This window comes from Macaca fascicularis, chromosome 8 (genome assembly GCF_037993035.2).
Source record: "Macaca fascicularis isolate 582-1 chromosome 8, T2T-MFA8v1.1".
NCBI lineage: Eukaryota > Metazoa > Chordata > Mammalia > Primates > Cercopithecidae > Macaca > Macaca fascicularis.
In genome coordinates, this window is record NC_088382.1 from 2,493,439 (window position 1) to 2,637,617 (window position 144,179).

Below are 144,179 nucleotides of genomic sequence, written 5' to 3' on the forward strand. Positions count from 1 at the left end.
GATTACAGGCAACCACCACCACGCCTGGCTAAATTTTGTATTTTTACTAGAGACGGGGTTTCACCATGTTGGCCAGGCTGGCCTTGACCTCCTGACCTCAAGTGATCTGCCCAGTTCGACCTCCCAAAGTGCTGGGGTTACCAGCGTAAGCCACTGCACCTGGCCAGTATTGATTTCCTATTTGCAGTTGAGTGACCATCCAGTGCATGGTTTCCCAGGCAGAATGGAAATATCAGTGATACCGGCCTGGCAAATCGAGAAAGTCATCATCAGTCTCACTTCCTAGGTAAGCAGTGACATTTCTTGCTCTTCTGTGTGATCTTGGAATGTCCAAGATGCTGAGTGCCAATGTCACACAGATGTGTGCCAGTTCCCACCAATGACACACAGATGTATGCCAATTCCCACCAATGTAACACAGATGTATGCCAATTCCCACCAAACCAACAAAACAAACAATTTTGAGGGAAGATGTGACAACCATTCACGACTACTAACTTAGCAGAAACATTGAAATGTCATCTTACTGAAGGAATTTGATTAAATGTCTCTTTAGGAATCTACCTTCAAAAAATGGTTTTAAAAAATTCTAGTGAAAATGAGCTATGAAGTGAGGTCTTTGAAGGGATGTGATTTGGATTGGGGCCTTGAAGAGCACTCAAAATTCCCTATTGGTTCTGAAACACGAGGCTTCACATCCCTCAGACACAGCTGCTGGGGCTCACGGTTCTGTCTACACAGCATTTTGCATTTTGCTAATCCAGATGGGGTTTCATATTTGTTTAATGGACTTTATGTTCAGCACGTGTGTTAAATAATTAGTTTCTCAATAGTGAAAAAAAATGGGTCTCCCTTTGTCCCCTTCAGTCAGTAATTTTTTTTCCTTCCTCCTTTATAATAAGTCCCAGGTTTATTATTAGCTTTTTTTGTGACACTCTGTGGCCTCTATTCTGCAATAACTTACTTGAGCATGGAGTTGCTGCCAGGCCTCTGGCCACATGGTGATAGCCCATTGCTTTTGTCATCATCTGGTGTTTAATCTTGATGGTAACGTGGCACATCCTGCCAAATCAATCAATCCATGCTCTGGTCTCATTTCAAAAGATTTTCAGGTTGGAGCAACAAAAGCTGTACTTTTGGCATAAAACTAGTTTAAACGTAAACCAGTCCCTCAGTGTATTGGTTACCAGTCACCAATGTCAGGAACTCAACCTAAAGATTGGCCGTATTAGGACAGTACGATTCGATTTTCTTAAAAGCAATTCAATTTATCACAGATAATGTCAGATATGCTTAAAAAATACTTACACTCAATGTCATTTTTTAAAAAGTAATTTTTCTAAATTTCTGTCATATGGTGAGTGGTTTCTCCCAAGCTACAGATATTTAAAAGGCCTCGTTTGACATGGAATGATTCTGGTTTTCTCACATGACGGAAAATATTTTCATGGTGAGTAACTTTCATTGAGAAATAAACAGAACAAAAATAGGTGATACCACCAGAGCGATTTCAGAATTAGTTTAGGCCATCTGGTTTGGGAAAGGCCGTCTACCTGTGATGTAAAGAGCTCAAGCAATGTGATGGAAATACTGGAAACCCCGTAACGTGTCAATGCCATCCCGGAGCATGCCAGAGGTGCAAAGGTAGATGCAAATTCTCTATTCACAGGAAACCTTTCAATTGAGATCTAGAATTGTCTCTTTTTTTCCTATAAACTTTTGTTTTAAGTTCTGGGGTACATGTGCAGAATGTGCAGGTTTGCTATATATGTAAATGTGTGCCATGGTCACACACACAATGTCACCCTCTGTGCACACCCCATTCCCGCGTCACACACAGTGTTGCCCTTTGTGCACCTCGTTCCCAGGTCACACACAGTGTCCCCCTCTGCACACCCCATTCCCAGGACCCACACAGCATTGCCCTCCGTGCACACAGTGTTCCCAGGCCCCACAAACTGTCACCCTCTCTGTACACCCCATTCCCAGGTCTCACACAGTGTCATCCTCTGTGCACATCCCATTCCCAGGTCCCACAGAGTGTCCCCCTCTGCACACCCCATTCCCAGGTCCCATACAATGTTACCCTCCATGCACACCCCATTCCCAGGTCCCACACAGAATTATCCTCCATGCACACCCTATTCCCAGGTCACACACAGTGTCCCCCTCTGCACACCCCATTCCCAGATCCCACACAGCATTATCCTCCATGCACACCCTATTCCCAGGTCCCACACAGTGTCATCCTCTGTGCACACCCCATTCCCAGGTCCCACACAGCATTATCCTCCATGCACACCCCATTCCCAGGTCACACACAGTGTCCCCCTCTGCACACCCCATTCCCAGGTCCCACACAGCATTATCCTCCATGCACACCCCATTCCCAGGTCACACACAGTGTCCCCCTCTGCACACCCCATTCCCAGATCCCACACAGCATTATCCTCCATGCACACCCTATTCCCAGGTCACACACAGTGTCCCCCTCTGCACACCCCATTCCCAGGTCCCACACAGCATTATCCTCCATGCACACCCTATTCCCAGGTCCCATACAGTGTCATCCTCTGCACACCCTGTTGCCAGGTCCTTGTCTATCTTCCCTGGCAGCACAGCTCCCAACTCATGGCTCATTCCCCACACGCTGCAGCCATAGCTGCTGGTCCTTGCCCTTGCTGTATTGCTACAGTGTTTCAATAGAGCATGTGTATTTCTTTTTTTTTTTTTTTTTTTTTTTTTGAGACGGAGTCTCGCTCTGTCACCCAGGCTGGAGTGCAGTGGCCGGATCTCAGCTCACTGCAAGCTCCGCCTCCCGGGTTCACGCCATTCTCCTGCCTCAGCCTCCCGAGTAGTTGGGACTACAGGCGCCCGCCACCTCGCCCAGCTAGTTTTTTGTGTTTTTTTAGTAGAGACGGGGTTTCACCGTGTTAGCCAGGCTGGTCTCGATCTCCTGACCTCGTGATCCGCCCGTCTCGGCCTCCCAAAGTGCTGGGATTACAGGCTTGAGCCACCGTGCCCGACCCAGAGCATGTGTATTTCTAACATGTAAAATAAGTGTTATTTTTGCTAAAGAAATATTAACTCATCCCTGAGGTAAAAGCAATTTGGAGAGCCCCATCGGATACATTTTCAAGCATTATATTCTCAGCTATGATGTTCCTCAGTAGCTTGACTCTCTAAGGATAGCTCTGAATATTCCTTTCCATCATTGAGGTTCCTGTCCAAATTTGTAATTCGAAGGAATGTCTGTGATCCGGAAAGTTAAGAAAAGCATTTCCCAAGCTGATTATGATTTGCAATTTAATATCGTTTGGTTTATCCTAGCAGAAATTATTGTTTCTCTTTGTTGTAGTTAGCCATAGAAATAATAGCATTGTTCATAATCATATCTCATAATCTTTTGTACATAACTTTTAAGAGCAGTTTATAGTCTATTTTCTAAACATACTAATTATTTCCATATGTGTGGTCTCAGTTGTCCTCTGTGGCATTCGGCACTTACTCTTGAGGTGGGAGAACTAGAAAGGGACACATGAAGACATCTCCTTCATGACAGGTGCTGTCCTGAAGGTCGCTGCAGAAGGAGCAGCTCAGAGCAGAGGCAGAAATGCCAGCCAGGGGGAGGCTGCGGGCCAAGGAGGCCCATGAGGTCGGGAGCTGGCAGCCGAGGCACAGAAAGAGTGACAGAGCTGGCTGCCTGCAAGATTCACAATAAACGCAGACACGGAAACACTGTGCCCCGAAAGCCAAGTCCTAAAGCAAGGCACATATGGGCTGCGTTTTTTAGTTTTTTAAATATTTTTTAATTTTAATTTTTATTTATTATTAATTTTGAGATGGAGTCTTGCTCTGTCGCCCAGGCCGGAGTGCAGTGATGTGATCTCGGCTCACTGCAACCTCTGCCTCCCAGGTTCAAGTGATTCTCCTGCCTCAGCCTCCCGAGCAGCTGGGATTACAGGCATCTGCCACCACGCCCAGCTAATTTTTGTATTTTTGGTGGAGACGAAGTTTCGCTATGTTGGCCAAACTGGTCTCCAACTCCTGACCTCAGGTGATCCTCCCCTCTCAACCTCCCAAACTGCTGGGATTGCAGGAGTGAGCCTCTGCGCCTGGCTGGGGTTTTTCAGATGTAGAGTCCAGAAGCAGGTGTCAAGAAATGGGTGGACAACTGCAAGACACACGTAATCTCATGAACTTCAAATTCGCAGCAGGAGGAGCCCATCCTGCCTCTCCTGTCCCAGGTGGGCCTTAAGAGGAAATTGGGCGGCAAAGCTGGCAGGGGTTTTGTTACTCGACAACTCACAGTTCACTGTTCAGAAGTGGGTCCAGGACCTGCCAGGATAACATCTGGAGGCTTTTTTCCTGTGTCTCCATTTAGAAGAAGTCAAGGCCATGAAGGGCCCTTGAACCCTGGAACGCACCTGACAAGTCACGTGGCCTCCTCGCAGCCCTGCGGTAGATCTTGGCAAGGAAAACCTTGAACGTGGAGGCAGGGCTGTCTGGTGCTCTTCCTTGCCATTGCAGCCGTGGCTGGTGGCTGCACGAACGTGCTATATAAAGGCTCCGCGGTGGCTGGGCAGCTGCGCGCACGTGCTATATAAAGGCTCCGCTGTGGTTTGAGCACTAGAGTAGCAAGTTAAGATGGTTTTTCCAACAGTAATTTTTACATCACAAAATAACTAAGTAACTATTGTCCTCAGTACAAGCTTCCTTATTAAAGAACCCTTGGCCATTGTGGAGATTATAAATGATGGTGGCCCTTAGAGCGACGAAAATACATATAGTCACAGCTTTATACAGAATGATTTTAAATTCTATAGAAAGTATAATACTCATAATTTTGAATATTATGCAATTTGTGTAATTATATAATAGATCCAGTCAAATATACTGTAGTATGTGATTTAATTAGGGGGTTATGTTCAGCAATTGAATTATTCAAGGATTTTTCTGTGTAAAATATGTCAGTACATTTATGAAGATTCCGATTTGCTGGGCTTTCCCATTGGTCGTGATCATCTTCAACTTCTACAGATGTCTTGGAAATTTCTCAAGTTTTCTGATGCCTCAAGGATGCCTCAGGGATGCCTCAGGAGCCCACCAAGAAGATCTGGTCTGCAGCAGAGTATGTTTTCCAGCACATTGACACGTGTCAGTCATATAGGTTCAGGATCACTAGAGACTAGCATGAGGCATTACGTGGGGGGATCAAAAGAGGGCACCATGATACAGATATCAATAGAACATCATGAACTTCTCATTTGGCAGCAGCAGAAGTGCTGGGTGGACAGCTGATTGCCCATGTAGTTGGGTTGTAACAGAGAGATACTCGTCCAATGGCAGATTCAGATATATGCCTCCAAGATCCCAGATAAAGCACCTCATTGGTGAATTGGAAAGAGGGATCCTGGTTACTTCACATATCTGCATCAGCAAAGCTATAGGCGCCCCCTTCCCTGGGCCAGGTGCACCTCACAGCAGTCCTGTGAGAGGAGACACAATTCGCCTGGAAAATAAGCAACGCAGTGGCGTGCACTCAGGCATGGAATGGAATTCATTCATGACTGCGGCCTCCCTGTGGTAACTCATTCTTCCAGTAAGTGTTTTCCTGAATCAAGAACTGCAGAGTAAGAACCATGGTTACTTACCAATCCATTTCGTTTTCGTTTTTGTCTTTATTTCCTTTTGTTGCAGTTTGCCAATTATGTACTCTTAAATTTTCAAATCTTAAATCTTCTCGAGATGAGAATCCTTTTTTCTGCCAACATGAATCTTACAGTGCTCACTAAATGGAGAAACATAAGTTAACACATAAAAGTACGAGTAGACAACTTACTTGGAATTTTGTTGAGAAAGGGGTGAAAATAAACACGGTGTTCATTCGATGAGTTGAATGAACCAAGCATTGTGTGGGGACTGGAGCTATCCAGAGAAAAGGTTCTGTCTGAGCACTCAGGCTAGCAGGGCTGGAAAACCCAGGGACGTCAGGACACGTGGTGTGATGGTGAAGTGAAGGAGGCCCGGATGGTGCTTGGAATAGAGGTGCCCAGTGACACAGGCATTCAATAAATATCCAGTGAAGTGATAAGTGAATCAGTACATCTATAAATAAGTGAAAAGAGGGGCTCAGAGAAGACTCAGTCCGTGCGAATGGGAGGGATGCTTGAAGACTTTCTGAAGAAAGTGTGCTGAGAAAATACATTCCAGGTAATTGACAGACATTTTGCAAAGGGATTATCAGCCTAAATTCACCTGTCAGATTTTTCAGTGATTCTGGAACTCCTAAATAAAATGATGTAACTATTTCAATCCTATTGGTTTTCCTCCTTTTACCATTATTTCAACAGTATTTGACTAAGAATTGCTCAGTACCTTGGAACCTCATTTGTGGGAATTGATTCAGGCTTCTGAAGAAGCTGAGGGCTCCAGGTATGTTTGCAGAGGTAAAGGTTTGCTTCTCTCAGGTGCCTGGAGCTTAACTGTAAGTTTTCGACTCAAAGTCAGGTTTGCAAAATGGCTTTGAACTTTCCCATGCTTCATATTCTCCTGACCAGGCCCCCTCAACACTGGCGTTGGAGACGCTGCATTTCCTGGCAACACTGCTACTAACGGTGAATGCGTTCATTTCTGATTTACCCCAGACTGGGGGTGCAGCCTTTTGTGGCTCAACTTTGCAGTCAGGGAGAAAATCTCCAACTGGATTTCCCTTACTGAGTGGGTTCTGGTTTCAGACCCTGGAGACTGTGAGAACCAACACTCACATTTTCCCTTGGGGGGGAAAGACAACTTCAGTGGTCTACTTGCAGCTTTCTCTGACCCTGAGGGTGAGAATTCCTTACTTAATTGCCAGCTCATGGATGCATTTAAGAAATTATTGAATTTTATCTGGATTTGAGGTTGATTCAATGCGGAGGTATGGCCCAGGGATCCAGCTTGCTGTGGTATCAAAAATGCATGTCATGATCATTTTTAAAGCAAAAGGAGACTTTTTATCCCCAGTTTGCGCATAATATATTTCTAAGGAGTTAGTAAGAAAATGCAAAGTCTGATTCCCAAACCAGGAATTTCTTCATAAGCAGAATTTAAACCTGACTTCCACCTTGAATTTACATTTTTTGAATCCTGTAAGACTTAGATATGAATCTCGCGGAAGCTTCAATATTCCCCTCCAAGTCCAGAGTTTCAACCACCATCCCACACATGTGGACATTAGCATAATGGGCAATGAAATAAAGGGAGACAATGAGATATTTTGTGTGAAATTGCCTTCCATTGTAGATTTAATATCAATGCAGATTTCTCTTATTTATATTTGATTTCCAAGTCTGATGATATAACACCATGCTTTTCAAATTCTCAATCATAAATCAATCTTCTGTAACATATTTAAAATATCTACAATCATATAGGAGAATGTGTCTTTTTCACCTGTTTTATTATAGATGCGTGTGTTACATGATGTGTCATTAATGCTTCAACTCCACTCATTCTTCCTAAGGGTCATTTCCTACACAGTTCATAAATGTAGACTTGTAGATGAGTTAAAGTTTAGGTGTTTAAGATTTACTAAACCATAATGGTTTCACAAAGAAGGAATAAGTGTGCCTCAAAGAAAGTAGATCTTTGTATCTACTTGCAAAGAAATTCGGTCACAGAAGTTTAAAATATTTATGTAGTGGTTTCAAGTTTATAAAATATACCGAGTGTCTTATTTGAGAAAAAAATCTTTTGAAGAGATAAAAGAGTTTCACATATTTTAAAAAATTAATAGACTTTCTTTTTTGAGCAGTTTTAGGTTTACAGAAAAATTAAACAGGAAGTACAGAGTCCCTTGTATCCTCTGACACCACCCCTGGGTCTCCCGTGTGTTAAAATCCTGCACTAGTGAGGTGCATGTGTTACAACTGATGAGCCAGCATGACACATTTTAGTAACTAAAGTCCTCACTTTGCTTTAGGGTTCACTGTTGGTGGTGTAGGGTTCTAGGAGTTTTAACAAATGTATAATGACATATACCCACCACTATGGTATCATACAGGGTAGTTTCACGGCCCTGAAAATCCTCTGTGTTCTGCCTGTTCATCCCTCTCTTCCCCCAAACTCCAGTAACTCCCAATCTTTTTACGGTCTTCATGGTTTTCCTTTCCAAGAAATGTCATAGAGTTGGAATCGCACAGTGTGTAGCCTTTTCAGATGGTTTCTTTCACTTACTAGTATGCATTTGTATTAGTTCACTCTCATGCTGCTAATAAAGACATACAGGAGACTGGGTAGTTTATAAAGGAAAGTGGTTTAATGGACTCACAGTTTTGCAGGCTGGGGAGGCTTCAGGAAACTTACGATCATTGCGGAAGAGGAAGCAAACATGTCCTTCCTCACATGGTGACAGAAAGGAGAAGTTCTGAGCAACATGGGGAAAAGCCCCTTATAAAACCATCAGATCTCGTGAGAGCTCACTCACTATCACAAGAACAGAAACATGGGTCCCTCATGATTAAATTACCTCCCACTGGGTCCCTCACATGACATGCAGGGATTATGAGAACTACAATTCAGGATGGAGATTTGGGTGAGGACACAGCCAAACTATATCAGCATTCAAGGTTCCTACATACCTTTTTGTGGCCATGATTGCTCATTTGTTTGTCTTTCTTTCTCTTTTTTCCTGTTTTAGAGACAAAGTCTTATCCTGGCACCCAGGTTGGAATGCAGTGGCATGGTTATAGCTCACCGTAACCTTGAACTTTACTCCAACAATCCTCCTGCCTCAGCCTCCTGAGTAGCTAGTACTACAGGTGTGCATTACCACGTCTGGCTAAATTTTTTGGTTTCGAAATGGGATTTCACTATGTTGCCCAGGGTGGTCTTGAACCCCTGGCCTCAAATAATCCTCCAGCCTTGGTTTTCTAAAGTGTTAGGATTACAGATGTGAGCCATGGCACCTCGCCTCACTTCTTTATATCACTGAATAACATTCCATTGCACGAATGCACTACAGTTTGTTCATTCATTCACCTACTAAAGGAATCTTTGTTGCCAATTACGAAGAAAGCTACTATAAACATTCATGTGAAGGTTTTTGTGCAGACATAAGCTTTTAGCTTATTTAAGTAGATGTCTAGGACTATGACTACTGGATCATATAATATGCTTAGTTTTGTAAGAAACTGTCGAACTGCTCCAAAGTCACTAAGCTATTTTGCATTCCCACCAGCCATGAATGAGAGTTCCTGTTGCTCCACATCCTCACCAGGGTTTGGTATTGTCAGTGCTTTGGATTTTAGCGATTCTAGTAGGTGTGTTCAGTATCTCATTATTTTAACTTGAACTTTTCTAAAGTCTCTTTCATTTACGTAGTTCCCATCAGCATGTCCTTTTTGGTGATATGTACAGATTGTCCATTTTCAAATTGGGTTATTTTCTTATTGCTGAGTTTTAAGGATTCTTTGTATATCTTTTGGGTATCAGTCTTTTATCAGATATGCCCTTTAAAAATGCTTGCTCCTAGTCTCTGGCTTGTCTTCTTCTTATATGAACAGTGTCTTTTGCAGGGCAGAGGTGTTTAATTTTAATGAAGTCCTTTTTCTTTTTCTTTCATCAACCATGCTTTTTTGTGTCATACTTAAAAGTCGTTAGCAAACACTGGGTCTCATAGATTTTCTCCTATGTTACTTTCTAAGAGTTTTATAGTTTTGCATTTAAAATGTATGATCATTTTGAGTTGACATTTGTAAAGGGTGAAAGGTCTTTGCCTAGATTCCATTTTTTTGTTTGCAAGCAGGAGTCCGTTTGTTATGGCACCATTTTTTAGAATGACTATTTTTTCTCCACTTTAATGCCTTTGCTTCTGTGTCAAAAGTTAATTGACTATATATATACACATACATATATACATATATATTGCTATAAATTTTCCTCAAAGTACTACTTTTCCTGCATCTCAAATTTTTAAAGTTGTATTTTATTTTCCTGCTCCCAATATTGACTGTTACTCTACATGTACATGGAACATCTCCCCATTTACTTAGATCTTCTTTGACTTCTTTCATCAGAGTTTTGCAGTTTTCTTACCACAGATCTGGTGCATCTTTTGATAGACTGTTGATAGACGTAAGTATTTTGTTATTTTGGTGATAACATAAGTGCCATTGGCTTTTAATTTCAAATTCCAATTTTCCACTGTTGGTATTTTTAAAAACTGGTTTTTTATATTAATCTTGTATCTTAGGCGGAGCAAGATGGCCGAATAGGAACAGCTCCAGTCTCCAACTCCCAGCGCGAGCGACACAGAAGACCGGTGATTTCTGCATTTTCAACTGAGGTACTGGGTTCATCTCACTGGGGAGTGCCGGACGATCGGTGCTGGTCAGCTGCTGCAGCCCGACCAGCGAGAGCTGAAGCAGGGCGAGGCATTGCCTCACCTGGGAAGCGCAAGGGGGAAGGGAATCCCTTTTCCTAGCCAGGGGAACTGAGACACACAACACCTGGAAAATCGGGTAACTCCCACCCCAATACTGCGCTTTAAGCAAACAGGCACACCAGGAGATCATATCCCACGCCTGGCCGGGAGTGTCCCACACCCACGGAGCCTCCCTCATTGCTAGCACAGCAGACTGTGATCTACCGGCAAGGCAGCAGCGAGGCTGGGGGAGGGGCGCCCGCCATTGCCGAGGCTTAAGTAGGTAAACATAGCCGCTGGGAAGCTCCAACTGGGTGGAGCTCACAGCAGCTCAAGGAAACCTGCCTGTCTCTGTAGACTCCACCTCTGGGGACAGGGCACAACTATACAACAACAAAAGCAGCAGAAAACTCTGCAGACACAAACGACTCTGTCTGACAGCTTTGAAGAGAGCAGTGGATCTCCCAACACGGAGGTTGAGATCTGAGAAGGGACAGACTCCCTGCTCAAGTGGGTCCCTGACCCCTGAGCAGCCTAACTGGGAGACATCCCCCACTAGGGGCAGTCTGATACCCCACACCTCACAGGGTGGAGTACACCCCTGAGAGGAAGCTTCCAAAGCAAGAATCAGACAGGTACACTCGCTGTTCAGAAATATTCTATCTTCTGCAGCCTCTGCTGCTGATATCCAGGCAAACAGGGTCTGGAGTGGACCTCAAGCAATCTCCAACAGACCTACAGCTGAGGGTCCTGACTGTTAGAAGGAAAACTATCAAACAGGAAGGACACCTACACCAAAACCCCATCAGTACATCACCATCATCAAAGACCAGAGGCAGATAAAACCACAAAGATGGGGAAAAAGCAGGGCAGAAAAGCTGGAAATTCCAAAAATAAGAGCGCATCTCCCCCGGCAAAGGAGCGCAGCTCATCGCCAGCAACGGATCGAAGCTGGACGGAGAATGACTTTGACGAGATGAGAGAAGAAGGCTTCAGTCCATCAAATTTCTCAGAGCTAAAGGAGGAATTACGTACCCAGCGCAAAGAAACTAAAAATCTTGAAAAAAAAGTGGAAGAATTGATGGCTAGAGTAATTAATGCAGAGAAGGTCCTAAACGAAATGAAAGAGATGAAAACCATGACACGAGAAATACGTGACAAATGCACAAGCTTCAGTAACCGACTCGATCAACTGGAAGAAAGAGTATCAGCGATTGAGGATCAAATGAATGAAATGAAGCGAGAAGAGAAACCAAAAGAAAAAAGAAGAAAAAGAAATGAACAAAGCCTGCAAGAGGTATGGGATTATGTAAAAAGACCAAATCTACGTCTGATTGGGGTGCCTGAAAGTGAGGGGGAAAATGGAACCAAGTTGGAAAACACTCTTCAGGATATCATCCAGGAGAACTTCCCCAACCTAGTAGGGCAGGCCAACATTCAAATCCAGGAAATACAGAGAACGCCACAAAGATACTCCTCGAGAAGAGCAACTCCAAGACACATAATTGCCAGATTCACCAAAGTTGAAATGAAGGAAAAAATCTTAAGGGCAGCCAGAGAGAAAGGTCGGGTTACCCACAAAGGGAAGCCCATCAGACTAACAGCAGATCTCTCGGCAGAAACTCTCCAAGCCAGAAGAGAGTGGGGGCCAATATTCAACATTCTTAAAGAAAAGAATTTTAAACCCAGAATTTCATATCCAGCCAAACTAAGTTTCATAAGTGAAGGAGAAATAAAATCCTTTACAGATAAGCAAATGCTTAGAGATTTTGTCACCACTAGGCCTGCCTTACAAGAGACCCTGAAGGAAGCACTAAACATGGAAAGGAACAACCGGTACCAGCCATTGCAAAAACATGCCAAAATGTAAAGACCATCGAGGCTAGGAAGAAACTGCATCAACTAACGAGCAAAATAACCAGTTAATATCATAATGGCAGGATCAAGTTCACACATAACAATCTTAACCTTAAATGTAAATGGACTAAATGCTCCAATTAAAAGACACAGACTGGCAAACTGGATAAAGAGTCAAGACCCATCAGTCTGCTGTATTCAGGAGACCCATCTCACACGCAGAGACATACATAGGCTCAAAATAAAGGGATGGAGGAAGATTTACCAAGCAAATGGAGAACAAAAAAAAGCGGGGGTTGCAATACTAGTCTCTGATAAAACAGACTTTAAACCATCAAAGATCAAAAGAGACAAAGAAGGCCATTACATAATGGTAAAGGGATCAATTCAACAGGAAGAGCTAACTATCCTAAATATATATGCACCCAATACAGGAGCACCCAGATTCATAAAGCAAGTACTTAGAGACTTACAAAGAGACTTAGACTCCCATACAATAATAATGGGAGACTTCAACACTCCACTGTCAACATTAGACAGATCAACGAGACAGAAAGTTAACAAGGATATCCAGGAATTGAACTCATCTCTGCAGCAAGCAGACCTAATAGACATCTACAGAACTCTCCACCCCAAATCAACAGAATATACATTCTTCTCAGCACCACATCGTACTTACTCCAAAATCGACCACGTAATTGGAAGTAAAGCACTCCTCAGCAAATGTACAAGAACAGAAATTATAACAAACTGTCTCTCAGACCACAGTGCAATCAAACTAGAACTCAGGACTAAGAAACTCAATCAAAACCGCTCAACTACATGGAAACTGAACAACCTGCTCCTGAATGACTACTGGGTACATAACGATATGAAGGCAGAAATAAAGATGTTCTTTGAAACCAATGAGAACAAAGATACAACATACCAGAATCTCTGGGACACATTTAAAGCAGTGTGTAGAGGGAAATTTATAGCACTAAATGCCCACAAGAGAAAGCAGGAAAGATCTAAAATTGACACTCTAACATCACAATTAAAAGAGTTAGAGAAGCAAGAGCAAACACATTCGAAAGCTAGCAGAAGGCAAGAAATAACTAAGATCAGAGCAGAACTGAAGGAGATAGAGACACAAAAAACTCTCCAAAAAATCAATGAATCTAGGAGTTGGTTTTTTGAAAAGATCAACAAAATTGACAGACCACTAGCCAGACTAATAAAGAAGAAAAGAGAGAAGAATCAAATCTACGCAATTAAAAATGATAAAGGGGATATCACCACCGACCCCACAGAAATACAAACTACCATCAGAGAATACTATAAACACCTCTACGCAAATAAACTGGAAAATCTAGAAGAAATGGATAATTTCCTGGACACTTACACTCTTCCAAGACTAAACCAGGAAGAAGTTGAATCCCTGAATAAACCAATAGTAGGCTCTGAAATTGAGGCAATAATTAATAGCCTACCAACCAAAAAAAGTCCAGGACCAGATGGATTCACAGCTGAATTCTACCAGAGGTACAAGGAGGAGTTGGTACCATTCCTTCTGAAACTATTCCAATCAATAGAAAAAGAGGGAATCCTCCCTAACTCATTTTATGAGGCCAACATCATTCTGATACCAAAGCCTGGCAGAGACACAACAAAAAAAGAGAATTTTAGACCAATATCCCTGATGAACATCGATGCAAAAATCCTCAATAAAATACTGGCAAACCGGGTTCAGCAACACATCAAAAAGCTTATCCACCATGATCAAGTGGGCTTCATCCCTGGGATGCAAGGCTGGTTCAACATTCGCAAATCAATAAACATAATCCAGCATATAAACAGAACCAAAGACAAGAACCACATGATTATCTCAATAGATGCAGAAAAGGCTTTTGACAAAATTCAACAGCCCTTCATGCTAAAAACGCTCAATAAATTCGGTATTGATGGAACGTACCTCAAAATAATAAGAGCTATCTATGACAAACCCACAGCCAATATCATACTGAATGGGCAAAAACTGGAAAAATTCCCTTTGAAAACTGGCACAAGACAGGAATGCCCTCTCTCACCACTCCTATTCAACATAGTGTTGGAAGTTCTGGCTAGGGCAATTAGGCAAGAGAAAGAAATCAAGGGTATTCAGTTAGGAAAAGAAGAAGTCAAATTGTCCCTGTTTGCAGATGACATGATTGTATATTTAGAAAACCCCATTGTCTCAGCCCAAAATCTCCTTAAGCTGATAAGCAATTTCAGCAAAGTCTCAGGATACAAAATTAATGTGCAAAAATCACAAGCATTCTTATACACCAGTAACAGACAAACAGAGAGCCAAATCAGGAATGAACTTCCATTCACAATTGCTTCAAAGAGAATAAAATACCTAGGAATCCAACTTACAAGGGATGTAAAGGACCTCTTCAAGGAGAACTACAAACCACTGCTCAGTGAAATCAAAGAGGACACAAACAAATGGAAGAACATACCATGCTCATGGATAGGAAGAATCAATATCGTGAAAATGGCCATACTGCCCAAGGTTATTTATAGATTCAATGCCATCCCCATCAAGCTACCAACGAGTTTCTTCACAGAATTGGAAAAAACTGCTTTAAAGTTCATATGGAACCAAAAAAGAGCCCGCATCTCCAAGACAATCCTAAGTCAAAAGAACAAAGCTGGAGGCATCACGCTACCTGACTTCAAACTATACTACAAAGCTACAGTAACCAAAACAGCATGGTACTGGTACCAAAACAGAGATATAGACCAATGGAACAGAACAGAGTCCTCAGAAATAATACCACACATCTACAGCCATCTGATCTTTGACAAACCTGAGAGAAACAAGAAATGGGGAAAGGATTCCCTATTTAATAAATGGTGCTGGGAAAATTGGCTAGCCGTAAGTAGAAAGCTGAAACTGGATCCTTTCCTTACTCCTTATACGAAAATTAATTCAAGATGGATTAGAGACTTAAATGTTAGACCTAATACCATAAAAATCCTAGAGGAAAACCTAGGTAGTACCATTCAGGACATAGGCATGGGCAAAGACTTCATGTCTAAAACACCAAAAGCAACGGGAGCAAAAGCCAAAATTGACAAATGGGATCTCATTAAACTAAAGAGCTTCTGCACAGCAAAAGAAACTACCATCAGAGTGAACAGGCAACCTACAGAATGGGAGAAAATTTTTGCAATGTACTCATCTGACAAAGGGCTAATATCCAGAACCTACAAAGAACTCAAACAAATTTACAAGAAAAAAACAAACAACCCCATCAAAAAGTGGGCAAAGGATATGAACAGACATTTCTCAAAAGAAGACATTCATACAGCCAACAGACACATGAAAAAATGCTCATCATCACTGGCCATCAGAGAAATGCAAATCAAAACCACAATGAGATACCATCTCACACCAGTTAGAATGGCGATCATTAAAAAGTCAGGAAACAACAGGTGCTGGAGAGGATGTGGAGAAATAGGAACACTTTTACACTGTTGGTGGGATTGTAAACTAGTTCAACCATTATGGAAAACAGTATGGCGATTCCTCAAGGATCTAGAACTAGATGTACCATATGACCCAGCCATCCCATTACTGGGTATATACCCAAAGGATTATAAATTATGCTGCTATAAAGACACATGCACACGTATGTTTATTGCGGCACTATTCACAATAGCAAAGACTTGGAATCAACCCAAATGTCCATCAGTGACAGATTGGATTAAGAAAATGTGGCACATATACACCATGGAATACTATGCAGCCATCAAAAAGGATGAGTTTGTGTCCTTTGTAGGGACATGGATGCGGCTGGAAACCATCATTCTTAGCAAACTATCGCAAGAACAGAAAACCAAGCACCGCATGTTCTCACTCATAGGTGGGAACTGAACAATGAGATCACTCGGACTCAGGAGGGGGAACATCACACACCGGGGCCTATCATGGGGAGGGGGGAGGGGAGAGGGGGGAGGGATTGCATTGGGAGTTATACCTGATGTAAATGACGAGTTGATGGGTGCAGCACACCAACAAGGCACAAGTATACATATGTAACAAACCTGCACGTGATGCACATGTACCCTACAACTTAAAGTATAATAATAATAATTAAAAAAAAAAAAAAAAAAAAGAAAAGCCAACTATTGGGTACTATGCTCACCACGTGAGTGATGGAATCATTCATCTTCCAAATCTCAGCATCACACAATACACCCATGCAACAAACCTGCACATGTATGCCCTGAATCTAAATAGAAGTTGAAATTATATTAAAAAAAAAAAAAAAAAAAAAAATCTTGTATCTTAAAGCTTTACTTTGCTTACTTAATGGTTCCAGGAGTCCAGGAGCTAGTTTTTTGTTTGTTGTTTGTTTTGTAGATTCTTTGGGATTTTAAGTGATATTTTTGTCATCTTCAAACAAAGAGAGTTTTAATTCCTTTTATTCTCAGTGTATATACCTCCCTGCCCCCCTCCCCACCACAATTTTCTTGTCTTATTGAATTAGCAAGGACTTCCATGGTGATGTTGAGATGGTAAGTGGTGAGAGGGGTCTTAGTGGTCTTAATGGGAAAGGAAGGCTGGAGAATTGTTTGAGGCCAGGAGTTAAAGACCAGCCTGGGCAATATAGTGAAATCCCATTTCAAAAAAAATTAGCCAGGTATGGCAGGGTGCACCTGTAGTACTAGCTACTCAGGAAGCTGAGGCAGGAGGATTGTTTGAGTAGAGTTCAAGATTCCAGTGAGCTGTGACCATGCCACTGTATTCCAGCCTGGGTGCCAGAACAAGACTTTGTCACTAAAAGAAGAAAAAAGAGAAAGAAAGAAAAAGAAATGAGCTATCAAGCCCACAAAAAGGCATGTAGCAACCTTGAATGTTGATGTGGTTTGGCTGTGTTCCCACCCAAATTGCATCTTGAATTGTAGTTTCCATAATCCCCACATGTTATGTGAGGGACCCGATGGGAGGTAATTTAATCATGGGGGTGGTTACCCCCACGCTGCTGGTAAACATCACGGTCCTTCTCCCCTAGGATGGAATCACGTGCCCAATGCACAGAGTGGTCAGCCAGGAGGTCAGCATTGACGGCCCATCCACCCGGCTTCCAGGACAGTGTTTGCGTCCTCAGGGCTCTCCCTGGGCAGGTAACTTCCCCCTGGGGAGGGTGAGCCACTGCCCCTGACTCAGCAAAGCCCGTGCTGTAACCCTGCCTGCTCCTGCCGGCCCTGGGGTCCCGGGAAAGTCACCTCACCTGTCCAAACCTCATTTTACCACCTACAATACAAAGAAAACTGGAGCCTCTAAGTGGTGGTTCCAAGAATGAAATAAAAACACATACACAGCACAAAGCAGTGAAAGAGCTGGAAAACACCAGGTATTACTGATTATTGCATGCATTTGTTTTAACAACCACCTCTACCAAAGGCTTGTGAAAATTGGATTTTGGCAGTAAAACTACATTGGGAAACAGAGCAGCCTAGATCCTGATTTTTGGGCTTTTACTGTGTGAGTATATTGCAGAGTTTGAACTACCTATAATAAAAACAGAGCAAACCGTTTAAAAACACCCAACTATTTAACTTTGCTAATGAGATATGTCCCTTACTTGGCCAGAAAAATATTTTTATAGTTTTCCTTTAATACTTCCATCTTTCCCCAGGAGATACTTTCAGAATTCCAGGTGGGTATTAAGTGTGTCAGTAGGCTAATCTGTCTCCCTACTGTCAAGAGAACTTTCTGCCATGCATTCTGAATGTTAGTATTGAGCTAATCAAGAGACTCTCCTTGTTTTATTTTCCTGTGACAGCAATGCTTTTAAATGTCACATACACCACTGGACAATGGTGAATGCTTTCCTAGCTATACAATTCTTGCCCCTTTCACATTGCTGACCTGTCCCGCAGGTCCATTTCCTTCTCCTGTGGAGCACCTGATGTCTCAGCCCCCATGTAGCCGTCCTACCTCCATGATCACAGGACAGTTCTAGGAGTGTCCCATGAACCCGGGTACAAAACAGAGTGTGCAATTCACTGCTGTGTGAAGGCACCACCCTGCAGGGTCCCTGGGTGCTGGTTGGTGGGCTCTCACTCTTGGTCTTCCTGTGGCGTGATTGTCCTTTTCATTGACAACAATTTGTTTTTTAACTGCCAATCTGTAGACTTTTTATGCACAGAGTGACACCATCATGTGACATGAATGAGCATATCTGCACATGGTAAGCTTGCCTGGAGAAGTACAAAAGATGAAGTGCTGAAATTAGGAAGTGCGTTTTTCCTCAAAACGGAAGCTCCGTTTGAAAAAATAAACAGAGCCTATCTATTGACAAGATACGTGCTTTCAAGGAATTAATTTTATAAGATATTTGAGCATTTGGCCATTTCTTTTGCAAGTCCTTACTAAGGTCAGTGGTGTTGTATTCAAAATTTTTCTGGGTAAATTACACTCCAAGCAAGCTGAGCTCAAATCATTGACCAGAGGCATTTTAAATAGAATCTTCCTCTATGTATTTGAAGCCAACACTAAGGCAGTGTGCAGAAAACCCTCTTTCTGTAGAGACACGTGATGATACTCATTTCTGTGCAAAGGACAGCCTCACTCTCTGACGGTCTGATGGTGTGACTATCTGCTATGCCTGGGCCACACAGCAAGCCAGACAGCCCTTCAGCACCTCCGTGTGCCTGACTGCAGACTCTGCATCCCTCCAGCAGGGTGGATGTGTACTCTACCGGCCCGAGTCCTACAGAGGGGCCTGGGGTGGTAAGTCAGAGCTGGTGGAGTGATTCGGTCACCTGAGTGAGCAGGCTGCGGCTAGAACCAGAGCATCCTTCCGCAGGCCCTGAGCCTGGGGCAGGGTCTTAGAGCAGTGGCTCTCTGAATCTGGGATTTCAGGGCACATGAGAATCACATACAGGGCTCCTGATAACCCAAATGCAGGACTCCCCCATCCCCCAGTGGCTGATCCTGGAGACCTTGAATGGGGCTACCCCTGAGTTCTTAAAGAACCATCAACTCTCACCAATTCCGATACCCCTTTCTGGAAACAGCATCAGAAGCATGGCTGGCTTTCTATTTCCTTTCTTTCCCGTATAACAGCCTGGCCCCCCCAGGCCCTATTCTGGGTATGAACGTACGCTCATAAGATTATCTTTCCTTTTAAAATGAAACCAGTATCTGATGAGTGAGCCAGGCCATGGAATAGTCCAGAAAAATTCAAATACGGCTTAATTTGGTGGGACCAACTCTTCACTGATTTCACTCGATCAACACAGAGGCTCATGTGCTTTTAGGAACCCTCTTGGTTTATCATCCTCACACATCTATACACCTTAGGAATCACATATAAGATCCAGGGAAATAAAGGGGAGATTAATGTTATTAACTTAAGCCTGACTTTACCGTAAAGCTTGAATAATGCAATTATGTCAGTGACAAGAAATCTTTCATCTGTATTTCCAATGCCAGAGTCATGTCAGAAGCTCTGAGTGAGCTGTCCGTCTTCTTGGTGCTGGTGTGGTCTGGCTTCTAAACTCTGCCCCTTAATTTATAGAAACTAGACTGAATTCTAAGTTTCTTGCTGAATTATGTAATGTTTCGCATTTTGTTTTACAGTAGATATTAGAATCAAATGAAAATGCATCCCTGTTTTTCTCATAAGAGGCTGTCACATGGCTTTTGTGGTCTTGTGTATGTGCACAAGTACACATACAGGTAAGCACATGCACAGTTATTTATTCTCTTTTCCATTTCTTTTTTCTCCTCATCTGCATTACCTTTCCCCTTCCATTTTTGCATTTTTCAAAATCTGCTCCTCTGCTCTCGTCTTTGCTTTGAATTAGCATTAGTGTCTTTAGTCACTAGGTCTTTGCATCTGAGGCTGGTACACTTGGCTGCATTAAATCAAAATGCATTCAGATAGGAAGTTTAGAACTGCAGAACATTCTGTGGAGCCCAAGACTTTCGAAATCTATTTATACAAAACCCTAGAGTGAAAGTTGTCACAACTATATTTACTGCTTGGTTCAGGACTTTTGTGCTGAGTTAAGTGTGGTACAGGGGAATTTTTAATACCTGCAGGGGTTGAGCTTGTGTTGAGGTGATGTCCCATTAACAAAGGACATTAATTGGTTTTTGGAGAAAAAGTACATGTAAGAAACATAATAAATAGCGGGGATATTGTGGGAAAGCACTTTCTACACATTGAGAAGGTCTCCATGCACTTATGGGTCTGCCGGGGGGACACAGACTCACAAGGAGCAAAGGGTGTGGAAATACAGTGGGGGAACATTGCAGGTGTTTATTTAGATTGCTGCACTCATTTGTGTTAATTTCAAAATGTAGGAGGGATGCAACTGTGGGTTTCCTTTGTTAAGCGAAAGAGGGTGAGTTTTTTGAGGCTGTCAAGAGCCTTTTGTCTCAATAAGTGACAGATATGACTAATCTTTTCACTCCAATGTCAAATTTATTGTTTCAGAAAATGCTGTGCTAGTTGACCACCTTTAGTGAGTAAGCAAGGACTTCATCCTTCAAGAATCAAACTATGATATCATAATAAATTCATAATAAAAATGTAATGCATAAATAAAAAAGAAATTACCAATTTCCCATGTGAACTTAGGAAAAATGAGTACCTTTGTATCAGCAGGCTTCTAACCACTTATTTTGATTACAGTTAGAAAATGTGATGGAAAGCCTTTATTTTCTTCCATAAGTATGTGTCTGTATGTGTAAGAAGCCCAGATGTAAGGAATAAAGGCAATTTATGTAACTTCTTAATGAATTCTTATAGACCTTTAATGATGCACATAAATCATACTGAAGCAGTTGAATCTAATTGCTTCTTGAATCTGTTGCACTGCTGAGCTACATTGTTATTGATCTGAAAAAATAAAAAGTATCCATGACTTTCATACTTTTTAATCAGCGCTCTTTATTTCCTCTTTTCAAATCTGCTGGCTGTGAAAATGGACAATGCACACATCCCGTGAGATAATATTCCACATAAAGCCAAATCTGAGCTGAGCTGTGTGTGCGAGGAAAGCATCCAATGATGACAGACAGGAAACCCCCACCTGCACCTGCACCTGCCATTACAGGTGAGAGCCTGGGGGATGACAGAAACAGTCAGCCCTTGACCTCAGGAAGCCAACAATCTACTTGGAAAAGGAAGACATATGTTGATGGCTAAACAGTGGATGTAAAGTCTAAGTTTCCAGAGAATGCAGAGGAGAAAGAAACATTTGGACCAGAAGAATCAGGACTGACTTTCTGGAATGCGTGAGAATTGAAAAGCATCACAAGACAGACTGAAGTTTCATAGAATTAAGGAAGGGAATGGGCTTTCCATGAGGATTTCCAGATTGGGCAAAGAACACGAGCAGGAGTCATCTTGGTCCCCTCAACATCGATGAATCTAGTGAAGTGTCTTACCAATGCGAGCATGCATACTCCCCACACATACATACACACCTCTCACAGACACCCAGAAACCCTACACATACACACATGCACACCCTACACACATGTACATGCTATATACACACATACCCCTCTTACATACACACACACACACCTCTCACAGGCACACACACACCTCTACATATACCCACATGCACACCCTACAGACATGCACACACTACACACACACCCCCACATACACACAACCCTCTCACAGACACACACATCTACATATATACTCATGCACACCACACACACTAAACATACAGACACACTTAAATATACACAGATGATACACCCAAACTCCACACCGACACACACACATCACACACACAGACACATTCACACACGGAGATACATCAATTCAAAAGAATACATTATTTTTACTTAAATTGGTGGTTTTTATAGATGACTCACCTGCCCTCTAAGCTTGGGAACTTTATGGGCAAATTTTGTTCTTTACAGTGTCAGGAACAGCAATGCTGGGATGCTCCATACCCCTGGATGAGTGGGTTTCCACTGCAGGACCACACCCCACACCCGCAAAACTTCTGAATCCTTCTGCAGAGGAGAAAACCTTCTTGCAACTACCTGAGTCCAGAATATGACTCCACTTCCTTTTCATATGAGATAAACAATTTTTACATGGGTTTAGCACACAAAAATAAGTTGAGAAAATGCTGTGCAATCTTTCATTATGAACTTGAGCACAAGTTCCTTTTTCTTGAAAAGAAATCTCCAGTTTCAACAACATGAGGCCTTTGTATTTGTTATTGAAACAATTCCTATTTGTGTTTCTATAGGAAATGTTCAGAACAGTTCCTCGTAAAGCTGCAAGCACCCGACAATTTCATTGTTTTCAGTGTAGAATACAGTGGTTCTATGTGTTCATAGTGTGGTTTCAGTGTAGAACACAGAGGGCAATGCATGCCTGGTCTGCTGTAAACTGTCCTGGTTTTAAAAATTTTTATGCATATTTATACATTTTATTTATTTTACTTTTTTATGATAGGCCTAGGTCAGCTATATTATCTATTAATTTCAATAGGGGACAAAGAGGAGGGCTGATAAAACATTTCATATAAAAAGGATGAATTGGGTAGGATAAATCTGAAAATTGTTGATATTAATATTTCTTTATATATTGGAATTCATGTATCCAAAATTAAAATTACATATGTATATATGAAATACAACACAAAAACCCACATATGTGCATATGGCTTAATGAAGACCTCTGTCTCTCATGTTTTAAAAACAGAGAAAAATAAAACCAAAATCACATCTCATCATAATCCATTCAGGCTGCTAACAGAATACTATAGGCTGGTGGCTCATAAACAGCTGAGATTTACTCCTGACAGTTCCAGAGGGCGAAGTCTAAGATCGAAGCATGGCAAACTTGGTGTCTGCTGAGGACGGTGTCCTGGTTCATGGCCGGCACCCTCTGGCTGTGTGGGAAGGGGTGATGGCTCTCTCTGGTATCGGGAGAAGCCGCCCCCGATATTTAACCATGAGTTCTTTTCTATTTCCTAAGCATCTCGGCTGGTTTGAGAAATAAAGGGAAAGAGTACAAGAGAGAAAAATTTTAAAGCTGGGTGTCTGGGGGAGACATCACAGGTCAGCAGGTTCCGTGATGCTCCCTGAGCCGTAAAACCAGCAAGTTTTTATTAGCAATTTTCAAAAGGGGAGGGAGTGCACAAATAGGGTGTGGTTCACAGAGATCACATGCTTCACAAGGTAATAAAATATCACAAAGCAAACGGAGGCAGGGCGAGATCACAGGACCACAGGATGGGGCAAAATTAAAATTGCTAATGAAGTTTCAGGCACACATTGTCATTGATAACATCTTATCAGGAGACAGGGTTTGAGAGCAGACAACCTGTCTGACCAAAATTTATTAGGCGGGAATTCCCTCCTCCTAATAAGTCTGGGAGCACTACAGGAGACGAGGGCTTATTTCATCGCTTCAGCGTTGACCATAAAAGGCAGCCGCCTTAAGGGGGCATTCATAGACCTACCCTCAGGGCGCATTCTCTTTCTCAGGGATGTTCCTTGCTGAGAAAAAGAATTCAGTGATATTTCTGCTATTTGCATTTGAAAAGAGAAATACGGCTCTGTTCCATCTGGCTCACTGGTGCAGTCAGGCTCCAAGTCTTATCTCCCTTGTTCCCTGAAGATTGCTGTTATCCTGTTCTTTTTTCAAGATGCCCAGATTTCATATTGTTCAAACACACATGCTCTACAACAATTTGTGCAGTTAATGCAATCATCACAGAGTACTGAGGCAACATATATCCTCCTCAGTTTACAAAGAAGATGGTGGGATTAAGAGATTAAAGTAAAGACAGGCATAGGAAATCACAAGGTTATTGATTGGGGAAGTGATAAGTGTCCATGAAATCTTCACAATTTATGTTCAGAGATTACAGTAAAGACAGGCGTAAGAAATTATAAAAGTATTAATTTGGGGAACTAATAAATGTCCTTGAAATCTTCACAATTTATGTTCTTCTGCCGCGGCTTCAGCCGGTCTCTCCGTTCGAGGTCCCTGACTTCCTGCAACACTCAGGGGCCTCTTTTAAAAGGGCACAAACCCCATCCTGAGGGCTGCACCCCATGACCTGATAACCTCCTTCTTCCCATCTCTGCAGGCACCAGAACACCTGCTGTTGGAACCGAACTGTCGATTCCTTCCTGGGCAGGGGTCGCCGCGAAGGATCACCGACACGAGATTCACAGCAGAGAGTTATTTATTACTAGCGCGCTAGGGTCCCAAGTCCTAAGTTGGCCCTGGGACCCCGACTGCTTGTTACAGGCTGTTTATATAGGCAAATACAAGTTCAAACACAGCTTAGGGCGCGAAATTCAAACAAAGCTTTAGGCGCGTGGTAATTGGGTCTGTCTATGGCCTGAGCAAGGTGTCTTATGCTAATTGGTTAGAGCAGGACCTTATGAGGTTTTTTCTTGGAGTTGCTGATTCCGGGAACTTCGAGGCAGGGTGGGACCCCCGGAATTGGCAGGGTGGGACCCCATGAGGTTGTTTCCCGGAATTGGCAGGGTGGGACCCTATCAGGGTGGGACCTTATTGAGGCAGGGTGGGACCCTATCCAGAGCCACCTGGTGTTAATTTTTTCTATATGAGGCCTAGTTTTTAAATTTTATGAGGCCTAGTTTCACTGCCACACCCCATCCTTTACTTCTTTCAGGTTTTCAACCTCTAATTAAAATGCTCCTGTAACCCTCATCAGTCTGTATCTGCTTACCCTGTTTGGTTTGATTTTGTTTATAATCACGTTTCATCCTACAGTACGGTTTATATTGTACCCATGTGTGGCATATCAGAGACACGCAATACACTCTTGGTGGATGAAATAAATAGGTAGGAACCCAAACATACACATCTGGATCCAAAATTGCATACCAATTGGTTTACAGCCTGAATATTCCCAAAATTTTAATGTATGTGTATATCATTAACATCATGCAAAGGCTGAGTAATTTAATATATTCATGGTATTTTGAGCTGAGTTCTAAACAAATTTATCTAAAGTAAATTATAAAAATTTGAGCAAAATCTTAGTGAAAATAGTAAGTCATTATACACTTATTAAGTTATTTCAAGAAAGCACAAAATTGAGTGAAATAATAACTTTTTCGTCCTAAAATGTACCTTTCCAAAGCCTGATGTTGCACTTTTCTATTGAAAAATAATTTGGAAACTGTTTATTTCATCTACTTTTTTTCTGATTTACTGAATTTTGATTAGATATTATTTCTTATCCTTTTTCCTAGCTGCTGTATTTGTAACTTAAGGTCTTTGTGCTATTTTGTTCAGCAATTTCTACTCATAAACATTAGCAAACCAACCAACCCTTACTCTTCATCTTTTATTAATAAAGGTGCTTTGTCTTTTGTTCTTTCGTGTTTTTTGTATTTTCTTCAAGTCTCTTAATGTAATATTTTTGGTATGCCTGCAAGATAAATTTATTAAATAGTATTCTCTTCCACTCCTAATAATCGTGTTGATAAGCTCATTATTTTTCTGGCTTTGGAAAAAAAATGGCAGCAAAATGAATCTGTATATTTTAAAAATAGTCTAACAATTATCATGTCTTTTTTTTGCTGAGTCATAATTATTGCTTGGAGACCTTAATTTTATGGGTAGAAATATCTGTTTTTCTGTGTTCTATGTTCAATTCAAAATAAATTCAAGTATGTTTAAATTCAACACCAACAATTAACAATTCTAATTTTTATTCATATCCGCTGAGGGACTCTTATTTTCACACATTGTTTACTATATTCAGTTTTTTCAGATTTTGGAAAACAGTAAAATTATAATTATTATTATTCAGTTATAATGTGCATTAGAGATTTTGAAAGAGGGAAAGGCATTTATTCATCTCACCTATTTCTCTTCTAATTTAATATTCTAATATCCTTTAAGTTGTTTGCTGATTTAAATAAGGATGGGATATGAGTGAGTTTACTAAGGACTGGTTTTGAATAGGAAGTATTCCTGACCAAATTCTATACCATAAATTTACTTTTTCCACACAAAGGTTTTACTTTATGTTTCTCGCTCTTGTATTCTTTATGTTATCTGTACCAAACTGGGTGGTCAACCGTGGTGCAAGAAGTTTTGGAGCCAGAATTAGCAGAATGATGTTCAAAATTCCATCCTTGACAAGTAAATAGTATGCCCAATTAATTTGGGGCATATCCTTTTGCACTGAGGAAAAATAAGTCTAAGAAACTTCGTATCTGTTATATATTTTTTGCAGAGCTATTTTGAGGTAAAATAAGAAAATACATGTGCCTTTTTAAATTTGTAAAACTAGACAATAAAATCTTATTATATTTTTATATTTGGTGTGATTACAGTTTTCACAAAGGAGCCCTTCTGGCTTAAGTAAATTAACACATCAAATCTCAGCAGTTGCTGCTCGTTTGATTGCATGTATATCCCACATATTGAATCAGCATTTTCCTGAATTGATAAATGCTCCTAATTCACAGGTATTTCCCTTTCGGTTTTCCCTAAAACGGAGATTTTCTATGGTATATATTTATCACAATTCTTATTCTTTACAAGTTTTATCCTTATATAAGACTCATGTTGAGTCTTTATATATAGCAGCCAGCCAGGGGAGAGGTTCTATACTGTTAATTGCTATTAATTTAAACAAAAAGAAGGGTTTGTCAATGAGATGTAAAGACCATTTTGTAATTTGAAACATCCTGTTTTCTCTATCAAATTAAAAACCAAGATGGGGATGATTAATTATTATAGTCTTTGAAAACATCTTTTGGGGCAGTTTTTTTTTTTTAATGTATACAAACTTTTCTAGAATATTTGTTACTCCACAAATACAGAAGGTGCTATGGAATCTCACAGTGAAGATTTACACACACACACACACACACCACACTCACACACACACCACACACACACACACACCACACACACCACACACACACCACACACACACACACACCCCACACACACCACACACACCACACACACCACACACACACCCCACACACACCCCACACACACACACACAACACACACACACACCACGAACACACCATGCACACACCTCGCACACACACACACCACACACACCACGCACACACCACACACACCACACACACACCACACACACACCCCCCACACACACCCCCCCACACACAACACACACACACACCACACACACACACCACACACACCACACACACACCACACACACACACCACACACACACACACCACACACACACCACACACACACACCACACACACCACACACACACCATACACACACACCACACACACACACACACTGCACACACACACACACCACACACACACACCACACACACACACACACACCACACACACACCACACACACACCACACACACACACACCACACACACACCCACCACACACACACACACACACACCACACACACACACCACACACACACACACTGCACACACACACACACCACACACACACCACACACACACACACACCACACACACACACACCACACACACACACCACACACACACACACACCACACACACCACACACACACACCACACACACCATACACACACACACCACACACACACCATACACACACCACACACACACACCACACACACACACCACACACAAACACACACACACCACACACACACCATACACACACCACACACACACACACCACACACACCCACCACACACACACACACCACACACACACACCACACACACACCCACCACACACACACACACACCACACACACACACACACACCACACACACCCACCACACACACACACCCCACACACAAGTTTGAGGAATTCAGTTAAAGATAGAAAGAGGAAAGGAGATTTGGTGAGTGTAACAGCTCTGTCTCATCTGCCATCACCCGTCCGCGCTGAGCCTGGACGTGTAACCCGTTCCCAGCAGGCTTTTGCAAAAGCTGCAGAGCTGACTCCTTCACTCTGTTTTCCCAGTTTTCAAGTCCCTGTGCTTCATCGTGGTCTGGTATGGATTCTGCTTTCTAATGCTGAATCTGCTACTAAGTTCAGATTTTTAAAATTATATATCATTTACATTAAATCCGACTTCCAGAATATCAACCGCTGTGTGTTTTGTTTTGTAAACTAGCTTATCTCTAGGGCCTTACATAGTGCCAAGAACACAGTGGCTGCTCAATAAATAATTGTTGTATGAAGGTTACCCCATGACACCATCCTCTTAAAAGTGGGTTGAAATTGTCTTTAAACACAGAGTGCGGCTACTGCTGCAGGCTCCCATGTTCTCCGTGGGGCGTCCCTGACTCCTCACTCAGCCTTCCCAACACTGGGCCCATTTCTACCCACACGCCACCAAGCAAAGCAACATAGAGCACCATTAAATTGTGCATTATGGAAAATTAGCTTTACTTCTGTCTAAAGAAGATGGAAAGAGGCAACAGTCAGTAAACTATAGCAAACTATTATAGAGACAAAAATGCTATAGGCATACTTCGTTTTATTGCACTTCACAGATGTTGCATTTTTTTAAATGGAAGGTTGTGGCAACCCTGTGTTGAGCAAGTCTCTCAGCACAATTTATCCAACAGCACATGCTCCCTTCATGTCTCAGTATCACATTTTGGTAATTCTCATATTATTTCAAGCTTTTTCCTGATCTTATTACTATGATAGGTGATCTTTGATGTTACTTTTGTAATTGTTTTGTGGTGCCAAGAATTGTGCCCATATAAGACCACAACATTCCTCCATCTCTATCTGTCTCCTCAGGCCTCCCTATTCCCTGAGACACCACAATATTGAAATGAGCCCAACTAATAACCCTAAAATGGCCTCTCAGTGTTTGAGTGAAGGAAAGAGTCACGCGTCTCTCACTTTAAAATCAAAAGCTAGGAAAGACTAAGCTTAGTGCAGAAGGAGAGTCAAAAGCCAAGAGAGGCCGAAAGCCAAGCCTTTTGCACTGAAGAGTTAGCCAAGTTGTGAATGCAAAGGAAAAGTTCTTCAAGGGAATTAAGTGCTACTCTAGTGAACACAAATGATCAGAAAGTGAAATGACATTATTGCTCATATGAACGTTTTAGTGGACTGTATAGAAGATCAGAGCATTTGCAACATTTCCTTAAGCCAAAGCCTAATCCAAAGCAAGGCTCTGAATCAATTTAGTTCTACAAAGGCTGAGAGAGGTAAGAAAGCTGCTCCAGAAGTTTGAAATTAGTAAAAGATGGTTTATAAAATGTAAGGGAAGAAGCTAGCACCGTAACATAAAAGTGCAAAGTGAAGCAGCAAGTGCTGAGAAGCTGCATCAAGTTATCCAGAAGATCTAGCGGAGATCAGTGATGAAGGCATCTACACAAAACGACAGATTTTCATGTGGACAAAACAGCCTTCTATTGGAAGATGCCATCTAGGGCTTTCATAGCTAGAGAGCAGAAGTCAATGCCTGGTTTCAAAGCTTCAAAGGACAGGATGACTCTCTTGTCTGGGGCTAATGTAGCTGGTGACTTTAAGTTGAAGGCAATACTCATTGGCTCTTCCAAAAAATCCTAGGGCCTTTAAGAATGATGCTAAATCTACTTAATCTGTGCTCTATGAAAGGAGCAAAGCCTGGATGACAGCACATCTGTCTGAAGCAAGAATGATGCTAAATCTACTTAATCTGTGCTCTATGAAAGGAGCAAAGCCTGGATGACAGCACATCTGTCTGAAGCATGGTTTACTGAATATTTCAATCCAACTGTTGAGACCTACTGCACAGAAAAAAAGATCCCTTTGAAAATATTACTGCTCATTGACAATTCACCTGGTCACTCAAGAGCTCTTATGGAGATGTACAAGGAGGTGAACGTTGTCTTCATGCGTGCTGATGCAATGTCCAATCCACAGCCATGGATCAAGCAGTAATTTTGACTTTCCAGTCATATTATTAAAGAAATACATCTTGTAAAGCTACATTTGCCACAGGTAGTCGTTCCTCTGATGGACTGGGGGAAAGTAAACTGAGAACATGGAAAGGATTCTCATGCTAGATGCCATTAAGAGCATTTGTGATTCATGGGAGGAGGCCAAAATATCAACATGAACAGGAGTTTGGAAGAAGTTGATTCCAGCCCTTGTGGATGACTTTGAGGGGTGCAAGACATCATTAAAGGAAGTAACTGCAGATGAGATGGAAATAGCAAGAGAATTAGGATTAGAAGTGGAGCCTGAATATGTGACTGAGTTTCTGCAATCCCATGATCAAACTTGAATGGATGAGGAGTTGCTTCTTATAAATGAGCAAAGAAAGTGGTTTCTTGAGACAGTATCTATCGATCTATCTATCTATCTATCTATCTATCTATCTATCTATCTATCTATCTATCATCTATCCATTTACCTATCTACATACCCATCCATCCATCCATCCATCTATGATGAAATAGTATTCAGCCTTAAAAAAGAAGGAAATCTTGGCATTTGTGACAACATGGATCCACTTGGAAGACATGATGTTAAGTGAAATAAACCAAACACAGAAATACAAATACCACATGATCCCACTTGTAATGCTTATAGCTAACAATATTATGCTGCATACTGGAATTTTCTGAGAATAGACCTTAATTGTTCTTACCACACCCACACACACAAGGTCACCATGTGAGGTGATGGATATGTCCATTAGCTTGATGGTGGTAATGATTTCACAGTGTATATGCATATTAACATGTCATCTTATACATTTTACATATATACACTTTTAATAGTCAATTTTGCATCAAGAAAGCTGGAATAAAAAACCAAGGAGGTACTACTTCGAAGTATTTTTCTCTATGGAACACGATTATGTTAATCATAATATGTTTAATGGAATAATTATAGCTATTTTAAACATAGGTTTGAACTTTTCTTTGAATATCAATTTCTTCTTTTGCTGGAATATGATAGATATTCCCCAGTCAGGAATGACCAAAACAGTTTCTTGAGTCCTTCTGCCCTGATCTGCAATTTTCCTCTCTTCTGTCTTTTCCTTAAGAGTTTTCCAGGAGACTTTATAGACTCCCTCGTATCTATGTATTATACTGTTTATTTTATGGTTATAAATCCGAGGAAGTTTGGTTTCTCTGTAGGATGTCACTAGTAGTCTGCCAGCCTCTTCCCCAACCCTTGTGCCAATCTGTGGTCACCCATGGTAAGGGGACAGCAGGGCAATGACAGAGAAGGTCCTTCGGCTTGTTTTCTTGCAGGGCCCCTGGCAGCGCTTTGTTTGCCAATATGTGTTAAAATCGTCAGTCCTACTGCAGGTCTCTTATTTTCTCAGGCTTTATCTGGACAAGGAATTTTTCATAGCAGCTTTAGGAGACCCGTGTCCCTGAGGACACACATTGGTTCTCTCATCCCCCTGACTCTTGCTCCATGAATTGCCACCCTGGTTCAGTTCTCACACCGCAGCCCCCAGCCCTGCATGCCCTGTAAACATACTGAGCTCTCCCTGGCAGGGTGGCCGGCCTCACAGGGTCCTCTGAAATGGTGCTTTGGATCTCTGAGGATGTGAGTCACCTGCTTCCTCGCTTGGTGAGGGCTTTGATTTCACTGGCAGGTGGCCCTCACCGTCCCTGGTACCCACCTGAGGCTGGAGGATGAGTGGGAGGGCCTCCCCATGAGTGTCACAGGGGGATGCTATTTCCAAAGACACAGCACACATTCTGACTCATGATCCTTTTCAGGGTGTCTGTAAGCAGGCTCCTGATAAAGCTGTGGGGTGGCACCCGTGGCCTCTTCTGCGGTGGCACCCATGGCCTCTTCTGCGGTGGCACCCATGGCACTGTGTGGGTCTCTGGCCAGAGGGGCTTCACTTCCCCTTTCACTGTTTCCTAGATGTAGATTATCCTTTCACATCCATGAGGGCATGTTGTCCTGACCACTCCTTCCTGGGGTTTGGTGTTACTGATATCTATGTATTGATGTCGACATCTGTATCCACATCCACCTCTGTCTGTGTGTCTCTATGTCTCTCTATCATCTAGATATCTATGAAGATGGATAGAAAGCGGTAGGCACATAGATAATTGACAGATGTAGATAGATTTATTTATAGCAAATCTAAATCTATGAAAATCTGTTAGAGCTACTTATTTATCTATCATCTATCACTTATCTATCATTTATTACCATTTGTCTATTTTATCTACCTATTGATCTATCATGTATGTATGTATCTATCATCATCATCACTTGCCTATCTACCTGTTGATCTATCATTTATTATCTACCATCTATCATCATTTGTCTACCTACCTATTGATCTATGATCTATTATTTATCCATCTATGTACCATCAATCATCGTTTGTCTATCTATCTGGTGAGCTATCATTTAGCTGCATATTTAAAAGTTTAAGTTTTTAATATCCTCCTCTTCCCATCCACCTTTTTCAAATTAAAGTTGCCCTTTTAAGTAGAATGACTTTTTTCAAAAATAATATTTCTCATTTTAATTTTTTTTGATTTTTACATTTTAGTGAGAGTTATGCACATACCTGTGACATACAATTGGGTTCTTTTTTTGCTTTTTAAAAATGTCTATAATTCAAAGAGGTGAGCAAATCAAGGAAAGTGGTGATGTAAGCGGTGAGAGCAGGCACGTGTTTCTGCAGCATCTTCATCATCAGAGTGGTGGTCGTGCTGCAGCATTTTATTTCTAGAAATATGACCCATGACTTCCTTCTGTGCTGCTGATGAATAATTAAAAAGCTATCTGCGTGCAGTGCTGAAGATGATCCTCCTTTTCTTCCCCATGTAGTTGTAAAATGCACACTGGATTTAGAGGATTCAGTACAAAATAAAATGCAAAATATGTCAATATTTTTCACATTGAATACACAATGAAATAATTATATTATGGACATATCGGCTTACATAAAATATATTATTGAAGCTACTTTTGCCTGCTTCTGTTTACTTTTTTACTTGTCTGCTAGAACACTAAATTATGTATGTTTTTTGCTGTCTGTTTCTATTGGATAGTGCTGTTTTTGAACTTTGTAGACCAGTTGGAAAATTATTTTATTCTTTGTAATTCTGAATATGATGGGGTATCATCAAAGAATCTGAGTAGAGGAGTGATGTGGCGAGTTTTGCCTTTGGAAAACATCACCCGCCCTGCTGTGGGGAATGCCCCTAGAGGAGGAGTCAAAGGCACCGTGGAGACGTGGGACAGAGTCCTTTGCGGTATCGTGAACACACAGGAGGCCCAATCTCTGCCCCAGGGCCCTGGCACCTGCTTGTGTCCCTGTCTGCACAGTGTTCTCAACCCTGCCCTTCCCAGCCAGCCGCAGTCCACACATCACTAACACATCTACTCAAGTATAGCTTCTTTCCAAAGTACTCTCCACAACACCTCTCCCTGTAGAGTAGACAGCTTTTGAAATAGGTTCTTTCATAATGGCTCCTTGTCTTTACAGCGCTTACTCCCTCTGTGTTTATGACGATCTGAACAATGCCTGCATCCTTCACCTGTGAATCAGCCCCGGGAGGCCAGAGGCCCCACTGAGGTTCACTTTGGGTCCCCAGCCCTCTCACGGCGCCTGTTACACACTTGGTGGTCAAAAAGTAATTGCCGAATGAACAAACAAATTAACAGATGAGGCACTCGCTTCAACTTCAGGCACTCCAGCGCCGAATAAACCTGACTGAAAAGCGTTTCTTTTTTTGTTTTTTGGTTTTTTTTGGTATTGAACACAGAGCAAACGGGAATGCCGACTGACTCAAGTGCAACAAATTCCAAACGGTAATTCCAGACACACTGAACACATTATGCCCTTTAGTAGACATCTTCTCCAGCTCAAGCAGACTCATTTAATTCCTTCTTTCCATGAATTTTACCCCCTACATTTTTAACAGAGGAGCAGGGTTGGTGCTTAACATTCTCTCCGGTGATGCATCTTGCATCTCAGAGCAGGGAAATGTATCATTTTGAGAAAACGCATAACAACAAAATATTCTGAACATCTCTAGGCCTACTCAGTGGGCACTGGGGAAATCTTCGGGTTGAATCTGTAGGGTACATCCCTTGGGATCTGGGGCCCTTGCAGATGAAGGGTTGGAGCCGGCAGTCATCGGCACCATGCAGGAAAGAACAATTACCTACTGACTTTTTCTAGATGTGTTTTGCTTTTGCATGTGATCTTAACCTTCCTAGAAACCACGGGTCCTTGCATTGTATTCCTGCATTATCTGTCAGTGGGTTATCCCTGTATTGTTTTATCTTCTTTTCTTTTTTGGATCCTCTTCCACTGTTAAATGCCAAAGAGCAACTGAAGGTATTAGTGACCTTCACTATCAGTGTTTCAGTGTTAGGCAACCGAAATGGATTGTTTTTATAAAGCCTGGGGGAGGCGCCACTCATCCTGTTGTCTTCTAGCATAAATAGGTGAAGGCAGCAGAGGGAACATACAGGTCTTAGCAGCTGATAAGGTTGGCTGTGTTCCCCAGCAAAATCTGATCGTGAATTCTAGTTCTCGTAATCCACATGTGTTGTGGGAGGGACCCTGTGGGAGGTAACGGAATCATGGGGGCAGGTACCTCCATGCTGTTCTTGTGATAGTGAGTCAGTTGTCACAAGATCTGATGGTTTTATAAGGAGCTTTTCCCTCTTTTGCTGGGCACTTTTCCTTGCTGCCCATGTGAAGAAGGACCTGTTTGCTTCCCTTCTGCCATGACTGTAAGTTTCCTGAGGCCTCTCTAGCCACACTGAACTGTGAGTCAATTAAACCTCTTTCCCTTATAAATTAAACCTCTTTCCTTTATAAATTACCCAGTCTTGGGTATGTCTTTATTAGCAGCATGAGAATGTACTAATACAGCAGCAGATAAAAATTCCATTGCTATTGTGAGCTGCAAATAATTTTCAAAGATTTAAATGGAAAATAAGTGGAAATTGTACTCACTGTATTTAATTACCTCTATAGCAAATCTAATATCTCTCTCATATCATAAGTTTGATTAATAGGTGCTGACAATTAAATTACTCTCAGTAAAATTTGGGTTGGTAGCAGTTTGGAACATTTTTGATTGGAAATCACCAAACCTAAATAGTTCTCTAATCAGGAGAAATCAGGCACGCAACTGAGATTCAAAAAACTCCTCGTGGGGGATGTTGAAGCACCCAGTCTCTGCATACCTCCACTCTGCCCTGTCTACACATTGGCTCTGTCCTGGACTTTGTCTGCAGACCACAGATGTTGACTTTTCAGCCCACGTGGCAGGTAAGGTCACCACCTCACAGTGCCCAGCCTCAGCCTTCAGGGTGATGAAAGAATGAGTCTGCCTCTGGGTTTTCTCTGTCTCTCACACTCCCTCCAAGTATATTAAAAACAAAAACAACTACATAAAAAATCAGAGTTTGATGGTTGTGTGTTACTGACTTATTCCAGGTTTGACAGATAATTCATCCCTACCTCTGCCTTCATTCAACAGCCTTGTATTATGTGGCTAGATGAAGGGTAGATAGATAGATAGATGGATAGATAGATAAATAGATGGATAGATAGATGGGTGGATAGACAGGTAGATATATGAATGACTGGGTGGATAGATAGATGGATAGAAGATGATAGATAAATGGATAAATGGATGGATAGAAGGATAGATGAATGGATGAATGGATATATGGATAGAGAGGTGAATGGATAGATGGACGGATGGATGGATGGGTTTATAGATGAGATGGATGGATGGATAGATAGATATAGATGAAAGAAATAGAGAAAGGAAAGAAGGATGGAAAAAAACAAAGACAGAAGAAAGAAGAAAAAAAAATGAAAGAAAGAAAAAGAAAAAGAGGCCAGGTGCGGTGGCTCATGCCTGTAATCACAGCACTTTGGGAGGCCGAGGCAGGCAGATCACGAGGTCAGGAGACCGAGACCATTCTGGCTAACACGGTGAAACCCCGTCTCTACTAAAAAATACAAAAACTTGGCCGGGTGTGGTGGCAGGTGCCTGTAGTCCCAGCTACTTTGGGGGCTGAGGCAGGAGAATGGCATGAACCCAGGAGACAGAGCTTGCAGTGAACCAAGATTTCACCACTGTACTCCAGCCTGGGCGACATAGCAAGACTCCGTCTCAAAATCAAACAAACCAAAACAAAACAAAACAAAAAACAGAAAGAAAGAACGAGAAAGAAAATGGTGGCTAATACATAGATGTTAGATGTTATAATATCCCCAGGAGTTTTCTGAAGTCAAGGATAATGCCATCTGGTTCCTAACACTATTCACAATGCCTAATACATACCAACTACTTAGTATTTCTTGAGCAGATGCCAAACCAAGTTTCTATATATTTTGTTTTGTTTTTAATATTCTATCTCAGACACAGTGGATGCCAGAGAGTTCATTCTCATTGATATTAGATCTCTTCAATTCAGCCCATTGTCCTCCTGCCACTTGCAGTCACACTTTAGCATCATGGTCAGTGCATACAGTTTCATTTGAAAAGCCATAGATTGACATTGGATTATTATGTATGTTGTTGATTACTTTTCTGGGCTATCATTCATCTAGACAGACATTGACCATATTATTGGAAACATGCAGGAAGGCACAATTTTCATGTGCAAATTCAAGGATGCAGTAAATACTACATGTACTTACTGACTGCCCTTAAGTCTACTTAAATCCAGGTCTAAACTTTCACCTCCCTCTACTCCATCTGAGGACTGGACAAACCCGGGCAGGAAGCAGGGCAGAGACCAGGGATTCTCCTGATTCTACATCTTGTTAGGCTCAGAAGACAACACCCCAAAGTGAAGACATCAGAAGAACCCTCTGGAGCAAAAGGTTTTCTCTTACTTCCTGCCCTCCCGTCTCACAGTCCCTTTGTCCCCCGAGGCTGGCCACAGAAACTAGAATCCCTTTAACCAAAGGTGGGTCATAGAAACCAGAACCCCTTTTCCCCAAAGCCAGCTATAAAACCCAAAAATATGATTCTAACTTTCCCCCTGCCTTTCTGTGTAAAAACTGGCCAAATAAAGAAATCATCTGACCTACTTTGACTGCAGGTTCTAAGATCCCAGTTCCAGAGAGAATCCTGGCCCCAGTCCAGAAGGAAGAAACCCTGTTCAGAGAGGCCAAGAAAAATATTGACACGCAGGCCTTACTGGGTTTCTCCAGTTAGTCTATCAGCACAAGAGCATTGGCCTTTATGTCCAATTACATTTCTCTCTCTCTCTCTTTTTTTTTTTTTTTGAGATGGAGTCTTGCTCTGTCACCCAAGTTGGAGTGCAGACGCACCATCTCAGTTCACTGCAACCTCTGCCTCCCGGGTTCAAGCAATTCTCCTGCCTCAGCCTCTGGAGTAGCTGGGATTACAGGCACCTGCCACCTGCAATCCTGGCTAATTTTTTCTATTTTTAGTAGAGACAGGGTTTTGCCATATTGGCCAGGCTGGTCTTGAACTCCTGACCTCAGGTGATCTACCCACCTTGGCCTCCCAAAGTGCTGGGATTATAGGCATCAGCCACCATGTCCGGCTGTCCAATCACATTTCTATATGACTGTCCATACCTCATTGAACCTAAGCATAAAGATTGACAATTTCCCTTATATCTTTGGGTCTTCATTCTGGAGGCTCCTGTGTCTACACACTAATTTGTGTGCCTTTTCTCTGATTATCCTGCCTTTTGTAAGTTGATTTTTCAGCTAACCTTCAGAGGGTGAAGGGGAAGTTCTCCCTTGGCCCCTACAATCACTTGTCCTCAGTGACTTCTGCTGCTGTTTGTGTGGAAGCTAAGATACAGTTTCTCAGCAGCAGCCCTGGAAGGTGACAATATCAGCCGATCCCAGGCACGAGGCATAGACCCTCTCCCATGGCCCTCCTCTCTCCTCATGTTGCTCAAAGGCTCTGCCCCTAAAACCTAAGTGGGACAATGAGGTAAGCTGATACTTGGTGGTAAGACTCTGACTGCCAGAAACATGAAATAACAACCATAGAAATCCCAGAGGCAAGGAATTAAGATGTCCTGAGTAAAGTCAGGGAATAAAAATAATAAAATATAAATTATCTCAAAAATATCCACCCATAAGTGGAAAATCCAGTATCCTAATGCATAAACTTATTGTTATTGACTGTGATTGAAATCACGTTGGATATTGTATTAGTCTATTCTCACACTGCTGTAAGAAATACCTGAAATGGGGTAATTTATACAGGAAAGAGGTTTAATGGACTCACAGTTCCACATGGCTGAGGGGGCCTCACAATCATGGCAGGAGGCGAAGGAGTAAAGTCACGTCTTACACGGTGGCAGCAAAAGAGCGTGTGCAGGGGAACTGCCCTTTATAAACCATCAGATCTTGTGGGACTTATTCATTGTCATGAGAATAGCATGGAAAATAACCCACCCTGATGATTCAATTACCTCCCACCAGGTCCCTCCTATGACACACGGGGATTATAGGAGCTAAAATTTACATGAGATTTGGGAGGGGACACAGCCAAACCATGTCAGATATCTTCAGTTCATATCAATAAATAAGAGTCAATTATAGAAATGGAAAGACATCAGTGAATTTCCCAATTTGTTTCTCTTATAATCAACATTAACACTTTTTAACTCCCTCCCTTTCTTTCTTCCTGCCTTTGTTTTTCTTTCTTGGCTTTCTCTTAGTTTTGGTAAATCTATAATTTTTGCTTCAACTTTTGGCTTTAAATCCTACCTGATCCAACTTATTTAGCATGTGACGAATGGCCAGTTAACCATCAACTTTTAGAAAGCTGAGGCTATGACTGCCTGGTTCATAGCAATTTTCTTATGACTTCCTGCTTTTGCTCTGTCTTCAAGGTATCTCTGTTTTGTTCTTGTTTCTGGCTTTCAACTTACTTTTCAGATTTGTCGATGAAAAGAGTCAAACTCTCCAAGATGTTTGAAGAGATTTATTCTGAGTCAAATATGAATGACCACTGGCCCGGGGCACAGCCCCAGGAGATCCTGAGAACATGTGCCCAAGGTGGTCAGGCTACAGCCTTGTTTTATACATTTTAGGGAGACATGGGACATCAATCAATATGTGTAAGGTGCACATTGGTTTGGTCTGGAAAGGGGAGATGACTGCAAATGGGGATGGGGGAGATGGGGGGCTCCAGGTCATAGGCAGTTGCAAAGATTTTCTGATTGGCAATTGGTCAAAAGAGGTATTATCTACAGACCTGGAATCAATATAAAAGAATGTCTGGGTTAAGATAAGCGGTTGTAGAGACCCCTTTATCATGCAGATGACTCCTCCAGGTGGCAGGATTCAGAGCTCTTATCGGATCTAAAAACATGCCAGACTCAGTTAATTCCCTATTGGGCCAGGGAAAAAGAATAGAGAAAAAGAATTCTCTATTGGATCTGGAAAAAGAAGAGTGTTCTCTACGGAACATAGATTGTCCCCAGAAGAGACAGCCTTGCAGGGCCCTTTCAGAATATGTCAAACATATGTTTTGGGTTAAAACACTTTGATTTCCTTCCTGGCCTACTACCTGCCATGTGATGCTATACCAGAGTTGGGCTGAAGTTGTTTGTACTCCTCCAATAATCCATCTGAAGGTCTGAAATCATGACTTCTGTTTCTTCGACTCCCCCACAGTGATGGTCCGAGACTCCCACCATTGGCTCATAGAAGTGGTTTCATTAATAAATGTGATTAGACTAAAATTAATAATTTCTGTATTTTGTTAGACTGATTTCTTAAGTAATGGAAATACAGCTTTTATATTCATGCCCATGGTTATTCCAATTGAAATTACCAAAATACTCAAGAATACAAAACACAATTTGTGCTTTGAAGGGTTCAAATTTCCAAATCACCTTAAAGTATATTAAAGATAATACTATTAACAATTTTAAAGTATGTACTGGTTGGCTATTTTAGAAATATATATATATGACAGGGTCTCACTTCTCAATCTGTTGTAGAGGCACAATCATGGCTCACTGCAGCCTCAACCTCCTGGGCTCAAGGGATTCTCCCACCTCAGCCTCCCAAATAGCTTGGACCACAGGTGGGTGTCACCATGCCCAGCTAATTTTTGCATTTTTTGTAGACACAAGGTTTTACCATGCTGCTAAGGCTGTTCTCAAACTCCTAGGTGCAAGTGATTATCTTGCCTTGACATCCCAAAGCACTGGGATTAAGGGTGTGAGCCACCGTGCCTGGTGTGGATTTTATATTTTTAAATATGTGTAATGTCTTTTTCTCCAAACTTTTAATCTGTACATGGGCAATTCTAATTTTTTTAAGTATGTAAGAATGCTAGTTCTCATTTTTACTGCTCCAATTATCAACTTAGAGGCCTACCCAGGCATGCCACTGTCTGGAATTCAAGGAGTACAGAAAGAGGAAAAACTTATTTTTCCATCTGCCCTCCGAGATTCTGTGTCTGGGTCTCTGTGTAAACTGACGAAACACAAATTAATAAGAGAAAAACCATGTTTAATGACACGTCAACACTTGGGATTTCAAAATAAGTGTGGCTTAAGCAGGTGGTTAACTTTGGGGCTTCCAGATGATATTAAGGACGATGAAGTGTGGAGAAGAAGGGAGATGAAAGAAGGGAAGTTTGGTGCTTCTGGGGGATGAGTTATGGGAAGGCAAGTAGGATAAGAAGGTAAGGGACATTTATGAAGGTTTGTTATGCAGATAAGAGTCATCTCAGGCAATAAAATTTGCTCTCTTTCAGGTAAGAGAGAAGAGGACACTTTTGCAAATAGAAATTTCTTTTGTAAAAGTGAATTTCCTTTACCAAAGGGCTTTAGAGCTTTTCTTGCCTTTGGTGTTCCTCAATTGCCATCAGCTCAAAATAATCCTCAAGCTAGAGTGGCACATTTTGGGGTAGCATCTTCTGGTTCCCTTCAATGTCTCTGAGCAAAGGTTCCTCTTGGAAACTGTTTTTCTCTATCTCACTCTGATAAGTCACAGTAGCACTTGCTCTGCAGCGGTTACGATAGTGGTCTGCTGAGGTTAGAGTTAGACAGTGGACCCTCTGTTCCATGAATCACTGTGAATAGCAGCCTGGGAGACCCCAGCTCTGGGCCAGCTCTGTCAGAGGTTGTAATGATCATCATTTGAGACTTGCCAGCTGAGCAGACAGTGGGTGTCTCCTAAAGCCCCTGTGATCCCACAACTTTGGCGGCTCCGTTTGTGCTGGAACTGTGCACTGCTCAGGGAGAAGCAGGGCTGTGCCTCCCCGGTGTCCTCCTGCCGACCCACACCTTGGTGGCTCGGCTCACGACGTCCCCAGAGCATCTTGTGTAGCTCTTTGGTCTTCCTAGACCCTGCCCAGGGTCAAAGCCTGGCCTTCAATCCCCGCTCAGTTTTCACCTGCAGACAAAGGCCTCTAACATGGCTTTGACGGACTTGTGTCTCTTTTTCATTTCCTCATAAGACAGCTCTCATTTGCAGCTTTTAGGACCTCAAGGCAGAGACCTGTGTTTGTTTATTTTCTTCTCCTTGCAGTTTTGAAAAACATAGAAAGCAAAATAACAATAAAATAAATATCTTTTTGCTGAGTGTTTGCTACCATCTATGTCTGCAGGATGGTCTTGGAGAAGGCCAAATATATTCTGTTTGGTCCCCTATGAAAACCCAAAGTAAAAATTAATAAAGCAATTTTAAGATGGGAACTTTTTATTATTATTATTCTGGAATTGAATTAAGGTTTGTCTTCCAGAGAAGCAAAGAAATCAATGCAAATTCATTTTAAATATTCCTGCAAGCTAAAGGAATGCTTAATATTAAATTATATGAAAACAAATTATAAATTAAAACAAAACAGCGTCTGACAGACAGGTACAAAAGGACCTTGTAATTACCTTTATCTAGGAAAATAGACATTGAAACAGAGTGAATTTCTAAATTAGTTTGCTTATTAGAATGTATCTTATACGGAAGGGGGCATTATCTCTCTAATTAGAAAGAACCTGATGTTTTGAAAACATTCAAGCCAACTCATTGTGAAATGTTAAATGAAAATGCTGAATTTCTCTACAAAAAAAATAGATTGGAAAATTGATATCTCATTGGCTTAACTCAATCTGTTTAAGAAACATGCCCATAATCCCAGCAATTTGGGAGGCTTAGGTGGGGCGATCACTTGAGGTCAGGAGTTTGAGACCAGCCTGGCCAACATGGTGAAACCCTGTCTCTACTAAAAATTCAAGAATTAGCTGGGCGTGGTGGTGGGCACCTGTAATCCCAGCTACTTAGGAGGCTGAGGGAGGCTTGAACTCGGAAGGTGCAGATTCCGGTGAGCTGAGATTGTGCCACTGCACTCCAGTCTGTGTGACAGAGCGAGACTCTGTCTCAAAATAAAAAAATGGAATACTTGTAGACGATCTATCATACACTTCCTGATACCATGTACAAAGAACAGCAAGAGCAATGCCCCCACCCCCAACGGAAAACACATCCGGATGGTGGCATTACCAGCACTGAGTCAGGGCTGGCCCCACAGTCCTCGAATCCTTGTATTCTTGGGAGAAAAAATTTGGCCAAGAGACAGAAGTAGATTTAAGGCAGAAATGAGAATGTATTGGAGCAAGGAGAGGTACACTCGGAAGGAATGAAGCAGGCAACTCCAAAGATTGAGTGCCCCACCTGATGGTCGGCTCAGGGCTACTATGGAGTTACTATCCTCTGTTGTTTATCCTGGTCTCTTCCCCTCGTCCTTCCCTCTGGGCAGGCTGTTGGCTACTCGCCCCATGCGGTGTCCTGCTGGCATCTGGAGGGGCCACATGCACCATTTGTTGGCTGAAGTTATGCCTATGCTGTCTGAGGGCAATTTTCCCTTAGCAGTCTAAGACCCCCACAGGAAGGTCATATACAGGTCAAACTCCACCATTTTGACCCTTACTGCGCATGCCTGGACACGTCCACAGGGGAAGGTCAAATGCTTCCATTTTAAGTTCTTATTAGGAAGTCGTTGGCCACAAGCTCAGGTTGTCTCCTGTTTTCAGGAAATTTTCTTTTCCCTGTTACCAGCCCCCTGACAGTCTCCTGACATTCCTTGGAACCTAGTCCCTCTCTGCTCATGTCACTGCCCAATGGGTTCAATTTGCCTGCTGCCTAGACAGAGCTGATTCATCAAGACAGAAGAAGTGCAACAGAGAAATAGTAATTCACACGGAGAAGGCTGTGCAGAAGACTGGAGTTTTATTATTACTCAAATCAATCTCTCCAAGGATTCGGGAGCAGAGTTTCTACGGACACCTTGGTGGGTGGGGGGCAGCCCTTGAGCCAGAAGTGCTGATTGGTCAGGGATGAAATCATAGGGAGTTGAAGCTGTTCTCTTGCACTGAGTCAATTCCTGCGTGGGGGCCACAAGATCAGAGGAGCCAGTTTATCTGTCTGGGTAGTGCCAGCCTATCCAGCAAGTGCAGGGTCTGCAAAATATCTCAAGTACTGATATTAGGAGCAGTTTGGGGAGGGTCAGACTCTTGTAGCCTCCAGCTGCATGGCTCCAAACCATAATTTCTAATCTTGTGGCTAATATTAGTCCTACAAAGGCAATCTAATCCCCAGACGGGAGGGAGGTCTACTTTGGGAAAGGACTGTTAGCATCTTTGTTTTAAACTATAAACTATAAGTTCCTCCCAAAGTTAGTTCAGCCTATGCCCGGGAATGAGCAAGGACAGCTTGGAGGTTAGAAGCAAGATGGAATCAGTTAAGTGAGATCCCTTTCACTGTCTCAGTCATAATCTTGCAAAGGCAGTTTCACACACATCTTCCTGTCCACCTGCTCTCACAGTGATGGAGTCAGGGGGACGAGGGCGGGAATGGAGCTTTTGTTCTGGGGTCAACTCACTCATTCTGTAGCAGCAACAAGTTCAAAGTCTCAGGGACTCACAGGCAGATGGTTTTTGCCACAGCTGCATTTCTGTCCTGAGTCACCTGCGCTTGGGTGTCTCAGCTGGAAGAGCCATCTTTACCTGGTGCTTTGGGGAGAAACATGATGGTTTGGTGCTGGCAGGCTCCACACAGGTGAGAAATTGTGCACACAACACTCCAATTCTGGGACAGGAATGGCAGAGGAAGAGAAGTGGGATCATCTTTCAGGCAGGACAGAAAATACTTGGGAACAAGAACAACACAGCCAGTTACAATGTGGGGTAGATAAATCATCACGTTAAAGGGTATTAAACTGAGTTGGCTCTTGGTGTTATGCCATCAGTCCATTAATGGAGGAGCCTAAATAACTCGTTTTCGGGTGTGAGGTCATGCAAAGGAAGACAGAATGACAATCTGGCATCTTGACAGGTTGTGCAGTTAGATTGATTAATTTGAACCCATTTAATATCATAAATAATATTAGATTGACATGATCAAGTTTTGATGGATAGGAGCTTTAAAATCCCCACAAACATTACGTATCTCTTTTTGAAATCTGGCTTTATGGGACAACAGCACGTTTTTGGTTTTAGGGGTCAAGAGAGCATCATCAATAATGCAGATGGGGTAAAGTCACATTGCAGCGTTTGTGTTGCGCTGATCTGCTAAGTAAATTCTCTGACGTTGCTGGGTGGTAATTTGACTTGCCACTAGTGTAGTGTGGCTGAAGTCGGGAGAATTTTGACCCAATGAAGGAGAATGCAAAAGGTTGACATTTTGCCAAAAAACTTATATTTCTTGATATCACACTAGGAACGCATTTTCTAAATATCCATCCAAAGGCAGCGATGGATAGAGTAAGCAGCTGTGACAATATGGACATCAGGAAGGCAGGCCAGTGTGCTGGGAGGCAGGAGCACTCTCTTTAAGCCACAGCTTTGTGAGCTTCAGCGATTATGCATCCAGACAGAGACAGCAGCAGGACTTTGTGCCTCCGTTGTAGCCGTGCCTGGGGGCATGCTGGCCAAGTTAAAGCACCAGTCCACGCAAAAATGCTGGGCACACACTGGCCTTTGCTGCCTGACACAGAGTCAGACCAGCACCCAGAGCCAGGCCATCTTCAGGACAGAGCCAGCCATGGGGTCATTTTGTGTGGCTTCCCAGACGACCAGGTGGGAGGGTATTTGCTGCCTGCCAAGTCTCTCGAGCTACAGAATTGTGGTTTGGTGGAGCATGCAAATGCGCTACCCTCTCTTTCCAGAAATCCCGAGTGTGCGGTTGTCACTGGGGTCCATAGCAGGGAAGACGTGCAGCTAAATGCACTCTCAGGACATCTCTTCCTCTGTGCAAGGCCTCCTACAGTTCCCGGCTGCACTGACATGACCCACCACCCACAGTCGCCGTGGCGTCAGTGCTGCGTTGGAGTGCTTGGCATAAGGGGTCTCCTCCCGAAACTTGCAGGAAAACTTTTGGCAGAAGCGCAAGCTCCGTATTCAGATGTTCAGAGTGAAATGTTCTTGTTCTTGTTGCCCTGTGTTTTGGAGTCATTAAATCACAACTGGGCTCCCCTCTGCTGTTCAGGACAATCATTCCAGTCCTTACCTTTCACCAGGGGAAACCCTAGGTGTGGATTAAGATCTTGCATCTGTGAGAGAAATGTCTAGCACCTTCTTAGAGTTATAGGGGAGAATTGGACCTCGTGCATTATAAATTGTGTTCAAATATTAGCATTATTTAATGTGACTCTAGTCTTTGAACTAATGACTATTGAGTTTTAAAATATAGGTAGACAAATGAGAATTTGATATTTTTGCAATGTTGATAACATGATGGCTTTATGTATCCTGGTAAGTGAAATATAGACTAACTTGTAGAAGTTATTGGAAGGCATATTTTTTTTTCTAAGAAAAACTTTGGAAGATCTATGAGCTGGCCAAAGAAGGAATGTACTATCTCAGGAGGCAGTATGTCCTGTCCCTGGACACGTTCAAGCATAGGGAATCCTACTGTTTGGCTGAATTTTTGTAGAATGGATTAAAGTATCAAATTGTAGTTTATTGTTCAGTAGAGTTTTTTATTTGTTTTTGTTATAGTTATACAATTAGTGATCGACTCAAAATCTTTACTAACCTTTTAACTGTGCATATAGCATACACCAGTTCCTGTGTGGGCTAGTTACACTAAGAGGTGTTAATTTTAGTATTTCCATGCTCAGCTTTCTAACTAGAGAATATTCTACGTCGAAAGGAATAAGGTCCAAATGAGGCCGAATATATTTAAACCTATCCTAATTAAAAGGAAAAGTGTAAAAAGTAAACTTCCACATCTAGATAGCCCTAGAGACTACCAGCTATATTCATTTTTCATTCTGGCGAAGATATATTTTCGATGATCCAATTTGCATTTCTCTCATGCCGAATGGTTTTGAGCACTTGGCTATGAGTGCACCATTTGGCATCTTCTGGGAAGAGCTTGTGCAAGTCCTGTGCTTATTCTTAATGGAGTTGTCTGTCGTTTCATGATAATTTGTAGCAGGTGTTCATGCATCCAGGGTAGGAGTCATTTGTTGGATAAATAGATTTCATGTCTTTTCTTCTGTGTTGGCTTTTTCTTTCATTCTCTTTATGGTACTTTTTTTTTTTTTTTGATAAGCTGAGATTCTTAATTATAATGTAGTGCAGTTATCCTTGTTTTTATGACTAGTATTTTCTATTGGTTAAAAAATACTATTCTGGTATATTCTAATACTGTTCTACTTTCTATGTTTAGTTATATTAACCATCTTTAATCAAAACTGTCATATTCCTGGAAGGCCTGTGACTGATTCATGCCTTTGAAAAACTGGCAGAGTCCACTAAACTAACTTGTAAGTATTTCCTAACACACAGCATTTCCACTGCTAGATAAATATTCAACAGAAATAGATTTGTATTCACCCAAAGGCACTATAGCTTAAAGTTTATAGCAGCCTTACCCACGTTAGTCCAATGCTGGAAGAAACTCAAATAGCCATCAAATAAGAATGGGCAAATAGATGGTGGCATGTTCTTGTAATTAAACACTGCACTGCAAAGAAAAGAAGAACATTACTTGCAACAACACGAATGGATCCTAAAAACATTATGTTGAGCAAAGGATGCCAAGAACAAGTATGTACATACTGTTGGGTACCATTTCTTGGCATTCAAAAACTGGCAAAACTAATGTATGTCAATGAAGATGAGAATAATGGTTACCCTTAATGCTGACACAAGTATCGACTTAAGGGGTGTGGGTGCCTATTTTGGGGGTGCTGGACATGTTCTTTATCCTGATCTTGGTGTGGCTCCACAAGACTAAACGTATGTAAAAACTGACCAAGGTTTACACTTGAGGTTTGTAAACCTGAACAAAGTCAGTCACACTTAAATTAAGAATCAAAGGAAAAGATCTCAATTTGTTTAACAAGGCAATAGCACCCACGTTAACAATAACAACCTCAGAAAATGCTCAAGTTATAGCTGAAGGACTTAGTTCTGAGATTCATATGCTTAAAACGTGTATGCAAAGTTGCCAAGTATGTCTCGGGTCACATTGCAACATCCTGGGAGATTTTAAGTCTGTGGAAATATAGGGACCAGAAGGTGGCCCTCGAAAATCAAATCATCTGCAATGTCACTTCCATACATTTTCTGATCATGCCCCTTTCTATGAAAAAATTAATTTCCCAAGTGAAACAATTCTTCCTCTGAATTGACTTTGGCTTAAAACAACAGCTTTAAAGGTAACCGCATAGACCAAATGGCACAAGGAAACATGCAATCCACCCAGTAAGGAGGAACAATGACTTAGTTACATGTTTTAATGGCTGTGGCTAGGATTTGGCTGTTGAAAAAGGCTGGGATCTCTGGAACTGATGGTGACAGGAAGCAGCCAAATGTCTAGGCAGATGGGGCAGGTACCGGGTACCCACTGACCCCCACCTCCAAGCCAAAGACTGTTTAAAGCCTAAAAGCCAAGCTACAGGTTTAAATCCTCAGACTGGATTGAGAAACTGTCTTCCTATTCCCTCACTGGATTGTGAACCTGTCTTCCTGTTCTTGGACTGGATTGTGAACCTGTCTTTCTGTTCTCGGACTGGATTGATAACCTGTCTTCCTGTTCTTGGACTGGATTGGGAACCTGTCTTCCTGTTCTCAGACTGGATTAAGAACCTGTCTTTCTGTTCATGGACTGGATTGGGAACCTGTCTTCCTGTTCTTGGACTGGATTGGGAACCTGTCTTCCTGTTGTCTGACTGGATTGAGAACCTGTCTTTCTGTTCTTGGACTGGATTGGGAACCTGTCTTCTTGTTCTTGGACTGGATTGGGAACTGTCTTCCTGTTCTTGGACTAGATTGATAAACTGTCTTCCTGTTCTTGGACTGGATTGGGAACTGTCTTCCTGTTCTTGGACTGGATTGGAAACTGTCTTCCTGTTCTTGGACTAGATTGATAAACTGTCTTCTTGTTCTCGGACTGGATTGATAACCTGTCTTCCTGTTCTCGGACTGGATTGATAGACTGTCTTCCTGTTCTCGGACTGGATTGATAACCTGTCTTCCTGTTCTTGGACTGGATTGATAACCTGTCTTCCTGTTCTCAGACTGGATTGGGAACCTGTCTTCCTGTTCTCGGACTGGATTGGGAACCTGTCTTCCTGTTCTCGGACTGGATTGGGAACCTGTCTTCCTGTTCTTGGACTGGATTGATAGACTGTCTTCCTGTTCTTGGACTGGATTGGGAACCTGTCTTCCTGTTCTTTGACTGGATTTAGAACCTGTCTTTCTGTTCTTGGACTGGATTGGGAACCTGTCTTCCTGTTCTTGGACTGGATTGGGAACCTGTCTTCCTGTTCTTGGACTGGATTGGGAATCTGTCTTCCTGTTCTTGGACTGGATTGGGAACTGTCTTCCTGTTCTTGGACTAGATTGATAAACTGTCTTCCTGTTCTTGGACTGGATTGGGAACCTGTCTTCTTGTTCTTGGACTGGATTGATAGACTGTCTTCCTGTTCTTGGACTGGATTGGGAGCCTGTCTTCCTGTCCTTGGGCTTAATTGAGAACTTGTCTTCCTGTTTGGTGTGCTTTCCTTGGATTGATCCTTCACCTATTTTACATATGCCTACCCTTTCCTAATTGGTTTTATATACTGTTGTGCTAGCCCTTGAGTGGTGTCTTTGCTTTAACCTTTTTTGCATACTCACAAACCAATCAGCGTGCACCCTCCATCCTGTGCCTACAAAGAGCCTAGACTCAGTTGGTAGAGTAGGAGACAGCCTGACTTTGGGAAAGATGACCTGCCCTTTCTATCCCCTCTCCAGCTCCCCTCTCTGCTAATAGCCATTTTCATTCTTCAATAAAATTCTTCACCTTCATCATCCTTCAATTGTCTGTGTGACCTCATTTTTCGTGGATGTAAGACAACAGCTTGGTACCCACTGAGTATGGGCACCCAGAAAGGCTGTCACACCAGTCCTTTGCCCTCACCAGTTGGGGCAGCAGCTCCAGATGCTAGAGGCAAGGGGCCACCTGAGCTGCTAAAACACCGCTGTCTGTGGACAGCAGAACTAAGAGAGCACTGCAACACCCGCTCTGCAACACCCACTCTGGGGCCTTGGGATTGCAGGCACCTCCACCTGGGCACCACTGCAGGCTCTGCATGGAGCTTGCTCCTGTGTCAGCACTGGAGCTGTTGGCCTGGACACCATACTTGCTCACTTACATGATCCCTCCTGCAAGGGGCTGAGCACAGCGGGCTGAATGGAGGGGCTCCCCTCTCATGAGTCTGGTGAAGGGGCCAAGAAAAATCCTTCATCAGAAGGTCAGAAAAACCTGATCAAGGTATTTATATTTTGGCCTTTTTGACGAAGCTGAGCTGAGCTTAATCAAATGCAGTCACAACCCCATTCTCTTAATGTATGAATAAATTATTATGCTCATACTTTGAATGCAATTAGGAAAAGGATCTTTCCCAATGAAATTTTTCTCTAATATTGTGTAACAGAGAACTTCAGCAATTCTTCTAACTCAGTGCTGTTTTTGAAAGCTTGCATTTGGGACCAAACAAAGGAAGAGCTTTCTAATGAAACCTAAATATTAAGTCTGTTGTGCATTTTCAAAGTTACAAGTGAAAGAAATCTGGGAATTAGAACAAAGCTTTGCCTGGGTTTTCTTTTTATTTTTAAGAATGAGATAGGGAATTGCTTTGACTTTTACTAGAAAAGTTTTGAAACCTACCCAGGTGGTTAACTCCCTATCTTCAGAAAACAACTGTCTTACTTCTGCTTTATATATAATTTTCTATGAAGTGCTCAAAGTTCTTGTTGCTCTAATCTGTTGCTGAGTTTCAAATATCCTCTGAGGTTCAGGGAAATGCTATGGAGTATTTGTTGAAGCAAATGTAAAGCTCAATGAAAACCAGCATTTGAATTTTAAATAGGCATTATTCGCAAAATAAATAGAACAATAGCCATGAGATTCTGATATTCTTTAATCTTAAGTGGGGTTTCTAACTTTTCAAAACAGTTTTGTTATGGACAGTTGTAGCTCTTTTAAAATTACATAAATCATTATCAAATTGATAAAATGATAAAAATCATTATCAAAAGGATAGCTCCCGAATATTCTACTGAGCGTTGGTTGTAGGAGAGCAAGGCTTCGGTGGGGGGATATTAGCTGGCACAATGCTAATTTTTAGATAGTTAGATATCCACACAAAATGTGAAGGAAGCAATTGGGTATAAGATTCTGGAATTAAAATATGAAACAGGACAAGAAGTTTAAAGAGTTCATTCGAAATTCTAGGTAAATTGTAGGGAGATTGAGTTGTAGATTTAGTTTTGGGGGCCACTGGTTTATGGATTGTATTAAAGCCATATCCTGGGTGAGATCACCAAAGACCAGTGTAGATAAAAAGAGAAGAATTATAGGCCAGGCATGGTGGCTTATGCCTGTAATGCCAGCACTTTGGGAAGCTGAGGTTGGCAGATCTCTTGAGGTCAGGAATTCAAGACCAGCCTGGCCAACATGGCAAAACCCTGACTCTACTAAAAATACAAAAATTACCCAGGCATGGTGGTGGGCACCTGTAATCCCAGCTACTTGGGAGGCTGAGGCAGAAGAATCACTTGAACATGGGAGGTGGAGGTTGCAGTGAGCCGAGATCATACCATTGCACTCCAGCCTGGGCAACAAGAGTGAGATTCTGGCTCAACAAAAAAAAAAAAAAAAAAAAAAAAAAGAAGAATTCTAAAAGAATATAAATTGAGACATTTTCTATATTCAAACAATACTTTTTGTGGCAACCAGAATTCACAATTAAAAAGTAAAAGCCCCAGATTGGATAAAACATTTACAAAGTTTGTAGCTAAATATATGTTTTTCCTTGCAAATTATAAAGCATTGCATTTATAATCGTAGCAAGGAGTGCATGTGTTAATTTGTGAGTTTCTTTATGAGAGCTGCAGCAGCTCCTTAGTCTCCTCATGATCCCTGGGAATTAAAATCCAATCGCACACAATTCCGAGGTCTGTGTCCTTCAGGCCTCTCTCCACCATGCACTTCTGCCGCTTACTTTCTTTAAGGTGGGAATCTTCAGGATTCTGTATTCTCCAGGCCAAGCTGCAGCATTATCTGCTCCATCACTCCTGACCGTGGCCTCTAAACAGCCAGCAGTTTCAGATGAACATTGTCTAACCTAGAGTTTATATTCTGGTTTCCAAAGGATCATATTTTTAACTTCATGTAAGTTGTTAGAATCAAAACAGAGTATGTGACTTTGTTAAAACAATCCAAGGCACCATAAAATGTTCAAGAGTTTATTTTAGTAAAAAGCAGTTCCTGAATTGGAGCCGCTGCAAACCAGAAGGGGTTCAGGAGTTCCTCCTTGTCAGGCTGTTAAGGCATCAATAACTTTTCTATTTTAAAGCAAGATTGTGTTGCTGGAAGAGAATTCTAAGTGTCAGCCTATGAAAACAAAAGAAAAACAAAGGTTCATATATGGAGCAAATTACGGTCTTATTCTTTGGATCCAGAGGGCAGAGAGTGGAGATTTCTAGACTGGAGCATGAAGCACCTTTCGGTGGTGGAATGCAGGTGGCAGGTGCATGTCTGGATGTGGTATCAGGTGATGTCCTGGGGAACTCTCCCAGTGACCCACAAAGCAGCACCCGTGAAGGTTGTCCATGGGTGATCTGTTGTAGTGAGTTTTCTGATGAAGGTTGTCCATGGGTGATCTGTTGTAGTGAGTTTTCTGAAGTTTAAAGTTATCCGCTTTCAGCTTTCAGGGCTTGGGAAAAGGGCAGTTTTAATTTCCATAAAACTAGAAAATTCCAGGATTCTATTCAGTTTGCTTTTTAAATCTAGGTTAACCACTTAGCTTGGGCGATTGGTGTTTCACATGCCAACAGTAACAAACGAGAATCCTTGGTATTTGATTTATTTTTGCCAAAAGGAAAGAAAATTGGTAAACGAATGGTTTTGTCTCTTCCTTATTTGAATTCATTTTTCAGATTTTTAGATTTGTTTTGCTTTTCTTTTATCATCACAACTGCTATGTTTACGTGTGCGTTGTTGCTCTGAGAAATGGCATTACATCTGAAGCACAGAGTGAGAAGTCTTTTATTGCTTAACATGTTTTCTTTTCAGGTAAAGAAACACTTTCAAACTAACTCTTCAAACCTCTTGTCCTCCCGCATATTTTAAAGGATTGTCTGAAACTTTCACAAGTAGAAAAGAAGTCCTTTCTGTTAATGTGCCTGTGACCTAAACTTACGTTTTAACAGCTTCACCCATAAGTTAGCCTACTCTTTAGGCTGACTAGTCAGTGCGATGGTTTGGATGTGGGTTGTTCGTTCCCACCAAAACTCTTGTTGAAATTTGATCCTCAATGTGGGGGTCAGTGTTGGGACATGGGGCCTAAGGAGAGGTGTTTGGGCCATGGGAGCAGATCCTTCACGAATGGCTTGGAGCTGCTCTCTGGGTAGTGAGTGAGTTCTCGCTGGAACTGGATTGAGACTGGATTGGTTCTCACAGAAACGGAGACGTTCCTGCGGGACCGCGTTGTTATAAAGCCGGGACACCTCTCAGGATTTCCCAGCTTCCCAGTGCCTGCTTCCCCTCAGACCTTCTCCGCCCTGTGTGAGATAGCATGAAGCCCTCGCCCGAGGCCAGAGTCACACCTGCGAACCTCTCAGCCCGCAGAACCATCACTAAATAAACGTCTTTTCTTTATCAATCACCCAGCCTCAGGTATTCTTTTACAGCAACACAAAATGAACAAAACCCCTCAGAATGTGGCAAGTTGTCACTACGGTTTCATAACAACAGCTGATTTTCATCAAGCACAATGTGAATTTAATTACTTTTAATATGACTAAAGGTGTGTTGGAAAGTTTTTGTAGCAATTTTTTAATTAAGTCTATTACTCCCTCTGTGCCATGGAATTCTGATCACTTTTCATAATCTTCTCTTACAGTCTCATAACCCATGAGCGGTAGAATGAAACTATTTAATAGTAGCTTTTTAACTGTTAAGCCTCTAGCGTTTGAGAAAGTCAAAATTTATCAATGCTTTTTTTTTTTTTTTCCTAGTCTGGCTATTATAATGGGCAATTTTAACTCCAGATGACTCACTTAAGAGAATGTTTGTTAGTTGGTGGCAGAAAAATAATTACAAAGAAAGGTCTTTTATTTATTGTGGAAAGACCTCTATGCAATAGGCAGACAAGAAAATGCTTTATCCTGCTCCCCAAAGACGAACACGGCCAATCAGTGTCTTCTACCATAGGGCGGGCATTTGAAAAAAGGATTGTGCCATGTGGACTTAGTTCTGGGCATTTTAAAGTCATTTTCCTGCTGTGGGAAGATACCATTAATTGCTCACATAACAATAATTCTCCCTTTATACCTTATCCATGGGAACTTCATTTTGTTCTAGTTTAAAATGTTTCCGGTTAAAACATCATGTTTCCTAGCCTCTATGAAGAGGAGACCGCTGGACATAGTTCTGACTCATAAGATATAATTAGAGACCACTGTGTGTTTGTTGGGAAATATTTTTAAAAGCACCAAGTGCAGAGGACCTGCTTGTTCTTGCCCTTAGTCCTGTATGTCCCCTGCCTGGTGCAAAGATGTGATGTGCAGAAGAGCGGCAGCCATTGTGGGCCACTCGAATTCAACCCTCATGTTGAAGAAGTCAGCACAGACGGGGCAAGGGGGGTCTAAGGAACAGATGGCATGACGCAGCCGCCACAACAGTCCTGAAGGTTCTCCCTCCATAGTTTCTGAAATATGAGAAAAATAAACACTTCCATAAACACATATGCTTCTCCTATTTGAGTTTTCCCTCATAGGCAGCCATATGCAATATCAAGTATACAAATATCTGTCAATTTTAGTATTTCCATGTGCTTGTAAAATGGTCAAAAATAGCAAGTAGGCTACGACCACTTATAGAATTAAACTGGCTCTTGAGATGACCCAATCAACTCCTGATTGAATTTTTTAATAGCGGTTCTGGGAATCTGTACCTTCCCACAGCCTCAGGTAATGGTAATCAACACGGCTGCATTACTATGTTTTTGAAACTACTACAAATAGAATTTGTGAAACTAGTACAGTTTTGTGAAACTACTACAAATAGAATTTTCACTTGAATAATGTCTTAATGACTGAACTTTAAAATACACAGACGGTAGTGAATCAACAGCTTAGGCTCATCGTGTCCATGCAGTGTATTGTTGCTCATGGACTGAGGCTGAGAGAGGGTATAGAATGAGGACAAACATTCTATTGTTCATCACTGCAGATAACATTTGAGCATCTAGTATGGATTAGGAATTGAAGATGGAAAGGTACTCCTCAATGAGTTTGAGATTATTTCTCAAAAAAATTTAAAGTAAAAGCTATATCTTTTGCATATACTGTTGGTATTATTGATTTCATTCAATTACCCTTGCATCTAGACCTTGTTCAGACACATGAAATGTAAGAAAGAAGCAAGATCTTTTCTTTCTTTCTTTTTTTTTTTTCTTTTTTTCTTGAGTTGGGGTCTTGCTCTATTGCCAGACTGGAATGCAGTGGTGTGATCTCAGCTCACTGCAACCACCAACTCCATGGTTCAAGTGATTCCCCTGCTTCAGCCTCCTAAGTAGCTGGGATTACAGGCACGTGCCCCCATGCCCAGCTAATTTTTGTGTTTTTAGTAGAGATGGGGTTTTACCATGTTGGCCAGGCTGGTCTTGATATCCTGACCTCATGATCCTCCTACCTCAGCCTCCCAAAGTGCTGGGATTATAGGCATGAACCACCACACCTGGCCGAAGCAAGATCATTTTATGTGTATTTACATGTTGCATTAACAAAAATACTTTAATATCCTGTACACTGGATTCATAATTGTCTGTCTCCATAAATTCTTTCTTTCCCTGAAGGAATAGTATATATGCAAGTTAAAAAGCACTTTCTCCTCCAGTCTATAAAACCTCAGCAAGAGGCAAACTAATGTCCAGATGTGTTAAGGAAAATCTGAAAAATTTCAGGTATATCCTGGAGAAAATCATGTGGGTAGTGGGCTGGAGGGACAGCATTACAGGTATTTCACTCATTGTACAATTATTTCTTCAGGATTGACTCAATACCAGGTACTCTTGCAGGCATCAGGGATAGAGTAGAAATGAGACAGGTTGTATATTTGATCTTACATTGTGTCCCTTCTAATGAGGGAGACAGACAATATATACAAGACAAAACTAAACGTATTAGTAAGGGAATTTCAGATTCTGATTCATGGTTTTTTTGCTTTTGTTTTTGTTTTTCTTTTTTTGAGACAGAGTCTCACTCTGTCACCCAGGCTGGAGTGAGTGGCCGGATCTCAGCTCACTGCAAGCTCCGCCTCCCGGGTTCCCACCATTCTCCTGCCTCAGACTCCCGAGTAGCTGGGACTACAGGCGCCGCCACCATGCCCGGCTAGTTTTTTGTATTTTTAGTAGAGACAGGGTTTCACCGTGTTAACCAGGATGGTCTCGATCTCGTGACCTCGTGATCCGCCCGCCTCGGCCTCCCAAAGTGCTGGGATTACAGGCGTGAGCCACCGCACCCGGCCTCTGACTCATGTTTAAAAGACAACGGAGCAGAGCAATTTCAGAGTGAGTAGAGAAGAGTCAATGAGATGAGGTGGGCTGGAGGGCTGAGGATGGGAAATTTGAGCTGAGGCCTGAAGGACAGAAACCTCCAGCCGTGCAAAGTTCCCTGCGAGGAAATCCCAGGCATGACACCTGTCTGTGATGTGTGTTCTGTTTCACTGTCCTCGGACATCCCGTCTGTGATGTGTGTTCTGTTCTACAGTCCTCGGACATCCCGTCTGTGATGTGTGTTCTGTTCTATAGTCCTCGGACATCCTGTCTGTGATGTGTGGGACATTGGAGAACAAGGTTCCAGGAGGATCTGGATGCGCCAACCCCCCTGCCTTTCTCTGAAGATGTGTCAGCCTGAGCGCAGTGACTCACACTCTTCATTATTGGTGTTTAGGGTCTAGCACCATTCCTAGCACTGCAGCGACAACTGTGAGAAACAGATTTCAAAAACATTAGCCAAGCAACTTGAAGGTTTCTTTCATTGGGGAGGAGGTAAGTCTGACAGAAGAGAAATGACATTGGAAGACCTCAGGGCTGATGCAGGAGATGGGAGGAGAGACTTCCAGACATACTTGTCTGAAAGTTGAGGAGACGATAAGAAAATGCCAGTACACTCAAGATAATAAGAACAAATAAAATTTTGGTGATTAGTGGACAGTGGAACCCATCTTCAGCAGGTGAGACTCGAATATATTTATGTGACCCTTGGAGCCACCAGAGTTCTCTTATAGTGTTTCAAACTTGCTTATCAGAAAGTTGTAATTTCTTTATCTAGGACAACTGGAAATTTATAAATGGGCCAAATGAACTAAAAGTATAAACCCCCGGAAAGACTAATATAAAAGCATTCTCCAAATATTTATCTTCAATGTAATCATGACCCAATGCATTCGAATAATCTTTTATATTTTCAGGATTAGAATTCATACAAAGTTTATTTTTCCAGGTTTAAAGATGTCCTAGTGAGTGGGGCTTTGGAGTATTGGAAGGAAAGTTAAACGTCTGTTCACCTCACGCTTACAATCTGTGAGACGGTTTTCTATTTAAATTATCTCATGTAATACACATGAGTCCCGGGAGGCATGTGTGTCACTAACCCTACTTTGAGGAAACTTATTTTGAGAGTCTGAGAGTTGCTCTAGAAGTACGTGTAAAATACTTTGTGGTGACAAATCAGAACTGAAGAATACAAGTTTAGTTTCTGAAGTCAGTATTTCCCCAGCTACGGCCCAGAGAAAGATCCTCAGAAGTCCAGTTGTTGTTTTCTTTGGGTGGGGATTGTATCTTACTCAGGACTGGGAAAGGTTTGTATGCACAGCACCTGCAGTTGGGTGATAAGAAGTAACTCCGGGCTCTGTGTGGAGGAGTCAAGTTGACTAGGCAGAGGAGGGTATGTAAAAGTTTCCTCTGAAATGCAGGAAGAAAAATGTTTTAGAAAAATGGTGGTCCCTCTAGAATATTTGGGCTTGCTTTCTGGTTCCACGCCAAACTTCAGAGCACGTGAATATGCTGCTCTCAAATGTAGCATTGTATGAAAAAATGATGGAGATGATCTGATGGTCCTTCTCCTTTAATCCCATAGGAAAAAAAAGATTCTCTCAGTCAATGGGGGGAGGGCACGGATCGGAACAGATTTTTTAATATTACTGGGAAATACACGTTCTTCATTCTTAAAAATCACTATTTGCAAAAGGCGTTGCACTAACCTTTACATCTTTGTTCCTTTCAAATATGAAAATTTAATGGCTATGATGTTGGTTATGATACATTTCATTTGTTAAAATTAAGCAATTTTACTTGCATCTTAAACTTTGATGGAATGGTAATTTTCCTGGCTTTTAGTAGCTCTAAATCAAAATTGGTCAAGTCAATTTAACCATAATTTAGTAAAATAAAACATTTCCCTGTGGTCTGACAACTTCCATGAATAATGCATCCTTAATAGCTGTCAATTAAGGTAGTTTTTAGAGATTTATGATGGAGGCATAAATATCTCCAAAGGTGATTTATGGCACAGACTCAGACAATGCTTTGGATAAAGCTACTCTGATGGCATATAAATTACTATATGGTGTAAAAACGATAGAAAACACGTTGTACATCTGTATTTGCTGTTTCCTGCTTCTTTTTCTTCCATTCTTTCACTTGTCATTCCAATATACAAATCACAAAATTTTAGCGTTAAAAGGCATCTGAGACATTATTTGGACTAACCTCCTTATTATACAGATTACACACTGTAATAGATATTCTGTATATATTATATGAAATGTGATGTAATTAGAGAGTGCTGTGACTCCTTCGAATGAATTCAGAAGCCTATAAACATATGCACCTGAATCCCATAAAGAATCACTGTAGATTATGACCAGTTTGCACTTTGGGAGGCCGAGGTGGGAGGATTGTTTGAGTTCAGGAGTTTAAGATCCCATCTCTCTGTCTCATTCTCTCTGTCATTCTCTCTCTCTCTCTTTCTCATATTTATATATATATATGAGATATATATATATATATGAGATATATATATATATATGAGATATATATATATATATGAGATATATATATAGGAATACATTTAAAAGTTTAGTGTTCAACAACAGAAGACTGAAAAGTCAAAAAAGATAGGAAAATGACTAATAAGATAAATACTCTGTGGTAAAAGCTGCCATGGCAAACTTCATGCACCAGCAGGCGGATCGTTTGCTATGTGGCTGGACAGAACCCCCCTGTCCCTCTGCCCTGTGTGTATGCACCAGCCTCTTGCTAAGCTGGGGGCTCTGTGCACACTGAGACTGCTGCCTTTGTTTCTTCTTCTCTGGTTCACTCTTTTAAATGCATGTTCTGAGTTTCGTGCAGTCCTCTGAGTTCTTCCCTCAGGTCCTGAGGAATCAACTCTCAGATCCAAGAGAGAGAATATAAAGGGTTTTCATCAACACCATTGATTTCTGGAGTATGATAAGTAGCTCCCATTCCTGGTCCACAGGTAGACTTAGAAGCTTGAGGAATGCTCATGGGATCAATCGGAAAATTGATAAGATAAAGTCAATCAGGAATTTCTTCTGGGAGGACCCTACGATGGTATGTCTGTCAGGGAAGTCTCACCAAGGGCTAATTAAATGTCAAACTTACTCTGGTCCATTTAAATAAACTCAGCATCCGTGCAGAAGTCGATACAGAAATGGTTTACAAAGCCAAGTCAAGCATCTGTATGCCATCTCTTGAAAGTCTCCAGCTTCCTCTCCCGTGTTTGTTACGTGAAATCTGTCTTCCATCTTTTCAGCTACTCTCCCCTTCCCCACTTGATCTTCCATCCATGGAAATCCACTCAACCTGCCTAGACCTTCAAACCAATGCTCCTTTGTTTGACTTGCTAAGGTGACTTTGACTTGCACCATACTTCTAGCATTTGACTTCTTTCTCCATTAACCCACTTACAGCAAAATCCTATGTGAAGAGTACTTTACTGTAACACTGGCGTGACCCACCAAAACACAGAACAGAGGACATAGATTGCCCATTAACATTGTATTAAATACATCCATAAGCCAAACTGCGAGGGTTTGCAGTTGAATATGCGACTGGAAGTAATGTACTCTCCCCAGTGCATCCTCAGCCACCTCTTAGGTGGCTTCTTTTTCATTTGCTATTTGCCATCTACTGACACCATAGTAGTATAATTCCACCAGCCCCACTAGAGTTTAGAGCTGCCATACATTCTATACCTGATCTATTCGTCTACAGCTTCCCAAATGAGAAATCAGTGATCAGAAACAGATGACAATGATAAAAACCGACTTTACATCTTAGGAAACAAGTGCATGATTCATATGTTCTGCAAAACTACTACTTTTATGTTAAAAAATTAAACTGGCCGGGCGCAGTGGCTCAGGCCTGTAATCCCAGCATTTTGGGAGGCTGGGGCGGGCGGATCGCAAGGTCAGGAGATTGAGACCATCCTGGCTAACACAGTGAAACCCCATCTCTACTAAAAATACAAAAAATTAGCCAGGCACGGTGTTGGACGCCTGTAGTCCCAGCTGCTGGGGAGGCTGAGGCAGGAGAAAGGCGTGAACCCGGGAGGCAGAGCTTGCAGTGAGCAGAGATCCCACCACTGCACTCCAGCCTGGGTAACAGAGTGAGACTCCATCTCAAAAAAAAAAAAAAAAAAAAAAATTAAACCAAGAAGGACTAAGTGGTTTAGGAGATAAAATGTTAAAAACCAGCTCTAGGAGATACAAATGTGGTTGTTGCACAGTGGTGATGCAGGACCCCCCCTCAGGAGACCTTTCCTCTTTTACCCCCTCAGACACACGAGGACTTTGCCTGTGCTTGCATGCTGGTCCCTCAGCTGAGGTGTGTTGGCTGTGGGGGAATCTTCTCCATCACTGGAGGCTGGGTTGCAAGTTGTTATCATTTGGATTTCTGAGAAGTCTAAAGGCGGCCACTCAAATGGTTGAAGTTTTGGAAAGCTGAATAGGGGTTGGAAAAGAAAGTAGCTATTGAAATTCTGAGCAGTGCTAAAGATCAGGGGAGAGCCAAGTAAAAACTTGGTTGGGGACAGTCAAAGAACTGGAACAAGCTCAGGAGAGAGAAGGAAAGGATGGCCCCAGAGCCATCACTGAGCATAAATCAAGGTTGTCAATAGGGTGATGTCTGCAGGAACAGTGTATCAGTTAGCTCTTCCTGCATAGCAAACCAACCCAAAATGTGGTGGCTTAAAACCACGACCATTTCTTGAGTTCACACTACTGTGGGTTAATAAATTGAAGGGGACTCAGCTGGGGAGATTTGCGGGGTTGGCAGGGTTTATGCAGGCATCTGTGGTCAGATTCCAGGTTGGCTGTGGCTGGGTGGTCTGGCACGGCCCTGTGTGGGATGGTTCCTGTCTTCTCCACTAGGTCTCTCTTCCTTCAGCTGACTAGCTCCGGCTTGTTCATAAGCCCCTGGGCAGGGCTATGAGAAACAGCAGATACGCCCGAGGTTTCTTGAGGACAGGGGTCAAAATAGCTCTCGTGAGCCTCATTATGTCAGCCAGAATAAGTCATAAGGCCAGCCCTAATTTAAGAGATGAGGAAGTAGACAGTCCCTCTGGATGGGAGAGTTGCAAAGTCATTTTGCAAAAAGCATGAATTTAGGGAGGCGAAATGGTTGCAGACATTTTTATAACCACATATCCCAACGAGTGACAAATGGATGAGCAGTTGGGGCAGCCTGGATCCAGAACACATCTTTAGATCATACACTTTGCAGATGGCGCTCTTGCCCCGAGGCTCTTCTTCAAACCAGTTTTTGAGTGAGATTGGTTTGGTTCCCTGCTATAGAATTAAATGTAAATGAATAGTGGGGGTAAGAGGCCAAGCAGGTGTCCGATGTCTCCCATGTAAGAGTAAGATGCCTTTGGGGGTGCTGTGGCTAAATCCAGCTCGTGTGTGCATCACCCACACTGTGTGCCTGTGAGACCCGGAAACCTGCAGAGTATCCTCTTCTTGGAACTAGAAGCAGGTGCTGTTTTAAAGCTCTTCTCCAAGTCTAAAACCCTTCAACAGTAACACATGTCATACAACTGAAAGATACATCATGTGTAAGGAGAGATAAGATGTGTCTGCAACTCCCTCCCGTCCTCTCCACACCCTTCCATCCACGTTGCTGCCTTGACAGGGTTAAGCAGGTGTCACTTCTCGAAGCACCTTAATGCTCCTTGTCCTGAGGGCCTGCAATGCTGGACCTTAACTGACCCGTTGCCCTAACTATGGCACCTCACTGCTCTGAAGACCTTTCCACCCCATTATCCTTGCTTTTCCTCTCTCCTGTGAATGCCCCTGGCAGAGGCTGCCTGCATCACCAGGCCCTTGTGTTTTGATGGACAGTCCCAGAGTGGGAGCTCCTCAGGGTTGGCTCCAGCTGTGTGTTTACCGTGTGGGACGTCTGGCACCCCACACAATTCTGAGCTTCGCTTTCCTAATTCAAAAATGAAATGCAGCCAGGCTTGGTGACTCACGCCTGTAATCCCAGGACTTTGGGAGGCCAAGGTAGGAGAATCACTTGAAATCAGGAGTTCAAGACTAGCCTGGCCAACATGGTGAAAGCCTGTCTCCACTAAAAATATGAAAATTAGCCAGGCGTGGTGGTGCACGCCTGTAGTTCCAGCTAATCAGGAGGCTGAGGCCGGAGAATTGCTTGAAATCGGGAGGCAGAAGTCGCAGTGAGCCGAGATTGTTCCACTGTATACTGCAGCCTGGGCAACAGAGGGAGACTCAGTCTCAGAAAAAAAAAAAAAAAAAAAAAATGCTTACTTGACTAGTAGTTTAAGTTCTTCTCAAAATAAAATGACTCGCTTTGGTTTGACAATATTATCAAGGATTTTAGTCATTCAAAAAGAAGGTAAAGAGTTCTTTGTTCTACTCGTTACCTCTGGTTTTTGACTCCCTCATTCAAGTGTACAGTCAATTCATCCATTTACTTTGAACGATAATAAAATAGAAGTCAGCAGGAAACTGGCACTCTAGAACCTGAACTATCTGAGAAGGCATAAACTCCCTAAAATGTAGTTTAACCAGGGAGTTCAGCGCCAGGTAAAGAAAAAAGTCTTTGAAGATCTTTTTTCAAAAAGTATTTGAATGGTAAAAAACCAAATGCTACTTTAAAAATAATTTTTTTTTGTGGTAAGAACATTTAACATGATGTGTTCCCACAACTTTTTTATATATGCAATATAATATTTAAATATGCAATTTAAATTTTTAAATATGCAATATAATAGTCTTTTTTATTAAAAAACAATAGAAACAGTGTATCACTATGTTGTCTAGGCTGATCTTGAATTCCTGGCCTCAAATGATCCTCCCACCTCAGCCTCCCAGAGTGTTGGAATTGTAAGTGTGAGCCACCATGCCTAGCCAGCATTCTTAACTACAGGTAAAATGTTGTATAGCAGACCTCTAGAAACTTAACCATCTTATATTACTGAAACTTTATACCCCTTGATTAGTCATTTGAACATGAAGAAGATACTTAAATTTCCTACTGGCTTCCAGACTTTCATCTTCTCTGAACAACCGTGTTTTCAGGCCATGTTTTAAATGGATCAAATGTTACCACTTCAAATTATATCTTCCAAAACAAATTATAAAATCTACTTTTTAATATTTTGGATGTTCTCCTTTAATGTGTTAATGTTATTGGTAAATAACTGTATCCAACAATTGAATTATGATTTATTAATACATTCAAAATAAATTAGACACATCCCTAAGCATACTATTTCTGTTTTTAAACAAAAGTCCTTGAAAACTCATGCAATTGCTTCATCTCCACTGTAGAAGATTAGGAAAGTGAGTGGAGCATTTACATGGAGGTTGGATCTCGTCCCAAATCAACAGGAGTTCACAGCACTTTGTAGGAGTAACAAGATAGACGGCATTTTACCAGAAGCATTATTTTTTTTTTGAAGGAACTTTTCCAGGAATAAAATCCTAGCATCAAAAATACATATTTTCGAGTGACGATCAATTTCGCCGAGAAATGCAATGTTTTCAAAAGTGCTATCAACCGTCTGTTATGAAGTCTACAGCAATTAAGTACAAATGTGCTGTCCTCCCCTCCTTCCTCCAGTGCCACGCCCACTCTAGACCGGCTCGGTGCCACGCCCACTCTAGACCGGCTCGGTGCCACGCCCACTCTGGACCGGCTCGGTGCCACGCCCACTCTGGACCGGCTCGGTGCCACGCCCACTCTGGACCGGCTCGGTGCCACGCCCACTCTGGACCGGCTCGGTGCCACGCCCACTCTGGACCGGCTCGGTGCCACGCCCACTCTGGACTGGCTCGGTGCCACGCCCACTCTAGACCCGCTCCGATGAATGGGGAAGACGGACAGTTCCTCCGGGCTGGGTGAGGAAGGTAACTGCACATGCTGTGGCAGGGCGATCACCCTCTGGAGGACACAGTTTTCCACCAGTCCGGCCACAGGGCTGGAAACCTCTCCATTCTGTACCTCTTTGGGTTAAGAGCACAAACACCTCAGTTAAAGCACATCTATCCTGTGTGCACTGAAACGGTCGGGTGCTTTTTGCCTTTCTTTGTGTTAATATGAAGTAGCACATTGATCGATTTGTGTATGTTCAACCGTCCTTGCATCTCAGGGATGAATCCGCTTGATCAGAGTGAACACATATTTTTGAAATGCTGTGGAATTTGTTGAGAATTTTTGCATTTATATTCAGCAGGGATATTGGCCTGTGTTTTCTTTGTACGTGTGTGTGCTTGTGTGTGTGCGTGTGTGTGTCTGTCTGTCTCTCTGGCTAGTTTTGGAATCAAGGTGAAATCAAGGTGAAACCAGTGGAACAGAATAAAGAGCTCAGAAATAAATTCACACAACTCCAGACAACTGACTTGTACAAAGCTGCCAAGAACACACATTGGGGAAAGGACAGCCTCTTCGACGAATGATCCTGGGAAAGTTGGATATCCACACGCAGAATAAGGCGATTGGGTCTCTACCTCTCATCATCACCAAAATCAACTCAAAGTGGACGGAAGACCTAAATGTGAGACCTGAACCTATGAAGCTACTGGAAGAAAACATAAGGGCAACACTTAATGATATGAGACAGAGCAACAATTTTAAAAATAAGACCTTGAAAGCAAAAACAACAAAAACAAAACTAGACAAATGGAAGTATGCCAAACCTAAAAGCTTTCACACGGGAAAGAAAACAGCAGAGTGAAGAGACAACTTACAGAATGGGAGAAAATATTTACAAATTATACACCTAACATGGAGTTAATATCCAGGATACACAGGGAAGTTAAACAACAGCAAAAAAAAAAAAAAAAAAAAAAAAAAAAAAACCAAAAACTAGAAAAGGAAAAAAGAAGACAAGACAAGAGAAAAAAAAAAACACCTAATTTAAAAATGGGCAAAGGACCTTGATGAACATTTCTCAAAAGAATAAATTCAAATGGCCAACAGGAATATGAAAAAATGCCCAACATCCCTGCTTATTAGGGAAATGCAAATCAAAACCTCAATTCAACACCACCTCACTCCAATTAGAATGGCTTTAGTAAAAAAGACAAACAAAAGAAAAGTTGGCAAGGATATGAAGCAGAAGGGACTCTTAGACGCTGTTGGTGGGATTGTAAATTAATAAAGCTACTATGGAAAACTGGAAGTTCCTCAAAAATTAAAAGTAGAGCTACCATGTGATCCAGCGATTCCACTACTGGGCGTAGATCCAAAGGAAATGACATCAATGTGTGGAAGGATATTGACATGCTCAGGTTTATTGAAACACTATCACAATAACCTGGAGTTGGATTCAACCCGTGTCCAACAAGGGATGAAAGGATAAGGAAAATGTGGTATACATGCACGACGAAATACGATTCAGCTACAACAAAGAATAAAATTCTGTCATTTGCAATAAGATGGATGAACCTGGAGGGCATTACATGCAATAAACAAGCACAGAAAGACGAGTACAGCATGGTCTCACTCACATGTAGAATCTGAAAAAGCTAATCTAGAAGCACAGAGTGAGCAGTGGTTACCAGAGCAGGGGAAGGGGAGAGGAGGATCGAGGGAGGATGGCTGACAGGCACACAGCTACAATTAAGCAGCAGGAGGCAGTCTTGGTGTTGTACTGCACTGTGGGGTGACAGTGGCTCACAGTAGGATATATAACACAATAGCCAGAAGAGAGGTTTTTTTTTTTTTTTTTTTTTTAGACAGGGTCTCACTCTGTCTCCCTAGATGGAGTGCAGCAGTGCGATCATAGCTCACTGCTACCTTGAATTCCTGGGCTCAAGTAATCCTCTTACCTCAGCCTCCTGAGTAACTGGGACTACAGGAGTGCACCCCTGCACCTGTCTAATATTTTTATGTTTGGTAGAGACAGGGTCTCACTATGTTGCCAGGCTGGACTGGAGCACCTGGCCTCCAGTGATCTGTCGCCCTGACCTCCCAAAGTGCTGGGATTACAGACATGAGCCACTGCATCCTGCCAGAGAGGCTTTTGAAGCTTCTCACCACAAAGAAATGATAAGTGCATAAAGTGATGGGCAAACCACATGTTCAGATTCATTAATTATATAACCTGTATCTGTATGGAAATATCAGATTGTACCCCATAAATATGTACCATCACAATGTGTTAATTAAATAAACAAAATAATACTTTGTGAAAAACGCAATATCTGCGAAGCACAATAAGGCAAAGCATCATAGAAAAAGTAAAGGAACGTGCTGCAGAGACGCAAACATAACCTTCCGGAGATTAAGAAAAAACTGTCCAAACTAAAAGAATAAAACATGATCATGACTCTTCTCTAGCAGGAAGTAAACGAAGCTGATATCCCTCCTATTGATGCAGATATTAGTGAGCTGCTGAGTTTGTGCAAGTAGTAGCATTAGATGGACTAGAAGTATATAATTTGTTTTGTGCTGGATACAAGCACAATGACGGGTCAGTCAGCCTTCTGACCTTTAAAATAAAAGATACAGTGTAGAAGTACAGTTCCAAAACACAAAATAAAGAATGGTTTCCTCTCTGCCTGAAATGGAGAACACAAATTCGATTCCCATGTTACAGAATTTTTTTAAATTGTGCTTTTTCTACTCTATTATTTTAAATATTTAAATGTAACTTTGATAACCTGGTGATAGAATTAAGAGACCTACTAATTTAGAAAGAGAAAGAAAAGGATTGGCTCAGGTAGCAAGACGGACTAGATCTCTGATTGAAGGGGTATCCGGGGATCAAACTAGATCTCTGATTGAACAAGTATCCGGGGATGTGCTGGGAGAGTGTGATAATGAAGCCCTCCTGGGATTAACCAGACCATGTGGCTGTGACCTGACAGCCGCCCTCGTCGTGCCCAGAATTCCACATCAGGCTAAAGCCAAGGTCCAAAGGCATCACCTCCCTTCATTGTCTGCCCAGATGCCGGAGTGAAAGTTCACAGTCCAGGGTGTTCTCATTTCTTTTCCTGAGTAACAGCTAGTTCTGATGTTAGAATTGTTTATTTACTTTCATAATTCATACTTCACGTTTTATATAATTATATATTTATACTTGGTATTGAAACTAGGCTGCATAAAACTTAGAAACTAGGCCTCATAAAAAAAGAACTTAAAAAAATTAACACCAGGTGGCTCTGGATAGGGTCCCACCCTGCCTCAATAGGGTCCCACCCTGATAGGGTCCCACCCTGCCAATTCCGGGAAACAACCTCATGGGGTCCCACCCTGCCAATTCCGGGGGTCCCACCCTGCCTCGAAGTTCCCGGAATCAACAACTCCAGGAAAAAACCTCATAAGGTCCTGCTCTAACCAATTAGAACAAGACACCTTGCTCAGGCCATAGACAGACCCAATTACCACGCGCCTAAAGCTTTGTTTGAATTTCGCGCCATAAGCTGTGTTTGAACTTGTGTTTGCCTATATAAACAGCCTGTAACAAGCAGTCAGGGTCCCAGGGCCAACTTAGAGCTTGGGACCCTAGCGCGCTAGTAATAAATAACTCTCTGCTGTGAATCTCGTGTCGGTGATCCTTCGCGGCGACCCCTGCCCAGGAAGGAATCGACAGTTCGGTTCCAACAGTATGTAATGCGATTTAATATTTAATACTCAAATCCAACTGTGAGTTTATCTGTCTGTTATTTGCACGTTGGTTAGGTTCATGAGGTCAGGATCATGAGGTCAGGAGTTCGAGACCAGCCTGGCCAATATGACGAAACCCAGTCTGTACTAAAAACACAAAAATTAGCTGGGCATGGTGGTGCATGCCTGTAATCCCAGCTACTCAGGAGGCTGAGGCAGGAGAATCACTTGAACCCAGAGGTAGATGTTGTAGTGAGCCGAGATCAGAGATTGCACCACTGCACTCCAGCCTGGGCAAGAGAGCAAGACTCAGCCTAAAAAACAAACAAACATAAAAGGTAAAAATTCAGATTGTGTAACCTGAATTGATGACAGTATGACAGAGCCCAGGAGCGGGGAGGTGTAACTAGTGGGACCTCCCTGGTTACAGAGTGGCAGCGAAACACTGGAAAACACAAAGCTCATTCATTCATTCATTCATTCTTCATTCACATAATAAACATCTCCTGAGTGATGACGCTAAGCCAGGCAGTGCCCTAGGGCTGCAAATACAGTCATAAACTTAATACAATTCTTCCCATCATTAAATTTATACTCAAGCAGGGGGGACAAAGATAAAACATCAAGAAAAAAATTCTATTTTAATAAAAACTGTAAACCCTTGGAATGTTTGCAGGAGGGTGTGCTATAAAAATAAGTTTGGCTTTCTAAAAAGATTTAGCTGCCTTCTCTAAAATGTGCTATCGGGGAGCAAGGAAGGAAGAAGAGGCCAGGTAGCAAGGAGGCGGATTCAGGGTCCAGATGAATATTTGATGAAGAAGAAAGCTTTTCCTTCTCCATCTGAGGGCTTTTTCCTTCCTTCTCTCCCTCCTTTTCTTCCCTCCTTCTTTCTTTCCCTTCTTCCTTCTTTTCTTTTTTCCCCTTCTTTTCTGTCTTTCAAACAGAAGAAAGAACTCCAGATGCACTGACTTCGAGGAACCAGTTAGACCCGTGTACCCTGCCTGATCATAGGCTATGGCATTTCTTACCCATGGGATGCACTTTCAAATGGGGAGGACAAATAGGAAACAGCTATACACAGGTACAATAAAAATCCAGGGTTATTTCTGCAGTGAAAAATGCATTATAAGTGCAATGGTAGATGGATTTATTGCTGAAAGAAAAAACAACTAAATCTGGATGGATTCTATCACTCACCTGGCCGTTGGGTTGGTGTTCAGGGGAGAGAATACCATGGGCAATTGGGTGTACCTTGGATTTACCCCCACCTTGAATTATTTGATAGAAAAGGGTGATTACCTTGCCTCCTCAAGAGGTGTCTTTTCGGCCGGGCGTGGTGGCTCACGCCTGTAATCCCAGCACTTTGGGAGGCCGAGACGGGTGGATCACGAGGTCAGGAGATCGAGACCATCCTGGCTAACACGGTGAAACCCCGTCTCTACTAAAAATACAAAAAACTAGCCGGGCGCGGTGGCGGGCGCCTGTAGTCCCAGCTACTCCGGAGGCTGAGGCAGGAGAATGGCGTGAACCCGGGGGGCGGAGCTTGCAGTGAGCCAAGATCCGGCCACTGCACTCCAGCCTGGGCGACAGAGCGAGACTCCGTCTCAAAAAAAAAAAAAAAAAAAAAAAGAGGTGTCTTTTCATTTGCATTTTCAGTTTTGTAATAGTTCTGCACAAGGTTATAATTTCTATCTTTATTTTTCCTGGATGAAGAAAACCAATGCATCCCTAATTGGCTGACTTTAGGAAATAATACATAAAACTCACCAGGCATCAAATGTACTTATATCTCAGAAGTACAACAAAAGCCACGAGAATGGATATTTTTCATATTTAAAGATGTAAACAAGTGTGATGACAACATGTAGGAGTCTGCTAGCTATTGTCCATGTGAAGAATATATTTTTAAAATGATTCAATATAAAGTAAAAAAAAAATGGAATAAAGAATAAAGTCATAATGAAACCTTTGTGCTGCCCTTGCTGGATCTGGCATTGATGTGGAGGTATCCTAAACACATCTGCTTTCAGACCTAAATAGAATCTGATTTGCTAACAAACGCCTGAGCTGTTTGTTTAATTCCTTTTACAAAAGTTGAAAGCAAATACTTTGAAAACGTTGGTAACAAGAATCAATCCAACAAAAATTTGCTAAACATTATACAACACAGAGAAAGGTCTATCTGTATGTTAACTTGCCTGGGAAAAAAACTGAGACGTAGAGTGAAGATTGCTAAGTTTTCATCCATTCACAAAGCAGTCCTCTAAAAAGAATAATACATTAAGTAGTAAAAAATCAGTCATTTTTAAATGGAAAAGATATAAAGATGTGCTTAAACCTCAGGGTAAAGTCTTTCCTATTGTAAGGTGTTAACACGGTAATTTCATTTGGAGTCATTTCTTATCTTTCTTTTTCTTTATGACTCCTTTATTTTCTTCTCTTCTTTATAAAGCTGGAGGATATAGCTTTTAAAGAGGCAGGAAATAAATTCAAAAGACTACAAAAGCTTGGCTGTGCTAAGTCATTTAGCAGAGCACAGAGGCATGCATTAAGAAAATAAAGGTGCTATTTAAAGAGACTTTAGTTGAGGACGTGGCCCCAGATAGCTATAGGTAATGAAGGGAAAATTGCTGTCTTGCACAGGGCCTTGAAGAGGAAGATGTGAAAATGTGAATGTCAGGTGGAATCCTGCAGGATATTAATGAAAGGATTAGAAGTTCAGAAGGAAAGAAAGGTGAATTTTGTGGCAACATTTTGAGCAGGATTAGGAGAGGAAAAATTGAAAAGAAGGCCAAATAGAGAAGAATTTGGTCAGATAACATCCTAATATGGAAGGAGGGAAAAACAAAGAAAAATTATACCTGCAGAAATTAAGATTATATTGGGCATTAAACATTGTGAAATGGGCATTTCTGTTGATATATTATCTGGGATTTTTTAATCCTTACTGGACAGAGTCAAGATGTGAATCCGCCTCTGTGTGGTTTCAAATCTGGAATATTTTCCAGCTTTCGTCTTATCAGTACACACCACGTCCAACATCATTACACATGACAGTTTCCCAAACCCAGTGCTTACAGACATGTTAATATTTAAAAATAAGCGTTTATTCTTTGTGAGTCTCAAAGGACTGGCTATATGGAAGATCAACTAAGAAAATTAAGGTCATGATTGTCTAATTCAGTGATGACTTTATCATGGGCATTGTGAGGTTAAATCCCCTTCAATTCTCAGGTGAGCTGTGAGTAATCTAATAACGAAGGCTAGAGAAAGTCATCGTCAACGAGGCCGTTGGGTAGAAAACAAAGACTGTTACTAGTATCCTGACCTTATAATTTGGCCTGTTTTTATAACCTTTTGTTTTTGTATGAATTGTCTTTATCTCAATCTATTTGTAAATTTTATCAAAGAATTACACCTGTTCTTCTAATGTTATGTTTTGTCTTGTTGTACAAATTCATTTTTAGAAACAAATTATGATTTTTTGTTTATTTTGGAAAATTTGCAAATTATCCCAAGTCTGCAATTCTAGAGACTTCACATTTCAGTTTATCCAAACCAGAACCCAGGGCTGAGGTTAGACTGGCATCTGCTCCAAGCATGCAGGGGACTCCTGGCCTTGCCTGATCACATGATGTCCTTTCTTTTAGGCATAAAGCTTGGTGGCTTTGGAACTTCCACATTGAGAAGTGACCCAGCTTTCTCTCTTCAGTGACCAAAGGAATTTTCCAACAACTTTTGTCAGCTATTTCTTTTATAAAAGGGCATTTATTTGTAGCAATGATTTTTTGGTCTTACCTAAATTCTTATTTTGTCTTGAAGATATTTTTTCACATTTAGTTTGTTCCAGCTCTTTGTTGCATACGGAGCTCTTCATATTTGAGAAGCTACATCTCAAGACCTGGAGAATACATGCATTCATGGATATCTGTGTCTGCAGTTCCTCAGCATAGCTTCACACATGTTGTAGAGAAGAGTAAAACCTCCTCAAACGCAGACTGCAAGATCCTTAGGACTTGGTTAGCAAATGAACGCTTGTGTCCACGGCTATAGTGTGGTCCAGCCACATTCTTTATCCAGTTCAAAATGACAACAGGTCTTGAATAATCAGAGTGTTAGAAATCACAGAAAATATAGACCGATAGAAGCATGAATTTTACTCCAGAGACTCTGGTGTACAATAAAAGACACATTACTTTATGATCTTCATGAATCCTTCTAGGATTCTGACCTGGAAAAACTGATGAGGGATTCAGTCTTACCCATCTGGAGTGGTGGGTGCTTTACACGGGTCAGGGAGGTCTATCAGGAAAAGAGATTTCTTGTGTTTGGGCCATTCTTTATACCTTCTGTAGTCCCTGGCCCTGGATGGCTTTGGTTGGGCCACTGGTCTCTTCCAGCCTCGCTTGGTCCTGGATGCAGCTCCCCTGAGGCCTGCAGCTGGGAGGCCACGTGACTTGGGATTCTGCAGGGCTGATGAATATTCGGGGGGCCCATTAGGCGGTACAGGAGATCCCCAGCATGGAGGTAACGGGACTCCCCAGACAGCAGCCCAGGCGAGCCACAGAAATGCAGCAATGCTGTTTATAGCTACAAAAAGAGAGCAAGAAAAAGCCTGAGAAAGAAGAAACCAATCTTCCGGAATTTTCAGCGGGTCAATCAACCCCTGACAAACAAATAATCTATATGTCCCTGAAATAAACAGGGAAGAGACTGAACAGAGGAAGGAAGGAGGTGGCGAAGGCAACACAAACACACCTTCAGCCAGTGAGAAAACAGCTGAGACTCCCCGTGCAGGAACGCTGGGCGGTCAGATGGCAGCCCATTTATTCATGTGCGTAACTAAATATTAACCCCAAGTATTTAGTTCATTCAATCCATGTGTCATTTATATTGGTGACAATTCAATGTAACCATTGTTTAAGGATCACGAAGATCGCAACTGTATGATAGTTAAATTTTCTGTCTTAATTACTTCATCGGTAAAATGAAGATAATACTAGGAACTACCGCACAGCACTGTTTTGAGGATTAAACACAGGATAGTGCCAGGGACACAGAATGCTGTGAGAGTGGTAGAGGTTATGTCTAACTTACACTGTCAACCTGGTGGTCCACAGGACACCTGTCTAGAGCTAAATGTTAGGAAGGTTGGCAGAGCTTACTGACCTTGGGAGATGGTGGCTGAGCAGGATCAGGGCAGCCTCACAAGGACACATGGTCCCTGCTGATGCAAGTGGAGAGAGAAGGAGAGGACTGAACTCTGTGAAGGCACAGCCGGACACAGGGCCCGCAGATTCCCTCACCTGCAGCTGGACACAGGGCCCGAGGACTCCCATGCCTGCAGCTGGACACAGGGCCCACGGACTTCCACACCTGCAGCTGGACACAGGGCCCGAGAACTCCCACGCCTGCAGCTGGACACAGGGCCCACTGACTTCCACGCCTGTAGCTGGACACTGGGCTGGAGGACTCCCATGCCCGCAGCTGGACACAGGGCCTGCGGACTTCCACGCTCGCAGCTGGACACAGGGCCTGCAGACTCCCAGGAACACAGCTGGACACAAGGCCCGAGGACTCCTGTGCCTGCAGCTGGACACAAGGCCCGTGGATCCCCACTTCTGTCTCTGGACGCAGGACCTGAGGATTCCTGTGCCTTCAGCTGGACCCGGGGCCCACGGACTCCCAGGTGCACAGCTGGGCATGGGGCCTAGGTTGGGATGTCAGATGCTAATGAGACATGCTGTATGAACAAGCATGGGGAGTGAACACGCCTATGCACCGAGAGACCACCCAGAACATGCTTCCAGCAACACCTCTTCCCACCCCCTTATGGGTAACCATGTGAGTCTCCCATAATGGGAGTTTCTCCAGCAGTCATCACCACTGTCTCATCCTCACGAGCGGCACACCCTGAATTCTCTTTCTCTCTCAGGGTGTCCTGTCTATTCTGCACCTAACTTTCAAATTATTCTTTTCCTTTTGCACTACATTCCTCTATGCTGCATCTCCTTTGCTGTGTGTCTCTTGTTTAAATTATTTTAAGCCAAGAAGACAAGAACCGAGGTATCAGAATAGCTGTCAACACATGTGCTGAATGTGTTTGCGGCCCGCTGGATTGGGGTCCCACATCTTTACCATTTCCTGCATCCACCACATCCAGGTATTTTACCACTGACCCCACAGTTCCTCCCATTAGAAGAGATTACTTCCCTTTTCCCTCTCCCTACCCACACTTTTTGACTAGGGTTCTGGCCGTGCAACTGATTGTAGTCAATACGTAAGCAACACAGGTGCTGGGTGCCAGCCAACCCCGGGCTTTTAAAGGGCACATCTGTGTCTGCTTGCTTTCATGCCCTTGCAGTTTCCATAAGAACCAAACCTTCGCCCACTACACCAGCTTGCAGGTGTAGGGGAGAGGAAAGGCATGCAGCACCATCCTCAGCCATCCTGGAGCTGAGAGCCAGCCCCTTAGCCCGGCTCACTCGGACAATCCCCAGACACGTGCAAAATAAACGCTTACTGAGGTGCATGGTTGTTACCTGGCAACCGCTGGTGAATAGACCTCTAAGGCCCCTCTCCATAAGTTCCATCCAACCAGTTTTCCTCCTTTTGCTGATGTGCTTTTGGTGTGGTTGAGCAGCTGAAGAGTTGCCAGCCTTGCACTTGACTCTCCTTATTGTAACTTTAGACCTGGTGACTCTCAGCCTGTGTGAAGCTGACACAGAGGGGACTCCAGGAGGAAGGAAATGGAGACCCCATTAATGGAGCAGAAGGCCTAGTCCTGCATAAGGCTAAATTCAAAAAACTAAACGTGCTTCTGATGTGGTGACATTGTATTCACTTTTTAAAGATTTATATAAAACTCTAAGTCACAAAGCAGAAGGAGCAAATTAAGAAGTAGTTGCTAGAGACAGAAATGCTGAAGGAAATGTCGAGGAAAAAGATAAATGGGAAAATATGTTAAAATGGACATAAGAACCTGTAAAATGGCACCGCTGTTTGGAGCCGTGGTCTTTCAAGGCCTCTCCATTCTAACTATGGATAGCAGCACGTTTTAATGTATATTCTAAATCTTTATATGAATATTGATGGCCCTCAGTCATCCTGAAAGACTGAAGAGTTGCCAACCTTGCACTTGACTCTCCTTATTGTAACTTTAGACCTGGTGACTCTCAGCCTGTGTGATGCTGACACAGAGGCTGTGTCAGCTTCTGACATAAAATGTTTATTAAAATAAATAAATATTTATTAAAATAAAAAATATTTCATACAAATACAAAATATTAAATATTAAAATAAAATTTTATTTTAATAAACATAAAATTATGTTTATTATTATTGATTAGAATGACAAAGCATGAAGGCATGTAAAAATGTCAGGAAGCAAATTCAAATGACTAAAATAATAAAGATTTTGCTGTTGAAGAGCATGCACTTTGGTTATATCGAGATTTCACTTGTGTGGCACTCTCCCAGTCACCAAGATCGGCTAAGTGAAGCACTGAGTATGTGGATTTACTCTATTTATTTTTGTTAACAATGACCTGTGACCATGAGTTATGTCTAATTTAAGCCCTTGTGGATCATCCTCATCAACCTAGGGTTCAACTGGACTCACCCTCTTTTGAGAGATAAGGACTATAACTTTCTGTTTTTTTACATATAAGTCAATGCAACACACAAAATTGTTTTCTTCCTCTTGATTTTGGTAAAAATAATCTATGAGCCCTAAAAGAGGTACAAAGCTAGTGGTCCTCCACATTCTTAGTCTTGTGCTGATGCAGATATTGACTTAGAACCACTGAGAGACGCACCTAGCTTCACATGTCCCACAGTAGCCCAACCTTTCCTGTATGTCCCCTTGTTCTTCTTTCACTGGTTACCATTGTTACTTGAAAACTCAGTTAACACTATGAGTATCAAGGAAAATAGATAAGAACAGTTAAAGAAACAATTACATACATTTACATTGTTTTATTGTAGAACATTTAGGACACAAAGATTAGCAATAAAAATAAGAAGAATCACTTATCCTTCAACATCCAGAAATGACCAGGCTGACATTTTGTTAAAAATCCCTCTAGATCAAGCTTGCTCAACCCATGACCTGCAGGCTGCACACGACTCAGGATGGCTCTGAACGCGGCCCAGCAGAAATGTGTAAACTTTCTGAAGACACTATGAGTTTTTTTGTTTTTTGCAATTTCTTTTCCCTTCCTTCCTTCCTTCCTTCCTTCCTTCCTTCCTTCTTCTTTCTTTCTTTTCTTTCTCTCTCTTTCTTTCTTTCTTTCTTTCTTTCTTTCTTTCTTTCTGTCTTTCTTTCTTTCTTTCTTTCTTTCTTTCTTTCTTTCTTTCTTTCTTTCTTTCTTTCTTTCTTTCTTTCTTTCTTTCTTTCTTTCTTTCTTTCTTTCTTTCTTTCTTTCTTTCTTTTTTTCCTCATCAACTATCATTAGTGTTATGGTATTTTACACATGGCCCAAGACAATTCTTTTTTCAATGTGGCCCAGGGAAGTGAAAAGATTGGACACTGCTGCTCTAGAGTCTCACCTCATGCCCACAAATATAACCTCTGAAAAGTGATAGGCATGCCATAGATTCCTCCTCTTCCTCCTCCTTTTGCTCCTTCTTTTTTCTTCTGACATTTTTTTCTCACAAGAGGAAAAGTTTTACTTTAAAATTTAGAAATTTTCAGGCAGCAAAGTCTATCCTAAACAAAATAGCAAAGGTTAAAAAAATTACAAAACAGAAAACCAAATGTTTTCAAAATGTAACACCACTAAATTAATGTATGAATTTAGTGCAAAACTACTAATGTACCATTAAATGTATCTGGGGTGCTGTTGTTTAATTTTTTTATCAGTCACTATTTGGTAAGGTAATATTAAATTACAGACTTCTGGTACCAACTCATAGCATATAGAAATGATCTTCGCTGTTTCAAATGTCTCCACTGGGTCAGGTCAGCCTTCGATTACAGTTTAAGTCATAGTATACCTTTTATTTTAATCGACATATGATACACTGTCTAATCCTAGAAGGCCTGATAAAGTAGAAACAGTGTATTCATTAGACTTCTATAAACATCTATATTCCAAAAACAGTATCTTAGGAATGTTAATTTTATCAAACAAAATTTAATGAAAGCAAATGTAGCATTGGTTAAATACTAGCAGTTAAATAAAAAGAGACAAATCAAAATTACTTTTAAGGACAGATCACGCCGATGGATGTTGGCTGTCGCTGTGGATGTTTGGGGGTTAACCTGCCCTTCTCCTCTTCCCCTGGGGACCTGGTGGTCCAGCGGACCCCCACCGGTCCTGGCCTCTGCCCCGGTCTGGCTGCTCGTTGAATAGTCAAAGAAAAGATGACACTTAGAAAAATCTGAAATTTCAACTCTGGTTGAGCCAAGTCTTGCTGTGGTGCGACTATTTTCTTTTTGTGGCCGGTTATGATTCTTCCTCGTTGACAGGGGTCCACACATCCGGCTGGAGCTTTCCTCTGACAGGAAGTGATCGGCTTGCTCAGAAGGAGGCGGCTCCTTCAGCTCTTTCCGGGTCTCTGTCGGTCTTCCTGCATGCGCAGCGCTTCTGAGGAGCGTGGCAGAGGTTTCCACACGCTTTGGACGTTTCTTTTCTGTTTCAAAGTGGAGAGCTCCCTCCTCAATGGATTTTCTGCAGGGTTGCATTACATGTTCCTCAAGGGGTGCAGGCAGCCTTTGAAGTTTCAGCTGAACCTCTGGACTCTCACTTTCAAGCTGTGAATTTTCAGACTGCAAAGATGCTCGCTGGGTTGGGAGACTTTTCATTTCACCTGCAGGCTCTTGGATCATTTGATTTTCTTCACACCTATGCAGAATATTTTTTAAATATGCCTTATTTATTTCCCTAACATTTTCTTAAAAAATGAATATGCTGTATTCCTAAGAGCAATTTTAGGCTTACAGAAAAGCCGAGCAAAATATCCTCCTTCACCCTAGACCCCTGTTACTAGCGCCCTGCATTGATGAAGCACGTGCCTACACCGATGAGCCTGTATTGATGCGTCATTGCTGCACATACTGTTAAAATGTAGCCAGAAGCGAGGTTTTCAATCTGTGGGTGCTGAGTCTCAGAGGGTCTCCCCAACATGCACAAGGCTGCCTAGTAAGCAATGGCCAAAACTATCTTGCAAATCCAGACCTCTCTGACTCCACAGCCTCTCTGCAGCATTTCCCACCAATCATCAGGAACCCCAGATATGGGGACAAGGAGCCGGCTTATACCAGCTTCTCCAGAGCCTGCTTACTGCTAGTGTTTCATTGAAGCTCTGTGTTCAGTAGTCCCATCTTGGTGGCTTGAATTTGGCCGTAGTGGGGATACGGTTGGCCCTTCATGTCCCTGGCTTCCCAATCCCTGGATCCAACCAACCCGGGATTGAAAAACATTCCCCAGAATAGTTACATCTGCTCTGAACACACACAGTTTTTTTCCATTGTCATTTTTCCCTAAACAACACAGTATGTCAACTCTTTACATATAATTTGCATAATGTATTCAAAGTACTTCAGAGATGATTTACAGTACACAGGAGGGTGTGTGTAGGCTCCATTCAAATATCATGCCATTTTTATATCAGGGACCTGAGCATTTTGGATTTTGGTATTCGAGAAAAGTCCTAGAAACCCTGTCTCATGGATATCGAGGGACACCTCTGTTTGTACCATGAAAACCGACACACACCTCAGAGCAGGGCCTCCCTCCCATTCAGAGCCTGTTACCTGCATGCTTCTGAGAGGAAGACTCAAGGGAAAGGTTTTATTTCCCATGAGGACCAAGAAAGAGGAAAATCTCCATGTGCATAAATTAGGATGTCCAGAAAAGACGAAAAGCACATACTTCTGGAAGGAATATAGATTAGTGGAGTTTTTCCGAAAACCAACAGCATTTGGTATCAATCAGTTCCAGAGTGTAGGAGGGGCCAGAACATTCACATCTGCATGAGGTCCGGCCATCCGTCTTCCACAGTGGAGGTGAGCGAGCTTGGCTCCCACCCCGATGAGGTCCAGCCATCCGTCTTCCACAGTGGAGGTGAGTGAGTTTGGCTCCCACCCTGATGAGGTCTGGCCATCCGTCTTCCACAGTGGAGATGAGCGAGCTTGGCTCCCACCCCATGAGGTCCAGCCACCTGTCTTCCACAGTGGAGGTGAGCGAGTTTGGCTCCCACGCTGATGAGGTCCAGTCATCCGTCTTCCACAGTGGAGGTGAGCGAGTTTGGCTCCCACCCTGATGAGGTCCGGCCGTCCGTCTTCCATAGCAGAGGTGAGCAAGTCTGGCTCCCAAGCCGATGAGGTCTGGCCATCGTCTTCCACAGCAGAGGTGAGCGAGTTTGGCTCCCACGCTGATGAGATCCGGTCATCTATCTTCCACAGTGGAGGTGAGCGAGTTTGGCTCCCACGCTGATGAGGTCTGGCCATCTGTCTTCCACAGTGGAGGTGAGCGAGTTTGGCTCCCACGCTGATGAGATCCGGTCATCTATCTTCCACAGTGGAGGTGAGCCAGTTTGGCTCCCACGCTGATGAGATCCGGTCATCTATCTTCCACAGTGGAGGTGAGCCAGTTTGGCTCCCACGCTGATGAGATCCGGTCATCCGTCTTCCACAGTGGAGGTGAGCGAGTTTGGCTCCCACCCCGATGAGGTCCGGCCACCTGTCCTCTGTAGTAGAGGTGAGCAAGTTTGGCTCCCACCCCATTCCCCAAAGAAACAGCAAGCAGATGGGAATTTCCTCTGTGGATACTCAATGAGTTCTCATCCCTTATTTAAGAACTGTGTGCTGTGTGGCACAGGCTGAACCGGGCACAGAGGACAGAAGAGAGAAAGGCTCTGTCCTGCCTTCAAGAACCTGGGGTCTAAGACAAGTGGGAAAGTCTGTGTTAGAATTTAAGTCAAGGTCTGATCAAACCAGGCTCAGATTAGTTAGAAGTTTTGGTATGATATTTAAAAAATAATCTGAAAGAATTTTTGTGTTCAGACGGAACACACATTTCCAGCTGGGACAACTAGGCCTGCCTAGCATTTCCTCTCTCTACCCTTGGTTGCTTCACCTATCAAATTAGGACACTAATTCTGCCTGCCAGTCCCACAGTGCTGTGTGAAGATCAAGTAGGATTGTAAATGCATAGATACAAGTATTTAGTTCTCACACACATAGGCTGCATTCAGGATAATTCCTTTTGAAAGTCATAGTTCTCTTCTTTGGAAAGAGCTTCTATCCAGAGCTAGAGATTTTGTAAGTGCCTGGATTTAATTCATGCTTGTTTTAAGACAACTATCTCAGAATATTGGTTATAATCTCACAATTTCTTTTTGCAATTGAAATAATGAACCAGTGGCTTCTTTTATTTCCTATTTTCCCAACGCAGTGCTTTCCATGGAAGCCATAGCACTACGCCCATTCGTGATTTTAATTCCTGATGCTCTGGCTATCTTGCCTGGGCTTTGTGAAAATTAATGCCTCTTTAGTAATTTAAGTTTGTAATATTATTTGAGTTCCTTTGAGGAAAAGTTTTACATAAATGTCTTATAATGGTTGTAATAATAAGAAAGAAACCGAACGGTAATAAAACAATTAAAGCGAGACAAGGAGAGTCATTTTCTCTGTGAAACCTAAGTACACCAAACAACAAACAAAAAGGAATCCCTGAGGCAAAACCATCTATCGTACCTGAATCTAAAATGCCGCGAGTATCCCAATTCTCTTTCTAGCACAAGGACAACTATATGTTGATTTTATTTTAGGATGAAAAGAACATCAGATAAAGAATATCCATCATATCCACTTTATTTGGAATATGGCTTGTGGGAGAAATGTGTATTGTGAAATAATTGACAACTATGGGGAAATTAGAAAGACGTTATTCTAAGTATCATGTTCAGAGTATATCATGAAAAGTAAGAATTTGTGTGAGTAAAATGAACGTGCTCTTGTGGTCATTTAGTGTCCTTAACCTTGTCCAGAAGCATTTCCCTCGACCTCTCTTTGCCCGTATGCTGAAGGGACGTCGTGCTGACATCCCTCTGCCTAAGCCAGTAACTCCACACTCAGGGGCTCTCTGTGTGCACCGTTTTACTTGTTCTTTCCTGCTTGATTTCCATAAAGATTTGGCTTACTCTGCTACCATCACCAAAGAATGAACAGTGGACGGATTCAGGGAGAGGCTTGACCCTCTGAAATAGTGCAAGCTGGTGAAAAATGAAGAGAAAAATAAAACACAAACCCTTGAGAGGAAAGATAATAGATACAGAGGACAAAAGATATAAAAAAGATCCATTTTGTCACCACTTTATTTAAATTCCTTATTTAACTTTTTCTCCACGTAAGCCTCACTATTTTTATTCTTTGTACATGTTCCTTCGGTGCCTGTCATTGTGTTTGAGGGAGGTATGGGCAGTTTTATTGCAAAAGTCCACTCTTTAGAGGTCCTCAGACACACACACACTGCCTCAGCACTGCCCCCTAAACACCTCAGGCAAGGAATCGAAAAGTAAAACAAGCTTACTATGAAAGTGTTCCTGAGACTTACCTATGACGGTTGGAAACTCCGTATCCACAGCGGACACAGCTCCCATGGGATGTGGCTCTTCCATCTTGCACAGCCTCTCCCGTCCTGCAGGTCTCCATCCGGACGTGCCCTCTTCAGAGAGGTCCCCCTGCCCATCCGAGCCAAGGGATCCTCCTGCCGACCTTCCTTCCTCTCCCTCGCCCGTCACCCTGTGTGTCCCTCACAGCCGCGTCTCCATCCAGGATTCTGCCTGTTGTCTGTCTTTCCTGCTTGAACAGATGCTGTGCGGTGGGGAGTCATCTTTTCCTTCTGTATCTGGGTGCTTGGTGCATAGTCAGTGTTCAGTAAACATTTAGCTAGTGAATAAAAATCAAGCTTGAGCATCCCAGATGTGATGGTCAATGTGACCAAATTGGTTAGTCTGTGATACCCAGTTTTTGGCCTAATGTCAGTCTAGATGGTCCTGTGGAGGCATTTGGTAAATGAGATTAGCACGGAAATTAATGGCTTTGAGTAAAGCCGACTTTGTGAGGGGCTCTCCGTGATGTGAGTGGCCCTCATCCAATCAGTTGAGGCCTTTACGAGAAAAAGACTGAGGTCCCTGAAGAGAATGTTCTGCTTCTAGCCTGTCTTCAGACGTGAGCTGCAACACCATCTCTGTCCTGGATCTGCCAGCCAGCTGTGCAGATTTTGGACTTGTTAGCCCACACAATTGCATGAATCAGTTCCTTAAAATTGCTGTCTATCTATCTATCTATCTATCTATCTACCTATCTATCTGCCTACCTATCTATCATCTATCTACCTGTCTGTCTGTCTATCTATCTATCTATCTATCTATCTATCTATCTATCTATCTATCTATCTATCTGCCTACTTATCTATCTATCTGCCTACTTATCTATCTATCTATCTATCTATCTATCTATCTATCTATCTATCTATCATCTATCTTCTACCTATCTATCTGCCTATCAATCTATCTGTCATGTACTTATCTATCAATCATCTATCTACCTATCTGCCTATCTATCTATTATCTATCTACCTATCTGCCTACTTATTTGTCTATCTACCTATCTATCATCTACCTATCTATCTGCCTATCAATCTGTTATCTATCTATCTATCTATCTATCTATCTATCTATCTCTATCATCTATCTGCCAATCTATCAATCATCTATCTACCTATCTATCTCCCTGTCTATCATCGATCTACCTATCTGCCTATCTATCTATGTGCCAATCTATCAATCATCTATCTACCTATCTATCTGCCTATCATCTATCTACCTATCTGCCTATCTCTCTATCTGCCTATCTATTTATCTACCATCTAACTATCTATCTTCTACCTATTTGCCTATCTATGCATCTATCTGTCTATATCTATCTACTTGTCTATCTATCTATCTATCTATCTATCTATCTATCTATCTATCCACCTACCTACCTATATCTATATCTATCTACCCATCCATTCCTCAGGTTCTGTTTCTCTGGAGAGCCCTGCCTAATACAGCAGACCACAATGATCTGATCTTCTACTGCTTTTACTTGTTAACTCATTTTGCACTTACTCCACTACTGAGTCATTATCACTAAATATATGACCCACTTTTTCAACTAATCTTTAAGCTCCTAGGGGAAGGGTGTATCTTGGTTTCCTTTTCTATCCCCCGCTGCCGTCTGCCTGCCTGGCTCTGGCATTTACTGTCAGATATGGACTCTAGGGTAATACCTGACTGCAGGGGTCTTGGAGCCAGCGGGAAGGCAAATCAGTGAATGCAGAAATAACTTTTGAAAAAGTAGCTGAAAAAAGGTTTCTCCAGGATTTTTCCTTATGTTTTAACATGGGGTTTCAGATTCGAAAACAATTTATATTCAAATTGATTAGACATTTTTACTTTAGAAGCAAACATTTTGTGAGGAATCTAAAAAATAAACTTGGGATATACTTTCAAATAATCAAGTTTTTTTCTCAGTCACAACCTCTAATGTTAGTTTATGATTTGATGAAGATTTTGCCATCTGAACTTGACCAATGATGAGTGAAATGTTTGAAATACATCTCCATTAATTGATTATTTTGGAGATAGTTAAAAGTTATATTAAAGTAAATATTCAAATATATTCCCTTCTAATCCTCAAACAGCAGGTGAAGAAAATGACCCAGAGAAAAAGAAATAAAAACTTGACAGAAAATGGTTGTGAAATTTGCTAACCAAGTGCCAATTTTGATCTATGTGAACACAAACCAGTAAAATATATGCAGAAGTTTCCTTAATTAAACACTTCAACAGAAAAAAAAAAGAAAACTGCAATGTCTTATTCTTCACACCTCTCAGAGTAGGCTCGGAAAGTTCTAGAATACTCTACTGTTGGAAAATTGGTTAATAAAAAGAATAGATTCCAAAATTAGCTCCATCAGTTTCTCTTTCCAGAGGTGTCACTTAGCTCTTCTCCATCCTCAGTTCCATCTTTTAAAGTGGGATACACAGAACTCCTCACAAAGGTAACCTTCCTAGTGGCATATGCAGATTTGGAGGTGACAGCCCAGAGTTGGTGATGATTCACTGATCAGAACAGATCCGTGACGTGGCTGACGACGAACGCAGGCTGCAAGCAGCCCTGCTATCCTCTCAACTAGATCTGTGCAAGACACTCAATAAATTTCACAACATAAAGTCTTAAAAACATTGTTCTGGGGGAATCGATCTGAAATATTGTCCTCAATCCTTGTAAAGAAAAATGAAGTTATCTTCAAAGAGCATCTCAGGCGAGGTCTCAGGAAGACGCTGATATGTGGTCATCAGATCTGTTTCCTCCTTTTCCTGGGCACAAAGTAAGGGTAAGTTTCCAGCTTATTTAGCAGCCAGACATGGCCCACGGGCTGTGGTCAGAGCCCTGCAGTGGGGCTCCTATGAGAGGCATCTGGGGCTGGGCCCGTACGCGTTCCTGTGTGACACCTGCATCCTTCCCCACCAGCTGTCTCATTATTGATCCACAGGCCCCCTTGGAAACATGGGGTAAAGACAGGAAAACCATCAACCAGGGTCCCCCCACAACCACGGAGAGAGGCACCGCCACCCACACATACCAGCACACACATGACTGCAAGTGAGAAACCTTTATCAAGAAGGAATAATTTTTTTATTATTATTACAAATGTTAGCCTTATCTTAGCCAGTACGAGTTTTGGGGTCAGGATCTATCCAGCACGGTGTGGTGAGAGAAACAGAACCACAAAATGATGGATGTGTGCGCAGTTAAGAGGGCTGGTTAACTAGGATACAGGACCTTTAGGCTCCTATTTTTGCATCTGTATCGAAGCTTGAAGTCTGCAGAGCTCCCCGTCAGGGAGGAGAGATGGATCTGCAGTGAGAGAGAATGAGTGCAGATAGGACGGGGCCTTCCATGCGTCCCACTTGTAGGATGTGGATATCCGGAAAGAGAAGGGGGTGCTTTCATCCTGGAAGTGAGTACAGGCATCTGACCTCTGTACTGAAGAAGCAGAGGCAGCATCGGGCGGCGTCTGGGAGCTCAGGGTGCAGCGAGAGCCTCCCATGCTGGATTCAAGGGTGAGACAAAAGATGACCAACACGAAGCACCATGGAGCAGCCATGCCTGGTGCCTGTGCCTCCGCTCCAGCCTCTGAACTTAAAGGCCTGGATTGTACTTCATGTCCACCTTCCAAACACCATGTATTAAGCCTCCATCGCCTCCTGCTAACTCAGAAACTATGGTGTCGTGTTGGATTTCACATGTCAGCTTGGCCGGGCCCTGCTTCCCAACTCTCACTAATCCATAAATGCTCCTCTCAGTTGAGTTGGCTCAGCATAAAGCCCCCACACAGGGCTGCCCCATCACGACTAGACTTAATACCTGCTAATAGGAACAAATCTCAGGTACTGGAAAAATGAAAGTGGGTCTAACACACATTCATTTTTAATCTCTTCAAATCCTTTTATTTAGCCTCTGGCAGGAATCACACAGGAAACCATACCTTTAAGGATTTGTCAGAATAAGCCTGCTCTGTGTCTACTTAAAAACCAAGTGGATTCGATTCTAATCAGGAATGTGGTCTTTTCTCTTTCCTCCTATAGACTCCAGAAAACATGTCAATACTTGCATAGGTTGAGGAATTGCTGTTCTTAACAGCTGTGTTTTAAAAAGCAGGGCTCTGAAACACAACAGGTTGATATTTTGAATTAGGAATAATTAAAAACAGTAATAATTCATTTCTTATGCTGTTTATAGATAACTTACACATACATAGCACAAGGTAGCATATATTAAAAGAGGAGTTAGAACAGATAAAAGGCAGGAGCTTAATAGCCCTTGGAATACATCTAAAATGCAGGCCACTATGATGTACAAAGTGTTTGAGTTGGCAGCACGTGTGGCTTCCAGGAAGGGTCAGTCAACGTTTCCATGAAGACTTCCCTCCCCACACAAACGCTCATGGTCAGTATCTGACTCAGCACAGCCTTCCTTCCACTCCAGTGTGGACTTAGAATCCCTCGTATCAGGCCGAGGCGGGTGGATTACGAGGTCAGGAGATCGAGACCATCCTGGCTAACACAGTGAAACCCCGTCTCTACTAAACATATAAAAAAATATTAGCCAGGCGAGGTGGCGGCGCCTGTGGTCCCAGCTACTCGGGAGGCTGAGGCAGGAGAATGGCGGGAACCCGGGAGGTGGAGCTTGCAGTGAGCCGAGATCGCGCCACTCACTCCAGCCTGGGCCACAGAGCGAGACTCCGAGTCAAAAAAAAAAAAAAAGCGAGATGGTGGTTGTGTTTCGGGTCAGCTGCTGCAGACTGCAGTTCTCCTCAGCTGTGTCTAATCTGTGGTTTATCCTATTTCTTGAACTGATTTTAGTTAGCATTTTATATTTCTAACTTACATACATGTTCTTGCTAATCCAATCTGAACAACCTCATCAAAAACTGTGGATTATTTTTATGATGGGATTTTATAGAATTACTACGACCAAAGAAAACATTATTTATTGCCGGGCGCGGTGGCTCAAGCCTGTAATCCCAGCACTTTGGGAGGCCGAGACGGGCGGATCACGAGGTCAGGAGATCGAGACCATCCTGGGTAACACAGTGAAACCCCGTCTCTACTAAAAATACAAAAACTTAGCCGGGCGAGGTGGCAGGCGCCTGTAGTCCCAGCTACTGGGGAGGCTGAGGCAGGAGAATGGCGTGAACCCGGGAGGCGGAGCTTGCAGTGAGCTGAGATCTGGCCACTGCACTCCAGCCTGGGTGACAGAGCGAGACTCCGTCTCAAAAAAAAAAAAAAAAAAAAAAAAAAAAAAAAAGAAAACATTATTTATTGCAGAAATCATAATATTTAAGATTCTAAATTTAGAAATGATTGTTTGGAATAATACTATTGTATTACATTTCGGAAATAAACTCATTTTCCTGCTTCACAAAATTGTTACTCAGTGTTTTCTGTAAATTTGGGTAAGTATGAAATTCACATAACATTACATAGAAAAATACATGTACAATCTTTTGAGCTCCTACTAAGTGTCAGAACCTATTCTAAAAGTCTCATTGATATTATCTAATTTAATCAAATAGCCATGAAACCAATTCATAGCAAAATTAGATTTAAGGTAATGTGATAAAACACAGAGGCATGCTGATTTCCTATTACACACTTTTATCACTTAAGTCATCATTTACATGTCTGTGTTATTTCAAAAGGGGTCTTGATAGTCATATTCAAGATCAAGCTATGAGACTGAACTTTGAAAGAGAAATGCCGTCCCCCAGCAAGAGTATTTCTGTTTTCCATGCACCCATCTGATCTCTGCATCAACCCTGAGGAAAAAGCTCTGTACTGTGAATAGGGAGACAAATTCATCGATTCTCGCTGTCAAGTAATAAACAGCACAGGGTTTCATGGTACCATCTGAAGCAATTTTTAAAATGTCACTTGGTGGAAGTTTGAAAATAAAGCTATAATTACTGTGGAATGTCAAGGAAAGGGGCTTAGAGCTGTCAAGATAAGGCAGTGAGCTCTGGGCTGCAGGGGACTGAAGCAGCTTGTGTACGACTCTCAGGCTGCTGACCCGTCCTGGCCTGAGCCACGTCCTGGGCTCGGGGCCAGCGGCGGAGAGATGGCCCTGGCACAAGCAGGGCCTAGGAGTCCTCTTGGTAGAACTCCACTGTCTTCAGACTTTGGACAATCTCTTATATTCGTATGGATGGCATTTTCTATTGACTGCGTTCAGTGCCACTGGGAGGTAATTTCCGTACGAAGACATCACTGCATCAGAAGAGAAACGGTGCTGGAGTTCCCAAGAGAGCCCAAATGAAACAAGTTAAGGTGAAATACAAGCAGGAGTGTTCCTGATGCATATTTTTAGGGCAAGCTTTCCTCCTCAAAACACAATGAGGAATTGTGTTTTATAATTTTGCACTTAAAACTGTTGTTTCATACTGATCTGCTACTAAATATATTTACATTAATATCAGCATCTGCAGGGAAATTGCAATATCATGAACATGAAAAATTCATGACTCATGTCATTGCTAATAAAGAAAGACCCTATAACCACAATGCTGAAAATATTTACAATCGAGAAAATAAATTAATATTTTAATGAAAGCAGAGAGCGGGGGTACATTTGAGATCATGTTATAATCAGTGGTCATGTTTCATGTTTAGGTCGCAAAGTTTACAGTTGTCAAAACTTGCTCAAATAGTAAAGAAATGGATCTAATAATTGAATTTGACAATTTAAACTCAATTGTAGTATATTAAAAAATTATTTCCAGGGAGGTCTTGAAAGATAGTTTGTGCCTCATAGGAAGGGTAGCATAATTTTAAATGATGGACAGAATACTTTAAAAATTATTATGCATGGGAAAATATTTAAATCACTAGGATTAAGAAACAGGCAGTCGAAATAGAATTTGGTTTAAATTATGGGCACATGAAATTTGAAATGCAAGGAGGGAAAAAGCTCATTTTTTATAGCCTGGTTTCTTAGGAATGGTTTTAAATAAGATTTATAGTCAACGTTTTCATTGTGAAATGTTAATAAAGCATCAGATATTCGAAAGATTTAATAGAAGACAAACGACGTGCCTTGTTTGTTGAGCCCACCAGTTAAAACTTTATGTTATTTCTGTTCGGTAAAGCTTTACGGAGTTCCTACTCTGTATGCAGCTTATGTCGCTGTGAGAATTCAAAGACAAGTGATCAGTTGTTCTCGGCCTCAAACCCCTCATAAGGCAGTGCAGGAGAGGACCCAGAATGGGGGCTGCAGAGGACAGGTGGGCGGACGGGGGCCATGGGCACTGGGAGGGGCACCTGGGGCTGTTGTCCACTGTGGTGGATAAGGGAAGGTGGGTCTCCGGGCATAGGTGATGGTGTGGAAAACCAACCCAATCATTCCATCTGGATACTTCCTTCAGTCCCCCATGGGGAGTCACTGATATTTATTCAAACAATCTGTGTGCCTGCTTCGCATGCCTGCTGTGAACGCTGCAGGTCTGCACACGGCTTGCTAAGAATGCGTGTTCTGCCTCAGAGAGGAGACTCCTTGGCATTGTGGATCGGTGTGCACGTGACTTCTCCACGTCGGCCTCACTCCTTCGCGTGGGGCAGCAGGACCTGGTGTCCAATCCAATCATGATGTTGGCTTTTGGGGGAGATTTAGGACAGAGATTGTGGTGTCAGCTTCATAGACAAAAAGCTGGGGTTCTAGGAGACTGTAGTGACAGAATCAGCATTCAGTAACAGTTTTCTGACCGCCTTTCCACCAATTTGTCCATTTGAGTTATGGAAGTCTGTTAAGGAAAGCATAAAGAAGGAATTGGAATAAAGTTCTCTATTGGAGTCCTGCACCCTTGCTGGTGGATAAACAAGCTTTATACTTTGAAGTGGCTGGAAAGGTAAACTCTCACTTTTGTAAACATTCCGTGTTGTTTTGTTTTGTCTTTTTCTCTCTCCCGCCTGTTACTGCAGTTGTGATCATTAGAACAGTACAACTGTTGCTCATGATCATTTCCCATCAGGAGAAATTTAGTGATGTCTGAACCTGGAAACTCTTGAGAACAAACCTCCAACAGCATGAAGTCTCAGGAAAACAGGCTGCTCTCTGCAAAGATGGAGAGAAGTCCCCCGGGGCTGCCTTGGGACTATGTGTGTCTCCATTCATGAAAACCAGAATGATTTAGAGCCAGAATGCGGGACACCCTCATGTGGCCCTCCCCTTTTGGCCCTGTCACAACCCACAGCCCCCTTGCTGGTTCCCACTGCACTCCTGTGGAAGGTTCCAGAACCCACAGTGCCTTGCCAGCAGTCCCGCCAGTGCCCACGGAGCTTCCTTGCTGCTGTTGCAGGGCTCCCTGGCACTGGCATCTTACCTCCACTGCCCTGCTCCTTCCCTGAAGCGTGCCCCAAATAGAGGCAAGAGGAAGCAGCCTTCCCCTCCACACTCTTACTCCAGCTCAGACCACAGAGGGTTTTGTCCTTTACCAAACACACCAGGATACTTTCTGCCTCTAGACCCCATTTTATCTTCTCTGTCTGTGGGATTTGTTTTCGAAACAGGCCTTTCATATCTGGGCAGCACAACAGTCTGCCTGACTCCGTCCCACCAGGGCGCTTGTCCCAGGAGGGCGCTTGTTCCAGGAGGGAGCTTGTCCTAGGAGGGAGCACTTTGCTGGTTCGATGGGGACTGATGTCTCTCCTTCCTCCCAGCTGGGAAGCCACATGAGGGCAGCCTCTGCCGGAACGGGGTGCATTCCCAACGCCCACAACAGCACTGTCCTATGTGCTGGGCTCTGAAATTATTTGTTGAAGACATAGATATTTAAGTCAGATTTTATTTATTTATTTATTTATTTTTTTTTGAGGCGGAGTCTCGCTCTGTCCCCCAGGCTGGAGTGTGGTGGCCGGATCTAAGCTCACTGCAAGCTCCGCCTCCCGGGTTTACGCCATTCTCCTGCCTCAGCCTCCCGAGCCCGCCACCACGCCCAGCTAGTTTTTTGTATTTTTTTAGTAGAGACGGGGTTTCACCGTGTTAGCCAGGATGGTCTTGATCTCCTGACCTCGTGATCCGTCCGTCTCGGCCTCCCAAAGTGCTGATATTACAGGCTTGAGCCACCGAGCCCGGCCTTAAGTCAGATTTTTTAAAATGAAAGCTTAACAGAACATCATGGAGTACACTGTTAAAGTCCTTTAAGTCACCTGTTTAAAAATATGAGGGCCCCACATTGCTGGATGCCAATCCATAAAGACACATAGCACAGAAGTCAATGCAGGACTTTTTGGAGAGCTGCTGGCCTGGCCTCTGTCCTGCATCCTCCCTCCTTGCCTGCCCGGCTTCTTTAAAGCAGAATGCACTAAATTTACAGACCAAGTGGAGCCCAGCTTCCCTGAAGGAGATTGCACCGAAGTCACAGGTCAAGTGATGTCCGGCTTCCATGAAGGTGATTGCATGGAGTTCACAGAACGAGTGGTGCTGATTTCCCTGAGGAGAATGGAAAGAGGTCACAGACTGAAAGGAGCCTGGTTTCTCTGAAGGACATTGCACCAAGTTCACACACCAAGTGGTGCCTGGGTTCTCTGAGTAGATTGCCCCGACCGAGATCACAGACTGAGTGGTGTCCAGCATTTCTGAGTGGAATACACCAAGGTCACAGACCAAGTGGAGCCCGGCTTCCCTGAAGGAGATTACATGGAGTTCACAGAGTGAGTGGTACCCGGCTTCTCTGAGGAGATTGCACCAAGGTCACAGACTGAGTGGTGTCCAGCATTTCTGAGGAGATTGCACTGAGGTCACAGACTAAGTGGTGTCCGGCTTTCCTGAAGGAGACTGCATGGAGTTCACAGAGCGAATGGTACCCGGCTTCTCTGAGGAGAATGCACCGAATTCACACACCGAGAGGTGAGGGCTTCTCTGGGGAGATTGCACTCAGGTCACAGACTGAGTGGGTGTCTGGCTTCCATTAAGGAAAATGCACTGAGATCATAGACCAATTGGAGTCTGGCTTTCCTGAAGGAGTTGGCACTGAGGTCACAGAGCGAGTGGTGCCGGCTTCTCTGAGGAGAATGCACCGAATTCATACATGGAGTGGTGCCTGGCTTCACTGAGGAGAATACACTGAAGTCACAGACCGCATGGTGCTGGGTTCTGCAAGGAGGTTGCACCGAGGTCACAGACCAAGTGGTGTCCGGCTTTCCTGAAGGAGACTGTATGGAGTTCACAGAACAAGTGGTGTCCAGCTTCCCTGAGGAGAATGCACCAAGGTCACACACTGAGTGGAACCTGGCTTCTCTGAAGAGATTGTACCAAAGTCACAGTCCAAGTGGTGACAGCGTCCCTGAGGAGAATGCATGGAGTTCACAGATCAAATGGTGCTGGCTTCCCTGAGGAGATGGTACTGAGGTCACAGACCGAGTGGTGCTCGGCTTCCACGAAGGTGATTGCATGGAGTTCACAGAGTGAGTGGTGCTGGCTTCTCTGAGGAGAATGAACTGAAATCATAGAACCAGTGTTGGCTGACTTCCCTGAAGGAGATTGCACGGAAGTCACAGGCTGAGTGTTGGCTGGCTTCCCTGAGGAGAATGCAGCCAGGTCACAGACCAAGTGGAGCCCAGCTTCTCTGAGGAGAATGCACTGAATTCACCCCAAGTGGTGCCCAGCTTCTCTAAGGAGATTGCACTGAGGTCACAGACACAGTGGTGTCCAGCATTTCTGAGGGGAATGTACCCAGATCATAGACTGAGTGGAACTAGGCTTTCCTGAAGGAGATTACACGGAGTTCACAGAGCGAGTGGTGTCCGGCTTCTCTGAGGAGATTGTACCGAATTCACACAGTGAATGTTGCTGGGCTTCACTGAGGAGATTGCACTGAGGTAACAGACCAAGTGGAGCCCGGCTTCACTGAGGAGATTGCACCGAGGTAACAGACCAAGTGGAGACCAGCTTCACTGAGGAGATCGCACCGAGGTAACAGACCAAGTGGAGCCCGGCTTCACTGAGGAGATTGCACTGAAATCACAGACCGAGTGGTGCCAGCTTCTCTGAGGAGAATGCACCGAGGTCACAGACGGGGTGATGTCTAGCTTCTCTGAAGGAGATTGCTTGGAGTTCACAGACGGAGTTGTGCTGGCTTCTCTGAGGAGAATTCACTGAGGTCACAGACCAAGTGGTGCCGGCTTTTCTAAAGGAGATTGCAGGGAAGTCACAGGCTGAGTGCTGGCTGGCTTCCCTAAGGAAAATGTAACCAGGTCACAGATGGAGTGGTGTCCAGCTTTCCTGAAAGGGATTGCACCGAGTTCACAGACCGAGTGGTGTCGGGTTCTCTGAGGAGATTCCACAAAAGTCACGGACCTAGTGGTGCACAGCTTGACTGAGGAGACTGCACCAAGGTCACAGACGGAGTGGTACCTAGCTTCCCTGAAGGAGATTGCACCGAAGTCACAGAGCAAGTGGTGTCGGCTTCCCTGAAGGAGATTGTGCTGCGGTCACAGGCTGAGTGATGTTCAGCTTTTCTGAGGAGAATGCACCGAGGTGATGGACCGAGTGGTGTCCGACTTCCCCTGGGGGAGAATGTGCTGAGTTCACACACTGAGTAGTGTCTGGCTTCTCTGAAGGAGAATGCACCGACGTCACAGACCTAGTGGTGCTTTTCGTATCCCTGTCTGCTGGTGATTCTTCGCCTGTCTGTAGCATTCTCACTGCCCTTTCTGCCTGGCAAACTCCTACTTATTCAATACCTCTCAGCTCACACTCAACTTCTCTGCGGAAGCTTCCAGTTCCTTATCCCTCTGCCAAAGTTACTTGTTCTCTTCTCTGAGCTGTTTTGCACTTTGTTCATGCTCTGGGTGGTAGTTTTGAAGCCGGTCCTCCCATGGTGACTTCTTCAGGGCAGCCTGTGCACCATGTGTTTTTAATTCCATGGTGGTCCGGGTACCCCTAGCGCAGGGGTCCCCAGCCCCCGGAGCCAGGGACCAGTATCAGTCCCTGGCCTATTAGGAGCTGAGTTGCACAGCAGGAGGTGAGCGGTGGAGGGCGAGCAAGTGACGCTTCCTCTGTATTTACGACCGCACCCCATCAATCATATTAACGCCTGAGCTCTGCCTCCTGTCAGATCAGCAGTGACACCAGATTCTGATAGGAGCTCAAACCCTACTGTGAACTATGTATGTACGAGATCCAGATTGTGCACTCCTGATGAGAATCTAATCCCTGATGATCTGCCACTGTCCCCCATCACCCCTAGATGATACCATCTAGTTGCAGGAAAACAAGCTCAGAACTCCCACTGATTCTGCTTGACAGTGAGTTGCATAATTATTTTATTATATCTTACAATGTAATAATAATAGAAATAAAGTGCAAAATAAATGTAATATGCTTGAATCATCCTGAAATCATCCCCCATGCCCTGTCCATGAAAAAATGGTCTTCCCCAAAACTGGTCCCAGGTGCCAAAAGGTTGGGGGCCGCTGCCCTTGGGCATTGTTTGTGAGCTTGTCAACGGCTCGGTGGTGCTGACAAAGGTGACAGTTCCTCACAAACAATCTGTGCACACTGATTACTCTGTAGAGCCCTGGAGGGTCTTTAAGTGGTTTTACGTGTGCTGAATAATAATAATTGCAATGAAAACTTCAGAAGGATATTGTAATATTATATTGTACAATATTATATGATGTACCAGCTGAATCAGTGAATTCAGTGCATGCCCAACTTAAAATGCTTTTACTTCTCTTTCATACTCAGAGAAAGATCACGGATATTACATTATTTAGAAAAACGATTAAACGTCTAATATAAACCCAATGCATTAAAATAGTTTTTAAAATGTGTTTTGATGATATTTCTCATCATAATCTGATTGAATACCTACTCTGCTAAAACAAAGCAAAACGAAACAACAAAAGCAAAAACTACAAAGAAGAGGAAAGAAAGAGACAAAGACAAAAAAAGGAAAAAGGGGAGGAAAGAAAGAAAGAAGTGCCGGGCGCGGTGGCTCACGCCTGTAATCCCAGCACTTTGGGAGGCCGAGGCGGGCGGATCACGAGGTCAGGAGATCGAGACCATCCTGGCTAACACAGTGAAACCCCGTCTCTACTAAAAATGCAAAAAATTAGCCGGGCGAGGCGGCGGGCGCCTGTAGTCCCAGCTACTCGGAAGGCTGAGGCAGGAGAATGGCGTGAACCCGGGAGGCGGAGCTTGCAGTGAGCCGACATCGCGCCATTGCACTCCAGCCTGGGCGACTAAGCTAGACTCTGTCTCAAAAAAAATAAATAAATAGAAAGAAAGAAGTGAGGAAGGGAAAGGGGAAGGAAGGAAAGAAAGAAAGAATTAAAAAAGAAAAGAAAATTAAAGATTTTGGCCTATGCACAGTTCAGTTTCATAGATCACTCTGGTTACAAACCACTTACAGAGAAACTTAAGCACCTCTGAATTTTGTGACTAGTCTTTAAAAACTATAATTCGAGAGAAGCATTACCATTTTTGCTGTGCTAGAATTGTGTGCAATCATAATGAAAACATGAAAAAGTAAAATTAAATACTATATTGTATATAATATGTGTGTGTGAGAGTGTGTGAATCAGCCATTAGCTTTAGGAACTTAAAATACTGAATAGAAGCAAACCATGTTGTATTTCATCATACCGAGTAAATCTGTTCTTAAGATGAACAATTGTGATTATGATTTGGTGTCCTATGAAAGCAGATAATTTTTACAAATGCCTAAATTGATTTGTTAATTCTTGATTTCATTTCTTAGGCAATTGAAGCTTAAGTGACTTTGTCTGTGTTGAAGAACACGCTGCAGGATTCTTTCACACAGCACAAAACTCACTATTTTTTTTTTTTTTTTTTTGTCCTTGGGTAGTCTTGTGGGTCAATAGATAGGGCTTGCTCTTTATATAAAATGAAATCAGCTCAGACACTCTTAAATACTGCTAATAAGTTACATATTCCACTGTCTTTAATGTTTTACATTAGTATAATCTGGAAGTGACTACAAGTGACTTTTGAAAATAATTCACTAATAAACTCTTTACCTTAGAATAAGATTGTGAATTGTAGCATTTCACTTGGAACTGAATGTTACTGTTTAATTTCTTCAGCAGGCAGATACTGAACTTTTCTTATTCCAGTCTTCAAATATCTGACCTCTAAAACTCACCAGCTCAGAAAAGATTATCTAGGTATTAAAAGATTTGTTAGCTCGGTTTAAAAGGTCTATTTGCCGTCCTTACTGCATCTGTAAGGCTCCTGGGTAGGGGATTGTAGCTTCAGTGACTCTCTGACCTGCGCCCCTCGCTTCTGCCCTCTGGCTGCGGTCCCACTTTGACTTCATCACGTAGAAAAATTACCACATGACCTGGACACAGAAGGTCATAGAAATGTCCTGTGTTCGACTTATTTTTCTACATCAGTTCTAGCTAAATTCCTTTGCAGTAAATCTTTGAATGACTGCTCTGAGAATTAATAGGGGGCACGTTATATTAAGAGATAGAGTTCTTCCATTTCAGTCTGGTATATTTGTGTACAATTGCTGTTCAGAAGCTTTTGCAAAATGAGGACCGATGAAGCTTCTGTTAGAATGATTTTTTTCCCTTGGGAATCATTAGGATTTAGTATAATTACTATTAATTTTTATTATGTGCTTTGTTAAAAGAAGACAGTTTTAGGCCATGGCCACTTATTTTTTTCTTTAGAAAATATGGGCCGGGCGCTGTGGCTCATGCCTGTAATCCCAGCACTTTGGGAGCCTAAGGTGGGCGGATCTCGAGGTCAGGAGTTAGAGACCAGCCTGGCTAAATGGTGAAACCCCATCTCTCCTAAAAATACACAAATTAGCCGGGCATTGTGGCACACGCCTGTAATCCCAGTTACTAGGGAGGCTGAGGCAGAAGAATCATTTGAACCCGGGAGGCAGAGTTTGAAGTGAGCTGAGAGAGCGCCACTGTACTCCAGCCTGAGCGAGACTCTGTCTCAAAAAAAAGAAAAAGAAAATATGTTAAATACATTCTTAAATTTAATTAAAATGAAAGAGTCGAATTACTCCTTTTTCTCAGTCAAAAAAACAAGCCAATTTGATTAAAGATAGATAGGTAAATGGAGACAGATAGACAGATACAGGTATAGATATGGACACCTTAGCTACATAATCCAGAAACTAGAGAGATTTGGCCAACTCTATTCCCACAATGTCCTCAGTATGTTTGCAATTAACTAGTGTACTAGGAAGCATTAGAGTATCACTTATACAAAGTTCTACTTTCCAAACCAATAGATTAGATTAGATCTGCGACAGAGTGACAGTAAGACATACTGAAGAACATCGATAACTGAATGGAAAACTCTGAAAACGCGGGTATTAATTCTATGCTTTAAATAAGGTCAATCGACTGAACTCTATTCATCTGTTTTTTCTGGGCTCCTCGGTTTCTGATGCTGTCTTAGTCAGTGTGTAGAGTAATGAGTAAGTTCCACAATGTCTACCTACACTGCACAGAGGAAGACAATTAAACCCAAGAGGACAAGGAAATGTCTGTATGGATGGCTCTCCCCAGGATGAAACGTCAGTGATCAATCCAGGAACCCTTTGTGTATCCAAACCCCACTTGTTCTCATGAGAGGTCATTTGGTGGAGAGAACATTCATCTACCATGTGGGGCACTGAGCACTGACAAGGTCAGAGTGAACAGCACAGGTCACGAACCCAGGAGAATCAACGGGAACAAAGACAGGGATCCCAGCACCCAGAAGGGCCTAAGGTAGATTCGTTTGCTACCTCTGGTTACTCTTCTCGAGTCTCATTTTCCCAGCCATTCTGTTGTCGTTTCTGTTCCTTACACACATCAAGCTTATGTTAGCCTACAAGTCTTTGCACCTATTGTTCCCTATGTCTGGAGTCCACTCTCCAAATATCTATAAATTTAGGCCATTTTCATAATTTAGGTCTTAGTTCAAAGGTTATCTCTTCAGAAAGCTCGTCACTGACCTGGAGGAAGTTCTTCCTGGTCTGCCATCATCACTTCTGCCACAACTTAATCATGGTACCCCAGCGTCATTCCACACTTTTACATCATAAGCAAAAAAACACACACATGTAAATGCCAGAGTGGTGTGGTTGAAATATGTATACGAGTGTATATATTTGGAGGAAAAGTATTTTGCAAAAATACCTACTACACATATACTTTGATATATTATGTTCACAAAATGTTTGATCCTATCTCCTTCTAATCTCTTCTGCCATTTCTTTATAACAACAACAGCTGGTTGTGACCCAGTAAGTTGATTCCACAAAACAAAATGGGTCCTATTAATAATCTGAGAACACTACTCTCTCCTGCCGGTATATATTACTTTGTCATACTTTTCAATTTCTTAAGAATTTGTGTTTCCACAGGTGGATATAAGCTCGTGAAGGCATTAACTTTATCTTTTCCTCCTTTATATTCCCAGCATATAAAAAAGTCTGTGACCCAGAGAAGGTAATCAATAAGGTTGGACAAGTAAAAGAATTAATGAATCAATAAAGGAAATATCAGGTGGAAAGTGCATATATAATCTATATAATACTTACTTAAAATGAGTCCTAATTGTAGATAATCTTTTTATCCATACTAGCTTCCTTCATAATCATAAAGAAATGTTGCATAAGAAAGGGCATTTCAATAAAAGGCTTCCCATGTTCTCAGGTTTCTCATTGACCTTCAGTCAACCAGAACCACGTATGGAACTGGAAACATGCATCTCCAGGTCTTAGAGCTCCCAGTGGGGACTCCGTATGGAGGCTTCAACCCAACACTTCCCCTTGGCATTGCCCTAGCAGAGGATGTCTGTGAGGGTTCTGCGTCTGCAGCACGCTTTTGCTTGGGCACCCAGGCTTTCTCATATCTCCCCTGAAATCTAGGTGGAGGCTGCCAAGCATTCTTCTTTCTTGCATTCTGCATACCTACGGGCTTAACACCACATGGAAGTAACCATGCATTCTACAATGTGGCAGCCTGAGCTGCACCTGAGCCCCCTTGAACCTCAGCTAAAGCTGGAGCAATCAGGATGTGGGAAGCAGTGTCCTCAGGCTGCACTGGGCAGCAGGGTCCTGGGCCTGGCCCACAAAACCATTCTCTCCTCTTAGGCCTCTGGAACCCTGATGGGAGGGGCTGCCACGAAGATCTCTGAAATGCCTTCAAGGACTTTTCCCTGTTGTCTTGGATATTAGCAATTGGCTTCCTTTTAGTTATGCAAATTTCTAATGCAAGCGGTGGCTCCACAGCCAGCTTGAATTCCTCTCCCTAAAAAGCTTTTTCTTTCTCTGCCACATGGCCAGACTGCGAATTTTCCAAACCTTTATACCCTGCTTCCCTTTTAAATATAGTTTCCAATGTTGTCACTTATTTGCTCTTGCATCTGAGTGTAAGTTGTAAGAAGCCAGATCACATTTTGAATGCTTCGCTGCTTAGAAATTTATTCCACCAGATACCCTAAGTCATCACTACCTAGTTCAAAGTTCCACAGATCCCAAGGACACAGACACAACACAGCCGAGTTTTTTGGTAAAGCATAACATGCATGACCTTTGCTCCAGTTTCCAGTAAGTTCCTCATTTCCACCTGAGACGCCATTAGCCTGAACTGCGCTGTCCATATCACCATCAGCATTTTGGTCATAAATACTTAACCAGTCTCTAGGATGTGGCAAACTTTCCTTCATCTTCCTCTCTTCTTAACCTTTCAAACTCTTCCAGCCTCTGCCTGTTACCCAGTTCCAAAGCAACTTCCACATTTTCAGGTATCTTTATAGCAATGCCCCACTCTTTGGTACCAATTTTTTGTATTAGGTTGTTTTTGCATTGCTATAAGAAAAACCTGAGGCTGGGCAGGGTGGCTCACGCCTCTAATCCCAGCACTTTGGGAGGTCCAGGTGGGCGGATCACCTGAGATCAGGAGTTCGAGATCAGCCTGACCAACATGGCAAAACTCCATCTCTACTAAAAAGTACAAAAATTAGCCAGGCGTGGTGTTGTGTGCCTGTAATCCCAGCTACTTGGGAGGCAGAGGCAGGTGAATCTTTTGAATCCAGAAGGTAGACATTGCAGTGAGCCAAGATTGTGCCACTGCACACCAGCCTGGGTGACAGAGTAAGACTCCATCTGAAAAAAAAAAAAAAAGAAAGAAAAGAAAAGAAAAGAAAGAAAGAAAGAAGTGCCTAAGCCTGGATAATTTATAAAGAAAAGAGGTTTAATTGGCTCATCAGTCTGCAGGCTTTACAGGAAGCATTGTCCCAACATCTGCTCAGCCTACAGGGAGGCCTCAGGAAGTGTCAATCATGGCAGAAGGTGAAGGGGGAGCAGGCACATCACCTGGCAAAAGCAGGACCGAGAGAGAGAGAGAGAGAGAGAGAGAGAGAGAGAGAGAGAGAGAGAGAGAGAGAGAAAGAGGAGGGGAGAGAGTGTGTTAGCTGAAGGGGAGGTGCCGTGCAGGTTTATATGACTAAATCTCACGATAACTCACTATTGCGAAAACAACCATAAAGAATCCACCCTCATGACCCAACCACCTCCCTCCAGGACCCACCCACAGCTTTGGGGATTACAATTCAACACGAGATTCCGGTGGAGACAAATGTCTTAACTATATCACCACACGTCTCCTCTGCTACACCTTATAGTAAAGTAAAACATGCGCAGTAAAGTAAAACATGCGCATCATTGATTCTTCCCATTGATGGCATCGTAACTAGTCTGTCAGTTCTAAAATCTAGGAGTTGTCTAAGCTATATCTTTGCTTTTTGGCCTCAGCATCTAATCCGTTAACAAGTACTATATGGCTCCATTTTCGCCAGTTCCAACACCAGATCCTGATTCAAGCCATCAGCTTGTCTTCATCAGAATAATGTAAGAATCTCTAATTGTTTAACTTTATTAAACTTTTGTGCATCCTACAATCCTTTCTCTGCATTAAATCCTGAGTGGTCCTTGAGAAATGAAATTAGACCAAGGCATAGCCCTATTTAAAACCTTGCAACAACTCCCCACTGGCTTCCATTGTATTTCCATTTGTTTGTGTGTGTGTGTGTGACATTCTCTCTCCTTCTGATTACTTAGATGTCCCAATGTATTGCCTCCGTCTCAATTTTAAAAACATGTTCATGTTTCTCCCTAATAGAATCATCTCAGTGTCATGCTATTCTCTAACTTCTATGGTTATTTTTCAGAACTTACCTTACTCCACCTCTTTTCTGCAAATGTAACATACAGAGACTCCATTATTTTCGAATATTGCTACTGCTTTTCTTTACTGGTGAGCTTTCCAGTTATCTTCCTTCTCTGCATGCTCCTTCTCCGTCTCTTCTGATTCTTCTCCCCTTCATTCATAAAATGTTTTCAGTGACATTATCCCCTCTAATCATTTCAACAATGGCATATCCACTCTTGCCTCCATCAGAGGTCCCCATTTGAAAGGTTACACATCCCACATCTATGCACCTGGTTCTCTGTGTTAGACCAGCCCCGAACCAGTCTAATTCAGTCATTATATGAAAAGAAGTAGGGTGCTACCTACTATATCAAAAACATAATCAGTGCATCACTAGGAGCGAGAAAATAGATACTATTCTCTGCAAATCAGAGACCTGCATTACACGAGGGTAAAAAATTTGGAAAAAGTTTTATCTCCAGTCACACGGAAGAAAGACCCGATATTTACTGAACTTGTAGCTAGTGAAAATGATGCAAAACAGACTCAGTGTTGTCTTCTATTACTATCTCTTGGCAACTTATTAATATAAAGAGATGCACTCAGGGGTAAACTGATAGAAGAGGGCTACTTTTCTTGTGCTTGTGCAAACGAATTTACATGTTTAAAAATATAGAAATGTAAGAAGAATGGTAAGGGTTGAAATACAGCAGGGGGAGTAAGCAGAGGGAAGGAAGGGAAGACTGGGTGTGAATCACACATTTTCTTATCTAATATAGTGAGGAGACTACAGATGAAACAAGAAATGGAGGTTAAGACAGGCCCATCAAGCTATCTATGTCATCAGTAAAATATCTAACAATGCAATTATTTGTACATCTATCAGGAGAAAAGTGGGTGGATTAAGTTGGGTAAATTCTTTGTCTTTTACAGAGACAATAGATATTTTACAATCAATAAATCAAACATTAGAGGTGAGGCACATTATACTTAAAAGTATGCATCTGCATAAAAGTAAACTGAAAATCGAGACCGAAAACAGTTACTTCAGGAAGAAGGAGGCGTACAATTTTCATTTTATCTCATTCTAAACGTTTTTCTCTAAACACGTGGCAGTTTCTTCATATCTAATTTTGCTCAGATAAAATGAGATCATCTTTCATTTTTATAAATACTGTCTAAGGTAGCATTAGCATATCATTAATGCATTTTTGATTCACACTATTCATATTTGAAAACTAGATATTTTGACTCTGTTCTCCATCTAACTTGGTCTCCAGATCTTGGGCTGTTCTTATTGGCCTTTTAAAAACATATTTAAACTTACTAAATAATATCTCATTAAATAGAAACCCCTATATTCTAGCCCAAGAGATCATTAATTTGGTGGTAAAGCTGCTCACTCCCCACAGCCTCATACTTTCAATGATATTTATAAATTCTCTGCTATATGTGTATCAGTGTCTGAAACACATGTGTAATAAAATGCATAATAAACTATCTTTAAAATCCTGGTGAATGCAAACTACTGATACTTCTGACCATTTTTTTTTCCTGGCTTAATTTTTATATTGCACAAGAAGGATAGAAGGATGGAGTGTGGGATGTGGAAAGACAGTGGGGCTATAATTATACCTCTGTTGCTTACTCACATCCAAAGCATAGCCATGCCAAATGCCAACACTGAACCTGTCTCTTCATTTGCAAAGTGAGGTTAATGGTTCTTAAGGGACTGAGAGAACTGCGTGGGAGGATTATATGAGACCACATATGGATTTAGAAGCAATCAATATATATTAGCTTTTCTTCTTCCTATCTTGACCTAAATTATTTCAAAGTCATGTAATAAGATGCTGTGTTGATAAGATTATTCATAATTCAATGGAAAATACCAATGTGGATTTCAAATCATAAAACTTTTCTTTGCTTGTTAATATGGACAAGATCTATTGAATATCTTATTCTAATATCATATTCTAATATGGGAATATTTCAAAATGTCTTTGGAGAACCATGACTGTAATGCATATTTTAAGTGAAAATGAATTAAGTCTGCTGTGAGAATAAAAATGTGAAGAGTCCATTTGAACAAAAAAAAGACAGTAGGAAATTTTTAAAAAATGAATTATAGAAATAAAAGGAACAGGTAGTGAGTTGGTTTCAGAAGAAGCAAGACTATATTTCAGTGAAATTAGAAGAAAATGAAGGCAATTATATACTCATCAGCAAAGGAATGCTCCCTCAAAGAATTCCAAAGTGAATAACACCAGCCACATGTCACTGAACAGGATTTTATATCACCATAAAGCGAGTCCAGAGGTAACAGGTGCTGCACACATCCCTGAGGTGACACCCAGCAGCAGGTACATCCCTAGAGGAATTATCTATCAGATGGGGAGAAAAGTGAGCCCCAGAGCTGTCAGGATAGCTGCAGCCAGTAGAGGTGCATGAAGCAATGCCTGGTGTGTGCTCGTGACACTGGGCAGGCAAGCCCAAAATCGGGGCTCAGCTGGGAGGGTTCTTGGCTTCATCCAGGAAAGAACTCAAGGGTCAGCTAGTGGTGTTGGTAACACCTTTTATTGAAGTGACAGTGCACGACAGCGGCAGAGGTCCTGCTCCTTGCAGAGCAAGGTGACCCCACAGGCCGTGTGCCGAGGGGCAGCTCAGAGGCAGTGCTGCGCTCAGAGGCATGTGCACTCATATTTGTGCTTTTGCTCATATTTCATGTGACTTCAATGAAGAGGGCAATATCTGAATGCGTGGTCCCAGGGCGGCATTAGGATTTCTGATGCTTTACATTAAAATGTTTATTTGCTCTTGATTCATATTTTCAAAACAATTGATGTACTCTGAGACTACTTATTTTGAGCAGAGAATGGACCCAGAAATACTTTTCCCAACATTCAAACTGTCAATTACATGCAAATTAAGGGGTGAATTATGCAGAAATTTCTAGACAAAGGGTGGTAACTTTCAGGTGTTGCCCTGGAACGGGGCAGCAATTTGCAGGTGTCGCCATGGCAACAGCAAACCGAGATGGCACCGGTGGGGTGTCCTGTGGAGAGGTGCCTTTGCCTCTTCCCTGTTTCTGGCAGCTTTCAATCTGGTCCGGAGTCCAAGCCCTGCTTTCAGATTCAAGTTCTGCCTCCTACCTCACTAGGAGTTTGATAAATACTAGTTGAATCTTGAATCAGTGGATAGGTGAATTACTACCTCCAAGGCTAAACTTAAGCATTGGGTTAAGGCTTCACATGAGAATATCAGAGGAAAGATTTGTATTGAGTTTAATTAGAAAAACAGAAAACAACAGCCCCATAAATATGTGAGCACTTCCCCAGGGCACAGACAATCTGCAAAAACTAATAATGAAAGCTCTGCCCAGGAAAATTTGCCGTAATTCCTTTAAATTCCTGCCGTAATTCCTGCCGTAATTCCTTACTGTCTCAGGTAAGGCAAGGCCTAATGAATCTTAGGAACTCAAATGGGACACTGAGATGAGGCAGTGCAGGGCGACTCACAGAGCCTGGTGCGCAGCCAGGGTTCTCTTGGGAAGATCAGGCAGATAGATTTGGATATGTAGGTATATAGTTGTAGACAGAGCTATGCAGGTAGCTGTAGATACAGTTATAGAATCGAGTCAGATGTTCAGATAGGGACAGAGATAGAGACACAGATATTTAATAGACACAGATACAGAGACGGAAATAAAATAGAGATGAAGGTACAGGCAGATAGAGATACAGATGTAAATATACATACAGCTATTTATTTTCAGATTCTCTCTCACCAGCTTCCCCTGCTTATACCGTTTTTCGAAGTACGGAAGACAATCTTGGCTTCGTTTCTTCAGGTCCTTTCTTGAACCACATTACAACACCTGAGATAGGCAATTGGAATTCACTCTAGCAATGCCCTGTTGTCTGTTTGTCTCTCTTGTAGAAGCAAAAGGCTGGGGCACCTGTCACCTGGACTGGTCTAGCATGTGAAGGACTCATTGTGCTGGAACAATTTCAAAACCTACTTTATAGGTACCAGAAGGCCACAGCCTCAGGTCGTTAATGTGTCCTCAGAGCACAGCAGGCATTGGGAGTTCACAGTGAAGGGTGTACACCTATGTGATGGGGATGTGGCTGCAAGGCACAGAGGCCTGGGGGAGACTCTGGGGACCCCCGAGTTTGTGTGACATAAGGGTCAAAGCTGTGGATTCCTTAGCTGTATAATAAAGACCAGCATTATTATCTCTTGGAATTGTTGTAAACTGAAACAGCATAATTGCTTAGACAGTATTTGAGTGCCAACTCTTGACTTCTTATCTTACTCCCTGTCCCCAAATGGGCACGAGAGCCTTTGTTATAAAAGAAAATACTGGAGGGGCTGGGCGCAGTGGCTCACATCTCTAATCCCAGCACTCTGGGAGGCAGAGGCGGGCAGATCACTTGAGGTCAGGAGTTCGAAACCCACCTGGCCAACATGGTGAAACCCTGTCTCTACTAAAAATACAAAAATTAGCCGCGCATGGTGGCAGATGCCTGTAATCCCAGCTACTCCTACTCGGGAGGCTGAGGCAAGATAATCGCTTGAGCCTCGGAGGCAGAGGTTGCAGTGAGCTGAGATCATGCTATTGCACTCCAGCCTGGACAACAAAGTGAGACTCTGTCTCAAAAAAAAAAAAAAAAAAAAAAAAAGAAAGAAAGAAAAGGAAAATATCAGAGGGACCACTGTCATTTGGAAATTGAAACACGACTTGTGGAATGATGTTAATGGAGCTTGGAGCCAGGAGAAGAAATGAACAGCGCAAAGGAGGGGAAGAAGAGTACATTCTTGCCAGAGGAACCCGTGTCCTAAAGGGCCTCTCAGGGGAAGGGGCACAAGGTGTTCAGGAAGCACCCAGTGTGTATGACAGGCCGCCTGCCAGGGGGTTGGAGAGTACACAGGCTCCACCACCGACAAGCTTGGCAGGGCCTGGCACCGTGATGCGTTGTGCCCTGCTTAGCAGAGTGACAGGAACTTTAAACCACTTCATAAAATGTAGGAAGCGTTCTGAAATGAGGACCGTTGAGATGAAAGGCATGGAAAAAAAAAAGGCTATTTCTTGTCATATCATTAAAGCTTTCCAAGAGTCTCCAAAATATCAAATTATTTGCATCGTTTACTGAGGGCCATGGTTCACACCTGTACTCCCAGCTTTGGGAGGCTGAGGCAGGAGGATGTCTTGAGCCCAGGAGTTTGAGACCAGCCTGGGCAACATGGTGAGACCCCATCTCTATAAAAAATGCAAAAATTAGCAAGGTTGTGGTAATATGCACCTGTAGTCCCAGATACTGGGGAAGAAGAGGTGGGAGGATCGCTTGAGCCCAGAAAATCGACGCTGCAGTTAGCCAGGATGAAACCACTACACTCCAGCTTGAATGACAGAGTCCCTATCTTCAAAAACAACAAAACAAAACAAAACAAAACCAACAAAAGCCCCATATTCTCTGCATTGTTTCTTTTGCCATTAAAAAATATTATACAACACAATTTTATAGTTGGAATACATTTTTAGTTTCTTATAAATATTTCTTATAAATATTTGATTATTTCTGCATTTGATGAATGCAGAAATTTTTTGAGTTTGAGTTTGCAAAATTTTTTGAGGATATTTTGAGTTTGCAACATTGTTTAACACCTTAGCCAGTTTCAGTGTTTTATTTTCCAGGTTACTTGTGTTTTTGCTCATATTTGCTAGTTGAAGAGGGTGACATTTCTACGCATAGTCCCAGGATGGCATTAGGATTTCTGAAGCTTTGTTTTTGTTTTTTGTTTTGTTTTTTTCCCTTAATTCACATTTTCAAAACAATTCATGTGCTGTGAGATTATTTATTTTGAGGAGAGAATGGACCCAGAAAGACTTTTTTCCAACATTTTAACTTGGAATATCTTTGGAATCACCTAAAATCTACCTATTAGTTAGCAATTACTTCCCAAAAGATTAAAGAAAATCCTAGAAAGCATATATTTTCCCAAAACTTTATTGAGAGACTTGCATGTCTTTAGTTTTTAAAAAATAATTCATGAAATCATTTTTTTTCTGTGATTCTATGCATTTTTGCCTTTACCACACATTCATGTGAAATAAACTGGCACTTTTACATAGCCTGCAATCTTAAAAGTATAATGGCAATACAAATTAATCAGTATTTAAGAAATGTATAGCCATATGTATACATGCAACGTTTTTCAAATTTAATAGAAACAGCAGTGATGTTATAAAACATTAGTTAATATTAAAGCATGTCTTGTCTTCTGCTGCTAAATCCTATTACAGGTATTAAAATACTCATCTGATTTACTTAAGAAGGACTATTGATATATGTGTTTTCAAAAGAAATCTTTTTGTCTTGGGAAAATGTCCACGTGGCCTGGCCCAGTCAGTTTGTCACTGTTGAGTGCGACTAGCTGTGTATGGATGGGCAGTGGGGTGTAATTCCATGTCAGGTGCAATGCAGTCTGGGAGATCTGCCTCCGCATTTCAAACCTGTCCTTATAGGTTTGACCAAACAGACGTGCATCGGTGTCTCATCTCGCTCAGCAGTACCAGGATACTCCATGGGTTCCATATCCCCAGGTTGTCCTGGGATGGAGGTGGGGGCCCTGTGGTTCAAGGAGAGCCTGCAGCAGATACAAGCTCCTCTGTCTTCTTCCTGCAGTGGGGGCTGCCCCAGGGGCAGCTCAGTGACTAACCCCTGGAGAAAATTCCTGGACTGTCAGGAAGGGCCTGTCTATAACCACATTTTGAGGGTCTCTTGTGGGGAATGAGTGGCGGTGCAACTTGTCCCTAGGCTTATAAACAGGCGCTTTTGAAATTACAGACATGTTTTCAACCTCTTAGAACATCATCACTATTATTGTTTTTCGATTTTTGCTTCATTGAGTATAAGTTTTCTTTTTGTTTTATAAATTAATACTGCTCTCCAATTTTGTTAATATTCAGACATTCAGATTTTTGTGGATAAAATAACAATTTTGTGCACTGCTTATTTTATTTTTGAAAAAATGATTTTGTTCTTAATGGGAAGTTTTGCTTTCCAAGATAAAAATAATTTTCTGTGGAAAACAAACGAAATGAAGAAGAATTCCCCAGACATTGTGATGGGAAGTTAAGTTTTATAGAATGAGGACTCTTGGAGCTGATTTCAAGCCACAGAAGCCTGTTGCTTTTGGGCATAGGTGACAGCCGGGGATCTGCTGTTATCTGAAAGGAGAAAAGATTCTTTGGACGTGAGCTGCTTCTCAGGTCTATCTGTTTAAGGAAAATAAACGTTGCATCTCTTGTAATAAATATATGAGTTATGACAGAATAGTGACTTTTATTCATAGCTGTGGCATTTCCTGTAATATAAATAAGCAACAGCACGGCACTGCGGTCTACTTTTTGTAAAATATTCCAATAATGCATCTTCGAACAATCAGTTGGATCAAATCTTAGCATGTATCAGTCTGATCTAATATATTAAACGTGGCTTATGCATTTTTTGTGAAATAATTCCTTTTGATTACATTTTAGAAATGTGTTCCAATCAATCATAGGATTTTAGAAAAAACTCAGTAAATCGTTAAGTCCAACATTCTCATGTGAGAGAGTATGACATTGAGATTTGGGTCCCATAACTATTAATAGAAAATTTCAGATTTAGTAGTTATGTCAAAATTACTTGCCTTCTAATTATGTCGTCTCTTTCCATCAATAATTATGATGTTCTTGAAACACATAAATGTCAACAGTGAACTCATATGATTGAGTCATATTGACTGAGGACATGTAAGGATCTATTTAATTATGAATTATTGATATGAATGAGAAGTTATACTAACAAGAAAATCTGTGTCTTCAGGAAGGGGAACATCACACACCGGGGCCTATTGTGGGGAGGGGGGAGGAGGGAGGGATAGCATTAGGAGACAAACCTAATGTAAATGACGAGTTAATGGGTGCAGCACATCAACATGGCACATGTATACATATGTAACAAACCTGCACATTGTGCACATGTACCCTAGAACTTAAAGTATAATAATAAAAAAAAAGAAAAGAAAATCCGTGTCTTTAAAACCTAAGTGGTTTTGTTTGCTCAGGTATTTTTCAGGCCTGGTCTCCATTTCCATTTTGTTTTAACACACATAATTTCTGTGCTTTAATCATTACACTATAATTTAATCATTAAAACCTTTTTGGTCAAATAAAATTCTTGAATGTTTTCTCATTTAGACTTAGATGAGGAGACTCTCATCCTCATTTAGGATATGTATGTATAAATTCACATATATATTTATAGAATATCCATGTATTTAATGTTATAATATATATCATTTTATCAATATTGTATGTTTCCTTTTGAAAGATTAAAATCATTTCTTCCAAATGAGTACTTTAAAAAAAAAAACCTTATAATTCCTCTGACAGCATTAATTACTCATTATATTTAAAATTAACCCTTTAATAATACATAAAACATTAGTAACAATATTTGACTTTGAGGAAGTAAACTGGGTGCCCAAATGTCGAGGATAATCGTACATCTTTTGATACTTTTAAATGTTTAATGTGCATTGATTACCTTTTTGAACGAAATTAATTTTTACATTAAAGTGAAATGCTTTTTAAGTAATTCTGTTAATAGCCGGTTCTTTAGTTCCACCCCCTCTATGTCCTCATTTCACAGTTTCACGTGGAGAGAATAATGGCTGTGAGTGGCTGACTCGGGACGCTGCGGGAGAGTGTGGGTGACAGGTTGTGTTAGACACTTCTCAGTGACAGAGCCAAGGGTCCAGGGCCAGGCCCCGGGAGGAAGAGAGGCCTCTGCCGGTGCAGGGGACCAGGCCTCCTCCTTCCCTCTCTCCACCCTGCGCTGTGGAAAACTTACCTGGGGCTCGGGGCATTTGATGATGAGAAAAAGAGGACCCATCACCTCAACACACCTATGGACGGGAACAGGAACCCCGCACAGGACCAGCCGTCTGTGTTCCTTATCACTGGGATCCTCGACACACCTGTGGACGGGAACAGGAACCCTGCACAGGACCAGCCGTCTGTGTTCCTTACCACTGGGATCCTCGACACACCTATGGACAGGAACAGGAACCCTGCACAGGACCAGCCACCTGTGTTCCTTACCACTGGGAGCCTCAACACACCTATGGACGGGAACAGGAACCCTGCATATTTAAATATTCAAATATTCTGAATATTTTTCTTAACTATCACTATTCCCTTATAAGAATTTTCTGTGTTGATGGTTATGTTTAGAAATACCAAGGCTACTCCTCTTCCCGTGTACTTCTGCATTATGATTCCTATGTGTTTCTATTTTATATGAATTAATTTACCTCCTTAAAATGCATCCATCTCAGCCTGCAGAGGAAGCATGATGTTTACGTACCTTTCATTGCCTATATATCCCTTGCCCCGATCAGAGTTCAGCTGTTGACATGGAGTTACTGTGCAACAGTTCACCTGAATTGCATCTTTAATCTCCTGGACTGCAAAAATACATAAATACATAAATAAATAATATTTCCGTGTAAACTTTTGTTGTTAATACAGCTTCCGGCTACTCAAAGTTATATTGGTGACTTAAAAGAAGTACTGGATGATGAGAAATCACTACACAATACTGTGATTGAAGCTTGTGGCCTGTCAACAACTGCAAGGCACAAAGAAACCTGACTGAGGAGCTCTGAACTGCTGGAGGGTGTTGAGAGTAAAGCAACACTATTAATCATTGCGTGATTCTGAAGTTATTTGAGGTTGGATTGGAAGTGTTCATGTGTTTCGAATGACTTTTGAAATTAAAAAAAAAAAAGTTTATTATCCAGTATTTTAACTCTCCTTTAAGGCATGAAAAATATTTTAATAGAAATAATTTATATATCAGACACCAAGATCCTTTTCAATATTTATAACTTTTAAATACCTTGCAAAATTATAAAATAAGAGTGGGATCAGGAAAAGAGTTAAAGCATTTCTAACTTCGAATCATTTTAAAATATGTTTACTTGGAGATCAATGAGCTCCACAGAAACTCTCTCTAGATATTCAAAGCTTTGAAGATACTATTAGCTATGAGGCACGGTGAAAGTGTGCAATACCTGTTCAATTATGGACTTGGCTCCCTAACAGGTCCTTATTGAAGAATGTTGATTTCATTTTCCAACCCTTACATTCATCTCATACCATCAAAAGGTAGCACCTTCGGCAGCTGCTTTCAGAAAAAACGCCAACAAATGCAAAGCAAATCACAGTTTTGATGAGATTTTATGCAGAAATTCTTAGGGCCTCAAGAAGACCTAGGGTAATTGTGGGTGGCATTTAGCTTTAAAAGTATTTCTTAAAGTGTATGAAAATTTTTGCAAAGTAAGCAAAACATTTAGTCTTCAGTTATTATGATAAAATATAAAATATGGGCATAAAATAGAACACCTTCAATCTCACAAATGTGCAATGGTACTGAAAATTGAAATAGAGCTATTAGCATTTAGGATTAGTGATTGTAAACAGTGGTGTGTTTTGACAGTAGTTTTGTTTACCTTTCTCTTTTTAAAAATGTTGCTTGTTTTTGTTCTTTTTTCTTTTGTCTCTTCAGAATATTTATTCATTTTTCACATAGCATATGAAAGGGAAAGTGACTTGAATTTACAAATGAACGTTTTAGCAATGTTGAAGTCTTTCAGAAGTTACTGAACATGTATTATCTGCTAACTTCTGAAAAACTGAAGTTAAACCACGTATGATCTTTACCACTATGTTTCTAGCACACAGACACATATAAATATGCATATGTCTCTCTGTGTATATATATATAAAATCACTTATTTCTTTAAACACTTATGTTTGTATATATGCAATGTGCTGAGCTGGACATTTAAGCAGCTTCACAAATAATGACATATTCAATAGTTCTATATACAAAGAGGTATAAATTATACGAACACATAAAAAGGTTACCTGGCAACCCCTAGAGTGAGCATTCCAACCAAAGATTTATTACGTTAATACAGAAAACTTCTCAAAACAGTGCTATACCTTATTATGTCTTATATAGCAACTATTTTTTCCCCAAAAGCTATTTAGGCACCAGTAACAAAATATTTCTTCTCTTCCTCTCTTTTACTGTCTTTCTCTCCTCTATCTCTCCCTCAGACACCCCTCAGTGTACTGTCTCCTGAGATCTAGGGCAAATGAAAGACGGGAAAGCCTCCAAGCCTTCTGGTCCATGTCGAGGCTGCCTCAGGCGTGCAGAAGATACAAGTAAATGCTGTGGCAGGTGCAAGCTCCCCGCCAGGTCTGCTCTGGCATGAACAGAGCAAGGTTCTCAAGAAAGGAACTCTACAAGGATGGAGAAAAATACTGGCTAACACACTTAAGACTTTGGTTCAAAAAGCTCTCACATATTGGAGTTCCTACTGGAGATCTCTAGTCTTCTTGGTTGAGAATAATTTGGTGTTGGGATTGATGCCAGGCCAGTCACTGAGCTGGGTTGTGGGCAGAGCTTTGTTCCAGTGGGATCGGCCCCGATGTGCGTCTATCTGTGCAGTGCTGGAGGACCCTGCTTGGTCGGATCACGAGATTCCATTTTTCTCTTTCAAGCTACCCTTAGCTTTTAAGACACTGCCTTTCCCCATCAACATCTTGGGCTAAAATGGAATTTACTATTGAAATGTTGGTAGGTAAACACGCATATGTTGTTCTTAAATCAGTGACTTTCTTCATAATGGTTTCCACGTACACAAGAATCTTTTCCTATAAACTACATTTATCCAAAAGGCACGTACAAGTTTTTCTATAAACAGAAATTGGGTCTGAGGTTTTGAAAAAAAAGAAAGAGATGGCCCTTCATCTTTCTTTCATTTTGTGCTTCCAAAAGGACAATCATATCTATGTCTGCCTCATGGCGTCCTGTATTACTAACATCTGTCAGAAGTCACGGCTGTTTGTGTTCCATGCTTTGTCCTTTCGTCTCTTCCACGTCTGCTGGATTCAGCCCACAGTTTATAGGTGCATTCAGGTGCCCCACCCTAACAGTACAGAAACAACAAAATCACCTTCATCTTTCTTAGTGATGCAACATTCTTTCTAGTTAGCATTTTATTCCTCACTTTTAAAATCCAGATTCCTTTAAATAATGGCCAGTTGCCATTGTCTCTATTTTCTCATCATCCCCTAATGTATCAACACACTGAAATCAAGTTTGTTCACTTTAAAACGTCAGTCAGATTTCCTAATGAATACCCTCAAGACCTCTTAATACAAAATCCAATGGAATGCATTGGATGTTCTTAGCATACAATCTTGTTGGAGCATACGACTTTGTAAAGCATCTTTTCTTGAACATTTCTTCTTCCTTGCTTCCAAAGATACAATTCTACTACTTTTGCTACAGTTTCTTTGGGTATGATTTTCCTGCCTTTTAAAGTTTCATTGATTTGTAGCAAAGGCACAAACATAAAGTATATACCTTTATGAGTTTCTACATATTTATTCACCATACATCCAGAAAATTAACATATTCATCACCCCAAAATTGTTTTCTCATACCCATCTTCCTTCCCCTTCAACCACAGTCTTATTTTCATCAGTAAAGATGTATTTGCATTTTCTAAATCTCATATAAATGCAATTAGACAGTAAGGTGCTCTTTTGTGTCTAGCTTCTACACTGACTCTATTTACTTCTGGGTTTATTTATGTTGTTGAAGATATCAGTAATTTGCTCCTTTTTATTGTTGAATAGTATTCTATTGTATGGATATGTTATGGAATTTTAATCCACTTATTTGTTGACAGATCTTTGGGTTGTTTCCTGGACAGTAACTTTTAAGGCTGTCCTTAATCATTGATCTCATCTTTGAAAATTTCCCTTATTATTCCTCCTCGTTGACATGGCTTGGCTTGGGTAAGTGATCCTACACTGTAATCCACACTTTTTAATTTGCACAACTGCCACTTTTCTAGACTGGGAATTTCTTTGGTTTAGAAACAAATTGTTATTTATATTTGCAGTACCAGGCTAAGCTGACACTGTCTGCTCCAAAATGTGGATGTCCAATACATGTTTTCTGAATGAATGGATTCCCAGATTGTTGGAATGCCAGAAAAATGACTACACTCACATGTAAACTACAAAATGAGTGATGGGCTGGCTGGTGACTGGAGCCATATAGGGTTTCTCTGATGGAGTTTTGTACCGTCTAATTTAATGTTTCTGGATCTGAAGAAGGATCCCTAGAAGAGAAAAGTAAACAATTCTTTGATGTTTTTGAAATTTTAGAAGCCTTAAGGGCATGTCTCTTTTTAAAAATAGTTTGGAGTGCCTCGTCCTCAATAGACAAAGATCTTGCTGGATCTAGCAGAACTGCCACTCCCCCAGGCCATAGTTGAGGTGCCCCTGCCAACCCTGAGTCAGCATCTCATCCTCTAGGGATGCTGTGGAAACTCTTACACTATTCCTGAGTCACCAACCCGTTCCTGAGTCAGCAACCTGTTTCTGAGTCACCAACATTTTCCTGAGTCACCAACCCGTTCCTGAGTCAGCAACCTGTTTCTGAGTCACCAACATTTTCCTGAGTCACCAACCCGTTCCTGAGTTACCAACCCGTTCCTGAGTCAGCAACCTGCTCCTGAGTCACCAACCCGTTCCTGAGTCACCAGCCTTTTCCTGAGTCATCAACCCGTTCCTGAGTCATCAACCCACCCGTTCCTGAGTCAGCAACCCCTTCCTGAGTCACCAATCTGTTCCTGAGTCACCAACCCGTTCCTGAGTCAGCAACCCGTTCCTGAGTCACCAACCTGTTCCTGAGTCAGCAACCCGTTCCTGAGTCACCATCCTGTTCCTGAGTCAGTCACCCGTTCCTGAGTCACCAATTCGTTCCTGAGTCAGCAACCTGTTCCTGAGTCAGCAACCTGTTCCTGAGTCACCAACCTGTTCCTGAGTCACCAAACTTTTCCTGAGTCACCAACCTTTTCCTGAGTCACCAACCCGTTCCTGAGTTACCAACCCGTTCCTGAGTCACCAACCCGTTCCTGAGTCACCAACCTGTTCCTGAGTCAGTCACCTGTTCCTGAGTCACCAATCCGTTCCTGAGTCAGCAACCTGTTCCTGAGTCACCAGCCTTTTCCTGAGTCACCAATCCGTTCCTGAGTCACCAACCCATTCCTGAGTCACCAGCCTTTTCCTGAGTCAGCAACCCATTCCTGAGTCAGCAATCTTTTCCTGAGTCACCAACCTGTTCCTAAGTCAACAACCTGTTCCTGAGTCAGCAACCTGTTCCTGAGTCAGCAACCTGTTCCTCAGTCAGCAACCTGTTCCTCAGTCACCAACCTGTTCAGGTTTTACTATTTTTCAGTCACATTGTTGGTGGTCATCCCTGGAAATCCTGCTCTCCAATTCAGAGGGAAAGAAAAAGATTAAACCTTTCAAAGTTCTTCTCTTCACAGTCACAATCTCAAGCCTCCTCCTCCTTTGAGATTTTGTGTTTTCTTCAAAATCTCTATGGTGCGATTTCCCAGTCTCCACCATCCTTCTCACTGGAATTTTTCCCACCCTAATGTTTGTCTCTCTTCCCCCTTCTAGTGCTGCTGGAACATAGCAATGCCCAGATTTGCGTTTACACATTCACATGAATTCATCCAGATCAGTGCCACGGGAGTCTGAAGAGGGGGAGTTTCATCAGAACCATTCAGAGAAATCCTCCGTGAACCAATGGTGCATTAAATGTATTTATTTTTCAGCTCTGAGAATGAATATAATGTCTAAAATTCATCAAGTGTTCTTCATAATATTGAAATTTTTCTTAATGTCTGTTAGGAGTAAATACTCAAAAATGTATAACATTGCCTGGAAAACGGTAGCGTTAATCTATATGTGTAACTAAATTTATTAATGCAAAATGCAGGGGAAGATTTGTGACTCTCTGAAGGCTTCACTCCTTCCTCATCTTACTTTGACAGTCTCAAGAACAGCAGAGAAAGAGCCCACACTGGTTTCTTTGCTCATGGCAAGGAAAGAAACAATTCTGTTAGTGATGGTAGAGAAATCCAGGAAACTCTGGGAGTTTTGCACAAGTGAAGAACAGAAATACTATGCAAGAAAGTTAAGGGACGACATTATCTGTGAAACTGAATCAAATTTATCAATTTGTTCGAAGATTTTCTTCCTTCAATTCATTGGGTGTGGGCAAGAAATGGGCCATCATATCCAAAGCTGTGAACCTCTGAATCCACCCTCTAAATCCTGATTTAGGACACCAGTTCAACTTTATTGTTGATTCAATAAATGTTTATTGGGTTCCAGTATTTACAGGGCATTGTCCTAGATGTTGGGGCCACAGTGTGAATGAGACAAGGTCCCTATCATGGCACCTACTTGAGAGGCAGAATAAATAAATATCACATGCCGTTATAGAGATGGAACATGCTTTCAGCTTGGTGGAAAATTCCATAAAGTAAAATAAAGCTGGGTAAGGAAATAGAGCGTGAAAAGCTTTGGGGTGTGTTGTAAACAATATGGGTGGCTTCCTGTATCTCTATGCCTATTAAAGTTCTTGCTGGTTGGCTGTTGTCCCTGACATTTCAGAGGTCATCTAGTCCCACAGTAAAGACACTTTGTTAGATTGGGGCGTGGAGACTCTGAAAATATTTAACTGGTCTGTGTTTCTTTCATCTAGAAGAATTCCCAAATCAAGATTGGTCAAGAGCAATTGAATCAGTGGTTTCATATCAGCATCTCCTCAAAAAGATGTTCGGATTATTTCGCGTTTGTAGATAAATTACACAATGTCTCAATTACAAATTTAGCTGCTTAAGTTATGAAGCAGTCATTGAAAGTCACGCTGCTTAAGGAACATTAATGGAGTCTAATCAAACACGATGCCACTAGGAGGTGACTCTCACTGTGTTTAGGACCACGGTGTGTGAGGCAGAAACCAGATCAGGCATGTTCAGTAGCCAAGGACACTAGGGACATACACCACCTTAAGAATACTTCTTCGACCTTGTTTTATTTTCTTGCAGTGGTGAATAAAGTACACTTCTCTCATGTTTAGATACAGATCATCTGGTTGTCAGAAAAATGATGAAAATGATTCCCTTTGCTTCATGAATTAACAACGTTAAAAACATGTCAAGTACTTTCTTGTTTTCTATGGGCTTTTTCTTACAGTCCTCACACAGCACAGTAGGACACGGTATCACGGGTTCCGTATCCGTGAGAGAGTGACGCTAACAGAAATGGAGCCCTCGTCCAATTTATGTAGCTAAGAAAAGGTAGAGACGACTTTTCCTCAGAAGTAAAAGTAGTACATGCTTGGCAAATATTAATAAATTGATGCTAATAACATCCAAACTGTATTTTCCTAGGATCACAACCATTACCACTTTTGCATGTGTATATTGTTACACTCACTACATTCTATCACAATCATATATTTCATTCCTGAATTCTTTTATAATTCTGTGCATCCTTAGTGTCTAGTCTAATGTTTGGCACAGATAAATGTTTGCTGAGTGATTGTGTGAATGACAGAGACTAAAGACCTCACGGTAAAGTGAACCAGATGTAAAAATAAACAGGTGCAATGCAAAGTGATTTGTGATGTTACAGTGGAATCCTCAGAGTGTGTGTGAGCACTGCTGAATTATCTATTCTATGGACAAGGGCCACAGCGCTTCCTGTAAAACAGAATGGTTTAGGGACTTTAATTCCAATGTGTCCAACCCAGTTCCTCTGCTCCCCCTTCCCGGGTGGAGCAAGGCTACTGGAAGGTTCCATTCCCCTCCAAGTCAGAAGTGCAATGTGGTTTTGCAAAAGTTGTTTAGGTTAGAAGAGAAGCAAGACATACTTGAGTTGAGATGACCTGACTTCCATTTTTTTGTAGAGTTATTATCTCAGGCAGATTGCTTAACATTTCCAACCTCTGACCACATCTCTCGAATAAGCTTGAATCGTGAATGATAGATTGTCTGGTTAAGTTCATCTTGGGTGTCTTCTATGTGTAATTGATGTAGCATCAATTTATCAGAGCATTGTGTGAGATAAAGCCTGTGAATGCATTTTGTAAACCATGAAGTGATATGTACATACATTAATATTGTTAGAAATTTGTGGGGAAGAACATGAAGAGAGACCTCCAGCCTAGAGTTAAATTATGAAGTTCTAAGATGTAGTCTCTTCATTACACGATTCCAAACTTCTGGAGAGGTGGGGCCGGGTGCTGTCTTATTCTGGGAAAGTAGTCTCAACCCAGACTGCATGTTAGAAAGCTGTAGAAAGCCTGCAAAGGTCCTGATACCTGGGGCCAAACAGAGACCAAGTAATTGAGACTCTTAGGACACAGGGGCACGCGTCCAGAGGATGATCCTGCCTGGCCAAGGTTGCACCCCGCAGAGCTTAGACTATGACTTACCCTGTTCCTGTTTCTCTTTGTTATCCTCGGCCCATTTAACAGTTTGGATTTAAGTAGCAAATTTGTAAAACACAACACCATGCGCTCACTAAATATCAAGTTTTCTTCAAAGATAGACTCACTCAAACTTCCCAGCCAGATTTATAACCAACCACACTTGACCGCAGACAGGCCTTACATATTCTTCATATGATCTGAAGCAGAGGGTGAGGCCCTTGGGGACAGCTGGAAGTGCATTGTTTTTTTTTAAAGTTTAATACGTTTTGGCTGAGGTTAAGATTGTTAAGACTGTTAAATATTTAAACCAGTCTTTTCAGAAGGACGTTTGCATTAAAAGGAAAATTTGAAAGGTATTTTAATAATTTCAATGTTAGCCTCAGGGTAGAATTTTCTTACATTTAATTATGAATTCCCAGGCTATCTTTTCGACTGATATATTCATAACCACATATTCATATCCATAAAAATAAGCAATTATACTTTCTGCCAATGGCTGCCTGTGCGACTACATGTGGCCTTCTTACTTGATTAAGGATTTCAGCAAATTTAATATAAATACCTCATTTAAGAACATCTGAGAAATGAATGTATTAAAGTATGTTAAATTTGCCATGCAATTGAAACTTAGTAGAAATCTTAGTGGTCAACTAAATTCTACTTTCGATTAGAAAACTTCAGGCAAATCATTATTTAATCCAGAGGTTAACCCTACATCCTAAAATATATACATATATAAAATAACATCTCCTTACCTACTTTTCTGTAAAGTTACACCAAAGCATCATTTAGGAGACCAACACTACAAGCATTCTGTGAATCTTGTGCATATTTTCATTTTCCTTATTAACAGAGATAGTTATAAAAGTATTTTTGTCATATTGCCTACATTGCTTTAAATGCCTTTACCTGTCTCCCTTTAAACATATCCACCCTTTAAATATGACTCAAAATTCACTTACAAAACGCCTTTCCCAATGCCTGACCATTTCATGTTCCCAAGCCTCTCTCTCTAGGCATATGTATGCAACAGGACTTAACATATTCTGTTTAATTGGTTCTCTATCTGCTCACACTCGTATTCCGTCTCTCTATTTTGTGGCACGTTGGCAATCTCTGTATTTTCGTCATTTTTATAGCCCCAGTGTTCAAATCAGCACAAAACAGATGCCCAAAACCTTAACCTACTTAGAGAAATAACGTAGTACTTCGATGTTTTTCCCTGTTTATGAAGGGGTCTCAGCATTAATTTTCCATGGTCTTGCTGGGTTTCTTCTCAGCTTAGATCTTCTTTTGTATTTTAAATTAGCCAGTCACTTGGCTGAAAAAGCAACCCTGCTGCCCTGAAGGAAATAGCTGTGTCAGGCCACCCACAGGGATCTCAGAAGGACGAAGGGAACGATTGTGTTATTGTTTCAGGGGCAGCGCTGCCAGGACTCCTAATGCCCATTGAGACATTTTACCATGAGGATTCTGAAAACATAAAATGCATCTCATATAAACCATCTCCTTTGTGGTACGTGCTTCCCAGAGATGTATAGGTCATGTAATAAAGAATTACCTGCTGGCACTTACATTATGTTGTTGCAAGAAAAGTGTCTTCTAAAGAGGGACCATTTTTACAGTGTAATATCCATGGGGTCCCTCGGGAGCCCGTCCAAAAATGAGGCTATTTCACTATTGGGCATGCTGGCTTCTTGGCAGGTCAGCTGAGTTGGCGATGTGAAGTGCTAATTGCTGATTTCCAAGACTTGGCCTGTCTTTCTGTTATGCAATGGGCTGAGAACACCGCCTTCCTTCCCACAGGCTGTTTATGACGAATCCACAGTTCCTTATTAGAAAGACAGGGCTGGCTCCTAAGGGCGACCTAGATGTGAAAAACTCACATTCTCCTGCTAATTCTCTAAGTTAGCAAGTTCTCCAAGAGCAAGCTCCAGCTAAGTCTGCTTAAGCTGGTCTTCCTCTTCCTCAGCTGATTACAGCATTAGAACTTGTGCCAGCAGCACAGATTAAGGGTAACATGAAAGGCAATGAAAACATCCTATTTTATAGCTGTCAGGATACATATCAAAATAAGATATTAAATTTAAAAATATGAATAATAGGCTAAATAGTTCTTCCCTGAATATAGTGGGAATTTTACCATTTTTATCACATGACCTCAGGGACGCACGCAGGGAGCTGTGTCTTTGTATTTCACCCCGAGGGTGTCTCCCGCCTTGGGTAAATACTCTGTTCTTAAGGGTCTGTCTCACTCTTCAGGCCCAGAATTCACTGCCCATTCACACTCTCTCTGTCTTCCTCGAAGGGTCACGTTTGCAGAAGAGCTCCACTGTAGGACAGGGAAAGAAAATTCTTTCTCTTTCTTTTCTCCGACAGCCCTATCTCAGCTGTCATTCTTCAGGGATCTCTGCTGGGGACTAAATTCCTTAAGGCCATGCCTGTACTTGCAAATGCTTCTTAAGCATCTTCAAATGTGTTAGAAACAAAATCCTCACCTGCTGCTCCTAGAAGAGACCCCTGCTAAGTTACAAATGAGTTTCTGCAGCCCAGGAGCGCCTGTCTACTTGGGGGGCTTAACCAGGAGTATGTGCAGCCTGCGCAACTGTTCAGCGCCTAGCGCGGATGGATGGTTCTTTTGTTATGAAAACCAAAGAACTGCCTCCAGCAACCTTTCTGGCCCCAGGTGCACGTGTCCCACTCAGCAGGGTATCCTGACACGTGAATGGGAAAGAGAGGCAGTTCAGGGGATGTGTGTGTGGACAGGGAATTAAAGGGCCTGTCAGTACAAGAATCTTTTATTTGCTTCCACACTGCCCCCTATCTTTGAGGAACGTATCCTCCCCAGTCCTTGGTATCCACGATTTTCAGGTGGGTGACCAGGCCACACCACCTGCAGCAACACCAGGCATCCTAACGTGTAACGTGAATGAGCTGACATTTTTTTGGATCCTTTGCAAGCTCCGAATCTTGAGCCCCCCAGCCTGCGGGGCTGCAATGTAACCGTGCCTGTTTCACATAGGAAACTGGGGCACAGGAACCTAAATGACCTACCTAATATTACTTGTAGCAGGAAGATGATTCTTGTGATGGGAGATTCTAACATGCGAGTTCTACGGCACAGAATAAGACGGAAAGCCCTGCCTAGCAGGTACTCTGTGCGCTTGTTTCCGTTCATGCTTGTACAATTGAATGGGAGAAATGCTTAACTGGACTTTCAAATGTTGTGAATGATCAGCTTCTGTGCTGTGACAGATTGTGCTAACTCTAGAGATTTCACTTCCGAGTGTCTCCAACACACCTGTCAGGGTCAGACCCACCCCTAAGCGTGCAATCGCACACATACTCGTGAGCACTCTTCAGGCTGACCAGGTGCCAGCCGTGTGACAGGCACGATGGAACCATCATATCCACCAGCCTAGGAGTTATTTACTTGGAATCTCCTATGCCCAAACACTGACAGGGAAGCTCAGGTTTAAAGCACAAAGCTAATTATTCAATTATTCCAGTGATGTGTGGAGGCAGGATTTGAACCCAGACCTGTCTTCATCTCAGCACAGCTCTTTACTGTGGTGCCCCAGGGTTACCGCATCCCCCAGCCAGGGCTCTCCATGGCCTTTCAAAGAAGACAAACCCACACCGTGTACCAGTCAAGGTCCCACTCAGGGTGCAGCTGTCTGCAGGGCACCCTCCGCACAGCCCAGGCAGGGGCATGGGCGGTGAACACACGCCTTTCAAATCAGGCGTCCCACCGGCTGCCAGTGCTACCACCGCAAACCACCGAACTCTATTTTTACCATGTAAATAGTTAAGCACAGGACCTATAGTTTCTTTCTTAAAAACAAAACACAACAAAAAACAAAACAATGTTTTCTGAAAGGGATACACATTTTGAAATACGACTAATCTTTTCCTTTTTCTTTATCAAACAACTCTGTCCTTATGTTAATTTCATTCCCTAGAACTTTATGTTCTTGGTCCCAAGTAACTAAAATACTTGGTCCTAATTTTTGAAATGCTAGCTTTGGTTTCAATGTATTATAACACAGATAGAGGCAAGGAATTACAAAATCAGCCTATCCGAGGAGGCTTGCTCTGAAATGCTGGAGTTCTTCTGCCCCACTTCATGGACAGTTGTGGAGGGCGCTGCGTTTAACATCAAATCTGGATCAGAGGCAGGGCCGTCTGAGTCCCTCTGCTCACACCTGATAAACAGGCAAAATGGTGCTCCCTCTTCAAAGCCTTATAATCAAGAGGTTATATACATACAATTACTAGAACATATTTCATTATATAAATTAATATTTTATAGAAGTGTAAAATATATAGTATAATAGATGACAAATGAAAATAAATATATACAGTCTCCTCGTTATTGAAGGCCTGCTGTACATAAAATTTAATATGTATAATAAAACATATGGAATAAAGTATGCAGTTTATATATATATCTTACACTGTCTAACCCATCGTGGGTGCCTAGGAGATGTAACTGTTTGTATTAAACCAATGTGCTTAGAAAGACTTTTAGAAAAAAAGACAACAGAAATGTTCAGACAGGCAAACTGAGAGGCGGAAATAGGCAGGTCTGATTTAAAATATGATGGCGATATGATCACATGGCTTCAAAGTGTTAGGGTCCCACAAACTCGCTTATGACCATAAGGGATGACGTTTCCATCTCCCGCTTACCCAGAGTCCTGTTGTGTCCTGGAAGCCCTGTGTGGACCCTGAAAAAAACCTCTTTTCCACTTAGACAAAGCCCAGGAGGAGCCTTGGATAGGGAGCCTTGGATAATGGTCAAGAAAAGTACCCAGGTTATCTCAGAGGACCTGGAATGACCCATTTCTTAGCACTGACCAAATCGTTCTTTGCCAGATCAACATGTTCCTCTGGGGCACTGAGTCTCAGTGACCTCCAGCGGGGCTCACACCAAAAGGGGCTGCTCGGAGACGCAGGGCATGGCTACAGCTTCGCTCAGTGGCCCCGAGGGTCCCTGTTCATTCGGGGAACCTTCCTGCCAGCCACACATTGCTAAGCTGGCAGGAACATGGTGTCAAGGCTACCCGGTTGGTTTCATCTTGGTTAATACTTGGTGAATTCTGTAATTGCGAGTCTTATTATAAAGAAGTTTAAAATTCACAAATACATCATGTTACTACGCTAAGAACACGTATTATGAATATGCACATATATAACACAAACACACACAGTAGTCCTGTTTTAATTTTATTCCAACTGTGTGCATTCTGGGTCTACATTTACTAAAGGACCATTTTGACTGTTTAATATTTTAGTATTCTCTAATTTACATGCTACTCCTTAGGTTTGAATAACAGTCACTATTTATTTTTAGGAATTTAAAAACTCAAAAAAATTAATCAATTGACTTTACTTACCATTATTTATGTCCATGGTAATATTCTGCTAAGAGCCAATTTAGCTATGCAAATATATGCGCACTTTATGTCTAGAAATCCCATTTAATTTTAATAAGTTAGTAGACAAAAATCATATATTGTTGAATTAAAAAGATTATGAATAAAGAACAAAACTGAATATCCCACTGGAGGAATTTTTATTATTCAATAACTTAGTTATGAATTAAAATGAGACCTGTAATGAAAAATTGAGTATGTCCAATCAAATCACATACTTTAGGAGCAAAATTCTTACCATTAATTTGCTAAGAAGACAACAGGAAACAACATGGAAACCACATTCTCCAGAACTTAGAAAATGACCCCCATGAAGGCTCATTACATGATTGCTAAATCCAGTTACGGTAACTGTTAATTCTAATCCTGTGACATAACCATACAGTAGTTTTGGAAATTCAAGCTACCTAAAAAGGTTCTTAATTACTGTTTTTTTTTTTTTTTTTTAATGAGTATTACTTAAAAGCTCTTTAAGTATAAAGCATCTAATTTAAAGCCTATAGAACATATTTTTCCCCACATTTGCCAAGTTTTAAGTGAAAACCATTGAAAAAACCATTCCAGACTATGAAATGCATAATTCAATTAGATGCAAGTTTTCAAAGCAAAAACATGCTGGAGCAGGAGCGATCCCCAGGCCGGGGTGCAGGGCTGTGGGTGCCCAGCCTGTGCTGGGAATGGCAGGTGAATCTTCTGCTCCAAGACCTGCCTGTGGATGGCATCTCTTTGGTAGTTTCTCAATGAACTTGCATTGCAGCTCAGTGCCAGTGATGGCTAATGGCCAACACAGCTCATTCTCATCTTCACGCATGATGATAGTTGTCTTGTGAAAGAGAAGCCTGGGGAAGCCACTGTGTACTAACGTTCTGTCAGCTTTAGGAATCCACCCAGAATCTGGTCTAGATTGGGTTCAGTACATGTCAATGTGGTGCTCCCTTTTCTTTTTGTCATGGAAGCAGTATTTATGTCACTTCCATTTTCTAGGATGAGCTTTATTGTCTGGTTCATTTTGTTTTGTAGTTGAAAACAGCTGGTATTTAAAAGTATGGAGATGGTATTTATTTACTTATACTGTTTTGACAGGATTCTCCATAGTCAACATTAAGGCACAAATTCATGTTAAATATTCCAACATGGGAAGGAAAGTCTCTCACTGTGGTCTCTGGTTCCCATACGCCACTCTACCTAAAGCTTAAGCTACACTAATTTCCCAAAGTGCACTACCCTTTTCTCCCAGCATGCAGTTCTGCTGAAACTGGTTTTCCTGAATTGCTTTCGCTGTTTAAGTCTTACATGTTTTCCTGAGGAGAAAATTTAATCCCCTCTCCTGTATGTGCCTTCTGTAATTATGTTTCCTGGGAGTAAACCAATCCATTCTTCATTCCCAAGGCTCCTATAGCAGGGAGTTCTCATGCCTATGATTGTGGCTAATGATTTATCTTATTTATCACATAATGTGTTCACATTGCATTCTAATGTCACCTCTTACTACAGTACCTAAATAACTCCCCCTAAAATACTAAGCTGAACAATATTAAATAATTTTACTAGTAAAAACCGTCAATTATGTATAATTATATAGCTCTAAACTATTATCAATAACTATTCATTATAAATAAAATAAGCATACAATGATACATAAATGCAATATAATATAATAAATATAAATTAACAGAATATATAATGTGTGTTTTATATTATTTATGATATGACAGTGTACACATACTGAGTGTTACATAAATGAACTATTATATAGCATACATATTACACAGCACATGTAACATATAAAGGTTAAATATTATACATGAAAATACAGGTTGAGTGTCCCTTAGGCAAAATGCTTGAGACTAGAAATGTTTCAGATTTGGATGTTTTTGGATTTTAGAATACTTGTGTATGTATACATAATGAGATAACTTGGGGATGGCACCCAGGTCTAAACATGAAATTCATTTATGTTTCATATTCACTGTATACAGATAGCCTAAAGGTAATTTTATAAAATATTTAAACAACTTTGTATATGAAGCAAAGTTTGTATCCATTGAACCATCAGAAAGCAAAGATGTCAGGTGTGGAATTTTTCACTTGTGACCTCATGTTGGCACTTTCAGATTTTGGAACATTTTTGATTTTTGATTTTTGAATTACAGATATTCAACCTGTATACAGACAGGTTACAAAGAACATATTTTCTTTGTAAAATATATTCATAATTGTGTAAAATAATGAAATATAATAAATTTCTCTAATTTATTGATAACTTAAACAACTGGAAACTCAACTACTTCAGAAATCATTTGAATATCAGCTTAGACCTAGAGTTTTGTTTTTTAAGTTTTAAAATAAATGATCAGGTGGCACATGATAAGTAAAAGATAAACGTGAGTTAAATTAATATACACAATAATATATATGTTTGTTAAGCACGAAATTATATCATTTTCCCAGTTATTTAATTATTGAATTAATTGCATACAGTTTTGTTCCAACAATTATTCAAGATGGCTTACAAAATACACATAGCACAAACAAATAAAAACAACAGAGGCTATATGAGGTTATATGAGTAAAGGGAGAATGAAGAAAACATTAGCAAAGTCAAAGTAAGTTGTCACACGGTTGATTCTGTGGATTTCATTCAAGCTTCCTAAGTGGCAGGGAAAAGGGAAAGCATGAGACCTAAATGATTCACAATCTCTCCAGGACAAAATTACATTTATGACTATCTAAGAGTCAATTTATTTCCTTAACCGAACCTAAAAATGAACAAACCAATCACTTCTACTTTGGTGCCCCATTAAAATATAGCTCCATGAATATCTCTGCTCTCTTCAAACAGCATCCGCATACCAGGTGCAATAAATTTTTTCATTGTGTGTGTGTGTGTGTGTGTTTTAGACAAGAGTCTCCCTCCGTTGCCCAGGCTGGAGTGCAGTGGAGCAACGTTGGCTCACTGCAACATCGGCCACCAGGGCTGGAGCGATTCCCGGCCTCACGTAGCTGGGATTACAGGAGCGCACCACCATGCCTGGTCAATTTCTGTAGTTTTTGTAGAGACAAGGGTTTCACCATGATGGCCAGGCTGGTCTTGAACTCCTGGGCTCAAGTGATTCCCTCGCCTCGGCCTTCCAAGGTGCTGGGATTACAGGCATAAACCACCACACTTGGCCCTAATTGTGTGTTATTTTAAATACCCATCACTATAAATTGTTGAAATCTCAAAGCACACTGAATTTTAAATAAAATGCAAGTGTTATGGTCCAAATATGTGGTTGTAAGTTACCTTGCTTAATTAAAGACAAATTATAGAAGAGACAGAGGAATCAACGGTGGTTAACATCAGTTAAGGTTTTGAATCAGAAAATCCATGTTCAGTACTAGTTCTGGGCAAAGTTTATTTATCTAACAATCTGCTTAGCCATTTGTTAAACAAAAATAAAAATACTTTTCTCATGGGACTTGCTGTGAGTTTTAAATCGGATTATGAATACAAAAAACTTTAGTTCAGCAAACTTCAAAAATGTTCGCCTTCACTATTATGTAGCAGGTGGCAAGGACTCACTGAATGGAAGCCACATTTTTATATGTTCTGCTTCCCAAAGACTATTTTAAATGTATACAAGAGCAGAGGCAAATGATTTTCTAGGCAAATAGAGTTTAGCATTTTTATAACTGATAGGATAAAATGGATATATGGTATTTTATTTATCTATAAAAGATTTGCATAAGCAAATAATATTAATTTGTAAAATATACACTTAAAATTTTCATTAAAGCAAATACAAATTGTTTAGGTTTACGCTTAGATTGAAGAGTTCTAATTGGGCAAATGAGCTTTGAAAGTGGACATAGTGATTACAGGGGTCACTTGGTAATTGCTCAATCAACACCAAATATGTTTGATCGTTTGAGCAATGTCTAGAGGAAGATATTACTTATTCTGCCCACATCTGGGATTCACAGAGAAATAACAAAGACTTGAAAAATATGAATTCTAAGCACTCATTGAAGGTAGCAACACCTATGACCCGATTTTCAGGTAAGATAGTAGAGTGAAGTGTGCAAAGAACAGGGAGAGGTGGTATCATAATCTGGAATGCTTTCTAATTTGCAGTGAGCTTTTTCAGCTCATGAACACGAGTATCCTGGAAATGCATAGGAGGTACTTCCAAAGGCAATGGTTATAAGGGAGAAGCAAAACAATGACCCGGCTCCAGCATGGGAATAAATCCCAAGCAGGGACACGCCCGGGGAAGGCTGTCAATTTCTCCACTGCCCTCTGCTCCTGTCTTCCCTTTCCTGCTGATTCGCTCATTGCTCCTTTACTTCTTTGCCTTCTGTAGTCGGGTGAGCCTTGCATTCTTTCCATCTGGATAAGCCATGGCCACATTGTGGTAGGGACAGCGAGGACCCTAATCTTCAGTATGTCCAAAGCCTCCGAATGAAGGCTTCCGTTTTCGCTGCAGCCCCCCAAAATTACACTCCATTCTCTCTATCCTCAGCAGCCGGGCGGCTGACATCATGCTTCACTACCTTCAGGGTTACTGCCACAAATAGGAGCTGAGGCCAGCTTCTCCCACTCCAGCTGCCCAGATGCTTGAATCAAGAGTTGTCTTCCTAGAACAACAGACTCACCCTGTCTCTTCCACAGTCACAGGAAAAAGTGCCAACTACTCAAATCAACACAAGAACCCTCGAATTTCTGGCCCCAACAAATTCACATCTTCAAACTCAGTATGTATTGAGTGTATTCACAAAATATGTATTCACAAAAGTGCGAATATTACAAACTCAATATGTAATATTCACACTTTATCCAATGTATTGCCATTGATCAAACACAATACGTTTTTTACAACTCCACCATTCTTCCAAACGTACTTGCCTGTCTCTTTGAAGTGGCCCTGTTTCTTTAGCTGACTGAGCTTCATTCATTAGGCCCAGTGTGAGGATCACAGTGCCCTGGTCAAGGCAGCGCTAGTGTCTTTCTTTATTTTCCTTCCAGGCTGTCTTATGGCAACTCTCTCAACTTGCCCATTTGTGTACGATAAATGTTTTAAACGAGTTAGTGAATAAACAAATGGGTTAAACATTCAATCTTGAAAACAACGTTTGAGTTCCTTAATTAAGAAAGTAAAATAGTTGGCCGGGCGAGGTGGCTCATGCCTGTAATCCCAGCACTTTGGGAGGCAGAGATGGGCAGATCACGAGGTCAGGAGATCGAGACCATCCTGGCTAACACGGCGAAACCGTGTCTCTACTAAAAACACAAAAAATTAGCTGGGCATGGTGGCGGCGCCTGTAGTCCCAGCTACTTGGGAGGCTGAACCAGGAGAATGGCATGAACCCGGGAGGCGGAGCTTGCAGTGAGCCGAGATGGCGACACTGCACTCCAGCCTGGGTGGCAGAGCGAGACTCCATCTCAAAAGAAAAAAAGAAAGAAAGCAAAATAGTTGAGGAAAATAATAGCAATAAATTTTCTCTGTCTATAATCTTGTGACAAACACTAGTCTTGGTCTATTTTAGAATTTCACATCTATGAACTTTTCTTTCTGTGTTGTTCAGGTTCAGGGTCACTATAGAAACCGTTAGACATTTCTCCCAACAACTCAGAAAGTTATTAAAGTGAAAAAAGTTATTGAAAACTGAAAGTTATTCTGTAAGCACTGTGCATACTGATCGTAACATCACTGAAAGGAAAACTGAAAACATGTTTGTATTTTGAGCTTGATTAAAAAAAAAAAACAAAAACTGAACAGAATACCAGGTTATGTGTGACAAGGTTAAGTAACTATTTCACAAATCATTTTTCTCACCTATACTAAACACCACTGAAAAGAAAAGGAGATTGATTACAACTTCAGATACCGCAAAGCATCTTTGTGACTTTTCCCTGACATGTAAGTCCTCAGAGAGGAGCCTGTATCATTTCATGTTTTATGTGCAAACCACAGCCCATCCACCAACTTCACAAAATGAAAATAGAGGAAATGTTTTTTTCCGTTGGGTGTTCTCTGTTTTTTCAGTATATGTTTCTTCTCATCATCTAAGCTTAACTACAGACTCCGGGTTAGGGCTTTCTGTCTAGATGTATGCCAGGCATGGCCCTAGCAAATTCATGGTATCTCCCTGGGGCTCAGCTTCATGATCTGAAAAGTGGGGAAAAGAGAGACAGAGAGAGAGAAAAAGCAGTGTCTGATAGCATGTTTTCTTACTTCTGATATTCTTTTAATCCCTAAAAGTTGGATAACCTAGGAATAAAATCAACTATTTAAATTAAAAAAAAATAAGTTTTAAAGTCAGTTTCAAAATACAGCATCACTCAGAAGAATAGAGTGTTAGATTCTTCTAGTAAATTAAATTGATAAACTCATGAAAGGTATGATAAAGGGTAAAATTAAATATTTTGAATTTTCCTTAAATAATAATTATGGCATACACAGGAAATGGTTGTCTCTCTTGAAAAATAAGAAATTCATGGAAACTATGCATTTAGTAAGATAATTGTATGATTTTCATTTTACAGATAATGGAAATAAAGACAGAGAAAGGGGTGTTCCAGGATGAAGTCATTTTCTTGATTTAGACTCCGATGGTAAGAAGGATATTTCTGGTTATGTGGTTCTGACTGGATTCAGGTGTTTGAAATGTCTTTATTGTTTCAGGATTTATTGTCCACAGTACATGTGGTGTTTAAAATACATAGATCCCTGGGGATGTTGGCATTGAGTGTAAGTCAGTCTGTAAATCCATGATGTTAAATAAGTTGAAGGATTCCCACCTAGAGTGCCTCAGAGTCATCTATGAGACTTTAAAACCATGTGTTTTAGTCCATTTTGTGCTGCTGTAACAGAATGCCTGAGACTGGGAAATTTATAAAGAAATGAGGTTTACTTGGCTTATGATTCTGGTGGCTGAAACGTCCAAGACTGGTCACGTGCTGCTTCAACTCACGGCAGAAAACAGGACAGAAAGTGAGCGTATGCAAAAGGAACAGAGTGAGAAGAAGCAACCTACTCTCTCAATAACTAGTCCAGTCCTGTGAGTGCTGTTCATGAGGGATCTGTCCCCACAGCCCAAACACTGCCCACTTGGCCCTACTCTCAACAGTGTCACATGGGAAACAAATTTCGGTGCTAGTTTTGATGGGAACAAGCCGCGTCTGACCTCGTACATGCCTCGCTCCTCAGTGGAACTTCTGATGTGTCCCATTCCCTTCCTATCCCAGTGGACGTCCCACTCCCTTCCTATCCCAGTGGACGTCCCACTCCCTTCCTATTCCAGTGGACGTCCCACTCCCTTCCTATCCCAGTGGACGTCCCACTCCCTTCCTATCCCAGTGGACGTCCCACTCCCTTCCTATCCCAGTGGACGTCCCACTCCCTTCCTATCCCAGTGGACGTCCCACTCCCTTCCTATCCCAGTGGACGTCCCACTCCCTTCCTATTCCAGTGGACGTCCCACTCCCTTCCTATCCCAGTGGACGTCCCACTCCCTTCCTATCCCAGTGGACGTCCCACTCCCTTCCTATCCCAGTGGACGTCCCACTCCCTTCCTATTCCAGTGGACGTCCCACTCCCTTCCTATCCCAGTGGACGTCCCACTCCCTTCCTATTCCAGTGGACGTCCCACTCCCTTCCTATCCCAGTGGACTCAGCATCTGATAGGGGAAACCACAAATGAACTGATGTAAATTATAGAAGTATCACATTCTCTTATATTGTCAAAGAAATTAAAGCTGAAAATTACAACTAACTTATGTGTTCCAAATCTTTTCTCACTGTTACATCAAATGCAGAAAATATTTAATTTTTCTACTCAAAGTGCTATAATAGCATCCTTCCATAGCCTAATTTCTAGAAATTAGACTGACACAAAGAATCTCTTAGCTTTTCTTCAAAAGTTTGCTTCACCTTAGCTCACAAAACAGCACGTCAAGACATCAGATCACCATGGAAGCTGACACCAAGACTCCAGTCACAATGCAGACTTCTGCTGCCTAGGTCCTCCCCCTCTTGTCCAGCTGGAGAAGGAAGGGTGGGAGAACAGCTTTTCCCTTACCCTGTGATCCATTGGGCCACAGAGACCCTTTGTTTATGGTGAGACTTGTAACAAATCTCTCAAGATCAACAACAAAGATCCCACAAACCACAAACCAAAATAGAATTTTCAATGATGTCTCCTCATTTCTATCTCTCCTCTGACCATAGGAATCAAACCCCACACAGATGTGCCCTCACAGACACCAACTCTCCTCTCGCTGGGCCTTTTATCCTCAACCTAAACCTTTGTCTCTCATAACGATGAAACAAAAGCTACTACAAATACCAATAAAAGTAAATATTCTTCAGGGAGGAGAATGGGAGTAATTGTGAGTATGCAAGAACATTGAGTCATTGCCCAGGCTAAGCACTTTCTCAGAGTTCCAGCTCAGCCAACCAGATCTATTCTCATCAGAGATCAAGATCTTGTCTATTAAATTGCTTTTCAGCCACAGTTGTCAAATGTGTTCTCATTGTTGATCCTGATGTCTCATTAGAGTTGTCAGAAAGCACAGATTTATGAGGCAAGCATTGAAATCTATACCGTCTCTGATTTAAACTTCAAGAAATGTGACTTCATTAATATACATGGCCTTTTCATTAATTATTTATTTTCCTAAGCAATTTCTGAAGAAATATTCAAAATTCAGAGTTTCACAGATGAATGTTGAAAGAAGCAGAAGATGCATTAGAAAATAATTTTCTAAAATTTCTATTCTTTAGTAGAAGAAGGAACACTGTCGAAGATAAAGAAAATAATGGAATTAATCAAATCCAAATGATTTACATCCCTCACATATCAATCATTGCTCGTTTATAATGAGGATACTGAAAGAGTATCTCTTTACATCATATTTCTGTTCAAAGATCAATTTTCATAAGCATGCCATGAATTATTTGATGGCATAACATTCTCATAGCTCTGACTAGTTTTAGTATTGTTTTCTTTCATTGCTCTAAGTGCAGATATGATTTGCACTTTCAAACTTAAAGGAGCTTGACCTTGCAGAAAGAAAATAAAAGCACGTCTTCAACTCTACACATTCTAAGTCCGCAATCAAAGCAGACTTTCAATAGTCTACAAAATTTTCAGTAATATATGAAGTTTTTGTTTATGCCTTAGCTCAGTCTGCCTGATACAAAAATAGTATCCTTACCTGTTTATGTAGTGGTCTAAGTAAAGCCACATTTCAAAAAATAATATTAATGAAGCATTTGCCAAATAAATCAAGATACTATTCCACGTCCTTGACCAAGGTCTTTAATTTTATGCTATCCTCATATCTCATCTTATTAGTAGATACTGATCTTTCTGGCTTTTTAAATATAAAAATTCCCTGCAAATGAATTTCTTCATTTGCTTGATTTAGACTTCATTTGTTGAATGTACACTTTGTTGTTTATAACTAGATAAAATTTTTAAAAACTGATTTTTCTTATGTTTCTAAATTTCCATTCTAATTTCCAGGATGGCTAAAATTGATAGCTTACTTTCAGGTATGGATCTACATAAATCATAATATGAGTCCACATGTCAAATAGTCCCTAATTCTCTCATACTGCCCCTTTTCTATTAATCATTTTTGCTTTCTTCAATCTGACTAGTGTTTTAAAGATACAGTTTAATTATAAGGTACTTTAAACACAAGGAAGAGAATGGTATGATGGATATCCCGTTATCTATTATTCAATTTGAAAAATTATCAGTCCCATTTCATTTACACCCCTCTATCTCCACCCATACTCTGACCCACACTGAATTATGATTTTTCAGTTGCGGTACAAATGGAAAATTTTAGGTGCTGATATTCAGAGATTTCTGACACTCTCATTACCTCGAACACCACAACCCACAATACTGATACTGGAGTTATGAAGAAATTACTTAGGCGCATAGTAAGGGCAGGGGAGTCCTTGGTAAGGCTTTTCTTTTTAATGAAAAGCAGCCCCAAATCATTTTCTAAAAAGAGCAGCCTGCAAAGTCGAGCGGTAGACACAGACAGGGAAGCTGGGAGCTTGCACGAGTGAGTTCCGGCAGGAAGCAGGGGACTAGCCATGTTCAAGGTGGCAGCTCCATCTTCCCTTCTCTGCCAGGCACGCTGCAGTAAGAAGCAGACAAGACGGCACCAATTAATTGGAAAGCCTATTTGCTTAATAAGATTAGGGTGGGGGTGACCAGCTTTCCCAGCCATCAGGTATGACACTCCAGGAAATTTCCTCAAGCCCCTTCAGTGGCAATGCCCCAGGGATTCTCTAATGCCTATCACCACAGATACATTTGTTTGTTTGTTTGTTTGTTTTCTTTTTCTTTTCTTTTCTTTTTTTTTTTTTTTTTGAGACAGAGTCTCGCTCTGTCGCCCAGGCTGGAGTGCAGTGGTGTGATCTCGGCTCACTGCAACCTCCACCTCCCGGGTTCAAGCATTTCTCCTGCCTCAGCCTCCCAAGTAGCTGGGACTACATGCACCCGCCACCTCGCCCAGCTAATTTTTGTGTATGTTTTTATAGAAACGGGGTTGCACCATATTGGCCAGGCTGCTCTCGAACTCCTAACCTTGTGATCCACCCGCCTTGGCCTCCCAAAGTGCTGGGATTACAGGCGTGAGCCACCTCGCCCGGCCCACAGATAAGTTTTGTTGGTTTGGGGGCTTGTGTCAGTGGGATTCCACAGTATTCCTTTGTAAATCATGAAGTTGCTTTGTCGTTAGTTTATTCTTTTTTACTGCAGGGTTACTTCCATCCAATGACTATCAGAATGTGCTTATCGATCTTCTGTGAATGGAATTTGGGTTGTTTCTAGTTTGGGGCTTCATCAGTAAGTCTGCTACAAACATTCTTGTGCAAATATTTTGTGGACATATATATATATATTTTTCGTTTCTCTTGGTTAAATATCCAGGAGCAATATTGGTTGGTTCAAAGGCATGTGCTTATTTAAATTGGTAAGAAACTGCCAGTAAGTTCTGCACAGGTGTTTCCCACACTGTGCTGCATGAACAGCACTGCCTAACAGGCTCAGCTCTTCCACATCTTTGTCAACATAGGTATTGTGTTTATTCAAAATGATTACTTTTTGAAGGAAGTACAACAGGATTCAGAATTAATTGTTAAATATAAATATCTAATTTTTATTGAACCATTTGTTTAACAAAATATTTTATTTCATCATTTAATTGATTGAGCCTCTTGGTCAAAAATTAGTTAACCATATAAATATGCGAATCTATTTTTATCTTATTTCTCTTTCTCTTTTTGTTCTTTCTCTCTTTCCCTCTTTTTTCTTACCTTCTTTCTTTTTCTTTGTCTTTCTTTCCCTTCCCTCCTTTCCGCCCTTCCTTTTTTACTTCCTTCCTTTTATTTTTCTCTCTCTCTCTCCTCCTTTTTTGGTATTGTCTTTTTCTGATCTTGGTATTTGTTTTCTGAAGACATTGTTTAGAATTTGTGTTAATTCTTGTTCAGTTTTCTTACATCTTTGCTAATCTTATGTCAAGTTTTACATCTTTTTTGAGAACGGTGTTGAAGTCTCCCATTACAATTGTACACTTCCATGTTTTATCCTTTCAATACTATTATGTTTTGCTTCAAATATTTTGCAGCTTGTTGTTTGTTGCATATGTATTTGAGATAGCTATGCCTTCTTAATGAATTGCCATTTTTATTATAAAGTATTTCTCTTTAGCTCTGGTAAACAGAGACTTTCTCTGAAGTCTATTTGATATTAATACAGCCACTACTGTATATTTTTTATTAATGTTTATATTATATATTATCCATCCTTTTAATTTCAAAATATATTTAAAGTTTGTTTTATAGACAACATATAATTGGATTATATTTTGTAAGTCACTGTACCAATCTTTTAATTGGTGTAATTAGATCTTTCACTTTTAATGTAATTTTTGATATTTTAGAGCTTAAGCATACCAATTCATTTTGTATGTTTATTTTTCTATTTTTGCTTCTCTATTTTTCTACCTTCCTGTAGGTTACATGAATATATTGTAGAATTTCATTTTTATTTATCTGTGGAGTTTTGATTATATCTCTATAGCATTTTTAGTGGTTTCCTTAGATATTACATTTTATACATAATCTATGACAGACTTTTGGGATTATAATTTTCCCTACTTCATTCCAGTGAAGTATAGAAACTTTTAAGCTTCGCTTTCTGTCTCTTTACCATCTTTCATTGGTAATGTAATTATCATAAATTTTTTTTTCTGTATCTATTTAGGACTACATGAAGTAATTTGTACTTCAAGCATTAAACATAATTTAGAAAACTCGAGAAGAGGAAAAATCTATTGTTTTGTCTTCTTTTTGCTCACTTTGTTCTTCCTGCTGTTCAAACATTCCTTCTTTTACCATTTACTTCATTTACTTCCTGTTTGGAGAAAGTCCTTTTAGCTATTTCTTTTTAAAAATAGATCTATTGGCTTGATTCAACTGCAATTTGATGGGAATAGTTTTGCTGGATATAGAATTTTGGGTTGATATTTTCTTTTTTTTTTTATTTCTTCTAATATGTATAAAATGCTATGCCACTTCCTTCTGTACTCTGTGGTTTTTGATGAAAAATTCATTTTCATTCAAACTGCTTTTCCCCGTTGGTCATTTCTCTCTCACTACTTTCAATATTTTTTTCATTATATTAGTTTTCAGAAGATTGATAAGGATGTGTATTAGTTAGATTTCTTTTGAGTTACCATGCTTAGTGTTCATTTAATTTATTGAATATATAGGTTTGTATCTTTTTACCCAATGTGAGAAGGTTTTAGTCATTTTTAGTACATTTTTAGCCCCACCCTATTTCTTTTCTTTTAGAACTCATTAACATAACTGTTGGATTTTTGTGTCATCTCAGAATTCCCTGACTGTTCATTTTTTTCCTCCAGTCTGTTTCTTCTCTGTTATTCACATTCCAAAATTTATATTGCTCTGACTTTATGTTCACTGATTCTTTTATGTACCCTGCATTCTGCTGTTGTACTCAACCACTGGGTTTTTAGAAAAAACATAGTAGTATAATTTATATAAAAAACTACACGTTTGATGAGTTTGGACACATGTATACAACCATGATACCATTACTGGAATCAAGGTAATAAACGTATTCATTACCTCCAAAATCTTTTTTTTCATACCTTCATGGGTGTTTTGGTTTGTTTGTTTTTTTGTAGTAAAAATTACTTAACATGAGATCTACCCTCTTAACACACTTTTAAGTAAATGATATAATATGGTTAACTACAAGGCACTATGTTGTGCAAAAGATCACTAGAACTTATTCATCTTGCATAACAGAACCTTTATACCCATTAAGCAACAACTCTCTACTTTTATTTCTCCACAGACCCTGGAAACCACCGTTCTATTCTCATTTTCTATGAGCTTGACTACTTTAAATACTTCATATAGGTGCAGTCATGAAGCATTTGTTCTGAGGCTGGGTTGGTTCAGTTCGCAAAACACCCTCCAGGTTCATTCATGTCCTCACAAATGACAGGGCTTCTCTCTTATAAGGCTGAAAAATACTCCATTGTGGGTATATACAACATTTTCTTTATCCATTCACCCACAGACAAATACCTGGTTTTGTTTCCACCTTTGGCATTGTGAATAATGCTGCAGTCAGCATGGATGTGCAAATATCTCTGGGATCCTCATTTCAATGCCTTTGCCTATGTAAGTGAGACTGCTGGATCACATGGTAATTCTAATTGTTTGAGGAAACTCCATACTGTTTTCTGTAGCGGTGGCACCATTTCCCATTTCCACTAACAATGTACAAGGATTCCATTTTCTCCACATCTTTACCAGCATGCTTAGTTTTTAATTATTTTATAATAATCTTCATGAGAGGTGTGAAGTGATATAATTCATTGTGATTTTAGTTGTCATTTCCCTGAGGATTAGTGATATTGAGCATGTTTTCATATACCTGTTGCCATTTGTATGTCTTCTTTTAAAAAATGTCTATTCAGGTCCTTTGCTCATTTTTTATGTGGGTTATGTGTTTTCCTGACATTGAGTTGAGCCCTTATATATTTGGGATAATAACCCCTTATCAGATATTTGTTTTATAAATAGCTTATCCTATTCTATAGGTTATCTCATTGCTCAGCTGACTGCTTCCCTTGTTGGGCAGAAGCTTCTCAGACTGAGGTAGTCCCATGTATGTATTTTTGCTTTTGTTGCTTGTTCTTTTGGTGTCATATCCAAGAAATTATTGTCACAACCGATGTCAAGCAGCTTTTTCTCTAAAAATTTTACAGTTTCACACCTTACATTTAAGTCTTTAATCCATTTTGAGTTGACTTTTGTTTATGGTGTAAGATAGGGGGTCAATCTTCTTCTTTTGCATGTAAATATAATTTCCCAATATCAAAAAACATGTTTTTATACAAAAACAATAAACTAGCCAAAAGGGAAATTAAATAATAGTCCTATTTAAAGTAGCATCCCAATGAATAAAATGCCCAGGAATAAACTCAACTAAGGAGATGAAATATTTGTAAACTAAAAACATTAATGAAAGAAGTTAAAGAGCACACAACTAGAAGGACATCCCATGTTCATGGGTTGAAAGACTTAATATTGCTTGAGGTGAAGTAGCATTACATCCTTTAACAAGAGTGTGTCAAGTAAATGAGTCCACAGAAAGCCCTAAGCCTGTCACTAAGGTGAAATAACAAGGAATAACGGTAAGAAGCCAGCAAAGCAGATGAAATGAAATTATAAAAATAATACTCAACCCCAAAGAAAGCAGACAGAGGAAAACAGGAAACAAAGACTAGATGAGACTCAGAGAAAATAAAAATCAAACAAGTACCTCTTGGGGATGATGGATATTTGTATCATGTTGTACATTTTAAACCTGCAAACCTTAGGTCAAAGCACCTCAATAAAGCTCTTTCACAAATTAACTAGCTCTGGTTAGTTTTGAGTACTGTACCATGTAGCCGCAGCCTTACATCAGCTCCCTGTGGTCAGACTAGGATCTGGAAGCCAACGCCTGCCCCCACACCTCTTTTCTCCTTACTCTGCAGCATCACGCCTGGTGGTTTTCTTTGTCCAGGTGCCGAGGCACCTGTGCCATGGGGTTAACCTCCTCTGCGACACTGTCAGTTCTTGGTGCAATGTGTAATTGTTATGTTATCTTACCTTCTTCTTTCCAAGACCCCCGTCTCCTCCCCACAATGATTTTATGAAGGCAGAGATCAGAACAGAAAGGCGCAGAGGCCGGGTGGAGGATTTGGAAGGCAAGGGGAGAAAGCGGCTTGGGTGGGGTGATGACATGTCGGGAAATTTGCCTTTGACAAAGACCACTCTCCTCGGTGTTTACAAGCATGTGGGGAAAGCACGAAGCCCAATCCAAGGAGACAAGTCCCGAGACCATCACAGATGAGCGGGAGGAGAGCGCAGGTGCACTTCTGCTCCCTGCTCTGCCATGGCATTCACAGCGTCTGGCGTTCTGGACAGGCAGCCACCAGGTGATGGCAGCTGCAGCCACACAGGCAGCTGGGCCCATGAGACTCTGAGGCAAATTCCTGGCTGCAGTGTATCCACATCTATCCCGGGTGTATAGTGACCCCGACCTATCCCGGGTGTATAGTGACCCCGACCTATCCCGGGTGTGTAGTGACCCCGACCTATCCCGGGTGTGTAGTGACCCCGACCTATCCCGGGTGTGTAGTGACCCCGACCTATCCCGGGTGTGTAGTGACCCCGACCTATCCCGGGTGTGTAGTGACCCCGACCTATCCCGGGTGTGTAGTGACCCCGACCTATCCCGGGTGTATAGTGACCCCGACCTGAACACGGAGCCTAACTAAGCTTGCAGGAAACTATGATACTAAGGGTGTTTGTGACTAGAAGATGAATGTGTTGTAGCCATACATATTACATTCGTATGCAAAAAAATGTAATTAATCTTCATGGTAAACGCTATCATATGTGTGAAACAATTTAGGAAGGTTGGTTAACAAAAAATAAAAAAGTACATTGATGTAACTTTTGGTCCCACTTTCCAGCATATTCAACTATCAACATTTCTGTACCTTTTATTTTTAAAACACACGTGCAAATAGATGTGGAGGTAATTCTTAAAAACCATGTCAGTTAAATAGCATTCTGTGTATATTATGTACTACAATTTAGATCAGTTTAGAGATCATTGTTGTTAAATAGTATATGACAGAATTGATTATTGAAAATATGAAATAGGCCAGGCGTGGTGGCTCACGCCTGTAATCCCAGCACTTTGGGAGGCCGAGGCGGGCGGATCACAAGGTCAGGAGATCGAGACCACGGTGAAACCCCGTCTCTACTAAAAATACAAAAAATTAGTCAGGTGCGGTGGCAGGCGCCTGTATTTCCAGCTACTCAGGAGGCTGAGGCAGGAGAATGGCGTGAACCGGGGAGGCGGATCTTGCAGTGAGCTGAGATCTGGCCACTGCACTCCAGCCTGGGCGACAGAGCGAGATTCCGTCTCAAAAAAAAAAAAAAAAAAGAAAAGAAAATATGAAATAAAAGGGACAGAAGAATACAAACCAAGAATCTTAAAACATGCAAATCAATAAAAACAGGATAATAGCTTCTCAGTTATGAGCCATGTTTATGTTGAGGGAGATGTTAATATTTGTTCTAAATGGAATCACATGGCCTGTAACTTCTAAGTAAGTAGGGCATGTGAAATAAACTCCAGTCTGTCAGTAAGATTCAAATGCATAAAAGTTCAAACAAAAAGTTCTTATTACTGGATCAGAATTTTGTACTACAAACATGTGCACTGAAAGAGCAATCCCAGGGTGAATAAATGAAGATATAAAGGGAGAGGAAAAGTAAAGAACTTTAGGAACCTTTCTTGCCATCCACGGCTTATACACCTATGCATGAAATCCACATTTTCCTGACTAGCCAAAAGTCTCTCCGAGTCATTTCATATTTAACTTGAGGGGCATTTTGTGGTGTTTTTGATGTGTAAAAGAAGTTGAGAGGAAAGATTTTCAAACCTGAAATAAAAAAAAGAAGAATCTGATTTATTTCCAGCATACTTACGAAATCCTTCAGAAAAACGTTTCTTTCCCATATGAGTTAGAACAGTATTTTGCATTTTAAGATTTTTATATATAAAACACACTTCACATACCGGTAAAGTTTTCCTTTTGTTTATTTTCAGCTGACTTTCAGTAGCAAAACGTCTATGCATTCCTATAAACTGCATTCTAAATTATCCAGAGCAGCCATGAAACGTGGAAGCCAAAGAGACGTTCGACTCCATGATGAGGAGCTATTTGGTATTCAGAAACCTTCAAGGCTGTCAGGGGATTCTGCTGACACCTCTCAAAAGCCTCAAGTATGAAACCATTGTCTTGTTTGCCTCTTTAATTCAGCGGTCAAATAGGTATAAAGGCATTGCTCCTGCATAGTTTGCAAATAGGAACCTGAGTTTCAAATACTCAGAGAAAGTTAACTTTCTCTTCGTTGTACTTCATATTCCAATTTGCGGTTGTTGATTTTCACTCTTTCAGATCAGATGATTGAATTTAAGGTGAAAGAGAAGGTCATAGGTATTTTCATACAATGTCTACTAATTTGGAAAGCAGTACACAGAACTCAAGAAAAAATAAACTTCTCTAAGAGAGTGAGGAGTTGGTGGAAATCCCTGTGCAATATAGCACAGATCCTTATGTGGAGGGCACATCACTGGCCCGGTCCAGACATTTCTACCAATGTGTTGGGAGTTCAGAGAGAGAACACTCTTGATGGGCCATTGCAGGATCAGAGTAGGAGACAGCCATGGGTAACAGCGGACCAGTGAGGGCAGGCCAGGGTAGCCCGTAGGAGAAATCGTTCCAAGAGTCTCAGGGAGGCCGTACACAAAGGTTTGCTTCTCACACTCCGTAAGTTCAATCTGGTACTAGTTGACTTCTCAGGAAAATGCACTCTCACAAGGTGGGCCAGGAGCCCTGTCTGATCTGGGCTCTGACAGGTTTTTCACCTGTGCCATCTGATACTCATTGCCTTTTTGGTCCTCTGCACAGGAAGAAAGGACAGGAAAGTCCAGCAGCAGCAATTCAGCTTTGTAACGACTTCTCTACACATAGCTTTGGCTAGAACATGTCCCATAGTCATGTCCACGTTTAAGGTCCTGGAGAGGAAAACAATCCTCTATGGACTCCGAAATGCAGAAGAACCATCAGCAATGTCTGCCCTGGTGGGCGGGCGGGGGTTCCCTTTGTCTTGCCTGCTATGTTTGTTTCCTTCCCTTCTGTTGGTCTCACCACTTACACCTGCGGTTCACCAGTTGCCCTGCTTGCCGCAGCACCAAAGTTTGCTTTAAATGGTTTCAGAAAGGGAGTATGTGGTACATTTGTCATGAAGCTATGACCGGGAGAATTCAAAAGGAGCCTGTTCACTCATCACTCACAGAGCTGTCTTCCCACACACACTCGTAAACACGGATACAAAACATTTACTGACTCCACACCACCTGCAGTAGGGTTCTCTAAGTGTGGCCCTGGTACCATCAGCCTCTCCATCACTTCAGATTGCTTGTGAAAAATGGAAAGTACTGGGCCTGGAAACACATGTGATCAAGATCTCTGTCGTTTGGGTCCAGGAAGGTGTGTCATAGTTTCAAAATAGTCCGAGTGATTATTCATTTATATTTGTGCCTTAGCGATGTGTCCCCTGGGCTCAGGGAGAACAACGACCTTTGTATTGGTTCTGTCTCCCCAGGGTGAGGTAGAGGCTTCGCGAGTTCCGTTAAGTGCTCATTGACCTGAATTATAAGAGCTGCCTGGGGAGGAACTGCCTGCCACAAACGTACAAATCACTTGGTTGTAATTGCCAGCGTCTGGGAGGAAGGCATTTAGAGGACAGGACATCTTTGGAGCTCCCTTAAATGCTACCATTCAGGCAACAATAGCCGTTGTCTATGGAGGTGAACACCCCCAAAGGCCAGACCCAGTGTGAGTGTTGGCAAACTTTACTCCACGTTCCAAAGCTGCACAGCCTGCCTTGCTACCCAAGCCAGGGTCTGCTCAGATGAGGGGGTCTCACAGCTGAGACACAAAATGCGTTCTCCAAATCAGGGTCTTTTTGGAGTTGCTAAAATGATACATTAGGTTTCTGAGACAGCATCCATACCTGAAATTGTCTGAGACAAAAGGATGAACAGTCACCCTGTCATTAGAAACAAATGCCACCTCTCCTTACAAACCTAGTGAGTGAGAGGAAGAAGGAATGGGTAGAGAGAGATGTGCTTCCTAAAAACTCATCATCCCACATAGTGTCATCTGTTTCAAAATTAGTTTTATGAATTGTATGTTTATAGGTTTTATTTCTGTTAAACTGAATGCAACTCTACGGCATAAACTTTCTACCTTTTTTTTTTTTTTTAATTGTAGAGACACAAATAGACAAAGCAGTTGGAAGAATGAGTCACACTGTGCATTGTATAGGGTGGTCTGTCTGTAGAGAACAATGCACTCCAACTCCCAGGTCCAGGCACCCTGGAGGGCAGAGACCTATCACTCAGGACTGCTGGGAGGTGTGGAAGAAATTGCATGATATTTGCTATCAGGTTTATATTTTCTTTAAAAATTTAGTTGAATAAATGTTCTTATTTAAAATTTCTAATGCAATTACAATATTACTTTGATGCATTCTCAGGATTTGTTAAAAACATGTATTTTTTAAGCCTCTTCTAAATAAAAATGATCAACATTAACCTGCCTAGAGAAATAGACATTTGGCTTGAAAATAATTTTATACATCAGCTTAGAGGCAGATGACAGTAGTATCCTTCACTAGCAGAAGGAGAGGCATTCCTCTTTGAAGAATTCCTTATTAACAGCTAGCACAAAGGCAATCTGCAGCTCCTAATCAGATAATATCGAAGGTAATAAGCACGACATCATTAGGTTTGCATAAAGCTATCTTGAGCACATTGCCCTGAGTGGGGGTAATTTCCCATCTGCAGGATATAATGAGTACAGAGAGGCTTAATCAGAACCACGGTGCTTAATAAAATCCTAGAAATTCAGTAATAAAATTGATTTGCATGTGATAGAATGTAAATTACACAATGCCAGTAGTACAACCCGTTGACATTGGAATTTGTCAATATTGAAACAAAAATTGCTTTTAATGTTGTTATTGAGTAATTATATAGAGTAGTAAATTGTGGCAGGGTTCCACAGACATTTGGTTTTCTCAGGTTACTGTGTTTAGTCATGCCTTAACAAATGAGATAAGCAAGACAGAAATTGTACTTAATGTCACAGAGCAGGAAACTGAGACAGAAGACCTGTGTAATGTGAGCCGATGTTAGACTGCTGCATCTCCATTCTGTCATCCATTCAAGAGACACTCTTAAAACGAGCAGGTAACATCTTTGAGGGCCTAATGGAAAGAAATATGAGTATCTACTGTGTCCAAGGATTTTAGATGAACCTCTACAGGGCATTTCTCCACCCATATAATTTCAATTTTAAAGCTGACATTCTGTTTGTGAATAGTTACTTGACAGTTCATTGAACGAGCACCTCTGGGTGGCATCCCTAATTTAAAATATTGACGTTTCCAGATGAATTAAAGAAATAATGTCTTTTGTG